General features: G+C 44.3%; 7 protein-coding genes and 2 long non-coding RNA genes across 13 annotated transcripts; 5 read left to right on the top strand and 4 right to left on the bottom strand.

Moving 5' to 3' along the window:
* Window positions 1–2396: 2396 nt before the first annotated feature.
* On the top strand, window positions 2397–4021 carry LOC132457147 (uncharacterized). The gene is made up of 2 exons (XR_009525578.1): window positions 2397–3399; window positions 3515–4021. It is a non-coding gene; the product is annotated as an uncharacterized LOC132457147 (long non-coding RNA).
* A 2303-nt stretch (window positions 4022–6324) lies between these two features.
* Window positions 6325–18648, bottom strand: fam241a (family with sequence similarity 241 member A). The gene is made up of 2 exons (XM_060051189.1): window positions 18505–18648; window positions 6325–7086 (listed from the first exon to the last, which is right to left on the bottom strand). Exons 1-2 carry the CDS (start codon window positions 18646–18648, stop codon window positions 6763–6765), a joined length of 468 nt encoding a protein of 155 aa, XP_059907172.1. The 3' UTR covers window positions 6325–6762.
* On the top strand, window positions 15720–91497 carry LOC132457130 (uncharacterized). The gene is made up of 2 exons (XM_060051179.1): window positions 15720–15867; window positions 90168–91497. The coding sequence occupies exons 1-2, from the start codon at window positions 15782–15784 to the stop codon at window positions 90994–90996; spliced, it is 915 nt and encodes a 304-aa protein (XP_059907162.1). The 5' UTR covers window positions 15720–15781; the 3' UTR covers window positions 90997–91497.
* lrit3b (leucine-rich repeat, immunoglobulin-like and transmembrane domains 3b) lies at window positions 18706–25895 on the top strand. The gene is made up of 7 exons (XM_060051173.1): window positions 18706–18797; window positions 18949–19153; window positions 23187–23561; window positions 23748–23833; window positions 23918–24211; window positions 24291–24350; window positions 24824–25895. Exons 2-7 carry the CDS (start codon window positions 19050–19052, stop codon window positions 25057–25059), a joined length of 1155 nt encoding a protein of 384 aa, XP_059907156.1. The 5' UTR covers window positions 18706–18797; window positions 18949–19049; the 3' UTR covers window positions 25060–25895.
* enpep (glutamyl aminopeptidase) lies at window positions 26892–41903 on the top strand. Its single transcript, XM_060051778.1, has 21 exons — window positions 26892–27673; window positions 28693–29332; window positions 29604–29745; window positions 30263–30397; window positions 31661–31781; window positions 32356–32510; window positions 35354–35467; window positions 35648–35782; window positions 37782–37847; window positions 38074–38139; window positions 38276–38436; window positions 38783–38865; window positions 38984–39114; window positions 39387–39442; window positions 39533–39680; window positions 39797–39876; window positions 40169–40273; window positions 40395–40568; window positions 41117–41257; window positions 41551–41632; window positions 41707–41903. The coding sequence occupies exons 2-21, from the start codon at window positions 28698–28700 to the stop codon at window positions 41851–41853; spliced, it is 2877 nt and encodes a 958-aa protein (XP_059907761.1). The 5' UTR covers window positions 26892–27673; window positions 28693–28697; the 3' UTR covers window positions 41854–41903.
* On the bottom strand, window positions 41731–49915 carry rrh (retinal pigment epithelium-derived rhodopsin homolog). Of its 2 annotated transcripts, none has more exons than XM_060051781.1 (7): window positions 49592–49915; window positions 48832–49022; window positions 48545–48644; window positions 48289–48400; window positions 47973–48141; window positions 47372–47550; window positions 41731–42558 (listed from the first exon to the last, which is right to left on the bottom strand). In XM_060051781.1, exons 1-7 carry the CDS (start codon window positions 49701–49703, stop codon window positions 42453–42455), a joined length of 969 nt encoding a protein of 322 aa, XP_059907764.1. In that variant the 5' UTR covers window positions 49704–49915; the 3' UTR covers window positions 41731–42452. The 2 variants fall into 2 exon arrangements, with proteins under 2 accessions (XP_059907764.1, XP_059907762.1); XM_060051779.1 differs by having other exon boundaries at window positions 48289–48442; window positions 49592–49912.
* A 12806-nt stretch (window positions 91498–104303) lies between the features above and the next one.
* Window positions 104304–105475, bottom strand: LOC132457526 (cytochrome c oxidase subunit 8A, mitochondrial). The gene is made up of 2 exons (XM_060051782.1): window positions 105261–105475; window positions 104304–104619 (listed from the first exon to the last, which is right to left on the bottom strand). Exons 1-2 carry the CDS (start codon window positions 105375–105377, stop codon window positions 104524–104526), a joined length of 213 nt encoding a protein of 70 aa, XP_059907765.1. The 5' UTR covers window positions 105378–105475; the 3' UTR covers window positions 104304–104523.
* A 5649-nt stretch (window positions 105476–111124) lies between these two features.
* LOC132457527 (glucosamine-6-phosphate isomerase 2) lies at window positions 111125–116153 on the bottom strand. 4 transcript variants are annotated; one of them, XM_060051784.1, is made up of 7 exons: window positions 116070–116153; window positions 115809–116039; window positions 115324–115425; window positions 114942–115124; window positions 114138–114322; window positions 113483–113657; window positions 111125–111697 (listed from the first exon to the last, which is right to left on the bottom strand). In XM_060051784.1, exons 2-7 carry the CDS (start codon window positions 115930–115932, stop codon window positions 111633–111635), a joined length of 834 nt encoding a protein of 277 aa, XP_059907767.1. In that variant the 5' UTR covers window positions 115933–116039; window positions 116070–116153; the 3' UTR covers window positions 111125–111632. The 4 variants fall into 4 exon arrangements, with proteins under 4 accessions (XP_059907767.1, XP_059907766.1, XP_059907768.1 ...); XM_060051783.1 differs by having other exon boundaries at window positions 115809–116142; XM_060051785.1 differs by lacking the exon at window positions 115324–115425 and having other exon boundaries at window positions 115809–116142.
* LOC132457528 (uncharacterized) lies at window positions 112916–113180 on the top strand. The gene is made up of 2 exons (XR_009525698.1): window positions 112916–113039; window positions 113080–113180. It is a non-coding gene; the product is annotated as an uncharacterized LOC132457528 (long non-coding RNA).
* Window positions 116154–144179: the final 28026 nt, after the last annotated feature.

Below are 144179 nucleotides of genomic sequence, written 5' to 3' on the forward strand. Positions count from 1 at the left end.
CAGGCAAAAGTAACGTGGCAGGGATGGCATGCTTTAATGTTATAGACTCTATGGGCCCTATTTTAACGGTCTGAAACGCAAGTGGGAAGCGCAAAGCGCAAGTAGCTTTGTGGGCGGTTCTACGGCGCTATCGCTATTTTACAGGCGGATAAATGACAATTGCGTCGCGGCGCAAGTGTCAAAAGGGTTGGTCTGAAGCAGCCTAGTTACCCGTAGGTGTGGTTTGGGCGTAACGTCCAACAAACCAATGAGAGTGCCAGCTCCCATCCCCTTTAAGAGCCATGAGCGCATTTGAATCGGACGAGTTGATATTTTGACAGCGCGTCTGCAGTCTCTGATGAGACAGATGCACATGAATTTCAAACTGCAAATGGCTCAGTTTATTGCCAAATAATATGGCCTAATTCACACATGGAATAAGGGGTTTTCTTCCACAACTTCAGAAATACTGAGTCCTCAAATAAATTTCGGCAAAGAAAACGTATATGATATAACATATGATATGCGGTAACTGTAGTTCTATTTAATGATATACGCAATACATTATAAACATTGTTTCTTATCAGTATTGTATGCTATCCTAATATGCATGTGTCCCCGCGGTAATAGACATTGCCATTGATTGTATTATGCGTAACGTGTTTAGTTTGCGTGTGTTTAAATAGAGCACACACGCGCGCCCGCATTCATTCATTCTTTTTATTCTCACTCGCGGTAAAACAATGTTTTTCACGATCAAATACTCATCAATCCTAAAAGTTATGGGCATGTAGGCCTACACGATGTCTGTGTCAAAGAAAATATGTGTTTGCTGTACGGTGTTTGCAGATGCATTGATTTAAAAGTACAACTTATTACCCCTGTTCTTTCCCAAATAATAATTTACCAAGAATGTGCGGCTAGGTAGATGGGAGAAGCAAAGTGTATTCGCGAGGTGCACAAGCAATCCGTATGCATCGCATGCGCATGTATGCATGCGCCCTTAAAATAGCATCTGAACAACGCGCCACTGACTTTAAACCAGGTATTTCCTGGTCAGTAGCGCAATGGTATTCAGAAACGGCAAAATACCGTTTGCGCCAGAACACGCCTCCTCCTTCCGCCGAACCGCCCCTTGGGGCGCATGATCAATCCCTAATTTACCGGCGGGTGGCGGTGGTGGGAAAAGAACGCTCTTCGCCAGTTGTAAACTAGCACCGACACATGCGCCAGTGACTAAGTCACTTGCGCCGGATGCAAGATAGGGCCCTAAAACTCTTGTGGAAACTGTTACACCACTAAAGCCATCCACCTGTTGCCTTGATTCTTTACCTACCAACTGTGGTAGAAATTAGTGAGTATATTCTATAGTAAACCATGATTATTAATAGGCTTTATATTTTAAATAGTGGAAAGCACATGACGCCTGAGTCTGGGTTCAGAGCAGATGGTAGGTGCACAGGAATGTCCTGGGAACTGCGGGGTCAAGTCATGTTGACCTCCACCTTTCAGCCTTGGGTCATCTTGGCTAACAAGGTTAATCCCTGCGGACCTCAGACCGGGGCGCGGTTGATAACACGCTGAGACGAAGATTGACTAGGCGGAAACCCCATTGGGTAAAGGGAACCTCCATTGTAATAAAGAAATTCCTGTATGTGCATAAAGTAAGGCTGGGACCGAAGTTCAAGCAGTGACTCTGCAGACCCACTCAGGCTGTTGTCGTTGTTGCTTTTCTGCACGATAAAGTCTTTTGTCAATTCTTGCTCCGGACCCCTCGATTTCTTTTGCACTCTCTCTCTTAAATTAGTCTAAGTGTTTTAAATCTCGATTAATCTCCGATACAACCTCTTTAAGAATGTTTTTGACTGCCTAGCAATAGACATATTGCAGATAGTTAACAACTCTCTCCAGTCAGGCAACTTCCCAAAAGCCCTGAAAACTGCAGTTATTAAACTCCTTTTAAAAAAGCGGAGCCTAGATACCTCTATTATTAACAACTACAGACCAATATCAAATCTACCCTTCATAAGTAAAATCATTGAGAAAGTTGTCCTCCAGCAACTTAATCACTTCCTGGCATCAACTGGTTGTTATGACACCTTCCAATCAGGATTTCGACCCCTGCACAGCACTGAGACCGCCCTCATTAAAGTTGTAAACGACATCCGTCTTAACACAGACTCTGGCAAAACCTCAATACTAATGCTACTAGACCTCAGTGCTGCATTCGACACTGTAGACCATACAATACTTTTGGACAGGTTAGAAAACTGGGTGGGGCTTTCAGGCACAGTCTTAAATTGGTTCAGATCCTACCCTCAAAATAGGAACTACTTTGTTTCCATTGGCAACTTTGTATCAGAATCAACCAACGTGATATGCTGATGACACGCAAATCTATGTATCGCTATCACCAAATGACTATCGGCCCATAGATCTGCTGTGCCAGTGCATTGAGTAAGTGAAAGACTGGATGTGCCGAAATTTCCTTCAGCTAAATGAGGATAAAACAGGGATAAATGTATTTGGTGCTAAAACGGAATGGCTTAAAGTAACCCAACACCTTCACTCTCTGGCCCTGAAAACCTCAATCAAAGCCAGAAATCTAGGGGTTATCATGGATTCTGATTTACATTTCGAAAGTCACATCAAATCAGTTACAAAATCTGCATATTATCACCTTAAAAATGTAGCAAGACTTAGAGGGCTCATGTCCACCCAAGACTTACAAAAACTTGTACATGCCTTTATCACTAGTAAGCTTGATTACTGCAATGGTCTCCTTACAGGTCTCCCAAAACAAACTCTAAGGAAGCTTCAGCTTGTTCAGAATGCTGCTGCTAGAGTTTTAACAAAGACCAAAATATTCAAACATATTACACCAATTCTTAAATCGTTACATTGGCTTCCTGTAGGCCTGAGAATTGATTTTTAAATCATGTTGCTAACCTATAAATCCCTACATGGTTTAGGCCCAAAATATTTAACTGATATGCTTCCACTTCATAAGCCTTCTAGAACATTAAGATCTTCTGAGACCAATCTGTTAATTATCCCCAGAGTAAACACGAAACATGGGAAAGCAGGATTTAGTTACTATGCAACAAATAGCTGGAATAAACTCCCATAGGATTTAAGACTTGCCCCAACTCTGAGCACCTTTAAAACAAGATTGAAGACTTTTATGTTTGCTTTAGCTTTCTGCTAAATCTTTAATACTTTGCCTTTATTTTACTAAAATGCCTTTTTAACTTTCCCTTTATTTTCTATTTTTACCAGAAAGATACATGATCTGATACCAGAGAGAAAGGTTGTATAAGGGTTAGAGTCCTGAGTTTTGTATTTGTATAAGGGTTAGAGTCCTGAGTTTGTATTTGTATAAGGGTTAGAGTCCTGAGTTTGTATTTGTATAAGGGTTAAGTCCTGAGTTTTGTATTTGTATAAGGGTTAGAGTCCTGAGTTTGTATACACTGTGTTTAACTCTTTTGAGAAGAGGTGTATAAGGGTTAGAGTCCTGAGTTTGTATAAGGGTTAGAGTCCTGTGTTTGTGTGTGGGTGGAATTCTGAGACCGAGCTCCGTGGGAGACGTTTCCAAGTTCTGTCTGGGTTAGAGTCCTAGAATCTGGATTGGAGTTCCAGAGATAGGACCAAGTTCCTTTAGGTCGGGTTGGAGTCCCGACTTGGGTTCCAGAGAAACTGTTGATTTGATCTTAAATACATTGCATTTTAAATTTTACTTACTAAAAGGGCTTTTTAACTTTCAATTTAATTTTCTATTTTTACCAGAAAGATACATGATCTGATACCAGAGAGAAAGGATAAGGGTTACTAGAATCTGGGTTGGAGTCCCAGCGCGGATACCAGAGAGACTGTTGATCTGATCTTAAATACATTGCACTTTCTATTTTACTCATTTCTTTGCATATGTTTTCTTTTACTTATCTATTATTTTATTTTATTGTATGACAATGTTTATATGTGAAGCACTTTGAGTCTGCCTTGTGTATGAAAAGTGCTATATAAATAAAGTTGCCTTGCCTTGCCTATAAGGGTGAGATTAAAAATAACCTTGTGGATGTATTCAAATTTTAAATAAGAGGTTTTTTGACCGCAAGGTAAAAATAGAAACATGTCTAACACTAGTCACAAGCTTTATTTTAACCTATGACTTCTAACATATTCATGCCTTTGCTTCATCCTGCCTTAATAAATGTCACTCTCTTTATTTCTGGAACAGCATTCAATCCACCGCTTTTGGTTGTACAAAATGCACCTGCCTGTCTGATGACTAACACTATGAAATGTGACAATATAACCCCTACTTCACATACATTCAAAGAAATCCCAATCCTACATCTGTGTGTCTTTGGGAGATATAGCTCGGAAGATGGTCAGAGGTGCGTTATTGATGCAAGTGCAAGAAGCCGTCAGATGAATGAGTGTGTTGCTCAAAAAACAGTGTTTATTTTGTGATTGGCTGATGTCTGAGTATACTGGGCCAGCTGGTTGGATGATTGGTTAGTGTTTAGCTAGGCGTTTCCCACCAAAAATATTGCATTGAATGTGTGACTCACACAGCTGATGAAGATTTCCTTTAGGGCTTGTACATTAGAATGCATCATTGTGTCTGCAATACTCTGACATATTGGGAGATTTCAAGCAAGTTGTAGTACTATTGAATCCTAAATCAACGTTAATATACTGTAATATATAAAAAACACTTTGGCAGGTTGAAACACAACAATGTCTACCCATAATGACAAATAAACAAGATTATTTACTAAGTAATGGCCAGAGCAAACATTACTACCAATACAATAACTAACTGTGGAGTGTGTGCGTGAATGGCTGCTGGTTTTAGCAGCATCAGCTGGCCCGAGGCTGACTGATTGGACCCTGGGTGTAAGAATTGGATACTAACTATACTAACTGTTAATATACAAACAGAACACAGTTGTGGTTGACAGAAAACCTACCAGACCATATCAAAGTGCTCAAAGAGGACTGGGCAAATACCAGTGGGGTGAAAACAACAGTGGTACCGCAGTTTGAGAAAATTGTGTTTTAGTAAGTTACATTCAATGGGCATTGGAGTGTGGTTACCTGGGTTATGGCCTTTTAGTGTGACAGAGGTATCTGAGTGAAGTAGGGAACAGAATGTCAAAGGCTTCTGAGGTCTTTTTATACACTCAAAGATCTAATAACTTTGTCTTTTTAACAAAGAGGCATTGAGCAAAACGTAGAACACAGGTCTATTGTTGGATTGATTGGCTAGCTCCCGCCTACATCCAACAGGGTCCTACTCTAGTTCGTTCCTCAGGCAAAACTTAAGGACAATACGTCAACCCCCCTCACAAGATGCTGCCGTCCTTTTCCCCAAACTCGAAGCTGGAAAGAAATTTTGTGCACATTTTCCACCTGCACCGTGGCCGGGTCTTTCCCAAATTAAGTTGATCAATAAGATGATAAATTGATCATTCTCATCTGCATGCTAGAATGAAAGTTTGCCTTAATGATGAGATGGTAGAGCTTTATGTATTTGCACACATAGCACATTAGCAGGTAAATAAAGTGTAGTTAAAGCTGCACTGCTTAACTTTCCCTCTGCAACTATTTACTCCATGAATAATTGTATACAATACCCCCAAACCCTGAGTCAATCCATCAAGGGAATTGGTCGCTATAAACCGTTTAATATCAAATGTTTTTTTACACAGGCACGCACACAGTGAAAAATCTCAGACGGCAGTTGTCTGAAAAGGATTTAGCTACTACAACTGTAAGGTAAGGCAATATTATTTATAGAGAACCATTTAAAGACAAGGGCCATTCATAGAGTTTAATAAGAGACAAAACCACATGTGAAAAAAAGAAAAAATTAAAAGTATAAAATGGGTATAAATGAAGTGCACATATTTTGAATTAAAGCTGTAGTAAACAGAAATGTATTGAGCCCTGATTTTTTTTTTTAAGCGTTGAGGCAGACCTTAGTTTTTTGCAGCTCTGTGGTGCATTAAAAACGAAAAGCTGCTTCACCTTGCTTGGTTTACACCCTGGGAACACTGATCAGGCCCTGAGAGCTCTAGTGGGCTCATAAAACAAGAGCAACGAGTTAAGTGGTTATAAACTATTCAGTGAGAGTTCCCTGCATCATGGGGTTTAATGTCTGTTAGCGCCTTTGAGCGCCTTCTGTTAATAAAGCACAATTCAGAAGACTGGACGGTCAGATCATAATGAATATATATTGTACCTACCCTGTTACTGAAATGTAAAACACTGCTTTAGATTACAACCCCCCTACTGTTATTAAGCAAGGCAATGCAAAACATGACATTCGGCATGGAGTAAATTTGGTATTCCTCTTTATTTAACTCTTTTTTTTTCTTTACACAATTTACCCATGTGTCATTGATTGTTTTTTTATACTGTGCAAAGTCAAAGTCAAAGCCTAATAAGTACAATGTCTGAGATATATCATTTACAAGATTAGATATTGGACTTCCTGAACTCTTTGAACCTTGATTTAACTGATCCTTTAACATGCAATCAGGTAATGCAATGGCTTTTCCTTTTGTCACTCCGATGGCGCTACAGCACGCTTCGGCCCCTACTGGCCATGGCAGCACACTTCAATAGATATCCACAGATATAAAAGTGACAATGTTAAACAATCGCTGACAGGTGCTGACAAAAGCTAAATTCTGGAATTCTAGGTACTATTTTCCCACAATCCCAACCACTGTCTCTTAAAATGGTATCCAGCCTAAGAAGCAGTTATTTTCATTACTTTTGGATATAGATTATGATAATGCAGAGAGTTCCAACTAGTCCTAGTGCTTGGAGACCAAGGAACCACAGCAGCAGCCAGAAGAAGACGATCACTACCGGCTCCACAATCTTCTCACCAAAGTACATCTGGCTGAAGCCCATCCTACGAAGGCACTTGTTGAGCATACCAAACAAAGTCCCCATGCGTTCACAGTCGTCCTGCTGTGGCCTGGTGGTGGGGTCTTCCAGAAGGGTCCATGGGGCTGTTGAACTATAGGAAGATAGCTGCCTGGCCCTGGGTTGTGATGGGCTGCGTGGTCCAAGCCTGTCTGGAAGGTCCTGTAAAGGAAGTACGGTGTATTAATGTTGGTTCAACCACATTCATTCATTGTGCTTTGGAAGCACATCAAACAGCAGGATGAGGGCCAGCCCAAGCCTTTATGGAGCCCTGCCCCTATTGCCTCAATGCCGCCAATATTATTGACTATTGGCGTTGCTCGATCATTGGCAAACCTACTGTTAATCTCACCCAAATCACAATTTTTTAGTTGTATTGTTGTAGCTTAGATCACACCAATGTCAGCCTGAGTTGTTCTTACCCTTTATGTTTTTTGAACAGGTAGCAAAGAGCGGGCAAATTTGAATAGACACGTCACTCAAAGTGATACAGTACTATGTGGGATACTGAATGTGGTGTTCTGAAAGGTGACAAAATAAACCAGCAGACAATGCATGAACAAGTGAACTGCTCCCAGCTAATGTCGGACCGATCCGAGCGTCTCTTCCATTAAAATATTTATACTGAAAAACCAACTTGCTGTTGGTAATTTATGTCTGGTCCATTTGTACACTCAAAGATCTGAGAACTTTATCTTTTGTTATTTTTAAAAAAGAGGCATTGAGTTATGGCAAGATTTTCATACTAACTATACTAACTAAATGTTAATATACATACAGAACACAGGTGTGGTTGACAGAAAACTTACCAGACCATAACAAAGTGTTGAGGACCTGGCAAATACCAGTGGGGTGAAAACTGTACCAGCGTTTGAAAATTAACGTTGTTAACCTGGGTTATGGCCTTCTAGTGTGACAGAGGTATCTGGGTGAAGGTGGGAAATGAATGTCAAGGACTTTTGAGGTAGTTCATGGTACCCCGCCCACAGGCAGGTGTAGTTGTTTTATTGTGCTGCGTTATTCATTCTAATGATTGAATCAATTTAAATATATGCAGATGTGGTGGTCTGGAATAGAGGTCATGGGTTAATGTGGAACGTGATCATGCAGCCTCATTCACATGGTCAAATGTATATTGATGAGCATACAACATCCAGGAACCTCCAAGCACACATTTCTCAAGTGAATTAAGGGCTTTCTTAAAAGCATATACCTGAAAAATCTTTGAAATTCTGGGGAAATTAAACCTTTGTAGTCAAGAACACTAACGGAAGAAATATAAATATGAAAGAGTTAATTATGAAGGAAAAATGGTTAACGAAGAAGTTCCACTAATGCCATACTGTGTCTTGGCAGTCCGATTCTTGGAAACGAATGAGCCGGAATGTTGATTGCCTGATGAATTTCAGGTGCTGTTCAATGTTGTGTTTCTTAAATGAGTGGCAATTACAGAATGTCATGTTCAGCTTGTTGATAATGCTCTAATCAGGATTCGAACTCTCAACCTAAGGATCACCAGTACAAGGCATTATCCTGTTGAACCACTGACGTTCCTGAACTGCATGAAGCCTCATTCACATAGTGTCAATGTCGATTGATAAGCACACAATCAAGAAACCTCAGCAAGCACACATTTCAAGAGAATTAAGGGCTTTCTTAAAATAGTACAGATCTGAAATTTGCCCTGTTAATGGTATCCACCTAATGATAGCCGTATGGTAGTTATACAATAACAAAATGGTCACATAGGCAAAATTGACTGTGGACGTTTGGCTTTTCTATGAAATTGTGGGAAATGTAAAAAAATTTAGAGCAGAAGACCAGGGTTTTATAGATGCATCTGATTCTAGAGATTAATATTATGAAAGAATTTGAGTCCAGGTCAATCTGGTGATGAGAAATAAGCCTAATTCATGTTTTTTTACAATAGCGCCACCTTTAGGTGCAGTAACACAAATTTGAAAAAATTGAATATGTCAAGAGTTTTCGACTTACGGTATAGGCTGCAGTATGACTTTTACAGAATTAGAGGGGAAAAAAAACATTACAGAAACAATAGGGGACCGAGCAGCGAAGCTGGAAGCACTTTGCTCATGAAGGCAAATTAGACACCTACAAACATCTCACTGAAGAATATTTTAATCGCTTAAATCAAGTGAAAAGATTTTAACAGAGTTCAGAAGTCTATATGGAGTAAACATTGTAAACATGCACACATCAAAGTGATAGTGATAGCCAAAGTGATAGTTTGAATACATTTGAGAATGGCTTACTTTAAAGCGGATAAAGTTTGAAATGGTTATAATAAGTCAGTCATACTGTCAAGAGAGAGTGTGTGTGTGTGTGTGTGTGTGTGTGTGTGTGTGTGTATGTGTGTGTGTGTGTGCGTGTGTGTGTGATCACTTGTAGTAACCAGGAAAAGTGTTATTGACAGTATTCTTTCACATTTAGTTAATCAAGATAAGCTCACAAAATGATGAAGCTTGTATCGTCGGACTCCTTGGAGTTTGTGTGGATAGCATGGCGTGAAAAATATTAGCATTTAGCTTCTACCGTAAGAACATCGGATATATATCAAGCACCTAGCCTCTAGCCATATAAACGGGGGTCCCCACAAATAAACGCTGGATATATAAGAATCATATTTCCAATCGATTTATCATTTTAGCGCCAGTTAAACAAGACAAACTGTGAGCTTAGAATGGTGTTTCTAGGTTATAGATTGATATTATTAGGCTCAAAATGGTTAGCTCTTGTGATAGCCACCAACTGAAAATATACAAGCAAACTTTGCATTAGGCTGTTGCACTTTTTTCTTCTTTAAGGCTGAAATACTGCAACACTGCTGACATGACTGTTCAACAGGAAGCACTCATGCGCTAGTACCTCATTTGCAATTACTGTTGTTATCACCTGACGCGCTGTGTGCATCGGATCATATTGTATTCTCCCGTGCGATATCCGATCCAGAATACTGGGCCATTATCGGCCAGATACCGAGGCTGTGGATCGGAACGGGACAGGCCTAGTTATGGGAATATGACTTAATTGGTAGGTGTGTGTGTGTGTGTGTGTGTGTGTGGGGGGGGGGGGGGGGGGGGAGTAGCTGTGAGCTTTGAGGTATGGGTAGCTGAGGTGTGAGACCCCTGTCTAATAGGCTTGGACTTTTTCAGTGTGGGCTGCCTAAAAGATCTGAGTAACAACACACCTAGTTTGCCTAGGGACCCTTAGGTCAATATAAACTAACACCCACAACCCAGTGTGCCTACTGCCTGATAGCACCTCAGAATCACATGCAACATAACGTATGTAACGCAGTACCAACCCCCCTCTACATGTTCACCCATGTTCCACCACGAACCCCAAGCACCCTCTAGACCAGTGATTCTTAAACTAGGGGTCGCGACCCCAAATGGGGTCCCGAAAAACTTCTGTGGGGTCGCCAATTATTATGATCCAAATTATTATTATGCCAGGTGAAACAAAGGAAAATAATATTGGGGAAAAAAAATCTGCCTTTTTCTTATTTACACACAGTTAAGTCGAGAAGAGAGAAAATACGTTTTCGTCTTTCAACGAGATCTGGTTCAGCTACTCCGCTGATAGAAACAATGTAACTATCTGCTCCCTCCATTATTTTAAGTATAAGTATAAGTAAAAATACATAGGTAGCCTACTAGCCAAAATGGAGAGGTGGTTGCTTAAAAAAATCTAACAAAAGCTCGGAAGTGCCAGCTACCAGTGCGTCTACTCCTCCGCGATCCTCAGATGGGACAAGTCTACAGGCCGGTGAGAATAAAAAGGAACAAACGAGGCGTCGGCATTATCAGAAAGAATTTCTGAAATATGGATTCACTTGCCAAGTAAAAGGTAACCTCGATGTGAAAATCCCACAATGTGGGATTTGCGGCGATGTTCTGGCGAATGAGAGCTTACAACCTGTCAAAATGAAACGACATCTCGAAACCCGCCATCCCGAGGACACTACGCTATTAAAATTGTGAATTTCATCAAATCTCGCCCACTCAATACTAGACTTCACCCTTCTCTGTCAGGAAATGGGGTCTACACACAAATCCCTTCTTTTCCATTCTGAAGTTAGGTGGCTTTCACGGGGCAAGGTTCTTACACGCCTGTTTGAGTTGCGAAGCGACACCTTCCTCAGACGCAAACTCCGCTTTTGCGCACCATCTCACTGACTCGGGATGGATAGCCCGTCTTGCTTATTTGTCATGCATATTCAACAAATTAAATATGCTCAACCTGTCACTACAAGGCCTTAACACTAACATCCTGACCCTCTCGGACAAAGTGAATGCTTTCACAAAAAAGCTGCAGCGTTGGGCAGTCCGTGCGGAGAGTGGGGATTTTGAGATGTTTTCGGAGCTGCATGACTTTTCGGAGGAGGAAGACGTGAATGTCAATTCATTGAAGGCCTCCATCAACGTTCATCTCCAAAGCCTCCTCGAAAATGAGCTCGAAGATGTGCTGCTTGAGCTATCCAGTAACCGAACCATACAGACATCGTTTGCCTCAAAATCACTGGATGAATTCTGGCTGTCTGTTGCGTATGAAGGTATTATTGTAGCAAAAGTCTTTAGCACCTGTAACTGCAGAATTTGAATGCGTACACTAAAGTCACAGTAAATTTGAAGTCGTATATATTTATTTTGCATGTGTACTCTAAAGTCACAAATGTGTAACATTTGTCGTCGTAAAAAAAATATAAATATTTTTTATACCATTGTAAACACAAAATAGGGTCTACGAGTACGCTAATCTGTGTTACAGGTGCAGAAATCCTTTTGCTACAATTATTGCAGCGCAGTTGGTGCAAAACACATTTGCACACCCGTGTTTCATAATCTGAGAACATGCCCAAAAGGTGTGCATTCGTAAACCCAAATTTGAACAAATGCATCAGAAGTTGCACATCTGTGAACGCTATGTTAATTCAGCATTTTAATGAGCGAGCACAAAACCATTTTACAACTGCTCGAATCTGCTCCTGCAAGTCTCAGCTGTGGGGTTTTTGCAGGTTGTTTTGCAACACCCCTAGGTGGTAAATGTGTAGCAAAAGTATTCGTATCCGTAGATGACAGAGCGTCCGTGAGCGGGACAAAATAGTCCCGCCCATAATTTCCTAATCCAATGAAAATCGCCGGCAGGGATGCATTTCTCAAATTACAGTGACGGCTGGTGGTGATTTTGGGTGGGTGGGCTAAAGAATGCATTACATTTATCAATACTTCACAGGGCTCCAGACGCCATGAGGTCACCTTTATATCTCTGTTCATAACTTTCATATAATGTGTATGATTTTTAAACAAGATTAAGGTGTAGAGAAAGGCATTTCTTTATTTGAAGCACAATTATAAATAAAAAGAAAAATAAGGTGTTTAAAGTGCTTCACTGAGCTGAAATTGAACATTTCGAACTAAACCATTAAGCAAAATAAAACTTTTTTTGTGCTTAAAGTATTACACAATTAAAATGTTGACTGGTCTCCCTTTGCGCAAAATGCGGCTGTAGACGATCACACACTCTTTGGTAGAGACGTCTGTGTCGCCGTCAATCATGAAGGACATGTAGGCCTATGTGGCGTTTCCGACGTCCGCAGCTGTCTTTTGCTTTAAAGGTCCCATGACATGCTATTTTATGTATTCTTTAATATAGGTATTAGTGGGCAACTAACACAGTATTCAAAGACGTTCCCTAAATTCAGCCGTGGTGCAGAGTTACAGCCACTCCGAGCCAGTCGCACATTGAGCTTCCCCCAAATGCGCTGTTTCGGTGGGCGTGTCAAGGAGGAGGGTGGGGGTGTGGCCCTGAGCAGCTTGCAGCCACCATGCGCTCTGTTTACAGTGGATGCATCGCAATGGCGAGCCGCACACAGCCTTTAGCCGTGTTCTGTAAATATTCTAGAACACACGGGAGTCCTGGAGCTCTATATCTAAATATTATCATATAGCCTACACAGATATCTATATCATATAATATATATTATCACGGCCAAAAGCTGTGTGAGCCGATATTATGAATCTCAAACGACCGCGTTGGGTTCTCCGACGTTCCTGGTTCTTCAACGTCCACATCAATGTGAATACACACACTGTAACGCAAGTGTTTCTTGTCGGTTCTTTGACGTGTCTTGTATTTCCACAACGAGACTGTCGTGGGGGTTATCTGAGCCATGGTTGAGAAGGAATTGGGGGAAAGGAACTTTGATTTGACTCGCTGAAGTACATGAACTGCGACATGCCGCCGGTTGCCGCGAGGCACCATCGCCCGGCAGCGGGCAGCCGGCAGCAGGCAGCGCGCAGTTCAGTCGACTTCAGGTTGATGTGAAAGTGGAAGAACCAGAGACGTCGCAGAACCCGACAAAGTCGTTTGTGATTCATAATATCGTCTGGAGGCGCACACAATATGTTATATGATATAGATATCTATGTATATGATATTATTTAGATATAGAGCTCCAGGACTGTAACGCAAGTGACTTGAGACACGAGACTCGTATTGGGGGTTATCTCAGCCAAGGTTGAGAATGAATTGGGGGGGAAGGAACTTTGGCTTTGACTCCCTCAAGAACATGAACCACGACATGGAGGAGAAAGGGATTGTTGGCGGCGAATGTCTCCCGCTTGAGCCCTGCTGAGGGACCACCGCCGGAGGCGGAGGTGCATAAGCGCTGCCCGGCAAAGATCCCTTTCTCCTCCTTGTCGTGGTTCATGTTCTTGAGGGAGTCAAAGCCAAAGTTCCTTCCCCCCAATTCATTCTCAACCTTGGCTGAGATAACCCCCAATACGAGTCTCGTGTCTCGAGTCACTTGCGTTACAGTCCTGGAGCTCTATATCTAAATAATATCATATAATACATAGATATCTATATCATATAACATATTGTGTGCGCCTCCAGACGATATTATGAATCACAAACGACTTTGTCGGGTTCTGCGACGTCTCTGGTTCTTCCACTTTCACATCAACCTGAAGTCGACTGAACCGCGCGCTGCCTGCGGCCGGCTGCCCGCTGCCGGGCGATGGTGCCTCGTGGCAACCGGCGGCATGTCGCAGTTCATGTACTTCAGCGAGTCAAACCAAAGTTCCTTTCCCCCCAATTCCTTCTCAACCATGGCTTAGATAACCCCCACGACAGTCTCGTTGTGGAAATACAAGACACGTCAAAGAACCGACAAGAAACACTTGCGTTACAGTGTGTGTATTCACACACACACACACACGTGGCGCTCGCACGGTCGAGTCTCATTGGCGGGCCAACGTCTCTGGGCGGGCCAGGCAGAGTAAGGGGAGGAGCTGAGATTCCTCATGACGTCATGAGCACAGATTTCCAAATCAGCGCGCTTGAGCCTCCGTTTTTTCAAAGGCGAGCAGAACAGCTAGTGCTCGTTTTACACCAAACGCAAGTTTTAGCAACTGGGGGACCATAGGCAGGCTAGGGGAACTCATATTTATGTTAGAAAACCTCATAAATTGAGATTTTCATGTCATGGGACCTTTAAGGTGTCGCCCATTAGGCCTACTGCAATGAATTGTGCACATGCCATCTCATTGCTCTAGGCCTACGTCGGGTTGATGTTTAATCCATTTCTCTTCATGAGAATAATTTCGGATTTAAATTGAGAATGGCAACTCCTCTTTGCCAATGTTGTATGCAACATTAAATTAGATAATTTCCGATTCCTTAGAGAACCTTATTGTTACTGCCTGTCGCTGAAATGCAGTTTGGAGAGGGGCCACTATCTCTACACACTTGTCACGTCATGTTGGGTTATTTAGACAGCTTTTTTAATGTTTCGATACGAAACGTAGTTGACCCGCTTACAAATGCACTATTACCGGCCATATTCTGACCGCACTCCTGACAGTAAATCTGTACATCGTTTGGTTGATGTGTCCCCAATCTTTTCGCTTCCAATTTTTCCTCCAAAGACATTAAAGAAAGTAAATAATCCACTTCATTCATTTTCATGCTAACGCCCGCCATACTGCACTTGCGCTACTGTGCTGTGATTAGTCGAAGGACACTGTACTGTAGCTAGTAGCTACTGTGTAAGGTCAGCCTTTGGGCTAAACTAATTTAGCCCAAATGGGAAGCATATGAAGGGGGCGTGTCAGGGCACCTGTCAATCAAACGTCAATGGAAGCTTACGCTACTGCGCTTGGGCTGAATGCATTTAGCCCATTCACAGGAAAAAAACGAAGATATATATATCCTGGGTTTTTCTGTCACTTTTTGGTGCTGTTGCTCCTTTAGGTTCTACCAAAATTTAAAACAATATGTTCTAAGTTTTTAATAATATTTTTTTTATTTTCACTGTAAGAGGGCTTAGCCCTGTTAGCCCATTTATACCAGCCGTCCCTGACTGGGACCCATCGCGTGCCAGCCATGGAGCTATAAAGATCGCAGCATTCTTAGCGCGGGTACGTTTCTTTCTGGAGAAGTGAAGAGGGCGTCCTACTGAACGGAGGTGGGTATCCTACATTATGTAAAATGAAATGACTTAGTTCAAGGGAATTCTCCCCAAAGTATTGCATTAACATTTCTGAATTTATGTTATGGCGAGTTTGGCGACCATTAAAATACATTCAAGGACATTTGCGGCATGTTAATGAAATACTTTGGGGGGAATTCACTTGAACTAAGTCATTTCATTTAACATAATGTAGGATACCCATCTCCATTCAGTAGGACGCCCTCTTCACTTCTCCAGAAAGAAACGTATCCCGTGCTGAGTATGCTGCGATCTTTATAGCTCCATGGCTGGCACGGGGTGGGTCCCAGTGTAATTTGAGAAATGCATCCCTGCCGGCGATTTTCATTGGATTAGGAAATTATGGGCGGGACTATTTTGTCCCGCTCACGGACGCTCTGTCATCTACGGATACGAATACTTTTGCTACACATTTACCACCTAGGGGTGTTGCAAAACAACCTGCAAAAAACCCCACAGCTGAGACTTGCAGGAGCAGATTCGAGCAGTTGTAAAATGGTTTTGTGCTCGCTCATTAAAATGCTGAATTAACATAGCGTTCACAGATGTGCAACTTCTGATGCATTTGTTCAAATTTGGGTTTACGAATGCACACCTTTTGGGCATGTTCTCAGATTATGAAACACGGGTGTGCGAATGTGTTTTGCACCAACTGCGCTGCAATAATTGTAGCAAAAGGATTTCTGCACCTGTAACACAGATTAGCGTACTCGTAGACCCTATTTTGTGTTTACAATGGTATAAAAAATATTTATATTTTTTTTACGACTACAAATGTACTGTTACACATTTGTGACTTTAGAGTACACATGCAAAATAAATATATACGACTTCAAATTTACTGTGACTTTAGTGTACGCATTCAAATTCTGCAGTTACAGGTGCTAAAGACTTTTGCTACAATAATACCTTCATAGTTGCGCAGGAATACCCCAGATTGTCCAAGGCTGCCATGGACATTCTAACTCCTTTCGGGTCGACCTATTTGTGCGAGAAGACATTTTCGTCCCTCGCATATATAAAAAATAAATACAGATGTCAGCTCAGCACCGTGGAGGAAAATCTCCGTGTCGCTGTATGCAGCATTCCTCCTAGAATTAACTTGCTATGTTCACGGAAGCAGGCCCACCCTTCCCATTTAAATTGTTAAAGATAGTAAACCAGAAAAGCGAAAAAAAAAATACCGTCATTGTTATCGCCATAAATATAATTCATGTAACGTGTAAGCCTAATGGGGTGTGTGTGTGTGTGTGTGTGTGTGTGTGTGTGTGTGTGTGTGTGTGTGTGTGTGTGTGTGTGTGTGTGTGTGTGTGCCACGCACATAGCGATCTGTGGGGTCGCCAGACAAAAAGTTTAAGAACCACTGCTCTAGACCCCTACGAGGGCGGAGAGCAGCCCTCCCAGACTCCCCGGCTACAGAAGGATCAGCAAACCGCCGGTCTGTGGCGAGGGGCGCAGCAAGGGGCTGAGCGACCAAGGAGTGGTCGGGACCTGTCTGCCCTCAGCGAGGAGGAGATGGGCCCGACGCAACTGCTTCAGCAGAAGACAGACACCGCTGACGCACAACAGTGAAAAAGTTCTAGGTTGTGTTGCTGGAGTTTAATTGTGTTTGGTGTTAATGTTTGGGCGCTCAGAAGGAGGAGGCGGGCCTTTGGTAGGTGAGATACAGGGAGGGTAAAGAGAGAGAGCGAGAGAGGGTTGACAAGTGAATGGAGGAGTACATGTTTGGCGTGGTAACAGCCTACGTTAAGCAATCAATAAAAGTATGTGTAAAGTAAAGCAGGGCTGCTATAGATTACCTGGTGCCGCAAATACAGAGGCTCAGACCGCCTCTTTATGAGGCTCAGACCTCCTCTTTAATGAGGCTCAGACCTCTTTAATGAGGCTCAAACCACCTCTTTAATGAGGCTCAGACCTCTTTAATGAGCCTCAGACCGCCTCTTTAATGAGGTTTCAGACCGCCTCATTAATGAGGCTCAGACCGCCTCTTTAATGAGGCTCAGACCGCCTCTTTAATGAGGCTCAGACTCCCTCTTTAATGAGGCTCAGACCGCTTCTTTATTGAGGCTCAGACCGCCTCTTTAATGAGGCTCAGACTGCCTCTTTAATGAGGCTCATACCACCAAACTAAGTCACCAATGACCTCCTCGTTTGCTGGTTTATCGTGCGGACAAAGATTCAACTTAGATTTGAATCTGGGTTTGAACTGGGACGTTGCCATTAAAATAAAATTTATGTCTGTGATTTTCATGTTTTTGCAGAATGTGAAGACTATACCATCCACAGCATTATAATATATGAAGCCTGACCCTCACCCTCATCAAATAAACCGCTGCTCAGACGGAGCTTCATCGGCATCCAAACACACCGTTATACTGTGGGGTATACTATGCTAAGTGTCCGAAATGCTCAGCAGGATGCGTATTCAACTGAGCTCCATGCATCCTAAAAACTGGTGAGGACTGGGAGGGGTTATTCACCTGAAGGGTGGGGTTATGCTAATGAGAGGGGTCTGAACACAGGTTCAGGCATAAGGAGGCATTGGAGTTGGCAATGGGATAAAAGTGAATTAAAGTACTTGAAGAAATCAAAGCTGGGCTTCAATGGTGCATGAAAATAACATATTATCTTACATTTTTTTCTTTACAATAATTGAGGAATGTGCATCACCTTGGTCGCCAGTAGTTGGCAGTAATACACAGTCAGAAGTATTTATTATTGTTATAAATATGTGTATATATATATGAACGTACATAATAAACACTTTGTAAACGTCCGTGAGATTGCTTTACATCCTAGTCCACACACACACACACACACACACACACACACACACACACACACACACACACACACACACACACACACACACACACACACACACACACACACACACACACACACATCCGAGGAGCGCCGTCATGCTTTCCAACTGTACCACAACTTGATTGTATCTTAACGGGACCTTGTTAACCCGAAGGGATGCGATGCAACACACTGTCAGTTATTTACAGAAGTAGAATTATGATAACTTCTGCTCCTCAGATCACTAGATGTTTTTTTACCTGGTAGTGCTGCTGTGGGTCTCTTCTATACGGATCGTGGAACCTGCTGTCACTCATATATCCTTCAAACTCGTGGCGATTGACATGATGGTCATTTACAGGCGGTAGTGCGGTGGACATGATTGATTGACACTCTGTCAGCATAACACGATATCAAAACAAGCGATCGACTTCTTCCGCATCACGTGGGGTATGACGCGGGAGGAGCCATCATCACCATCATGGTGGGAGTGACGTCACTAGAACCTGGTGTAGTCACTCATTCTATGGATACCTCCATGAAAGATTAATGTGTACAAGAAACATATCTCTGGAATAGCATATTTCAATGATGTGTATTTAACATTTGTTAGTCTCTTATGTTGTCTGACGTTCTGTACTCTCCCACTAAGACTCAGGATTAATGTATTTTTTGTACCCTGCTTAATCCCTGCTAATCTTTAGTTTTACTAGGTGCTGTCGAGGAGATCCCAGAGGGACCAGACCCGGACCGGGAGTATAAAGCCATGAAGAGCTTTGGTTGGGTCGGAACTCCGTGCTGAAGGATGTATCTGCTGTTCTTGGTTCTCCAGAGTGTTCTCCTGACGGTTGGTTCTTGTCCCTCCCAGTGCTCCTGCTCTGACGGAGTGAAAGGCAAGCTGGAGCTCAGGTTGGGTAAGGCTTGTGTCGATATTTGTTTTAGTTTTGCATTCAACATTGTTGTTATTGGAATAATTCTGCTGCAATATTTAATACACGTTAAGGCGATAGTTTTTTTATAGTTTAATACGTTTATAGTTGACATATTATGACAACAACACTTCCTCAATCCCAAATATTTGGGATGTTGTTTTGGGTTCTGGTGCTCCGAAATGCATACAACCTCTGAAACATGCACTATTACTGCACTGCCTTGGGGCAGAGGGACTGAGAGTGTTTGGAACCTTTGCTGAATCCACCCTATAGAAGGGTGCTGCTGAACACCTTGAGGAACATTTTGCAGCCCCTCAGAGCTCTCTCCTACGTTGCGTTAAGTTCTGGTGCCGACACCAACGAGCCGGTGAGTCTGTCTCCCAATACGTGGCTGACCTGCGAGGCTTGGCTAGCCTATGCAGGTTTAATGCAAAACGAAATGATACGGGATCAACTCATTTTACACACAAACTGTGAGAAAATTAGGGGCAATTTGTTACTAGAAAATGATGACTTGACACTAGCTCAGGCTATTAAGATAGCTCTACAGGTAGAGGCGGCATTGGAATGCGCGGCAAGCCTGTCTTCAGCCCAAAATGACACTCCAGCTGATTCCACCCAACCAGAAACATGCCCTGTCAGTTCTGTTAGCTTCCCGGACAGTGTCCAAGTAGCCTCACAGCCCCGAGATCGCTCACAGCAGCGATGTGGAAACTGTGGCTCATCCACGCACAATTCTAGAGCACAAGTCTGCCCAGCACGTGGGAAAACCTGCTCCAATTGCGGGAAGCTAAACCATTTTAAAATGGTTTAATTTAGTTTCATTTAAAACCTGTTCTCTAACAGTTGACGATGTCACTCTACCCCTACTCCTTGACACGAGTGCCACTGTGTCATTGCTGAACCTATTGACATGGAAATGCTTCACCTCGCATAAACCACTGGGACCACCTTCCACAACATTACATGGCTACGGAAATGCCGATATTGACATTGTAGGCACTCAAGCTGTCCGTGCGCTACGGTGAAAGGGCTCTGCCAGCCTTCACATTTCATGTGTCACGCCATGGGGCCAATCTACTTGGTCTCGACCTCTTTCACAACCTAGGATTTACACTGCTGGACACCACAGGCTCAGAGATCCACACCGTCGCCATTCTGTGGCAGCAACAGTGGCCTGCATTGTTTGACGGGCTGGCTTTTGGGTTAAATTCAGCCCCAAGTTGCTTTAAAAAAAATCATGGCCTCCATCCTGGCTGGGATCCCTGGCGTGGCCTTGACGACATCGTTGTCCATGGAATCAATGCCGCTACCCATGATGAGCACCACCTTATGCTGAACACTGACAAATGTGTCTTTGTGGCCTCTGTGATTAACTACGTGGGGTTCTGCCTCTCAGCAGGGGGTATAAGCCCACTTCAGTCGAACATGGAGGCCATCCAATGCGTACCTTTGCCAACGTCATCAGTGCAAGTTGCCTCCTTCCTGGGCATGACTGCGTATTTTCTCAGTTTCTTATCTCAGTACTCCGACACAACTGCTCCACTGCGCAAACTACTGAAAACCGATGAGCCCTGGATCTGGACTCCAGCATGCTCTGAGGCAGTCCTTCGCCTGAAGATGCAGTTCACGTCACCACAAATCCTGGAACACTACGACCCGGCCAGCCCCACACTTGTGAAGTGCGACGCCTCTTCCATAGCAATAGGCGCCGTGATGTCTCAACTTCAGAGTGACGTAAGTATGTGGTTATTTGCTTTTGCTTCCCATGCACTCAGCCCTACGGAACAACGGTATTCTGTGGGAGAGCGGGAGGCACTGGCTTGTCTCTGGGCATTTGAACGCTGGCACATGTACCTGTATGGATGTGAATTCATATTAAGGACTGATCACCAAGCCCTCACCACCCTCTTGGCCACGTCAGGCACCGGCCAAAAACCACTCAGATTGCACTGCTGGGCCGACCGCCTACAGCAGTAAAATTTTCGTCTTCAGTTCACACCAGGAAGGGTCAACGTATTGGCCGACCTGCTATCTCGCTCCATTAGCGCACCCACAGCAGAGTCTACAGCGTGCATGACGAGGCAGAGCATAACATTATACAGCTTCTCCATACGCCACTGCAGGAAACTGTGTCACTGAGTGAGCTGCAGGACGCCTCAGTCCCTGCTCTTTCCCTAGTGGCCTCGTACATCCGGAACGGCTGGCCTAACAACGTGCCGGACAATCTTTTGGCCTACTTCAGGGTCCGCGAACAACTTGCATGCTGGAATGACTCCTGTGTTGCGAGAGGGCTCTGCACTGTGGTCCCTAGTGTCCTTCGGGCGCATGTCCTTGCTATGGCGCATGAGGGCCACTTGGGCACAGTCAGGCTCAAACAACGATGCCTACTTTCCCAGCGGCAAGACCAGGGCCCCAGCCCCGCCCCCACCCATGCAGCCCCTGGACTGGCCGTCCCCCCTCAGTCCTGGGAGCAGCTTCAACTCGACATCTTTGGTGAGCTGAAGGGAGTGCCGCACCACAAGAGACTTCTTGTGGTGACCTATGACCTCCACTCCAAGTGGCCAGAGGTGGCAGCAGCCGGCACAGTAACGGCTGGGGTAGTGATTAACGTCTTCGACTCCCTGTTCGCTCGCTGGGGTCTGCCTAAGAAAATCACCACTGACAACGGGCCCCAAATGGGGTCTCAAGAACTTTGTTCCTACCTGAAAGAGAAAGAAATTCACAATATTCGCATAGCTTTCTATAACCCATCAGCCAACGGGGGGGTTGAACGGCTAAATCAGTCACTAAAGAATGGAATTAGGGCTCACCTGGCTCAAGGGTGCAACACCAGTCTATTCCAGACACTACTGCACTTCCGTGCTACCCCCCACGCGACCACTGGGGTATCTCCGGCCTCTCTCATGCTGGGGCGGGAGCTGGAGTTGCCGCTGGACAGGCTTCACCCTGGTCTGCTCCACACTCCAGTGCACCCGGCCCAAGCAAGGGTCAATATACATCAGGGCCAGATGAAGAACCGGTTTGACCGAAGGCGGCGAGCCAGACCACCAGCCATTGCCGCTCAAGAATGGGTCAGAATTCGACGACCCCATCGCAACAACAAGCTGGTGTCAATTTGGTCGGAACTAATGCAAGTCAGACAGCAGCTTGGCCCTGCCACGTTCAGGCTCGTAGATGGTACCCGCTGGCATGGCAGCCGCCTGCGCAAGGTTTTAGCTCCTCCTGCACCTGGCCTGAGCACAGCTCCTGCTACAGCTTCTTCAGCCCGGCAGTCAGACCTTTCTGCGGCCTGGGATTCACTGCAAAGTGATGCGCCATTGCCTCCTGCCCAGCAAGGGGCCCCGGAGCCCAACCCTGAGACCAGTGCCCCACCTGAGCCCCGCCCGGTCCGTGCACAGAACCGGCCTGGGTGTCTGCAGGACTTTGAGACTGAGTATCACACCTGAATTCTTGTGAAGGGGGGGGGGGAATGTTATGTTTGACATTGCTGCAACAATGCATGTTATGTTACGCATGTTTACGACATACCATGTTCTAATTGGTTTTGCACTCTTATAGTAGGGAAGCTCCAACTAGAGCTCTGTGACATCACATCTTTTTTCATACATAACAGGCAGCAGCTAATTTGCATTAAAGCTACAGACATCAGAAACAGCGCATTCTGAAGGGACTGAAACAGAGGGGAGTAGCGGTACGCAAGATTTTATTTTTTCTATTTCCAGCAAACAGCTTCAAAAACTGGAACTCATATGCTATGTTTACTTGTTGGGAAAACACCATAATTTGTCTCCTTTAATTGTCATGAAGCCCATCCATGCACGTTGCTGCACAAGCTGAATTGTTTTCAGAAATTGTTCTCCTTCCTGATTTCAAAATTACTGTTATAATAATATAATAATTAAAACAACTGAAAAGTATAGTTACGGTATAGTCACTAATACAACCTGATCATAAATGTCGAATGCATGTTATGTCTATGGAACCTTCTATTTATTCCAATCTGCTAGATGGGTCCAGTGCCGGGGCCCTGGGCTGCGGTACATCCCCGCCAACGCCCCCGCGGACACGGTCCGGCTGCGTCTGGAGAACACCCTGGTCTCCAGAGTGCCCCGCGCAGCCTTCTACAACCTCTCGCAGCTGCGCTTCCTGTGGCTGACCTATAACTGCATCACGTCCGTCCACCCAAGCAGCTTCCTTAATCTGAGGTCCCTCCATGAGCTGCGCCTGGATGGGAACCTGCTTTCGGCCTTCCCTTGGGAGGGCCTGAGGGACGCGCCCCTCCTTCGCACCCTGGGCCTTCACAACAACCGTCTGTCCAGCCTGCCTGCCCAGGCCGCGCTGTTCCTGCCCAACGTCACCTACCTGGACCTCTCCAGCAACAGGTCTGTAGGCAACAAGAACATATTCATCAAGGTATGACTGTGGGCTTATAGGACAAATCGAACTATCATTAGAGAGGCAAAATCATAGGCAATGTACTTCAGATTTGTTATATTATCAGGTTCTAACGTGGATAATCTCTGCTCCTCTTTCCTCCTAATGTTTTTCCTATTTTTCTTTATTTTTAGATTAACTATGTTGCCCGCTGAGCTGCTTAACCTGTGGTTCCCACGAACGGGTCGAGAGGGTGGGCTTGTGAAAATAAAGATTTTAGGTACGATTTTTGTTTTTAAATATCCATAGTGTTAACATACCACGATAATTTAGGTTGCTAACCTTACATTTTCCTTCTCCCCAGGTCTCCATGACAACCCTTGGTTGTGTAACTGTGAGATTTCCATGGTCAGGTCCTTATCCATGTCTCGGGGAAGCCTTGTGGTTCTGATTGACCAGATGTTGACTTGCAGCAAGTCTATTGACGGGCCCACTGTGGAGGTACCAGGAAAGGAGACATCCCACTGTATACGGCTCTCAGTCAAGCCAGCAGCAACAACAGTCATTTCCTCTCTAGGCAGTAATGTAATCCTTCGCTGTGATGCAACTGGCTTCCCGACACCAACTCTGACGTGGATCAAAACATCAACCTACTCTGGTAAGAAATCAATATCATCTATGCAGAGATAAAGTAACAAGTCAACCAACAAAGCATGTGACTCATGTGTTTACTGCAGGATGCTGTCCACCAGACACCCCTGAAAATATTGAACCATTACCAAAGAATCTAAAGAGTTGTAAGTATGTTATAATTTTGAAGGTGTGTGTGTGGCGGTTGATTATATATGAGCAGGTCAGTCAATTATTTGACTTGTTTTTCCAAGCCTGTAGGCTTCTTGCTCTAGGATGCCTACAGGTAGCCGCACCTTTCATATTTTCTCAATGTATCTTGTAGTACATTTAACTAACCAGAAAGTTAACAGGCCAGGTGAGTTGGGAGATTTATATTCAGAATAATAAACATTTCACTCAGGTGACAAAGTTGACTGGACTTTTATGGTGAGACTGTTCTAAGGGACTTCCAATTGAGCGTAGAAGTGCAATTAAAAGTTGAAGACCACTCCTGCACAGAGCCGCTTGCATCGCAGCCTGTTTGTTGTCAGTTACATTTAGGTCCTCTTCTTTTTTGTGTTTTTTGTTGCTTTTGTTTCGCTGCGTTCCAAGAGGTTCCCGTCAAGATATCCCAATGTTGACCTGAACGTTTTCACAGTTCTGCAGGTGTCGCCTGGAGTGGGATTACGTTGGTCCGTCATTAGCCTGAGCGGGCTGTCACTCAGGGATGCTGGAGAATACCGCTGTCAAGCACGCAACACGGCGGGAATAGCTGAAGCAAACATCAAGCTTAAGGTGGTCGGGGTGATAGGAGGCGCACATCCTACTACAAATAAGTTGGTTCAAGCTCAGCTGAAAACATCTTTTAAATTGTATCGTCCAGATACAATTTAACTTTAAAGAAATGTCATAAGCACACTTCATTACCAAGGACAGCCCCGTCACAAACAAACGCAAACACAATCAACTAATATTTAAATAGGTTTAATCAGCTCTTGGTGATTCAGCCAGTTAGCGTATGGCTTGACTGCATACAAATTACGTTAAATATAATTTAGTGTCAGTCCTGAATACACAATAAAATGGAAATATTGCCTTACAATGCTGAAAATGCTGAAAAAAATAATAATCTGTGATGTTTGTGCTACCACACATCAAGACCTTTGTCACATCTCCTTCCCTTCCTAAATCAAACATCAATAAATTTATAATGAACTCATTCATTCATTCAAATGTAAATGAATAACCACATACTTACTTATTATTAAAACATGAAATACATACTTTAATAAATACTTGATGCAATGTGGAAGACCCTATAAAGCATCTCAATGACTTATCAGAGACAGGGCACTAGCCTGGGAATCTGAAGCTTATGTGTTTGTCCCCCCTCAGAGGGTCTGTCCCCCTCCCCTCAGAGGGTCTGTCCCCCTCCCCTCAGAGGGTCTGTCCCCCTCAGAGGGTCTGTCCCCCCTCAGAAGGTCTGTCCCCCTCAGAGGGTCTGTTCCCCTCCCCTCAGAGGGTCTGTCCCCCTCAGAGGGTCCGTCCCCCCTCAGAGGGTCTGTTCCCCTCCCCTCAGAGGGTCTGTCCCCCTCCCCTCAGAGGGTCTGTCCCCCTCCCCTCAGAGGGTCTGTCCCCCTCAGAGGGTCTGTCCCCCCTCAGAGGGTCTGTCCCCCTCAGAGGGTCTGTTCCCCTCCCCTCAGAGGGTCTGTCCCCCTCAGAGGGTCCGTCCCCCCTCAGAGGGTCTGTCCCCCTCAGAGGGTCTGTCCCCCTCAGAGGGTCCGTCCCCCCTCAGAGGGTCTGTCCCCCTCCCCTCAGAGGGTCTGTCCCCCTCAGAGGGTCCGTCCCCCCTCAGAGGGTCTGTCCCCCTCAGAGGCTCTGTCCCCCTCAGAGGGTCCGTCCCCCCTCAGAGGGTCTGTCCCCCTCAGAGGCTCCGTCCCCCTCAGAGGGTCCGTCCCCCCTCAGAGGGTCTGTCCCCCTCAGAGGGTCTGTCCCCCTCCCCTCAGAGGGTCTGTCCCCCTCAGAGGGTCCGTCCCCCCTCAGAGGGTCTGTCCCCCTCAGAGGGTCCGTCCCCCCTCAGAGGGTCTGTCCCCCTCCCCTCAGAGGGTCTGTCCCCCTCAGAGGGTCCGTCCCCCCTCAGAGGGTCTGTTCCCCTTAACCTCGTAGGGGGGTCTATTCTTTTTTTATGTATTACATATTATATATATTTTCTGTAAAAGCAGGTCCAACAACTTCACTCAAAGCGTTTGTTGATAAGAAAGACATAACTGCCGTCCGTCTGATAGATTTGGTAAGAGTTGAATGTGTGGTTGTACCGCTGAATTTGGGGCCGGTTGTATCAGGGGACGGCGTTTCTACCAAATCTAAAACCTAAGCTGTTAAGACATGGTCGGGCCTGAAATCATTCATGGTCTTTGCTCTTTCCACCTTTTTGGTTGGTTATTACAGACATTACACATTTCAATCAGTAAATATAACTCACTGAAGCTTCTATAACAAGGTGGCCTCACTGCTGGACAACAGGAACAAAAGCAAAGATAGGATACGACAAAGCAAATTAACAAGAGGAAGAAGTCTTTTTGATGTTTTTGTAATATACAATTAGGATGTGAAAATACTTTTGATAATCTAAAGCCAATTTTAACAGAATACCCTCCCTTGGCATTTGCTGTCCCAAACTTGCCTTATGCCTTGCAGTTTGATGCGAATTACAATTTGGGTGGTTCCAAAAACTGTAATCCGGGTGTCCGTGGCCTACTGGTTAAGGAGTTGGACCGGTAAACGGTTGGGTGGACGGTTTGAATCCCTACTGCTGCACAAAAAATGTGGATGGAGGGAGTAGTTGTGCAGCACTCGGGTGGGCCCACTGCTCCGGGTGGGCCCACTGCTCCGGGTGGGCCTGTGTGACCCAGCTCCCAGATTGGTCAAAAGCAGAGAAAGAATCGCCCCCAAGAAGGGACAATAATGGTTAACTTAACTGAAATACAAAAAATTGAAACTGAAATAATACTGCTGAGAACAATGTAAGATGATAAGGCTTGTTTCTTGTTTCTAACTGGGAAAAGCTCTAGATCAGAGCTGGAGTTCACACAGAGTCTCACAAGCCCAAAAGAGGAGATTTGTCAGCAGTTGTTGCTTGCTCAATAGTATGGCAGTTTGGCTCTGCTCTTCTGATAATTTATGGTTCGACATAACAATTGGTTTAGTGCAAGAAAACATATTATAGGCCATGAGAAACACTGCCAAACCTGTGCTTGGTGTGTGAAACTATAATCACTCCAGACTGCAGCTGTGTTGACTCATATTTCAAGTGATGGGCCAAGGGACCTTGTTTGGATGGACTTCCTGTATGTGGAGCCTGATTCTAAGAACCTTAGCAATGTACTTCTCGTGCAAATCATCACGAAGAGAAAGAGAAAACTTCTGACCTCTGGACAGCAGCTGGCGGTTCTCCAGTTGATCTCATTCTTGAGCTACATCTATCACTCTTTCCGTTTGGTTGGGATTCGTGAGTAGGAAACATTCCTTATTTTCTTGTCGTCTGCAATTGAAACGAGCTCCAAGAAAGCACACCTAAAAGAGAAAGGCCTGACTTGTTACTGATTGAAGTCCTGGGTTATTTTGTTTTTGGTATTTATTCTTCATTTTGTATGAGTGGTTGATTTAAATTATGTTAAGTGAGGAACTTACTTATTTACTTACTCACTTGCTCACTCATTTCATTCAAATAAATGTCAACCTCAGAATTTATTGATCAGCAAGTATTTTCTCTTTTGTTGAATATTTGATGTGCTTTTCTGCATTCAACCCTTGATACATTTGAGGAAAAATGGATTATAGATTGTAGTGCATAGAAGTTTATGCTCTTTGAAAACAGGATATCTACATTTTAAGCCTTTTTTTTTTTGTAGTTTTCATCAAGTCGCCTCCCATGCAGACATTGTTAAGTTCCTTCTTTGTTTATAAAGGAATTTGGTGGGAGGGCCACATATCTATAATTTATCATTTACTCTTGATTACTTATTAAATGTATCTTTATGAATAGCCCTGTTATAGAGCTATATTCTTTTTATGTGTCCCACTTCATAAGTTACCAATTTTTGCACTGTTCTTGACACAACAATTATTAAATGAGCTGGAATCTTTTATGTTCAGATGAAGTTTCTAGGTGACCTTATCTCTTTAAAAATCAAGGCCGACAATAAAGATAAAACAGGGCAATAGCCCAAAACAGCCTTGTGCAGTTGGCATATTTGATCTTTTGTGTCCCTGAGTGTGTGTGTGTGTGTGTGTGTGTGTGTGTGTGTGTGTGTGAGTGAGATAGAGAGAGATGCATATTGCATGTTAATTGTTTTGTTTTAAGTGTGTGTGTGTGTGTGTGTGTGTGTGTGTGTGTGGGTGGGTGTGTGTGTGTGTGTGTGTGTGTGTGTGTGTGTCTTAGAGGGGCTGTACTACATGAGATATCATTGAACTTTGCACACCTGTTAAAAGAACTTTAAGTCCCTCTATTCTACATTTTCAACCCAGACTGAATGATGGAGCGCATGGACCAGGATGAGCCGGTCAAGCCCCACTGTATTCGTGGTAAGCATGTAGCCTTCATCTGCCTAGCTGTCGTGGCTTCTGCCGTGGCTGTGGGTCTCGGTGTGGGTCTCAGCCGCCCCCCGTGCTCTGTAGTCGACCCCAGCGCAGAGCCTCCAGAGCCCACCGCCGGGCCTGTACCGCCACCCGTCCAAAGGGGACCATGCACGCCCTCGAATGACTCCACCGGGGGCTGGGGGGATTTCCGTCTCCCTGATTACGTGAAGCCTGTGCATTACGACCTCCATCTGCTGCCCGACCTGATCACGGACGTCTACCAGGGGAGCGTGGCAATCCATCTGGAGGTGAGCCGGCCCACCCGCCACCTGTGGCTCCACATCCGGGAGACATTTGTCACAGCAGTCCCAAGGCTGCAGCTGGTGACCCAGGGAGGTCAGAAGGAAGTGGGGGTGAAGGCGTGCTTTGAATACAAGCCCCAGGAGTATGTGGTGGTGGAGGCCACAGAGGAGCTGCCCGCCACTGGTCCAGGGGAGATGTACATCCTTAGCCTGGACTTTCGTGGATGGCTCAATGGGTCGGTGGTTGGGTTCTACAGGGTCATCTATACAGAAGATGGGATTGTCAAGTAAGTTCATTGATATACATTTGACAACTCAGCACAATAGGCTAAAACTAAGTCATCAAAGTAGTATCAGATATGCTACAAAAATATATAAATATGGTTATCTTACATACCTGGTAATGAAGCAGGTACACCACACGCGGTGAACTGAAATCAATTCTACTAAAGTGCTAATCATATGTTGAGTGTGAATCGTGTGACTATCCAGAATGGCATGATCCCTATTTTATTGCCTTACCAGTAAGACCTTTTTATTTTTTATTTTGTGTATTAGAAAGATTGCAGCGACCGATCACGAGCCTACGGATGCCCGCAAGTCGTTCCCTTGCTTCGATGAACCCAACAAAAAGTCGACATATCAAATCTCCATCACACACGACCATACTTATAAAGCTCTCTCCAACATGCCACAAAAGGTACAACTGTGAGGTTAAACCTTTAATAAGAGATCCTTTATCCTCAAATTCTGCTATTTACTCACCCTGACCAGTATGTTTCAGTGACCGTTGTGTGCTTTATAGGCCAGGATGTTTGATTTCTTGATACCAACATTTTATATATTTCTTGTTTCTGTTTCATTTAACAGCCTATAGTCCTAGACGGCCAACATACCGGGTAATGCAGGAGAAGACAATCTACTCCTGCATTACACGGTTGTTTAGAGAAAAAAACTGCATGTTTCAACAAAAAAACTTCTATCTGGTACCTAATAACCTCAATAGAGGTATGGTTGTGTAGCATTAAAAGACGGAATAGGTTATTCTGTCTTTTAATGCTACACAGATATCAGTCAATCTGCTGCTCATTTTACATAGAAGGAAGACTCACAAACACCCAGTTTTACCATTTGTGGAAAAATGTCTGGTTTGCCTCTTTTTATTAAGCTCATTGGATTATGAAATTGCCAGTTACCCTTTGTCCTTGATATTACAGGGGACGAGAGAAGCACTGCCCAACAACAAAATGAAAACCACATTTGAGAAGTCGGTACCAATGAGCACTTATCTAGTTTGTTTTGCTGTGCACCAATTTCACCATGTGGAGAGAATTTCTGCAAAAGGCGTTCCAGTGAGTTTGTCTTTGTTTTTTCATACACCCTGCAATGCTAAATGTGAAACAGATCAGAAATGTTTCAGAGAACAGATAATAAAAGGTTTACACCATGTAGGGTGAGAAAATGCTTTTGAGCTTCTACAGCCAACTCTAACAGAAGCTCCCCCCAATGCATGTCGATGTTAACTGAGAAGGGCTGGTAGGGTTCTGTACCAAGGCATCTGTGGAGCAGTTGTAACTGAGGCCATGTTACAATGGCTGATTTGATGATTTCACCAAGAGGAAGCATGTGTTTGGTTATAAGGAGAGCTCCAAGCACAGAACCTTGGAGCATGCCTTGTTTGACTGGGGCAGGGAGGACAGTAACCTGTTTGGGGAAACCTGGCTGAAGCCAGGAGAGAGCGTTACCCGTGGTCTCTATGAGGGGTGGTCGAGGGGGTAGGAGACCCATCTAGTGATGTTGGCTGGGTCCAGGGCCCAGGACAAAAAACCGAATTGAGGCAGTTGAGCAATAACTAAAGTCTGAGGGGGGAGGGGGCACCTGGTTCTGAAAGGTCTGTAGGAACCTGGCGCAAACCTCAGAGCACGTTAAGGGGAGGCATTACGGGTCTGGAGGAGACCTGAGGGAGGCATTAAGGGCTGGGGTAGACCTGAGGGAGGCCTTAAGGGCTGGAGGAGACATGAGGGAGGCCTTAAGGGTCTGGAGGAGACATGAGGGAGGCCTTAAGGGCTGGAGGAGACCTGAGGGAGGCCTTAAGGGCTGGGGGAGACCTGAGGGAGGCCTTAAGGGCTGGAGGAGACCTGAGAGAGGCCTTAAGGGCTGGAGGAGACATGAGGGAGGCCTTAAGGGGCCTGAGGAGACTTGAGGGTGGCCTTAAGGGCTGGAGGAGACATGAGGGAGGCCCTAAGGGCTGGGGGAGACCTGAGGGAGGCCTTAAGGGCTGGAGGAGAGCTGAGGGAGGCCTTAAGGGGCCTGAGGAGACCTGAGGGAGGCCTTAAGGGCTGGAGGAGACCTGAGGGAGGCCTTAAGGGCTGGAGGAGAGCTGAGGGAGGCCTTAAGGTAGTAACCGGATCATGTCCCCATGGCTGATGGTCTGGGAGTCTGTCATACTCCTGGAGGTGATGATGCCATGTTTATTTTGAAATTAGTTTAGTCCTTTTGTAATTAGTGACAATAATCGCACAAGGCCAATGCACATGCGGAGATACGCAGTAACACACACACACTCACACATACGCATTCACACATTTCTGTCCTGTTTAATTTTTTGTTCACAGCTAAGGATTTATGCCCAGCCGAGCCAGATCAGAACAGCAGATTACGCAGCCAACACCACCAAAATAATCTTCGACTATTTTGAGGAATATTTCAACATGACGTACTCCATAGGAAAACTAGGTAATTTAAAACAATTGTATTACCATACCAGCTATTGGCATAAGTATGCACTCCTCCCTCATGTGTAGATTATGTTTTTTTATTAATAATTAAATTATAAATGTGAAAATAATATATTGAATAAAAAATGAGTACAATTAATGGATGCCATATTAAAAAACAATGAATGCATTTCATTGTATGCATTGTATTCCTTGTGTAACTTTAGACCACAACACAAATAGATCCTAATGGTTAAAAAATATAGCAAGCTACCCTCTATTGGTTTGGCAACTATAGACAGAACACTAAATACTACGTTTAGATATTTGTAGTTGGACAATTCCAATTCATGCCAACCAATAGCGTTGGGTTAATAGTTCCTATTATGAGGGAATCAATCATAATACATTATTAATACCAGACAGAAAATCCTAGAAAACCTACGTAGCCTACTCATGATGATAATCTCAGGACCGTCACTGCTCAATGTTTGTCATGATCGTAGTTAAAGCCATTAACACCTCACCTTAACACCTGATAGAAATCCCTAATCACTCCCTTCTTTCATCTACACTTTGTTATCATTATTCAGATAAGATCGCCATCCCTGACTTTGGGACGGGTGCCATGGAAAACTGGGGCTTGATCACTTACCGAGAGAACAACCTGCTGTACGACGAGGAGGAGTCTTCCTCCTACAACAAGCAGAGGGTGGCGAGCGTCATCGCCCACGAGCTGGTCCATCAGGTGACATAATGTCAAGGAGAAGAGGAGTAGAGTTTGCCCATCAGTGTCCAATGCTTTAGCATTGGACACTGACGGGCAACCTCTAGGGGAATTATTATATAAAATAATAAGGGTAATGAGGAGGCTGTGTGTTCGGTGGTTGTAAGATGACGTTTGAGATGCGATGGTTTCATGGATTCATTTCTAAGAACATCCCCACATACCACCACTTACCACCTTTGCTCTGTTCACTGTCACTGTTTTTTACAGTTTTGCTTGAAGTATTCTGCCTCTGTCTGCACTTCATTTCCAAATAGATCCCGCTTGGAGCCACGATCAAAGTGTATTTTAACCATTAATAATTTTAGCATTTACAGTATATATCTTGCCCTCTGTTTAGCTTGTAATCGTGGATGTCTACAAAACAGGCTGATATTGAAAAAAAAATACTACAGGAAGGAAAAAACTTAACAAATAAATAATAAATATAACCGCAAGCTGTGATTAACAGGGTCCGAGCAAAATTAAAAGTGAAGAACAAACTAATGGAAGAACATATAATTGTCATATTTAAGGAAAGACGTTCGACTTATAAACCTGAACTGAAGCCTCATTCACATGGTCACAATGTCTATTGATAAGCACACAACATCCAGAAAACTCAAAGCACACATTTCTCAAGTGAATTAAGGGCTTTCTTCAAAGCATATGAAAAATCTTTGAAATTCTGGGGAAATAAACATTTGTAGTCAAGAACACTAACAGAAGAAATATAAATATGACAGAGTTAATTATGAAGGAAAAATAGTTAATGAAGAAGCTCCCCTTAACGCCATACTGTGTCTTGGCAGTCCGACTCTTGGAAACGAATGAGCCGGAATGTTGATTGCCTGATGAATTTCAGGTGCTGTTCAATGTTGTGTTTCTTAAATGAGTGGCAATGACAGAATGTCATGTTCAGCTTGTTCATAATGCTCTAATCAGGCTTCAAACTCTCAACCTATGGATCACCAGTACAAGGCATTATCCCGTTGAGCCACTGACATTCCTGAACTGCATCAAGCCTCATTCAAAACGTGAAAATGTCGATTGATAAGCACACAACATAAAGACAACTCCAAGCAAATATTTCACACGAGAATTAAGGGCTTTCTTAAAAGAGTGCAGATCTGAAAATGTGCACTGTTAAAGGTATCCACCTAAAAATAGCCGAATAGTAGTCATACAATAACAAAATGGTCATATAGAGAAAATGGGTTGAGACTGTGGACGTTTGGCCTTTCTATGAAATTGTAGGAAATGTAAAAATGTTTAGAGCAGAAGACCAGGGTTTTATAGATGCATCTGATTCTAGAGATTTATATTCTGAAAGAATTTTGAGTCCAGGTCAATCTGGTTAGGAGAAATAAGCCTAATTCATGATCTTTACAATAGCGCCGCCTTTGGGTGTAGTACCACAAATTTGGGTTTATAGGTAGTGGGGGTTATTGGTAACCATACCTGAAGATTTCAAGAGTTTTCGACTTACGGTATAGGCTAAAGTATTATTAGATATTATTAGTTATTATTATTAATAATAATAATAATGTAATTCCTCTGCCTACCACTAAATAGTGCCGTTTGAGAACCACTGTTCGAGGGGAAAGGGCCATAACCACTAGGGGAAAGGGCCAAAACCTCTAGGGGAAAGGGCCATAACAAGCACCAATGTTTAACCAGAGACTGGATTAACGCTGACCTTTAAGTTGGGTAGTTGTCCCTAACAACCTCCTGCTACTGGTTTAGGAGGCCTTGAGTTGTGTTGGGCCTCGTAAACCTGAGAAATTAAATAATACCTTATGTGTCGTGGAATTGTTAGCAGTCTTTATTGATACAATTAATTAAGATATCTGCACTCACTAATTTAGATTAGATCAAAGAACTTGATTTTAATTACATTGAGCGGGAACAGCAAACATTGATAGCAACTTCTTTGGTTCCATTTTTTATCAAATCAATAAGGAAATAAATCTGCACATGACACACAAGGTAAACGTTGTTATGACTTCGGAAAAAGAGCTCAAGGCTGATACTGTAGAGCAGGGGTGTCAAACGTATGGCCCGCGGCCGGATCAGGCCCGCGAACGGGTTTAATCCGGCCCGCGAGATGATTTTGTGAAGTACAGTATTGTAAAAAAAAAAATAAAATAAAATAAATAAAAATCCTTCCTAGCATTACATGGTTTGCATTGACTGGCACTGATTAATTTGTTGTACATTGAACTACTGGACAATTGTGTGTAACTGGAAGTCGCTTTGGAATGTAACGTAAAATGATCTGCTATTTTTCAATGAAAGAAACTGCTGTTCTTAATGTGTCCACTAGAAGTCGCAATAGCAATTATGATAAGCAAGCAAACTTTATACCGGGGCTGAGCAGGGAGCAAGTATAAACAGGTAGTGCAGCTAGCCCGGAGCTACCTTGTCGTTCTGCCTTATACTTCCAACATTATGCGCTTTGGCACTCTCATTGCCCCAAAATGTCTCTGTCAAAAAGACGAAAAGTGGACACAGAGTGCAGAGTTTTCCAAGAAAAATGGTCATCGTCCTTTTTATTCACGGAAGTAAATGGGAAACCTGTGTTTGGTGTGCTCACAGCATGTTTAATTTTACATAATTATGCCATATTCTTACCGGTCCGGCCCACTTGGGAATAGATTATCCTCCATGTGGCCCCTGAGCTAAAATGAGTTTGACACCCCTGCTGTAGAGGGTACTGTAAAGATTGGTTTCTATGATAGTAAACATTGCAACCTACATATCTTTCTTACTATCTATCTACATCTATATCTGTCTGTCTGTCATGCTTTATGTGGGTTCCATAGTGGTTTGGAAACATCGTGACCATGGATTGGTGGGATGACCTGTGGCTGAACGAGGGCTTTGCTAGTTTCTTTGAGTACATCGGCGTAGAGAAGGCTGAACCTACCTGGGGAATGGTGAGCTTTCCTGCCCTGGTTATTGTTGCATTATTATGTAAACTCATCTGCTCAGGTCATTGGAAACATAATATCCTGAGAATATGGTGTGATGTGTATGATTTGATGTATTAATATGTATTACACATGAAAGATATACAGTTTTTCAACACCATTAAATGTTGTTTACATTTCCAACAGCGCGATATCATGCTCATTAGCGACGTGCTGCCGGTCATGGTAGACGACGCCCTATTGTCCTCTCACCCGATCATTGTCGACGTATCCACACCTGCAGAGATCACCTCCGTGTTCGATGGCATATCATACAGCAAGGTGAAACATGAATGCCCTTAATCTCATTGGATGTGAACTAATTTCAATTACACATTTAGTGTAATTCAAACTGCAATTTAGGAGAATTATTTTCTAATTGAAATGTTCATGTGGATTTTCTGGTCTTATAAGTTTGTGTCATAAATTTTGAATGTCTTCATTTAATATCTGATACTTTAATTAGGCTGACCAAACGTCCTCTTTTCCCCGGACATGTCCACTTTTTACGTCCCGTCCGGGGCGTCCGTTTTTTTTTTATTAATTGATGATAATGTCCGGTTTTCGGACATTATCTCGTCGCATATTTGTTTTTGCCTCGTCGCATATTTGTGTTTCTGGGTCTTTCACATAACCTACTAGTTATTACCATTGAATATGTCTATTGTTATTACGGCCTTCCAAGTTCTGGAAATGGTATCTCCCTTACGTTCCACCTTCTTGCGCGAGCTGACTGTAGAGAGAGTCTGTCATTGGGCGACCGATCTCAGGGTTGCCAGAGCCACGATAATTATCCTCCAAATACAACCATTTTGAGCCTTTGGTACGTTACTTTGCCATTTCCAATCTGGCAACATTGAGCACCTTGCCGCTTCCACTCTGTTTACAACAGCACATTACGTCTGCAGCCATGCCTAAACGTAAATGTAAAAATACCCATGTTTTCGCCTCGGCCGTGATGTTTCGGCCGAGGCGCCCCAATGGTTTAATCGCAGTGGCAGGGAGTCCAGCCAGGAGCGATTTGCAGTAGTCGAGGCGGGTGATGACCAGTTATTGGACTTGAAGCTGAGCTGCTTCCCTTGTGAGGAAAGGCTGGATCCTGCGGATGTTGTTAAGCGCCAATCTGCAGGATCGGATGACGATGATGTTTGCGGTGCAGCATAACTGATTGTCCAGTACCACACCAAGGTTTCTGGCAGTTGGAGAAGGAGATACAGTGATGTTCTCAACAGTAACCATTAAGTCCATGTGTGGGCAATCTTTCCCTGGCATTAGGAGGAGCTCAATCTTGTTGAGGTTAGGCCTCAGGTGATGGGCAGTTGTCCAAGTGCTGACGTCTGCCAGACCTTCAGATATGAGTGTTGGTATATGGGCTTTGTCTGATGAGGGGAAAGAGAGAAATAGCTGGGTGGCGTCAGCATAGCAGTGATAGGAAAAGCCGTGTAATGTAATCACAGAGCCCAAGGATCTGGTATAGAGGGAGAACAGAAGGGGCCCCAGTACCGAGCCTTGAGGGACACCAGTTTCAAGGAGCCATTCCATGTTACCTGATAAGGAGGATCTCGTGGTTCACCGTGTCAAATGCTGCGGACAGGTCGAGGAGAATGAGAACCGATGAGAGGGACGAGGCCCTGGCAGCATGGAGGGGCTCAGTCACCGCAAGGAGAGCCGTCTCAGTGGAGGGTGCCTTCTTGAAGCCTGACTGGTGAGGGTCAAGCAGGTTGTTAGATGAGTGATAGGAGGACAGTTGGTTAGCGATGGCACGTTCCAGTGTTTTAGAGAGGAATGAAAGAAGAGATACCGGTCTGTAGTTCTGGAAGTCGGTGGTATCAAGGGTCGGTTTTTTGAGGAGAGGCTTTATTCTGGCTGTCTTGAAAGACGCTGGAAAAATGCATGAAGTGAGGGAGGAGTTAAAAAGTGCGGTGAGAAATGGCAGAATGTCACTTGAGAAAGCCTGGAGGAGAGAGGAAGGGATAGTGTCAAGGGAGCAGGTGGTGGCATGGTTAGATGTTATTATTCTGTTGACCTCGTCGGAGGTGAGAGTCTGCTACTCGTAAAAAGAAAGCACCTCAATGATTTTGAAACATTTAAAACTGGTGGCGATGGAATATCAACTATAAATTAAAATGTAATGGGGCCAGATGTTGTGAAGACCACAGTGATATTGAGGGTTGTTCTTGATGTTAGGGGGCTTCTGTTCAGAGGATGTGATGTTGAGTTGTTCTTGGTGTCAGGGGGCTTCTGTTCTGAGGATGTGATGTTGAGTTGTTCTTGGTTGCAGGGGGCGTCTATCCTGCGGATGCTGGAGGACTGGATGGGAAAAGACAACTTCAGAGATGGCTGTCGGGTACGTGAAATACATACACTTGATATTTAGCTGTCGGAAGTGCCCCCAAATCGAATTGAAGTTGTTTAGTATATTAGCTATTCTATAACAATATTTAAATTACCATAACTCTCAAATATTTTCAACTTATTCCAATACTAGTTGCTATTTTCTTTTGCTGTGTTCTTCTCTCACATAAAAATTAGTTATTGCGTTAGTTGTGTTCATTTTATTTTTCTCCCAATAGAAATACTTGAAGGATAACCAGTTTAAGAATGCCAAGACTGAGGACTTCTGGGCATCGCTTGCTAGTGTATGGTTGTATTTGGTCATCTTTTAGATTACACGTTAGCGTGATTCATTATAATATACCGGGAGAAGATATCGCCGGACTGGGCCACTGTTTTAGAGAACATATTCAAACTGGTATTGGTTGGATCCTCCCACAGGTGAATGGGCTGCCCGTTGCAGAGGTGATGGACACATGGACCAAGCAGATGGGCTATCCCGTTTTAGACCTTTTCATTTCAGGCCACGTCGCCACTTTGACTCAGAAGCGCTTTCTCCTGGATCCCAAAGCCGACCCGAGCCAGCCTCCATCACCTCTTGGGTCTGATATACTGAACGGATTCAGAAACCTCTTCCTTCTGAACTCCATAATTGTTACGGATGTTTCCATTCAAACCGTTGTAACGCTAGCTTTATCTTATTTATAAAGACAAAAAAGACTGCTCTAATTGTTTCCTTAACAGAGACTTTCTAACCCTAACTTATTAAAGTTAGTTATTTGAAAGTTAATCAACTCATCCGGCTATGAAAATCTATCTAAAATGTCTGTAGTACCGGCTGCGGCCAGAAAATATTTTCCAGAAAACATCTGACAGACAAAACATTAATGTGTTGATCCATGATCTGCAGTTGACAAGTATATCTTGTGTTTTTTGTTTGCATTGCAGCTACAAGTGGACATTTCCAGTTAAAGCAAAGGTTTTGAGTAGTGATGTCAACATAACTTCGATGTTCAACAAAACTAGCTCAAGTACTATTGCCTTTTGAATTAGAGAAAATGGTGGAAATTATTGTAGATCATTTAAATATAAAGCAATTGATGTGGTTGGTTTGACCTGCAGTCTGAAATGATGATTCTGATGTTTCAGGTCTTGTTATTAGCAACTCTTCGTCAGGGGAACTTATTAAAGTGAACAACAATTACGTTGGATTCTACAGAGTCAACCATGACAAAGACATGTGGATGGAAATAAGTCTACAATTTCAAACCAACCACTTGGTAATCCATCCTAAATCTGCATATTCACTTCTAGTGAATCATAAGTGCACAACAGCATAATTGAATAGGGGACAACAATTTACGGCTGGAAAGATTTAGATGTTGTGTATGGTTGTGTGGAATGCAACTGGTTGTGGGAAAGGTTACTTGCAATTTATGACAGATAATGGATGCCCACATGTCCTAAAAGCTGATTTTAGGATTCAATGCTACTTTAATTCGCCTGACCGTGAATTGAGAAACAAAAACCTTTTATCATCTTGCTTCAACAGTTGTTTGATGCAGCGGATCGTACCGGTTATGTTGATGATGTTTTTGCACTGGCCAGGTAGATAATACATTGATTCTAAACGTATCATATTGAGCATGTTCCTCCCGCTGTATGTTGTGCCCTTACTTTTCCTTCTCTCTTTATCAGGGCTGGCCTTGTAGATTATGGAACTGCTTTTAATTTGACCAAGTACTTGGTCAGTGAGGAGGACTATATAGTGTGGGATCGCCTGGCATCCTCCATCGCCTACGTCCGGGACATGTTGTCAGACACAACACTGTACCCTACATTTCAGGTGAAGCCACCTGCTTTTTACCCCCCCTAGTTGTCAAACCATTATTCCACTTATAACATTTACATTTGATCCTTTTTCTATTTTACGTATGTAACCTATTAACTTTTATGATTCAGAAATTATTTCGCGACCTTGTTTTTCCAATATCAACCCAACTTGGTTGGAAAGATGATGGAACACAGACACAGACAGAAAGGTAGGGCCTGAAAGAAAAATAACTGTTGTTAAATCAAGTCTGTTATACTACCCATTGCTTTCTTCAGTTCTGATTTGGTTTTCTCATTATTTTTAACTAAATTAGCAAATATATTACAATGAACCTAGTTGATTCATTTGTTTGCTTATTTAATGCATTCACTTAAATTATTATTATTTTTAATCTAAACTATACACTTGATTTGTTGACAAGTAAATCATGCATTTGTAGATTTAAATTCACTGCTATTTATTACATTTATACTGTAATTCATTCGGGCAAATTCTCTCAGGTTACTGCGAGAGACCGTTTTGGGCATTGCTTGCCAGATGGAGGATCCTATTGCAACAGCTCAGGCATCAGAGTTCTTTGATCAGTGGATTGTTGGTAACATCAGGTATCTGCCCACAATACAGTTGTTGTGTCTTATCAGGGTCATGCCACCACACATTCACTTAAAAGACATCACTGATTAATGTGTGCTCCAAATAGACTAATCCCATGTTCTCCCTCTTTAGTCGTGTATCGGTGAACCTGAGGCTGCTTGTCTACCGCTATGGGATGAGGAACTCTGGCACGGAGGACAAATGGAACGTTATGTTCCAGAAATACAAAGATTCTACATTGGCCCAAGAGAAGGACAAGCTGTTGTATGGGCTGGCATCTGTGAAGGATGTGAATCTTCTCTACAAGTAATTTAAAGCCTCCCCCTCTTATGTGCACAAATATTAATTGTGCATTGTTATTATTATTATTATTATTATTATGTATTTATTAACTTATTTTACTTTACTAAAGAACAGACAATGACACAGCTCAAGTATAAAAGATGGACACTCGTATGTGGATATTTAGTGATAGAACATGAAGAATCCAACCTGATGAAGCAGTGAAACAACCAAATAGACTAGACAATTGACGAATCTCCTGAAAAAAAAAAGACTAATGTGTACATTCAAGGCAAACGACATGCACACATGTACACACACACCAAACCACCATGTTCACGTACTATTACCAGAACCCTCAGGCTCTTTCCACACAATACGGGTGAATAAATTGGAGCAATTTTTTGGGTCATTAAAGGATTACTTTGGTATCAACATTAAATAGATGAATGTGTTTCACTGAAGGATAAAGAATAAAGAATCTACAGAATTAAAATATAAATAAATTAACACACATTATCTCTCTATCTGTATATATTTCTTGGAAACACTTTGTGTGTTATGTCTCCCAGGCTGCTAGAGGCCACTAAGGATGAGAGTGTGATGAGGAGCCAGGATCTGTTCACTGTGGTGCGGTATGTGTCCTTGAATCCACTGGGCAGCAGCATGGCCTGGGACTGGGCCACCCTCAACTGGGACTACCTAGTGAACAGGTCAGTGCAATCCAAGTGCCAAAGTGGAACGGAGAAGCAGGGATTTTCACTCAAATTTGTCAAATTGACTGTACCAGCAATACTATATAATAATAATTATGATTATAACAATAACAACAGTAGTAATACGTTTCAATAAAAAATTTAATCATCTAAACTAATTTCTGCGCAACAACAATTTAGTAACATTATTGTATTAGACAAGCTATTTTTCGGTTGGGGGATGGATGTACATTTGCATGTACAAAATGCATGTACATTTTTATATAATCAAATCTGTACATTATCAACAGATACACCATTAACGACAGAAACCTGGGCCGCCTGTTGAGCCGAATCACGACTACTTACAACACAGAAGTTCAGCTCTGGAAGGTGAGAACATACACTTCGAAACTTGACACCAGTATGGGAAGGAAATACTTAATACAGCCATATTTGTATTTTAGATGGAGCACTTTTTCAAACTCAGACCCAATGCTGGTGCTGGGGAAATGCCCAGAAAGCAAGCCCTGGAGACGGTCAGGAACAACATCGAGTGGATCAGGACAAACAAGGAAGCCATTCGCTTATGGTTGGAAACCAATGTTGCATAAGATTTCTGTTGGCCACGTACATTATCTCAATACACAACCATTCAATTCCAGTGTATGTGTCTCATTTCAAACATTCCCATTACACAACTTTATATATGTTGGTTGTGGCTGTCGTAGCTGATATCAAATTTAAGTCACTAAAAGGACTTAAATCTGGGGCTCTGTTAGCAATACGTTGTTCTTTATACTTTTCATATTTATAATCAATTTATGCAAATCTGTATGTTTCAACCCTTAAGTGATCAATTGATTTATAAAGTCGTTTTTAAATAACATTCCGTAAACCACCATTGTTTACGTATACCATCTTTATAATGTTTTCCTGTATGCATACTACAAAACTATATTCTGATGGGAATTGCCATTAACAGTCAGTCCATTTTTAATTTAATGTTTTATACAATACAAAATAATTTCAGAACAAACAAAAGATTGAATTCTCTCAGATAAATAAACTGCCATCATTACGTTTTTCGTATTCATGGCATATTTTTTCTAATCAGCAGAGTATGTGTATGATTAAAGAATGTTCAAAACATCAAAGGATATCCAACAGACGATACTAAGACACCCAACTAAGCGATGTCGTTTTACATCAACTATTGGGTCAATGGTATTTGTGAGGCGGTCATTGGAACTTCGATGTTGATGGTCATTCGCTGCCTGGTTTGACATCGAAGCATTCCTATGATTGCTCTTCTGAACCTAAAGGAAGAGTCCAAGAGTACATTAGCGCACAACTGAATCATGTACACACTACGGTTAGTCCCTTTAGTCTAGCTAAAGATTAGGCCAGACCAAAGACCAGGAACAGTCAAGTTTGAGGAAAGACCAAATGGGCGTCTGAGTCTCACTTCAAATCTCCAAAAAAGATCCATTGTCAAATCCACCTTTGCAGGTAGTTTGCGCTACTTGAATCTCCTGCTGAAGCGTTGTCTTGTACTAAGCTTATATGTCAGTCGGCAAACTCTACATAGCAAAGAGATGAGGAGGAGGGTGTTGGAAAAAACAGGTGGGCTATTAAATCTAGATTAAAAAGTTGTATAATCGAGATATTACTCTTGTGTACACAGGGGTATAGAGTCTCGACTGGAGCCCTACAAACCAAGCACAGATTAACATTGTGGTCAGAAACAGGGTTAGTTCAGGACTTTGGCTTTGTGATCCCGGGGATTGATAAGAGCAGTGGCACAACTTGGTTGTAGATTGGTTCGGTGATCCCCACGTACCCGTTAGCATTGTGGTAGAAAATAACCGAGTTCTATCACTTCAACTAAACTAAGAGAGCTTGAGGAATCGAGGGGTCCGGAGCAAGAATGACAGAAGACTTTATTGCTACCCGCGAACAGGCGACAACAAAGCAGAGTGGCTTGCAAAACACACTGACAGATGTTTCTCGTGGTTTGCAAAACACACTGCAGAATGATTCTCGTCCTGCTCCTTAGATACCCAATCATAGGCGTCGATTACGGGGGGGACGGGGGGGACATGTCCCCCCCATTATTTGAAATACGAATTTTGTCCCCACCACTTTTAAAAATGTGCAAACCAATTGCGACTGAAAAAATCCCCACATACTCAACCGAAATCGTCGAGTCTAAAATCATGCAATAGGCGCGCTCGAAGACATCATTTATTAGATAGACCTACCTAATAAACCGTTGGAACACACAAGACCGGAACCCATAGCAACGCCGGTAAACAAACCCCGACTCCCGAGAAGCCCAATCCCTATGAACTCCCGGCGATACGACCATCCGGAGGCGCACAGAGCTTTTGGCGGTGATATTATATATACAATTATATTATATTATATACTATTATATATAGAGCTCCGAGAGTCGCAAACGGCAACAATCACTTTCTCCTCCATGCTGCAGTTCACCCCGGACTGCACTGCACTGAGTTTGACGGTTGAACGCTGATTGGCTGTTACGTTACACATGTCACTCAGTGGCCACGCTGTTGAACGCTGATTGGCTGTCATCACGCGAAATTCGTGTCGAAATTCGCTCGAGTTGAAATATTTCAACTCGAGCGAATTTGTCGCGCCACAAATCCTCGTGAACGCGCTCGCCTGTGCACGGCGAAAGTGTGGTGCGACAAATCAAAACAAATCAAAAAAATTTGCCCGTCTATACGTTCGTATGGGATCTTGTTGCCTCGTCGCGTTTGGTGTGAACACACTAGAGAAGTTTCAAGATAGACAGCCAAAATTGACATTTTTATTCAGAAAATAGCCGGTCCTTTTGCTTCCTGTAAAAGGCATGTTTGTGACACGATATGGATACATCATCTAGCCTGCATGTGGAGGGCCACATAAGGTAAGAAATTGGTTTACCTAAACGTTGCTGCTGGTTCTGTTTGCTCCTGATGACCTGGCCAAAGGTTATCCACGGTCCTAAGCGATTGTGATCTGATTCTGGTTGGTGCTCCAGCTAGTATGCATTGTATAGATTGCAGCTAGTAGCAGCTACACACGGTGCGATTGCTATGCCAATGTGGTTATAGTTGTTTTGTCTGATTGAGATATGTGACGACTTGGAGCCTGGTAGGCCTATCCGGACATAAATATGTTCTCGCATAACCTGTGTGATGATCCTAAACTGTAAGGGATTTTATTTGCGGGCAATTTGCTTATGTTGTTGCAACGAGTGAAGTCTACATTGGTCCTTCGCAAGTGTTTACTGGTGGTCAGGATTTGGCAGATGCAATTCTCCTCCGGGCGCTTTCTTTTTTCTTATTATTTTTTTTAATGCAGCATCACATATGCTACCAGCAGCCCTTGCTCGTCTTCAAAAGGCTGATGCTCAGTACCTCGTTTCATTTCGTACCCCCTTTACAGTCTGGCATTGTTTGTCTGGTAAACTTTTTTGATGTCAAGATAAGTGTTAAATTGCCAACACTGTTCTTTGTCCTGTGTGTATTAGTATTACTTATCCCGAGCCAATACCCTGGTGTTTCCAACGCCGTTTTGCAAAACAAGCCAAAACACAAACTGTGTATTCTTATTGTTCGAATAGGATTTTCAACACCTGACTATACACTGAGCATATTGTAATGCAGCGTTGAATGGATGAATAGCTTACATAAGGGTACCCAGCACTTTTCAAACCACACTCAAGCTTATGGTTATTGTCCCCACCACTTCTAAAAACAAACTGACGCCCTTGTACCCAATATTGTTTTCACTTTTTGCAAGTCATCCTCCAAGACTTCCATAACATGTCAGACCATACAGATAATGTTGATTTACATAACATGTTTTTCCAGGTCACGATTTACCTTTGAACTTTATTGATGGTGTACGTGTGTGTGTGTCAGCATATTTTTTAAAGTTTGACGTCCGTGCATCCTGATCCTTGGACCCTGCATGTGGCAGCGCACAAGATAGGAACAGAGTGAACCTGCTCCCTGGCGCCGTGTCAAACCTAACTTATAGGGGAGAGGTGTTCAGCTACTTTCCACCATTAATGTATCTATATGATATATAGGCCTAATAATAATCATAGCTTGCCATAAAATGTAGGGTTAATTTCTTCCATAGCATTAGCAGGCTGACGTCAATTCCATGTTGTCAACTTAATCTGCCTTCCAGATAACGCAAACAAGAGGTGGAACAAAGAGGAAGAGATGGCCCCCCAGTGGGCTGCATCCTCAGCGAGAGCCCCCAGCCTGGTGGTGTGCCATGGCATGGCCACCGGTGGGCCTGTGCTGCAGGGAGGGTTAGACAACCAATGTTGTTTGGGAGGCTCTACATCCCTGGTGAAGAAACTCTTGCTGGAGCTTGTACCACTCAAGAGAAACATTTCAATGCCATGGGCTTAATCCCGGGTACGTGCGCATGCTCACGCGCACTTAATCATGTGCACATGTTTAGACTAAATTCACCATCAAGGTATAAAAAAGTATGCAGCTTACACATGTGGCGGGAGCTTATGTCTAAGATGAAAGGATATTGCCTTTCTACGCCCATACCCTGAATACTTCCACCCAGGGAAATAGTCAACCTTTCACAATACACACACCAACCCAATGATGGTTTAGTTTCGTTCAATAAAGAAAGTAGGGTTAGGGCTGGTACGTTCAATTTGTACTAGGAAGTCAGATTTCCGACTTGTAAAGTCAGAAGGACCTTAAAACTGAGACCACAGGATCCAAGATGGCTGCTCGGCGTATCAACAGTAGTGAAAGCTATAGTAATAAACTTTTAATTAGAATGTATGTCTTATTTGTGCCTCATTAAATCCTAAAAACTGTGCTATCAAACTTCTTTCTATGCTAGAGAAGAGGTAAATGGAGGAGCAGAACATCAGAGTGCTAGTGGTAACGGTGCATGGCAGGAGGTTTTTAAACAACCTAAGGCTGAAGACATATTTGGAACTCAAATACTGACAGAGCCAGACTGATATTCCGACTAATTTAAAGATCTGGAAAATTTGGATGGTCTCACAAGGCCATAACCTTAGACAGCAGAGTAAGGCCAAAACCTTTCAATACATTTTACTATCATATTTTCCCATCTCAATGAGACAAATATATTAAACAAAAGCCTGAGCTGTAAATATATGTAAATCATTGAAGATTTTACAACCAATTGATGGGTTGATTCAAAATATTGATATATGATCAACCCATATATATATATATATATATATATATATATATATATATATATATATAAATATATATATATATATATATATATATATATATATATAATGTGGTCGATAGTGTTTATATATGGTCGATAGGGTTTACATGTGGTCGATAGGGTTTACATGTGGTCCATAGTGTTTAAATGTGGTCCATAGTGTTTAAATGTGGGCGATAGTGTTTAAATGTGGGCGTTAGGGTTTACATGTGGTCCATAGTGTTTAAATATGGTCGATAGTGTTTAAATGTGGTCGATAGTGTTTACATGTGGTCGATATTGTTTAAATGTGATCGATAGTGTTTAAATATGGTCGATAGTGTTTAAATGTTCTTTTCCCTCACTCTCCACCTCATCCCTAACTCTCCACCTCAAGCTGGTGTGTAGTGAGCGTTCTGGCACCGATTGGCTGCCGTGCATCACCCAAGTGGGTGCTACATATTGGTGGTGGTTAGTGAGGTCCCCCCTTCACTTTAGGCGTCTTTGAGTGTTATTAATTATTATTATTCTTCATGTTTAACCTCTGTTTTCCTTTTATTCCTAGTCTGTTTTACATAGTTTTGAATGATGACTATATGCTCTGTAAGGTGACCTTGGGTGTCTTGAAAGGCGCCTCTAAATTAAATGTATTATTATTATTATTATTATTATATATATATATATATATATATATACATAAGAAACAATATATATATAGGCAAATTTAGGTTCATGGATTGATTCAGCAACTGTTCACACAGCCAGACAACAGTACAACTGTAAACAACAAGCAATACTTTCTTTGTTAAAGTCCCTACACACACACACACACACACACACACATACATAGCAATCACATGTGCATTAAGAAAGAGAGAAACTCACTTTTTGTTGGCAACAACGTAAATACAGGGATTGTAAAAGGTGGATGATTTTGCAAAGAGTGGAGCAATGATGGCCATTGCGGCAGGAATGTTCTTAGGGTCTGAAAATGATGCCCACAGACAGACTATGGAGTATGGAGACCAAGCCACCAGGAACATGACAATCATCACTACTGACATCTGGGGGGCAGAAAAAAATGTAGAGCATCATTAAAACATTTGAAGAAAAAATAGATAATTCCAGCAAGCAAACCAATTGACCCTTCCTGTTAACCTCATATACTACAATCAATAATGAAATATGAATATGTTTCATCTGAAGGTGGACATCGGTACACTCAATAATCTTGATTGAAAGAATTTGTTATTTAAGCTAGCGCTTAAATTGTTCCTGTGAAAGATGGGCAACCCTTGCCTTGAACAAATGACCTCTGACTTGAGCTATTAGAGACACATATCAGTCCAAATGTACCTACAGTGGGCTTTAAATACCACATTGGCCACATTCAACTATCATGAAATGCTACTAATTCAAGTAATGGGGATATCCGTATATAACACCTCATCTATTTGGATATAGGTTCAGCTAGAGGTTTCTTCACCCTAGTAACATCCATCTGGTCCGACCAGTCCATGTTTAGGTTCTCCAGACAGTTGCTTGCTTTGAACCTCTTCATAGTGATGGACACATTGTAGTAGCAGTATAACATGACACCCAGGGGTACCACAAAGTTAACAGCTATCACTGCCATTGTGTAAGAAACAAAAGAGCTGCGAAAGAGAGGAAAATAAAGATAATGCACATTTTAATATATTTTTCTGAACCTATATATGATTGATACAAAAATTATTAAATATATAGAACAGGGCCACACAGAATTGTCTATATTAACAGCTATATAGGACTAGGGAACTTACGCATCGTTCTGCCTCCAGTTGATGGTGCAAGTGGCTCCGGTGGGGTCAGGGGCATAGCCCGACCAGCCAACGATGGGCATGGACGACCAGAACACAGCATTGAGCCAGGCTGCTAGAATCAACAGTGTGTATGAACGAACAGTCATTTTCTGGCCTTTGCGGGGGAAAAGAAACAAATATAGGGGTTTGGTTTCATTGATTGACAGCACTATCACATGGAGAGGGTGGATACAGAATGATTGTGTGGATGTGCTACCTATGTCTGGTCTACATATGCTGAGATATCGGTCAATGGCGACCACAGTCAGCAGGCCGATACTGGCCATGCCAAAGAAGATGTTGAGTGCTGCATAGATCTGAAATGATGAATAACACAGGGTGAAGTTATCGAAACACACTGAACTTGGAGAGTGCAAGTACTTTTTGTCACTAGACAATTCAGAAATGACATGGTCTGCTTTCAACTCAATGATTCTTAACAAAAGTAGGTGATGTGGTATTATTTCAATGAATAAAGGAAATTATAAATATAAATCAACCAACTTGACATCCAGTGTATCCAAATTTCCAGCTGCCATGGAGATCGGAGGCAGCAGATAACGGATAACCGATGGCAGCCACACCGATGTCAGTAAATGCCAGGTTTATGATGATGGCATTGGTGGCTGTACGGAGCTCCTTACATTTCACAAACATTAGCAGCACCACAATGTTGCTGGCCAAACTGACAATGCCTGATGGCGACAAAGTACACACATTATAGGTTCTCTTTCTAACAATCATTTCTATATTGTCTAGCTGACCAGCTGTTCCGTGATACCTTGGCCTGGCAAAGTCGTTACATAAGGCTAAAAGAGGCTTTCTAAGCACTCAGGCTTTCTTAGCTGGACTTGGAATAGCCTTTTGAAAGAATATACAACAATAAACTGCCAGATTCAAAATCTGGTTTCCTTGACAATAACAAGACCTCGTAACTTGAATGATAAATGACTAGAATTGAACGAATTACATGTCTACTATACATTTTCAACAGTATTCAGTGTTCAATACCCAGTTCTTAGCTCTCCATAATGTGTGCATTGTTGATTTCAGTAATTAAGCGCTCTATATTTGTGGTGCTGTAGGCAATCCCAAAACCAAATAGAGATTGCTTATTGTGATTAGGAAGTTGGGATACTATTGTCGTCACCTGCAGGAAAATATTATCAATGAATTCAAATAAAAATGTTAAGATTGCTTACCATTACATTTATTTATATTATGCCACTTAGACTAATAAAAAAAATACATATAATAAACTTACCTGCAGTGATGAGGTAGCTGGCCACAATATTATGCTCCAGCTGTGTGAAAGCACTCTTCCCCCCATAAGGTACGACTTCATCTGAAGCGTTAACCAAAGAATCTTGTCCCATTTTAATGAACTACAAAGTGAATCGCTTTTGTCGATTAAATAAAATAACAATGTTCCCAGTAATACTATACTCAGTCGAATTCACGTAGCTAGGTGTGAGTTTCAAGAATAATAATACCAAAAATAATACAAACAAAAACAATTCTGCCACTTCACCCTAAAACCTGTTGCAGAATTCCAGGGACTTGGTAGAGGAGCTTGGGAGGGGGTTTTAAATGAGGGATTAGAACCTTCACCCTTATTACCAATTCTTAGCAGCCTGTTTGTTTCTAGCCGTAGAGGATTACATCTCACGTGGGATTATGTAGTTGCCAACATGAGTCTTGGTTTCACAAAAATGCTAAGTAGTGGCCTGCATTGCCTTCTAATAAAAACAAGTTTTTCTTTGATTAATTCATTAGCTAACTCATTAATAAATCCGCCATATTTGTATTTTTGTGTGCTTGTTTTTAACCTGGCGTTTATGTTCTCTTCTTCAAGCTCCATCGTGTTCCAAGTTTCTAGAGAGGTGATGGGACAACAATAAATAGATTTTCAACTTGATGTAAATCTATTGCAGCCTGTTTTGCTTTGACCCCTCACAGCCATGACCGTATTATGGACGGGATCACAGGGAACTTGAGACCATGCTGCAATCAGACATCTTGCGTTTCCCCAAGTTTTATTTATGCTTAAAATAGTTTCCACTTTCCACCTGGACAGAATAAAGGAGGTTGTATATCATCAGCATAACATTCATAACCACCGCATTCCCACGTTGACTCGGACACATCCACCCCTTGCAGCCATGTGCAACTTAATTAGGCCTACTCCAAAATCACTGAAACACATGCACAAACTAGTTATAGCTTATAATGCCAATAAGTATATACGTTGGAAAATGAAATGAGTTAAGGCCTTCTTTACATTACCGTTTGTACGTTATTGGGATGTTGTGAACTTACGGTAGGCTAATAAGAGTCTATTGCCCTCACACACAGGCCTCTAGTGGCCTCAGCCGTTTTGTAAGTGAGCTGAATTATTTTCACATATTTTCTGCAGTACAGAAGTCATTGAAATCAATCTTAATCCCTTTTCACCACGTTATCTGTATACAGCATCAACTGTTAGGAAGAAGTGATCATTCTCTTGAATTTAAAACAGCACTTTTCGTGCCTCAAACACTAAGATTATTCATTCTAAGTGTTTCAATGAATATGAATTCATTCACTGAATGTAAAAAATTACATGACATTATATTAATTATTAAATAATATAGTGTAGTATAGTTATTCCAAAAACAGACTTATAGTTGGAGGAATGGTATCGTGGCACCAATCATGCAGACGTCCGGGGTTCGATTCCCACAATTTAATTCACGTCATAGTTAGGCGATGCTCTATTATTGCAGTTAGGCCTACAACGATCAGTGCGAGTCGTATTTAAGATTATTAGCAATAAACTCAAACTTCTCACATACTCAGAGTGTTTTCTTGGATTATCCATCACATGTAGTTTTGTGTCGAGGCAACAGGAAAACTCGAAGCTATGTCGATGTATCTGAAAATGTCAACACTTTAAAGATGAACTGAACTGAAATAATTAACATCGATAACGTGTTAGATATGACCATTATAAAAAAAAGACACTAAATTATTTATTTTTTAAATAAATATATAGCTTTTTTTTAGCAACAAAAGAAAATGTGTCTTTTAGTATTAGAGCGCCGATGACGTCACTGGCATGGTAGGACTAGGTCGTTGCTGCAGACACGCAAATGTCTTCTACACTCCACCGTGGAAAATAGTGATTTTAATATGGCTGGTAACGCGTTTGAGCCTGTGAGGTACATGCCTGTAATGCCCGACTACCACCCGGTGGAGAGGCATCAATTTCAGATTCCAGCTCTCGATGTGACTGGTGAGCGTGTGGGTGCTGCCGGAGCATGGACACTGCCATTGAATCGGTCTGCTGCCGAGAGGTCCCGGTCAACCTTGACCATCTTATGGTGGGATTAGGTTGCATAACCATTCATAGGGCATTTCGGATGATGTGTGGCGAGAGAGAGGTTTTGGAAGTGGCCGTGCTCTCTCTAAGGGTCGTCCGAGCGGAGACACTGGGGCGCCCCTTAAATAGCAACCAAGTAGCCTAAGTAACAAGGCGAAAACGATCTTTCCCCCTCCGTTTTCCTTTAATGCGTTTCAGGAATATCTCCGTATAGACGGACTCATTGGGGAAACGCAATGAGCTGTACAAACGCTGTAGTACCTACATATTCAAGGCGCTGGTTCTCCACAAAAAAAAGTGGAGCGCATCAAGCCTGCGCGCATCCAGCCTGCGGGGTGTATAAAAACATTCAAGTTGAGGAGGAGAAAGTAGTTGTTTAACCTTTTAGATTGAGTTGAAATACTTTTTAATGTAGAGTTAGTAATTAAATTGACCAAGGGGCTGTATTCAAAGCTACAAAAATAATAAAAAAAAAAACCTGTAACTTTCAACACAACTCTAACGTTGCTTCAGGCGTCCACACGAATCCTAACGCAAAACCGCATAGGTCTGGTTTTATTTGAAACCACCCTCGGACCATGGACCTATTAAAGACGGGACCTGAAAGACATGTTAGATGCACTTTGGGAGATACACCCGCGGATGAGCATAGATGAGAGGCGGATTCACGAGTGTCACGTTTATTTTAGGTGGATGTTGGAGGATTACTTTCTGGTGGATGTTGATGGATATTGCACAGATGGATATTGCACAGATAGGCCTACATCTTAAACTACTTATTCAAGTTTAACTCCCTCTGCATGCATCTGTGAGTAGAATTTGATATTTTGTGTCCCTGAGTGTGTGTGTGTGTGTGTGTGTGTGTGTGTGTGTGTGTGTGTGTGTGTGTGTGTGTGTGTGTGTGTGTGTCTTTGAGGGGCTGTACTACATGAGATATCAATGAACTTTGCACACCAGGACAAAAAACCGAATTGAGGCAGTTGAGCAATAACTAAAGTCTGAGGGGGGAGGGGGCACCTGGTTCTGAAAGGTCTGTAGGAACCTGGAGCAAACCTCAGAGCACGTTAAGGGGAGGCATTACGGGTCTGGAGGAGACCTGAGGGAGGCATTAAGGGCTGGGGTAGACCTGAGGGAGGCCTTAAGGGCTGGAGGAGACATGAGGGAGGCCTTAAGGTGCTGGAGGAGACATGAGGGAGGCCTTAAGGGCTGGAGGAGACCTGAGGGAGGCCTTAAGGGCTAGGGGAGACCTGAGGGAGGCCTTAAGGGCTGGAGGAGACCTGAGGGAGGCCTTAAGGGCTGGAGGAGAGCTGAGGGAGGCCTTAAGGGGCCTGAGGAGACCTGAGGGAGGCCTTAAGGGCTGGAGGAGAGCTGAGGGAGGCCTTAAGGTAGGAACCGGATCATGTCCCCATGGCTGATGGTCTGGGAGTCTGTCATACTCCTGGAGGTGATGATGCCATGTTTATTTTGAAATTAGTTTAGTCCTTTTGTAATTAGTGACAATAATCGCACAAGGCCAATGCACATGCGGGGATACGCAGTAACACACACACGCACACACACATACGCATTCACACATTTCTGTCCTGTTTAATTTTTTGTTCACAGCTAAGGATTTATGCCCAGCCGAGCCAGATCAGAACAACAGATTACGCAGCCAACACCACCAAAATAATCTTTGACTATTTTGAGGAATATTTCAACATGACGTACTACATAGGAAAACTAGGTAATTTAAAACAATTGTATTACCATACCAGCTATTGGCATAAGTATGCACTCCTCCCTCATGTGTAGATTATGTTTTTTTATTAATAATTAAATTATAAATGTGAAAATAATACATTGAATAAAGAATGAGTACAATTAATGGATGCCATATTAAAAAACAATTAATGCATTTCATTGTATGCATTGTATTCCTTGTCTAACATTAGACCATAACACAAATAGATCCTAATGGTTAAAAAATATAGCAAGCTACCCTCTATTGGTTTGGCAATTATAGACAGAACACTAAATACTATGTTTAGATATTTGTAGTTGGACAATTCCAATTCATGCCAACCAATAGCGTTGGGTTAATAGTTCCTATTATGAGGGAATCAATCATAATACATTATTAATACCAGACAGAAAATCCTAGAAAACCTACGTAGCCTACTCATGATGATAATCTCAGGACCGTCACTGCTCAATGTTTGTCATGATCGTAGTTAAAGCCATTAACACCTCACCTTAACACCTGATAGAAATCCCTAATCACTCCCTTCTTTCATCTACACTTTGTTATCATTATTCAGATAAGATCGCCATCCCTGACTTTGGGACGGGTGCCATGGAAAACTGGGGCTTGATCACTTACCGAGAGAACAACCTGCTGTACGACGAGGAGGAGTCTTCCTCCTACAACATGTCAAGGAGAAGAGGAGTAGAGTTTGCCCGTCAGTTTACAATGCTTTAGCATTGGACACTGACGGGCAACCTCTAGGGGAATTATTATATAAAATAATAAGGGTAATGAGGAGGCTGTGTTCGGTGGTTGTAAGATGACGTTTGAGATGCAATGGTTTCATGGATTCATTTCTAAGAACATCCCCACACACCACCTTTGCTCTGTTCACTGTCACTGTTTTTTACAGTTTTGCCTATAATATTCTGCCTCTGTCTGCACTTCATTTCCAAATAGATCCCGCTTGGAGCCACGATCAAAGTGTATTTTAACCATTAATAATTTTAGCACTTACAGTATATATCTTGCCGTCTGTTTAGCTTGTAATCGTGGATGTCTACAAAACAGGCTGATATTACAGGAAGGGAAAAACTTAACAAATAAAAGAAATAAAATGAACCGAATGATAAATGAACCGAATGAACCGGTTCGGTTCGCAAAGGTGCGGTAGGGAGGGGGCGGTATAGCCCAGCTCAGTTCCGAGGTCGCGTTTCCACCGCCGACAGTACCGTTTAAGGTAGGTCGGATGTCGATCACTGCGGCAGCTACGTAAACATCGTAAACAACGTCTTCCTCCCCAAGAATGCAGACGAACGTCTCCACCTCCTTGTTCACCCAAGCAAGCGTTTTACTTGTAAAGAATGTTAATTGTAAAGAATAATACCTCGAGGCTACTCTTTGTTTGTTTTTATCCCCACGTCGCCCGGAAGTGATGAATCTGTCGACCAATCAACGGAGGCGGTGTGTAGCTAGAATTTCCCGGGACCCTTTCAGGCGTCTCGTCTCGTTTTCAGTACCCCAACGGAGGAGTACTGAAAACGAGGCCAAAACGGGTACAGCTAAGTCCGGGTCACGCCAACTTTTGGCGGTTGAAACGCAACCCGTACCGCACCTTTGCAAACCGATCCGTTCCACACCCTGTAACGGAGATTAACCGAGATTTAAAACACTTAGACTAATTTAAGAGAGAGAGTGCAAAAGAAATCGAGGGGTCCGGAGCAAGAATTGACAAAAGACTTTATCGTGCAGAAAAACAACAACGACAACAGCCTGAGTAGGTTTGCAAAGTCACTGGCCCCACATTGGGCTGCAGCCTCACTTATACACGTATAGGAATTTCTTTGTTTACAATGGAGTCACGACGGGGTTTCCGCCCGTCAATCTTCGTCACAGCATGTTATCAACTGCCCCGGTCTGAGGTCCGCAGGGATTAGCCTTGTTAGTCAAAATGACCCAAAGCTGAAAGGTGGAGGTCAACATGACTTGACCCCGCAGTTCCCAGGACATTTCTGCGTGCCTACCATCTGGTGTGAACCCAGACTCAGGCGTCATGTGCTTTCCACTATTTAAAATATTAAGCCTATTAATAATCATGGTTTACTATAGAATATACTCACTAATTTCTACCACACATTCCCCCTTTGTGACTACTAAGGTCACAACAAAAACATAACAGTCGTTTGGGTCATATTTTGCACTACATTTGATCATCGTTAAAAACCTTTAAACATGTTCAGGAGTCTCAACCTGATTTAAGGCAAAAAAGATCTATCAAATGTTCAACATGTCTAACTAGAATTCACACATAACACAGTATTTTCAGCATGCATTGAAAATTTGCATTTCAGAATATATGACATAAAAATATGAAACTCAAAAAATGACATTTCAAAAAATAAGTAAATAATAGAAATTAGAAACTAAAATTGTTAACAAGCTTGCATGGATTTGGATAGCTCTGATTTATCATCATGTACTGGTATACTATATAACGTGGGGGGTTAGGGCACCGCAGTTGCTCCTGTTCGCAGCCACCATGCCCTGGAACCCATTAGTCCAATGTCCATCTGTTCACACTGTCTGAAATGGTAGTGGTGCCCATGAAGAGGTCACCAGTTAAGAAAATAGGACCTCCTTCTAATGTCTGATTCTCACATTCCGGTCTCCTTTCTAGTGTCACTCCAATCTATCTCTCCATAGAGCATCCTCTCCCACTCCCCCGACTCCTCTATGCCAGTCACCATGAGGGCCATCTCTTTAGAAAGCCTGGATGCTATTACGGATCTGACTATGGGAATGCAGCAGCAGAAGATCAGACCCATCACTGTTAGTACTATTAGGAGCACTACACCTATTTTAGCGAACATCATTCCCCACATGCCAAACCTTGTTTCAAGCCATCCAAACATTCCCTGATCATGGCCTGCGTTTTCCTTTAACTCTTTTCTTAAACGTTTTAAATTGTTCATTGCAAGTGTAAATGATCCATCTGGGGCAGTATTATTTGGAATGAAGGTACAACACATTTCACCAATAAGATCACAAACTCCCCCCCTTTCTGCTAAAAGCCAATCTAAAGCCTGTCTGTTCTGCCAAGCCACAGCGCTTGTGGCTGTCAGCTGTTCGCCCAATGCAGATAATGCATCATCTGTGTAGTTAATGAACCTCTGTTGGTTGTAAAAGATATAATTGATCCATTCCGCATTTTTAGCAATTCCGATTGCTGGCAGTAGTGCCTCAAATCCCGCTGCTACTTCACTTCGTGCCTTAAATTTATCGGGTATTCCCCTGGGTTGTCCTATTTTATCAATTTGTATGTTCTCGTCTGCCTCGTATGCTCTCTTCCGCCTATTTAGGTTATCTCTTTCTAAGTTATCGACTACATCTTGTATTGATGGTAGTATTGCAATTTCCGTAACCACTTGGACTTTCGCACATCGTCCTCTCCACATTTTAGCAAGTATGGGACGAAGAATGTTATTACCGCAAAGCCAAAACTGATCTGCCCCCACTCTGTCCTGGCTCACGAATGCTCCATCACTCCACAGTATTGACATGTAATTCTCTCTAGACTTCTGCTGAGAGTCTGGTAAAAGCTGAACATTTTTAATCGCAGGTGGCTGATATAACATTAGTTTCCCGTCTATATCGAATAGCGTGACATTCCAAATTATGTTACATTGTTCTTCTGGTATACTACCTACGTCGCTGGCATTTTCGTTTCCTTCGTCGTTTTGAAAGCATTCTAATCCTTCTTCAATTTGAAAATTGGTTTGTGTTGGTCGTGTTACTTCGCCTATTTCTTGTGATAGAGTTATATCAAATTCTCGGCATCTTTTCATGATTACATTCCATGGCATTCCGTCATATTTATCTTCAAAATATTTGTTATGTTGACTCGATCCTAACAGCAGAAAACATTTCATTGAACATATAACATACTTTTTCTGATATGGAATACCTTCTGTTCGTGTTCTATTTAAATTGACCTCTATATCATACTCCTGCTGTGTCCGTTCTTCTAAGCAAAATTCAAACGCTGTAGAGCGACGACCAATGCTTAACAGTTGTTCGTTCTACAAGAGTCTCTTCAAGAGACATGGATGTTGATGTAAAGATCCTTGTCGCCATAGTTTATTTTTGATCACACAAGGATCTTCTGCTTCTAATGTAAAATTAAACGCTCTGTCTGACACTGCGTTAAAAAATATAAATTCTCTCACGTTCAATTGATAATTTCCGTTGTAGTCCCATGTTCTTCCTGACGTTACTTTTAGACACCATTTCATTGAATCAAATTGGATATGTAATTTACACCGATCTTTCCTATGTGCATGTTCATAATTCTGGCGGAGGGTTAATGCACATAGGTGTTCGTCATCCGACATAACAGTATAGACAAAGTCATTGATTTGGTCTTGCGGTGGTATCTGAGCATACAAGACTATTTTCCCTTTGTTGTCAACCAGTCCTGAATGATTTTGGGCCGGATTATCCTGTGTTCCTCTCGGGCTTTCTTCAGTAGGCCTACCACCCCCTAATTCCTGGCCCTTCCAGGTTTGTGTTGCCCCCGTGGTTTCATCCTTCCTCGGGGTCTGTGCTTGTGCCAGCGGAATCTGGCACAACCCGTAAAGGATCAGAAACAGGCTCCCCGTTTTCAGCATCACCATGCTGCTGTATCTCTTGGCTCGACTGGATCTGGTCCTGGGGCAGCTGGTCAGCCCCACGTGTGTCTGCGTCTGGCTCCTCCTCACGGTCCTCACGTGCAGTGGTTGAGATGATACCACGTGGCACTTCCTTCCACTTGGATGGCTGTTGGTGTTGCGTTGGTGACTTTGTATGGTCCTTCTCTCCTGGGTTTGTTTGTTCCACTTTCTCCTGAAGACTCTGAGATACACGTGGTCACCTGGCTCCACCCCCCTTGGTGGCTCCTTCTCCAACTCTGGAACTCTGTCTTTCTCCTGTTAAAAATAAGCCTGTGTATGCCAGTTAGTTGTCCCATATAGCGTCTTAATTCAGTTTCCAATTGTTCCAATGGAGGTCCTTTGTGAGGCCCTCGAATGACAGGAGAAAGGCATGGGTCGACCCGTAAGCATTTCATGCGGGGTTAGATGCGTCGTTCTGTTAGTTTTCATGCGATAACTCATTAGTGTCAGTCGTAGTGCATTAGTCCTTTAAGTTAGTACTCTAATTTAATTTTGTTAATCTTTGTTTTAAGCGTCCGATTCCTCTCTCCACCATACCTTGTGGTTTGAGGAATGTAGACACAGCCTAATCTTTGTTTGACATGCAGATGTTAAATCACTTGTTTGAGTGTTTTCTGAATAAACGCTGCCCTATTGCCTGAGCTAATTTGTGACGGAATTCCAAACCTTGGCATGACTTCTCTAGTCAGAACCTTAATTACCGTAACCGCACTTTGGTCTTCTGATGAGACTGCTTCTACCCATCTGTTGAACACTGTTTTTTCAAATATTTCACACTTATTTAGCTGGATGTTAATCATTGTTTGCAAGTATGGTGAAGAAAAACCTTGTTTTCAATTTTTTTCTAATTCTCCTCAATACCTCCCCCCTTGCGCAATGGTCAAAGCCATGCGCAGTAAATGATAAGCAAATCTAATAACGACGTTGGTGCAACCAACGTCGAAACGTGTAACCTTAAGCATCAGCAAACTGAAACCAATCTTTTGGGAAGGGAAATCGAAACCTGTGTGTTCAAATCCAAAGCCCAATATGGGTGGGTTTACCATCAGCCGCCTGAAACCACGCTGTTCCAAAGTCATGCACTAAACCGAAAAAACGTACATGCATTAGTGGCCTTCTATACCACAAAGGAAAAATAAAATAAAATAAAAACGCGACATGCCCCGTTCCAAGACCACTTCTGCTGCCATAGCTGACACATCTGACTCCTGTTCCCCCTCCACCTTTCATCAGCCGGCTTTTCCTATGATGGTTGCAGTCCGTCACTCCATGATCAAGTGAGCCAGTGCTCACAGTGACTCTGCCAAGTAATCGTGACTGTGCCTGACTTAGGTTGTCCCGGGCTTCAAGGTGGGATCTTACCCGTCGTTGGCTAACCAGCCTTCCATACTGGCTTATTGCAGGATGCCGTACCTGGGATACGATCAATCCCCACCTATATGGTGGTATAGATCGCAAAGTGGAGGGATGGAGACAGAGTCATCAGCCGCATCTGCCTTATGCAACCATATGTGTGCGTAATGAATACAAATCAGGGCGACTATAAAACAAAAGATAATTTATCAGAGTTAAAATTATTAAAGTGTTGCAGCAGTATTAGTGGCATTTGAAGGTAAACCCACTACTTCCGAATCCAATTTGACAACATAGCACGTATGACTCCTTCCCAGCAGATGTGGCGTCAACCCACCTACTGTCCTTTACTAGGGAGATGTGAAAGAAAACAAAAATCACAATATTAAAACTTGCATTTTTTAATATTGGGCGACTCACTTTTGTCTTCACAATTCTCTTCATAATCCCACTTGATTGCCCTACACTATCTATTTAAATTGGACGACCTAATTAAACCTTTTATTCTACCTATTGCTTGCATTTAATGTTTTCCATATTTTGATTCACTACTATACCAAACCCAAACCCTCTATGTTGATCTTAACTAGTTTATTTCAACACTGAATTGATACACTGTTTCTATTTACTAATTAACCATATTGTTTTATCTGAAGTGTGCTTGTGTATCCCCTTGTGTACTCCATCACTCGGAGTAGGAGAGGATTCTCCCCTACCTTGGCAGCCCTGACACACACACGAGAACAGACTCACATACGCATCCTTTCTTATTTTATTTTACTTATTTAGTTTGAATGACATGTCATTGTGGATAACCTAAATTAGAAATTTGGATAACGTTTTATCATACTTATTCGGTCTAATTTTTAAGTATTGCCGATTGTTTTTTCTAAATTATAAGATCACTTTTAATAAATTGTCTATTACTTATCATAATCTCGAGGGAAATATTTTATTTGTGTTGTTATCTTGGCACCTAGACCTCGTCAGGTCCAAGCACCAAAATAACATCCACCTATCCACACAGAGTCCATGGGTTGGGTCTGCTCCTCTTTTGATGAGTCACTTTACCCTGGCGCCATTGAACCCATTGACTCCTGTGGAGTGTGGTGTGCAGACTATTTTTTAACACTAATTGCTCATGTTTTGGAGTCTAAATAATTATTCCTAAATCCTGTAATCACCATTTAACTTGCTCAGGGACACATCAACACTCAGCTAGGAGAGATGGGGATCGAACCAGCAACCCTTCGGTTACTAGACAACTGCTCTACCTCCTGAGCTAAACGACCCCAGCCACCTCTCCGCTGATTTATTACCTCCGGGTCGGTCCGCATCCGCCCTTTTTGCTTTCTATACATTCCTCTCCCTTCTCCAAACACCTTCTCTCTCTGATCCAACCCGTTGTCTCACCAGTGCTCTGTGTACCAAGATGTAATGATATATACCACATGATATTCCGACGCGATGGAGAGTCTCCAAGAGCCACAGAATCACCAATCCCAGCGGCGGTTCTAGGTTTTTTCTAAAACAGTGGACATGGGTTACATACAGGAACCAATTACAGAGTACATCCAAACGCATAAATCATGTATTAGGCACAATGCAAATTCAATCTCTTTCTCTCTGTTGTCTCTCTGTCCAGCCCCCACCTGCGGGTTTTTTCATTACTTACGTTCCTTCTCTCTAACTTTCTTTACCTCTCTTTATCTACTTCCTTTGCTTTCACAAATCTCCATAACCATTTTCACTTTCAGTAATCCTTTCCTTTCCTTTCTGGTTTATTCGTTTTTTGGACACTCTCCAAAACTAGATTTATTAATCTTAAAAAGGCCATCGAAAGATATGAATCTCCCCAAAGAAAATTCAAACCGGAAAGCCTTCTCCAATCTCATCGTCACTTCTCGTTGCCAATCTACACACTCTTCCTCTTCTCTGTCTCACTCTTCACAAATCACTTCATCTGTCCCCTCTAACTCAACTCAATGCTAACTCTTACTCACTCACTCACTCACTCACTCACTCACTCACTCACTCACTCACTCACTCACTCACTCACTCACTCACTCACTCACTCACTCACATATACAACTTAAAATAGGAATTCACAGATTCTCATCCTTGGAGCTGTCATAGGCATTAACTGCGTGTGTTCCGAGAATCCTAAAGTTTTGGTGAATTTACCTGCCAGGGTGAGGTGAGAGGCATAATTTGGACCTACGCAAGTGTAAGTGGCTCCAGTGTGGGCCATCATTGGCGTGCCTCTATAATTTATCAGAACCTGCAGTACTGGTTCCTCATCAGCTTGTTTTGTGATTGCTACAAGCTGACCCTCCCCCTGTGAATTCTCTGGGCACCCCTAGTATCCCTGACCTAAAAAGGGACCTGCCTGGTAGCTACCTCCTTGTTCCTGTCTTCCCTGATAGCTGTTACCCTGCCCTTGCTGTGGTGGATAGGGGTTAGCCAAACAATTCCTCCTAATATGTCCTTCCATGTTGCACCCATAACATATTAAAGGACCTCTGCGTTGTCCTTGGGATCCTTGTTGTTGATTGTTTCTAAACTGTCCTTGGTGTCCTTGTTGTAAATTGTTTATATACTGACCTTTGGGCCCCTTATTCTGATTCTGCCTATTCCCATTTGTTGGGTTCCCAGTATTATGTAGGTGTATCTGAATGGTGTATATGAATGGTGGAGTGGGTGACCATTGGCTCTGAAGCTGTTGTACTGGGGGGGGGAATGCCTGTTGAGGAGGTTGGGTTTGTGGTGCGCCCTGCTGGACGGCTTGCAATATTGTATCAACAGACTCTGAAACAACAGCCTGCTTTTTCTTCTCCTTTTCTCTTTTTGTGAGTTCTTCCAACTGAAGCTGAGATAGCTTCCTCTGCACCTCTTTGCTTTGTTCCTGTATTTTGTGTTTATTTTGCCGATATTTCTCCACTGCATGAACCACATGATCGCAGAAGTCTCTATGAGTTTTATTTGTAACCAGTCCAACCACATCCTCTAGCTTAACTTTGATTGGGCTAGGTAGAATCTCTATCACAGAGTTTCTGAACATGACCGAAAACACAGGATGGATCTCAGGATCCTCATTCGTCTCCAAGCGCCATCTGTCCACTTGGGCCTGGAGGTAGGATGCAGGATTCTCTGTGTCATTGATGGGGAGGCCTCTCATGTTTTTATGATCGATATGGGTAGGGAACTCCGTTCTTAGTGCGTTCCACATCGCCACTCTGTAGTAATCAAGTGTAGTCCCATCATGCATTCCGTCCATTATGTCCAACCCTCCATTCCTCAGTACAGACTCCATTTTAGATAACCCCAATACTCTTGCCAACAGAGCTTTCAGGTCCCCCACTGCCATTAGCTTTCCCACTGTGAGTTCCTCAAATGTTCGAATCCATTTAGACGCCCCATTGTGAATGTTAGGGAGTTTAGAAATAACTCCCTCCAAGTCCTGTGAACCCCACGGTTGATAGTGGACATGTTGTCCTTTGACTAGAATAGGATAATTACCTGGGAGGGTGTCGGGTGCCTTTCTTCCCCTTCGTGCTCTCCTTAGTTTCCCCCGTGACTGGAGTACTAGGGGGCTTTGTATTGATATACTGCAGCCAGACTCCTCTGTGCCTGGGTCCCCACTGACCCTCCCTTGTGTGTTACATTTATTATCTCCTTCATCTAGTGTGACTTCCCCTTTAAATTCCACGTTGTCTGTTATCAGTGGATGCATGTTAGTTGGTTTGTACGGCGGTGGCTCAAGCTTCAGAGGCAAAGGTTGAGCCTCTTCTTCCTTTGTGATTATTTTTCTGGCCACTCGTTGTATTGCGCGCCACCTCTCTCCCTCCATTTCAAACAAAGCTAGCACTAACCTTTCCCTGTCTCTCATCTCTAAGGCCTTTTTTCCACTTCTGTTAGGTTTGTAGTTCCTTATTACTACCTCCATGTCCCTACACATTATTGGATCAAAAGTCCCTCCCATGGGCCATTTCGTGTTTGTTTTAGCTGTTCCTTTCTCCCATTTCTCAGAGATCCTTGTTATCTCATCTCTGAGCAATGGATTATTTTTGCTCAAAATCTCTACCGCTGTTGGTGCCATTTTAAATTATTACTATTAATTATTATTAATTTATTTGAGTTTATCCTACTAGTTAGTTTAAATACTTTATTATCTCTAAGCTACAAACGTGAACTCCTCCCAAGCGCTCGTCTCCCTCCTGAAGATTGGAATGTGGCCCCAACACTGGCCTGCAGGCTCCTGCTCGTCCCCTGTGTGTTTGCTCGTGCACGTGCAGTTAGTCAGCGCGGTGATGTCAAAGAGGATTTACACATTTATTCAGTACTTCAACAAATTAACTATTCTCTATCCGTCTAATTTATTTATGATTATCAACTACTTCAAACAAATTAACTATTCTCTGTCCGCCTAATTTATTTATGACAGAATCAACAACAAAAAATAAACCGGGTCGTAAAAACCTCAGAGGACTTAATCCTAACACGACTTAAATACAGACAATAAGCCGGTTCATACAATTTCTTTATCTTATATTAAAAAATGTCCGAATTGTTTGTAATTAATTACAAAATAAAAAGTTGACCGAGTGTATAAACTGGCCTTTTGGTTAACACATGACCAGTCGGATGAATTATGAATCAACCAGAATTTCAAACAAGAACCTATCGCCACACAGCACCAAGATCAGAGTTACAGACTGGCCCTTTCTTTAGATCCAACACTGCAGCGTGATTGGAAGATTAGCGGGTCAAACTCATTCAAACGGAACGTCAAGCGACAAGCCCATTCTTTTAAAATAATGGCTGAATACATAACCATTCGAACAGATCAAGAACAAACAAGAAACTTCTCAAAACACCAAGATCAGGATTAGCTAATCACCTGAAGCGGTATCCCAACCAAGAGACTTATCTATTCAAAAAGTGCGAGAAGCCTGTTTCCTCAAAATAGCAAGATCGGAATCAGAAATTCACCATCATTGGTGCAGGATCTGCAGGTCAACTGCACCAAGATGAGCATTTAAAATTCACTAGTCAGCATCCCAAGAAAGCTCCTCAAATAAAAACGACTGAATTCATTCCCAACTGACAACTCAACTCCAAATAGGATACTGTCAGAAAAAATCCTACAGGTCTGTTTCTTTCGACCTGCGGGCCTGCTGGCCCTGTCCTTGTTAGAACTTTCCACTAATTCGTTCCTCCACAAGACAGTCACAGGACTTACAGTAAGCCTATTTAACCAAAACACCAAAACACCAAATAACAACAACTCGTTTACTCGTTTCAAAATAGGGAACCACAATGCGTCTTGGTCATTTAGAACCACAGCGCCTAGGGCATATGTGCGCGCGCACGTCAATCTCTTCCGGAGCTCCCGTCTCTCTCACTCGCTCGTTTATCTATAATTTTAGTTCGTTTGATCAAAGAGACACTTTACCTGCTGCTCGGCGTTCAGACGGGGCAAGAACAGATCAAACGACTCTATCCTATATATGGCAAGACAACTTACCCTTGAGCTCTGGTCGTATGATCCGTTCGCATCCCGTCCTCTGGCCCGGCAGCTGACGAGTCCCTATTTCCTCCTGGTCGTGACGCCAATATAACGGAGATTAACCGAGATTTAAAACACTTAGACTAATTTAAGAGAGAGAGTGCAAAAGAAATCGAGGGGTCCGGAGCAAGAATTGACAACAAAACAACAACGACAACAGCCTGAGTAGGTTTGCAAAGTCACTGGCCCCACATTGGGCTGCAGCCTCACTTATACACGTATAGGAATTTCTCTGTTTACAATGGAGTCACAACGGGGTTTCCGCCCGTCAATCTTCGTCACAGCATGTTATCAACTGCCCCGGTCTGAGGTCCGCAGGGATTAGCCTTGTTAGTCAAAATGACCCAAAGCTGAAAGGTGGAGGTCTACATGACTTGACCCCGCAGTTCCCAGGACATTTCTGCGTGCCTACCATCTGGTATGAACCCAGACTCAGGCGTCATGTGCTTTCCACTATTTAAAATATTAAGCCTATTAATAATCATGGTTTACTATAGAATATACTCACTAATTTCTACCACACCTGCAGTGGAAACGTGGCATTATAGACGTTACAGTGTTCAGTTCAGTGGTTCAGTTCCTTTATTTTCGGGGTGTCAAACTAATTTTTAGCACGGCCACATGAGCACTATGTTTTTCCTCAGAGGGCCGCCATGCCTCGTCTCGTCTACATGCGTGACCATAAACTATCTGGTTTCTGGCCATATCAATCACAGTCCCAATACGTCTGTGTTCTAACTTCCTCACCACTTCATCTCGTCTTCCTTTCCTGTCGCTTTGTTAAAAAGTTATAGTCAGAGCCGGACAGTAACGGAGTACATTTACTTGAGTACAGTACTTAAGTAAAATTTTGAGGGATCTGGGGTCTCATTTATAACCGTTGCGTACGCACAAAACGGGGCTGAAATTGGCGTACGTGACTTTCCACGCCAAGGTTGTGATCTATAAAAACCAACATGAGGGGAGAATGTGCGCAGCCCTAAGCAAACTCTGACCCATGCGTACGCATGGTTTGGAGGAAAAGGAGAATTGGCGACACAGATGGTGTGGTGGTGAACTGAAGTCAGACAGAAGAATTGTAGAGTGAGAAGAACGATTATGTTTTATCATCGCCCTTCATAAATTAAATTTCAACCCGTATCATGCGTTAAATCGATGTAATCAGAATAATTTAAGTCAACTGCATTATTTCCAACATGGTCTCACAGGAATCCGTGAAATGACTACGGTCGGACGCTTAACTCGAAATCCGTGGCCACATCACGGAAACACGCCGATATCCGTGTGTGAGCCACGGAATAACAGTGTCATTTACTTGCATTGGAGCAAATTCCGTGGCCACATCACGGACAATTGAAGTGATTCCGTCAGACCACCACGGATTTTGAATTAAGCCCCCGCTGTGGTCAAATGTGGCACACACACACACAGATTGAAACGGGAGCACACACACAGATTGAAACGGGAATCTGTGTGTGTGCCACGGAATATCATTGTCTATATATACCTGTGTTCACTTCCGAAAGGCTGGCTGGGGCTCACTGAAGTGTGAGGTTTTTGCTTCTTATAGTCCTTTCCCCTTTTCCTTGTAGCCACATAGCCAGCAGTGAGGCCATTCAACTGCTTTGCTATTTTCGAATAGCCTTGTACAAAGCGCCTGTAGTACCCCGCAAAGCCTAAGAAGCACTTTAGCTCTTTACGATTGGTGGTCTTTTAAGGCCGATATCTTCTCAGGGTCAGTGTGGACGCCACGAGCATCTACAATGTGGCCCAGATATTTCACGGAAGACTGAAAGAAGTGACATTTGTCTGGGGACAACTTCAGCCCGTAGTCCTTGAGTCTGTTCAGCACCTTCATCAACCTGTTTTCGTGCTCCTCCAAGGTGTCTGAGAAGACAATCAGATCGTCTAGGAAGACCAAGACTTCGTTCAGGTGCAGATCTCCCACACATCTCTCCATTAACCGCTGGAATGTGGAGGGTGCATTGGTAACGCCCTGTGGCATGCGGTTAAATTCCCAAAAACCCAGCGGGCATGTGAATGCGGTCTTGTGTTTGTCTTCTTCGGCAAGTTCAACTTGATAATAACCGGACTTGAGATCCATAACGGAAAACCATTTAGCTCCACTAAGGGCCGAGAAGGTTTCTTCGATATTGGGAAGAGTGTACGCGTCCTTGATAGTACGCATGTTCAGTTTCCGATAGTCCACACACTGGACTATCTGATCTTCCCGTTTTTCTTTTTCACCACTACTATAGGGGAAGCAAACGGGCTCTCTGATTCCCTTATGATCCCTGCCTCCAGTAGCTCTCGAAGATGCTGCTTAACAGCTTCTCTATCACATGGGTGAATCGGCCGGGGCCTCTCCTTAAAGGGGGTTTCATCCTGAAGTCTTATCCTGTGTTTGACTGCAGAGGTGCGACCATGGGTTAAGTCATCAACTGCGAATACCTCAGGTATGGTATTCAACTTGTCTTTGATGCGTTTCTTCCACTCTGCTGGAATGGGAGAATCTTCCAGGCTGCATGATACTTTGTCACTTGGGGGGGCTTCTGTATCCACTGTCTGGAGGCCACAGGATATAGGAGTGTCATGGGGTTTCACGGGCACCACACACTGAGCCATCATCATCTCTGCTATGACACGGTTTGGATGCAATGTGATGTCCTGTGAACTCATATTGCGAAGAAGTACAGGGACTTTGCTGAAGGACTGATAGGGAACGTCCAGTAGTGTTGGTACTAGGAAGATGCCACCTGGCAGAGGAGGGTTTGCAGGAGGCTCCATTGCATATGACGTGAGGGTTGGGGATGTCTTAATCTTTACACCTCCTAGTACACACACTCTTTGTCCAGCTGGAATGACGACTGGGTAACGTCCAAGCAGCTTCACTGGCCTTGCTTCCTCCTCTTCACTGTGAGTCTGAGCAATGTATTGGAATAGCATGAGACATTCGTCACTGAGTTCATGCCCCTGTAGGAATTTCAGCCCTTCTCGTTTAACTCCGTTCTGGTACAATCTGTCAAGTACATTGGTCCCAATCAGTAAGGGAATCTCACCGTTAAAGTCACAGTCCGGTACAATGAGAACCAGGGAGGAAATCTTCTCGTCTATGCCAGTAACACTCTTTGGGAGTGATATAAGGACTTGGGTGTAACCTATGTAAGGGACACGCTGGCCCCCAGCACCCAAAATCTCAAGCAGTGCGTTAATAGGTTCAACAGGGAAGGATGAGAGATGGTCTGAATAAAAGGTCTCTGAGACCGTAGTAACCTGCGACCCGGTGTCTAAAATACATTTACACTGGTAGGCTTCAACAAGGGCTGTCGTGCTGCAACGTGGCCCAACAAGACCATGGGGTGAGGGTCTATAGTCGAGGTGTGAGCCATTCTAGGCATATTGTTCGGCCCTCACTACATTTGCTTTCAGGTTGGTTGAAATGGAACTAGATAAAGGGGGTTGCACGGCTTCTGAACGTCCCGCAGCAGAAGCCCTTACCGGTTTAACGAGAACTCGGGCTGGCCCTGATGCTGCATCCTCCATTGGTCGCGTCTTTCCCTGAGCTCAAGGTTCTTCTGGTGTACAGCAGCAGGGTTTGGCTCGTTTAAACATAGGGCGGCAATGTGGCCATCTTCTCCACATTTAAAGGGACACTGTGTAAAAATCACTCCCATCTAGTGGTACAATTGTATATTGCATTCAAACTAATAGTGCTCGCTTGTCCAAAAACTACGGTGGGCAGTATGTGCCAAGAAGCTGTGACATGACACCTACTAGGCTACCTCATTGAGTCATTCGAGTGATGATGAGGTTCGTGGACAACTGGACAAATTAGATGGACAAATCAGATCAGGTTTATTGACCAAGCATTCTTACAGACAACGAACTTGACTCCAGCAGTTGTGGACTTTCCAACATGACAAATAACTATACAGATGATAAATAACAGTAGGTAATTTAATGTCAGATTACATAAAATGTCAGATAACATAAAAGTTGACATAGCCTTTGGTACCAACAATTTACATTGTGACTAACGGAATCAAATCAAAATCAAATCAAATTTATTGTCATTTTGTTGATTGAACAACAAAACGAGAAGGCGTTTCTCACGGATCAAGATCAACATACATTTCAAACAAACAAACAAACAAACGTCCCAATGATGAATAAATAAATAAATAATAAATAAAGTCCAGTGAGAAGATCTGGGACGCTGGTGCATTGAGCATCCTGACAGCTTGAGGTAGGAAGCTGTTCCGCAGCCTGGTGGTGGAGCATCTTAAGCTGCGATAGCGTTTCTTGGAGGGTAGGAGCTGAAAGAAGCTGTTCAGTTTGTTTACGTCCATCCCGTCTCTGCTGCTTCCTCCTCCGGGCAGTTGCGGGCACGGTGTCACAGTGTCCGTTAGTATCCTGTGTTTGCGTAGTATGTCCAGATGCCAGCGAATGCCAGTGATGTTACTCGCTCTCAATGTCCTAATGTTTAATATTGTTTCCCTGTCATAAACTACGTTCGTAGGACGTCTCACACTCAAACATTCAATCTCAATCTCACAGATCTCAAGAGGGGCCGCTGCGACTGTGCGCACCGCCAGTTAGTCGCCCTGGCAACGAGTTTACTTCCTCGTCTCCTATCCTGTTCCTAATTCCTCCTCTCGATCTTCTTTTCCTCCGTATTGTCTTCTTTATCAGAGTTGTTGGTATGAAATCCAGTTGTTCGGGTGATAAATCAACTGTCTCGCAAGCGAGTTGAAGCTCCAGAAGGTCCGCTCTAGCGTAAGTGCGTCTCGGTGGATTTGGATACGTGGTGACCACAGCAAAGAATAAACCTCCATAACTTTATGAAGAATGGCTTTTGAATTCCTCCAACGCATTTGACAGTATCCATGAAGCTTACCCGTCCTATGTAACCATATTGATATTAATATTAATTATTCTTCGCTCAGGAGGATAAGTCAGATTTTTGGCAGAGATAATTTTACACCAATGAGGACTTATTTATGAATGAATATGTTGATTTGAGGTAATAAATTGCTCAAAATATTACATAGTGTCCCTTTAAAACAGAACCAGGCTCGGGGCATGTTGGAAGTGTTCATGCCGATCCTGCGGTTTGTCAAATTTGAGACCATACAGTTTCCCCTAACAGGATTTTCATTGAGGTTCTCTACATGTGGTTCGTTGGGCTTCGATGCTGGCTTGTAGGAAGCAAGCTGTTTCTTTAGGTCAGCCACTTCCTGGGCGAGCTTCTGATTCTCAGTTAGGCTCTTTTTGGCTGCCTTCGGGTTTAAAACAGCTTCAGTTTCATCTGACTCCTCATCACGGTGGGACAGGCCATGTGAGACATAGCTTTGGCGCTTCCGAGGTGCTTCTTCATTCTGTTCAGTTTTGTCAACCGTCTGTCTTCCTGCTGTCTGAGGAGTAGCAAGAGCTCAGGGAAGGATGGGGGGTTAGTCTTCTTGTGCTCAAGCTGGAGCTCGATGAGCATTGTCTGATCCCAGCAACCCCTACAGAATGGTCTGATGAGTTGCTTGTTTGAACTTTCAATGGACAGTCCTCCCCCGGTAATAACTTTGTCAAGCATCAGGTGTAGGCGATTTAAATAGGCAGAGGATTTCTCCCCAGCGTTCTGATTTGCGCCCAGGAATGCTGCATACAGCTCTTCTCCATCTGCTACTACCCCAAAAGCTGCGTCAAGCTGGGTGAGGTACAGTGCAGGCGGGGAGTCGATGCCAAGGCTTTTGACTAGGTCACTAGCTGGGTTCAATAAGCTCTCTAAAATCTTTCTGACCTTCTGGGTATCTGGGCTGGAAGGGTCACTTAATAACAGTTCAACTTGAGTGTGCCACGTCTCATAATCAACTTCTCCATTGGGCTTTGGCGTTCTTCCCGAGAAGGTGCGGATTTTGCTGACATACGAGGACTGAGATTCCGTTTTTATTACATGCTCGACAATTACTCTCTGGACACTGGGGGGATTGATGAGGCTCTCATCAAGACCTGACGGCCTCTGAGGCGTCTCAGGCACATTGTTATTTGTGTCCTCATCACTTGCTGTATCACCACCCAACTGAAGGTTGGAAAGCTGAGTTTGGAGCATCTGGATCAGACGGGTCTTGCTTAGGCCTGCAACCGCCGCAGCAAACTTTAGTTTGCTGCATCTAGGTTACTTTGTTCCTCAGGTTTCGGAGCCATCTCTTCTTGTATGGCGGTGACGTGCCATGAAGCATTAGAATCATCAGGACTAAACGTTGTGCCTAAGAAGTCTGGATCCATACGAGCTACTGATCTTTCATCTCTGTACTGGACCAGAACCCTCCCATTAGGTTTACCTACTTCATCAGGGACTCTTATGCATTTCACAATGCCACCATGTACCTCAAAAATGTCAATAATATAATCATCTGAATACGTTTCGTCAATACCAGAGACAAAAAGGCAGCTCTGTCAATGCACATCATAGCGGTTACAATATTCCATTTTGACCTTAGGTTCTCTATCATGCAAAATATTGTAGGCGTGAATATATAAGAAAAAAATGAATTCCTCTGATCAGAGTATATAACCAGTCTCCTGGCTAGCTCGCCACTAATGTAACCAACTGTATTTTTAAAGGTAATATAACACAATGCAGTGGTGCATCAATTCCAGGTTATAAGGAGACTGGCTTGTATTCTTAATAGAACTCTGATAAAAGGAATAACACACAGACACAGTGAGGCACGTTTGGCCTTTTATCTAACAATCACTCAGAATCAATCAGATTATTCACACAATAATAATAACAACACTGAACCTAAAACACTGAACTCAAAACACTGAACCCAAAAGAGGTCCCCAAGAAAAATAACAAACTAAATAAAATGGGTACCCAGTAAGTCTTTGAGTGCACTCGATTCAATGAAAGGGGGGCGTTCTGTTCCTACCACTACCGCTACGGCCGAACGTTCTTGAGCAGGGGCCAGTCGGTGACAGGCTGTCACCTTGTTCAAAGTAACGTCAAATCTTCCTCCATATCTTCTATTTCTTCCGTGATAACCTTTTCTTCGTTTCTCTTCAAGTCTATATGTTCACTCTTCAAGTCTATGTTCGCTCTTCAAGTCAATGTTCGCTCTTCAAGTCTATGTTCGCTCTTCATACGCGTCAAGCAGAGAACCACTTTTCCCGCGCCCGCCGATTCTGTCGCACTGCGATGACGCTACTGCCTGTCGCATGTTTTGCCCTTTTAGGGAGCGTCAACAAAACACGGTCTCCAGTGAACCGTTTCAGTTAGCGGCCGTCAGGAATATATACTGGGAAATATATATACTATAGATATACACCATACACACTACATTATATATATTATTATAATATATACATTCATATATATTGACATATACATATATTAGCAGAGAGAGTGAAATAGCATGGGTTACACTTGCATTGGAGCAACTTCCGTGGACACAACAAGGACAATTTAAGTGTTTCAGTGAGACCACCCCGGGTTTTGAGTTTAGCCCCCGTGGTCGACTCGCTCGTTGACACGGGGATCCGTGTGTGAGCCACGGAACATCAGTGTCATTAACTTGCATTGGAGCGAATTTCGTGGTCACATCACGGAAATCGGCGTGTTTCCGTGATGTGTCCACGGATTTCGAGTTATTCGTCCGTAGTCATTTCACGGATTCCTGTGAGACCAGGTTGGTTATTTCTCAGTTATAGCTCCAGAAACATCCCCTTAGAACAGAAATAAATAAAAATCCCGTCACTCCATACTGTACACTGACGGCGCGACTGCATGGAATAAAGCATCTGTCAAACAATATTTTTATGTGACACTGTAAACACATAATCAAATGCCAATTAAATCCCAAGTGTGCAAAACCAAGCCACACTCCTCATCACAATCGTTGTCCATTACTCTTGATGCTTTTCATGACAAACTGATTACAAACTGATTATCCAAGGTATTCTCGTCAGTCTTATTACCTTAACCCTATAAATACAGAGGTGAGCGCCGTGGTAATGCTGCACCATATGGCACTTCTGGCGGACCATGCAAATGGCAGGATTCGGAGGGAGAGGGTCTTTAGGGACCATAACGATTTATTGGTAGGCTACATAAAAATATGTAACTTTATGTCAGACCACTTATTTTTTAATTCTGGGACTGTGCGCTCCGTGCTACTGACAGAATTCACTGCTGCAGCAACATGTTGCCACTCACTCTGCTTTTTGTTGTTGGCGATCCCAATCCCGTGACTGCCGAACAAAACTACTTTTCGGGCCTCCATCTCACCCACAAGTGTCTCCACTTCAACCTTCGTGAAATTTCGCTTTTTTACTTTTCTCAGTACTTCTGCCATTGTTTCCGACAAGACATAATACTTGCATCTGAGTCTGTTTTATATGCAGATCGCATTCATGAGGTCATTTGCATTGACCATTTATGGTTAAAAAGGGGTGTGTGCAGGGCGGAACGTGAAGCTGTTTCAGCTGCGCACACTTGTAGGCAGTCTGTGATTTATAAAGCAAAGATTGCGTACGGTGTGCGTACGCAGGGTTTTATAAATCTGAATATTTTTTGGCTTTTGGTACGTACACTTTTAGTAACGATCCCACGCAGTTTTATAAATGAGACCCCTGTACTTTACTCGAGTATCATTTTTGGGGAGTACTCATGACCTTACTCAGGTAAATTTGAGAGGCAAATATTGTACTCTTCTCTGTTACATTTCTATCCATAACCGTGAGTAACCGTTACTTCTTCAAAAAAAAAAAAAAAAAAAGGAGAAAATAAAAATCTCGGAAACCCTAAATTTGTTGTTTCCCTCTCAAACGTTATTGGATTGTGCAGGCGTCACTGATTAGGACAGCCTTCAGCCTATCAGCAATCATCTTCACTTTCCGCCAAAGTCAACTCCATGGTCAGATTTAGATGAGAGACGATTGTTGATTTGATTGATGAAAAAACTGAGAAACTCACACATACATACCATTGTTAGCTGAATTTTCTTTTCTGATACTATATTTAAGTAAGCTGAGCAATTGTTTTTATGTTCTTGAGTATACTGTTATACTGTATACTATTGTGCTATTGCCTTGTGGGCAAGTGAGAAATGTTAAATAAAGCAACATGGTAAAAATAAAAAAATGACTTGATTTTACTTTCAATTACTTTTACATTCTCCAAGTTATTAACATTTTTCATAACTCCATGTAGGACGTTTCTTTACATAAATGTAAGCACTGTGGCAGTAGTAATGCAATATTTAGAAAATGTACTCTTGTATTCTTGATACTCAAGTACTTCAGTACTTTTACTTAAGTAGACATCTGACTGCAGTACTTTTACTTGTACTTGATTAAAATTTAGCAAGGGGTATCTGTACTTTTACTCAAGGAAGCTGTGTACTCTGTCCGTCTCTGGTTATAGTTACGAGGCTCGATGAACCAGGATGGCTCGGCCTGCTTGCCCCGATACAGCCACCACCCACATCCAAACTTGTGCGGGTACAAGTGTCACGAGGAAATCCAGAGAACCATCAAGGAGATGCTACTCAATAGCCGTAAGGCAAAAAACAAAACCATGAAGGATTGTCAATGGAAGCATACATGTAGCAAAATTCAAATGGCAATGCAATTTGCAATTCAATAAGTCATTACATTATGCAATTGACAATTCATTATGCAATTTTATAATGTAATTTGTAAAAACGTTATTCAAAGTGTAATTGAATATGCAAAGTGACAACGAATCCTCAATTAAATTTGCAAAAGTTATAACAATAAAAATAGAATAACATTTTGTCAAATTCTTTGAGTTCCTTTATTCAAATTGAAAAGCTATAGCTGTTACAATAGTAATTGTGTTCACACGGACGGGTAGGAATGTGACACCGGAAGTAAGAGTGGAACGTGAGAGATGCACGTAGGTTGTACCAGTGAGTTAATAAAGAGTTGCCCTGTTGGGCTGTTATAAAGTAATTATGTAGTTCATTTAAGAGAAAATGAGCAGAATTAAACATGGTGGCAGCGGTCACGGACTTGACCAGTTAAAGTATCGTTTCGCGGGAAGAGCTACTGCAACGTTAGGAGAGTATTAATATAAGTCTAGCTAGGGATTAGCATTCTCATCCAACCGACATGGAAGGGCTAAAACCTCCCCAACAGCTATGCATGGACTCAGGGAATCTCGCAAAGTCATGGAAAACCTGGAGGGAAGAGTTTCTACTGTATTCCGACTTAACCGTGGACGACGACGAGAAGAAAACTGTCAAACTTTTCAGCTATCTCGTTGGTGAGAGCGGCAGAGAGCTGTTGGACACGCTCATGGGTGAGACAGCAAAGTCTGATTGGAAGATGAAGGACATAATTGATAAAATGGATCCTCACTGCAACCCTAGTGCTAACGAGACAGTGGAACGTTACCGTTTCTTCTCGAGAAACCAAGGTTCGAGTGAAGCAATAGACTGTTATGTCACGGACCTGAAAGTGTTATCAAAGACGTGTAACTTTGGGACTTTAAGAGACTCGCTCATTCGGATTGTGTGTGGAGGCAACAATGTCAGCATGAGGGAGCGGTTGCTCCGCGAGAAGACCCTGACGCTCGACACATGCATTCAGTTGTGCAGAGCCTCGGAGTTGTCGCGCGAGAACGTCAAAACCATCTCCGGACCTAAAGTGGAGGAGGTGCATGCAATACAGAGACCAGGGCACTACCAACAGCCAGCGGATAAAGTGGACTGCAAATTTTGTGGCAAATCACATGAGAGAAGCAAGCAGAAATGCCCAGCATACGGTAAGACGTGCAAAAAGTGTGGCAAAGAGAATCCTTTTGCAGCTAAATGTAAAGCCAGTCAGCAACCAAGAGAAAGGGAACAGAGAAAGAAACAAGTGCACCATGTAGCAGAACACGAGAGTGATGAGTTTGATGAAATCCTCTGTGTAACTGCAGAAGAGATTGAGACAGTGAGTTCAGTAGATTCTGATAAAAGACTCAACACACAGCTTTTTGCTGGAATGCTTTTGGGAAAACAGACTGTGAAATTTCAAATAGACTGTGGTGCTACTTGTAATATAATTCCAATTGATCTGCTTGATTCAAACACAAAGATCGAAGACACAAAGAGTGTGCTAGTGATGTACAACAAAAGCAAGCTTAAGCCACTGGGAAAATGCAAACTGAAGCTGAGAAATCCCAGAAACCAGAAGCTGTACCAGTTGGAGTTCCAAGTTGTGGATGAGGGAGATACAGTGCCATTGCTTGGCAAAAGGGCCAGTGAGGGCATGCAGCTGATTAAAGTGCACTATGAAAATATTATGGCAATTGACAGCATAGTTACAACAGTGCCAGAAATTAAGACTACAAGGGGCCAATGGACAATGGAGCAGATACAAGCAGAGTATGCTGACGTGTTCAAGGGTGATGGCTGCCTTGAAGGAAAATACAAGCTGGAGATTGACGACACAGTGAAACCTGTGCAGCTGCCAAAGAGGCGGGTGCCAGTAGCAATGATGAAACCACTGAAGGCTGAACTTCAAGACCTACAGCGCAGAGGAATCATCACACCTGTAGAATGCAACACAGACTGGATCAATGGAATGGTTGTTGTCCAAAAACAGAATGGGAAGCTACGGATATGCATTGATCCAAGACCCTTGAACAAGGCGCTGAAGCGTAGTCACTTCCCATTGCAGACAATTGAGGACATTCTCCCAGATCTGGCTAAAGCAAAAGTGTTTACAGTATGTGATGTGAAAAGTGGTTTCTGGCATGTAAAATTAAGTCAAGTTTTCTGACTACTTTTGCTACGCCATTTGGACGTTACCGATGGCTGAGGCTTCCAATGGGGGTCAGCCCCGCACCAGAGGTCTTTCAGCGTAAGCTCACACAGGCGCTGGAGGATCTGTCTGGTCTGTACATCATTGCTGATGATGTGCTGATCACGGGACAAGGTGAGACACAAGAAATGGCACAGCGAGACCACGATGAGAAACTGACTGTTTTTGAATAGATGCAGACAAAAGAACATTAAACTGAATGCAGACAAGTTCAAGCTGAAGGAAAAAGAGACTACGTACATAGGACATCTCCTGACAGCGGATGGTGTAAGGATACATCCAGAAAAAGTACGTGCCATTGAACAAATGCCAAAGCCAACAGATGTGAAATCAGTTCAGAGGGTATGGTGAACTACCTGGCTAAGTTCTGTCCTCATCTCTCTGACCACTGTCAGCCACTCAGGCACCTGACACACAAGGACGGTGAATGGGAGTGGACAGAACAGCATGACCAGGCGTTTCTCAAATTGAAAGAGACTATTTCAAACACACCGGTGCTGAAGTACTACAGCCCGGAGGAGGAATTGACTGTGCAGTGTGATGCCTCAGACACTGGTTTGGGCACAGCACTGGTCCAGAGGGGTAAGCCCGTAGCATTCGCAAGCAGAGCACTCACACAGACAGAGAAGGGCTATGCCCAAATTGAGAAGGAATTCTTAGCAATGATTTTCAGTTTGGAGAAATTCCATCAGTACACGTATGGACGCAAGGTAACTGTACAAAGTGACCACAAACCTTTAGAGAACATAGTGAGAAAGCCACTATTGAGTGCACCCAAAAGACTACAAAGAATGATGATGCGTATTCAAAAGTATGATGTTGATGTTGTTTACTTACCAGGAAAAGATATGGTGTTAGCAGACACCTTGAGCCGAGCTTACCTGCCTGAGTGTTCAGCCTTTGGCTCAGTGGAAGCTGAAATAGAGACTGTTAATATGTTGCAGCATGTACCCATCTCAGCGGACAGCCTCAGTTCAATCCGCTCTGCAACAACACAGGATTCTACACTGCAGAAACTCATTGAAACCATACAACAAAGATGGCCAAATGACAAGACAAAGACACCGAGCGAAATCAGACCATACTTTTCATTCCAGGATGAACTGAGTCACCAAGATGGAATAGTGTTTCAGGGTGAACGTGTTGTCATACCTGATGCGCTAAGGAGGGACATCACGCAACGTCTACACTCCTCTCATTTTGGGGTGGAAGGATGCCTACGAAGAGCCAGAGAGTGCGTATACTGGCCAGGCATTAATGACCAGATCAAGACCTATGTAGCCAAGTGTGACATTTGTAGGTCAGTGGACTATAAGCAACAAAGAGAAACACTGATCTCACATGAAATGCCTAACAGACCATGGGCTAAAGTAGGCACAGATTTGTTTTCTTTTGACAACATGGACAATCTCATCACTGTAGATTACTATTCAAATTTCTGGGAAATAGATTATCTCTCAGACACAAAATCTACAACTGTGATAAAGAAACTGAAAGCCCACTTTGCCAGACAAGGCATCCCTGATGTTGTCATCTCGGACAACGGACCACAATACTCATCGCAAAAATTCCACAGATTCAGCGAACGGTGGGAATTCCTGCATAAGACCTCGTCACCTGGGTACGCTCAGAGCAATGGCAAAGCAGAATCAGCCGTCAAAACAGCCAAGAGACTTTTGCACAAAGCGCAAATGGCTGGACAGGATCCCTACCTTGCTCTTTTGGATCACCGTAACACACCGTCACAAGGCCTGGACACCAGTCCAGCACAAAGACTTCTCAGTCGTCGCACCAGAACACTGCTGCCCACAAAAGCAAGCCTTCTGCAGCCAAAAGTCGAACAGGTGCAGCAAGGACTACGCAGTAACCAAGAACGCCAGTCTGCCTACTACAACAGATCTGCCAGAGATCTGGACACATTGAAACCAGGGGACTGTGTGCGAATACAGCCATTTGGGTCTCACACTCTCTGGAGATTAGGCAAAGTTCTCAGGGCTGTGGATGCGAGATCCTACGAAGTCCAGCTGCAGTCTGGTGGTGTTCTGCGGAGGAATCGCAAATTAAACAATAGCGTCCCCGTGATTGCAATCCACTTCGCCACGATCCGTGTGTTGCGATATTCAATTGGCATTTCAATCCGCAAAACGCTTTGCAAAAGATTTGGCAAAACGTTTTGCAAAACGTTTTCCAAAACGTAATCCAAAACGATTTCCCAAAAGTAAATATGCAAAGTGGCAAACGTATCAGCCAATCAGCGTATGGGCGGGAATTACGTCACTTCCTATTGCCTCCAAGGGTATCTCCACGGTCTCTGCGCCTCGTGCCCACTGCACCGTCAGTCAAAGGACGTGGGAAGGCGTGGCTGACGGATGGGGGAGTAGTCTTTGCAGAGGCATCCGTCAGCCAATCAAATCGCTTCGCCGGGTTCTTCCCGCCTCTTCCTGCTTGTTGCGATGCAAGATGACCCGCTTTCCCGTTTTCCAGTATCGTCAGAGCCCGAGTCGCGTCATAGTGCTTAAATTTGCATACGCGATCTGATTGGATGACGGATCCGTCGCTGCCGAAAAAGTAGAACATTTTTCAACTTTTTGACGGAGCCGAAGGCTCCAACGGAACGGACAGATCCACAATGCATTGCGCTTCCGTCCCCATTCAAAGTCAATGGGGATCAGTCAACGGACGGAGGTAGTGGGCACGAGGCGTGAACCACACTGGCATAAGCCGTCTATCCTATCTCCCAGAACACACCTGTAGGAGCCATTCTATTGAAAGAACTGCAGGCGTCGCACTTTCGTTTTTCTTTCTGTTCGATGACGCAATCACTGCGTGGCCCGTGCCTATATATAGTAATTAAACGCAGGTGCGGGGGACACAGGAGACGCCGACAGAAATCGTTTTCAACCGCTCGGTACCACGCCGCATCTATACACACAATATGAAAAGATAGGAACGTTTTCGAGGCAAATAAGCGACGCCGTTTTATTTTGAACCGAACGAATAGTGTAGGTGCATGCATCGTCTTTAAGTTGTTCATTTGTTACTTTGAATGGCACATGCCTGCAGCCACATACACACACGGCCATTCATTGACCCATTCCCGCACGCACGCACCCACCGCAACCAGCCGATCTCCAAGCAAACTGTACAGTAAGTGATGCCGCAGCGTGTGGAAGTCCGTCCCAAGGCGTCCGTAAGGCTTCAATAATTTGCATGCTTGAAAGCCGTGACATAAGTTGAAAACGTCTGAAGAGTTATTCTCTGGATGGATGTAATGAACATGATGTCGGACATTAATTAGTTGTGGAATTAATTGTATATTTAACCGGAATGGAGCATCGGAACAAAAACGCTGTGATTAAAGTCTTGTTTGACGTGAGGATTATTTGAACGGAAAAAGCCGTATAATGATCCAGTTGATGACACGAAGTGAATGACTTTAATCACCACCGTACGGAACGTTGAGGAGCCGCGCCCCGTTTAACGTGCTTTAACTCTGCAACTTATGTGCGCGTATAAATTTGCGTTGTTGAATTGTCGACAAACTGTCAATTGAAAATAAAGACGCCAGTAATGTGGTGGAATATGAGGAGCATGATGCAAATGTGGTGGGAGGCAATCGCCCTGTCGCAAAACCTAAAGATGGAAGCGAGTCAGAAGTTAAACCAAAGAGAGTGCCCAAGTTAACTGAAAAGGGACTCGCAGCTAAATTGGAGCAGTTAACTAAATCGAGAAGTGCTAAATTAAAGCAGCTGATCACAAGCAGAAATCAAATTGAATCACTTATGGTTGAATATGATAATCTGGAGGTTATTTCACAAATGCACATCAACACTGTGCTTATCGAGGATTTTAGTAAAATAAAATGCTCAATTTATGAACTGCTTCCAAAGGAGAGAAAGGAAGATGATCACACAAAATGGTGCTTACCAAATCTTGCCAGATTTAATGAATTCAAAAGTACAGTAAAAAAATGGAAGCAATATGCAGCAACACTTGCACAAGAGCATCAAGCCACAGAGGTTCCAGAAGAGCATACTTCTGGTGCCTCTCTCATAAGCAAGGTTCCTCAATGCAGCACAAGGAGCAGCCATAGATCTTCTACAGCTTCCTCTTCCAGGCGTAAAGCTGAAGCTGAAAGAGCAGCGCTCATGGCACAAGCTGAAGGTCTTAAAAAGAAACTTGCACTTGAAAGGGAAGAAGCTGAGCTCACTCAAAGGTGGGAACAAATAAGAGCTCAAAAGGAAATGCTAAGCATTGAAACCCAACTTGCTGCTGCAGATGCTAAAATCAAGGTTTATGATGAGCTGGATGGAAGGAGCAGTGTGCTTTCAAGGCAAAAGGAAACTGTTAAAAGACTTTACTTTACTTCAGCTCAGTACGATGAGCCAGGAGATGAACTTGCAGATGACAAGAACTACAGTCATGTTGCTGCACAGTTACCTGGACAGAGCTCATACGCTCCTAGAGGTGAAAAGCGGCATGTACAAGTTAAAGGTCCAACTTTCAAGACAGAATTATTGCAATTACCAGTAACCCACAGTGACAAACATGCCCATGACTAACACAGTGTAGACACCAACCTGATGAAAATAATGCAAAAGCAGAACGAAATAACGGAAATGCTGATTAAAGAACAAAGATTCAACTTTGCCCTCAAAGGAAATTCCTGTTTTTAAAGGCGACCCCATGCAATACTTGACTTTCATTCGCACCTTTGAACATTGCATTGAAGGAAAAACAAGTAATGTGCGGGACAGATTCTTCTTCCTAGATCAGTACACTGAAGGCCAGCCAAAATTACTTGTGAAAAGCTGTCTACATATGGAACCTGAAAAAGGGTACAACAAAGCAAAGCGATTGTTGCAAAAACACTTTGGGAACGACATCCTTATTGCTTCAGCCTATCAAGAGAAGGCATTGAATTGGCCAGTACTAAGTCCGAAGATCGAGCAGCACTGCAAGAGTACGCTTATTTTATGCGTAGTTGTGGTAATGCCATGATTGACATTGAAGCTCTTAATGACATGAACAATACATCTCACATGAGAACCTTTGTCTCAAAGCTTCCTTTCAAATTGAGAGAAAAATGGAGAGGTAAAGCTTATGAGTGTTATGAGCGAACCCAAGCAAGAGCCAAGTTCATGCAATTAGTCAGCATTGTTGAAAGACAGGCAAATATGGCATGCAACACATTATTTGGAAACATCCAAGATGTCACACCAAAGGACAACAGGAAAAAATTCCCCAGAGTAAAATCAGGCTCTGCATACAAGAGTAGCTTCACAACTGTGACAACAGAAGAACCGCTTCAAAATCCAACCCCTGTTATGACGGCACGACCCAGAATATGTTTGTTCTGCAAAAAGGACCACGCAACTGAAACTTGTAGAGAATTGAACGGCAAAAAGCGTGAAGAGAAAGTTGAATTCTTCAAAGTCAACGGAATCTGCTTCGGCTGCATGAACAAGGGTAATCTAAGTAAGGATTGCAGGAGGAGACTGAGTTGTAAGATCTGCTCATTAAAGCACCCCACCATGCTGCACATCGAAAGAAATAAACCAGAGGAAATCAAGAGGCAGAATGAAGACAGAGCGACAGCAGTAAACAACTCTCTGGTATCACTGGAGAAAACCGCTCATACTGGGGCCGGTGATAACCAAACATTAGCCAGTAAAGGTCAAACTGTCGAGCTGCAATAAAGCCATCCATACTTACGCCTTTTTAGACCCAGGCGGTACTGCCACTTTTTGCACAACTACTTTACAAAGACAACTGAATGCTAAAGGAAGGAAAACAAGAATTTTACTGAAAACTAGAGCTGTCAGTTAAACGCGTTATTAACGGCGTTAACGCAAACCAATTTTAACGGCGTTAAAAAAATTATCGCGCGATTAACGTAAATATTTTATTTGGCTCAAAACAAAGAAGCAGTAGCCTGACTGCTATGTTCAAATTACATTTGTTCAAAGCAGTCGTTTAATTGCACTATAGGCTCTTTTTTTGTATCGTCCTGTTTTGATCAGTATATGCCAATGTTGTTATCAATAAAAAATCATTTGCACAAGACAAGCCGATGCACTTCACCATGTTGATAAGAGAATTAAAATGAGAAGAATTATGGGACAAAAAAATCAAGGGATATTTAGCATAGAAAAATAATTTGCGATTAATCGCGATTAATCGTGAGTTAACTATGACATTAATGCGATTCCTCATCCTCATCGTCATCCGCTTATCCGGGGTCGGGTCGCGGGGGGAGCAGCTCAAGCAGGGGGCCCCAGACTTCCCTTTCCCGGGCCACATTGACCAGCTTTGACGGGGGGATCCCGAGGCGTTCCCAGGCCAGTGTTGAGATATAATCTCTCCACCTAGTCCTGGGTCTTCCCCGAGGTCTCCTCCCCACTGGACGTGCCTGAAACACCTCCCAAGGAAGGCGCCCAGTGGGCATCCTTACCAGATGCCCGAACCACCTCAGCTGACTCCTTTCTAAGTAAAGGAGCAGCGGCTCTAATCCGAGTTCCTCACGGATGGCTGAGCTTCTCACCCTATCCCTAAGGGAGACGCCAGCCACCCTTCTGAGAAAACTCATCTCGGCCGCTTGTACCCGCAATCTCGTCCTTTCGGTCATCACCCAGCCCTCATGACCATAGGTGAGGATAGGAACGAAGATCGACCGGTAGATCGAGAGCTTTGCCTTGCGGCTCAGCTCTCTTTTCGTTACAACGGTGCGGTAAAGCGAACGCAATACCGCCCCCGCTGCTCCGATTCTCCGGCCAATCTCACGCTCCATAGTACCCTCACTCGCGAACAAGACCCCGAGGTACTTGAACTCCTTCACTTGGGCTAAGGACTCATTTCCTACCCGGAGTAAGCAATCCACCGGTTTCCTGCTAAGAGTCATGGCCTCAGATTTAGCGGTGCTGATCCTCATCCCAGCCGATTCACACTCGGCCGCCAGCCGATCCAGTGAGTGCTGAAGGTCACAGGCCGATGATCCAATGAGGACCACATCATCTGCAAAAAGCAGTGACGAGATCCTCAGACCACCGAACTGCAACCCCTCCCCACCACGACTACGCCTCGATATCCTGTCCATGTATATCACAAACAGGATTGGTGACAAGGCGCAGCCCTGGCGGAGACCAGCCCCCACTGAGAACGAAACTGACTGGCTGCCGAGAACACGAACACAGCTCTCGCTTTGGGAGTACAAAGATTGGATGGCCCTGAGGATAGACCCCCTTACCCCATACTCCCGCAGCACCTCCCACAGTTTCTCCCGGGGGACCCGGTCATACGCCTTCTCCAGATCGACAAAACACATGTAGACCGGATGGGCATACTCCCAGGCCCCCTCCAGGATCCTTGCGAGAGTGAAGAGCTGGTCCGTAGTTCCACGTCCGGGGCGAAAACCGCATTGTTCCTCTTCAATCTGAGGTTCGACGATCGGCCAAACCCTCCTTTCCTGCACCTTGGAGTAGACTTTACCAGGGAGGCTGAGAAGTGTGATACCCCGGTAATTGGCACACACTCTCTGGTCCCCCTTTTTGAACAGGGGAACCACCACCCCGGTTTGCCACTCCTTTGGCACTGTACCCGACTCCCACGCGATGTTGAATAGGCGTGTCAACCATGACAGCCCCTCAACACCCAGAGCCTTTAGCATTTCTGGCTGGATCTCATCAATCCCTGGGGCTTTGCCACTGCGGAGATGTTTGACTACCTCAGTGACCTCCACCAGGGAAATTGACGACGAAACACCATCAACCTCGAGCTCTGCCTCCAACATAGAGGGCGTGTTATTCGGATTCAGGAGTTCCTCAAAGTGTTCCTTCCAACGTCCGACGACCTCCTCAGTTGAGGTCAACAGAGTCCCATCCTTACTGTACACAGCTTGGATGGTTCCCCGTTTCCCCCTCCTGAGGTGCCGGATAGTCTTCCAGAAACACTTTGGTGCCGACCGAAAGTCCTTCTCCATGGCCTCTCCGAACTTCTCCCACACCCGCTGCTTAGCCTCCGACACGGCAGCCGCTGCAGCCCTTCGAGCCTGTCGGTACCCTGCAACCGAGTCAGGAGTCCTCCAGGATATCATATCCCGGAAGGCCTCCTTCTTCAGTCGGACGGCTTCCCTGACCACCGGTGTCCACCACGGTGTCCGAGGGTTACCGCCCCTTGAGGAGCCTAAGACCCTGAGGCCACAGCTAGCCACCGCAGCTTCAGCAATGTAGGCTTTGAACACCGCCCACTCCGGCTCAATGCCCCCAACCTCCACAGGAATGCCCGAAAAGCTCCGCCGGAGGTGTGAGTTGAAGATACCTAGGACGGGGGCCTCCTCCAGACGTTCCCAGTTCACCCGCACTACTCGTTTGGGCTTACCAGGTCTATCCGGAAATTTCCCCCATTCCCTGATCCAACTCACAACCAGATGGTGGTCGGTTGACAGTTCCGCCCCTCTCTTTACCCGAGTGTCCAAAACATGCGGCCTCAGATCAGATGACACGATCACGAAATCGATCATCGATCTTCGGCCTAGGGTACTCTGGTACCAGGTACACTTATGAGCACCCTTATGTTCGAACATGGTGTTTGTTATGGATAATCCATGACTAGCACAGAAGTCCAATAACAAACGACCGCTCGGGTTTAGATCAGGGAGGCCGTTCCTCCCCACCACGCCTCTCCAGGTGTCTCCATCTTTGCCCACGTGGGCGTTGAAGTCTCCCAGCAGAACTACGGAGTCCCCTACTGGAGCCCCATACAGGACTCCATTCAGGGTCTCCAAGAAGGCCGAGTACTCTGAGCTGCTGTTTGGTGCATACGCACAAACAACAGTCAGAGTTTTCCCCCCTACAACCCTTAGGCGCAGGGAGGCGACCCTCTCGTCTACCGGGGTAAACTCCAACACCGCGGCGCTCAGCCGGGGATTTATGAGTATCCCCACACCCGCCCGGCGCCTCACGCCCTCGGCTACTCCGCAGAAGAATAGAGTCCAACCCTTATCCAGGAGTACGGTACCAGAGCTGAGACTGTGCGTGGAGGTAAGCCCCACCAGATCTAACTGATAGCGCTCCACCTCCCTCACAAGCTCCGGTTCCTTTCCCCACAGCGAGGTGACGTTCCACGTCCCCAGAGCCAGCTTCTGCCGCCCGGGTCTGGTCCGTCGAGACCCCTGACCTTCGCTGCCACCCATGTGGCTGCGCACCCGACCCCAACGGGTCTTCCCACAGGTGGTGGGCCCATGGGATGAAGAGAGGGGGGGTGCCACGTAGTTTGTTCGGGCTGTGCCCGACTGGGCTCCGTGGCAAACCCGGCCACCAGGCGCTCGCCATCGAGCCCTCCGTCTGGGCCTGGCTCCAGACGGGGGCCCCGGGCTTCCTCCGGGCCGGGTCACATCTCCTCTTTTTCCGTTATTCATTGGAGTTTTTTGAACCATTCTTAGTCTGGCCCCTCACCTGAGACCACTCTGCCATGAGAGACCCTACCAGGAGCACAAGGCTCCAGACAACACAGCTCTCAGGTTCACAGGGACACGCAAACCTCTCCACCACGATAAGGTGACGGTTCCAGGAGAGGATTAATGCGATTAATCACGATTAAATATTTGAATCGCTTGACAGCTCTACTGAAAACCCTTGGACACGAGAAGGTTGTGAATGTAGACAGAATCTCCGGTTTGGAAGTATCGAATCTTGAAGGAGATGATTTTATTGCGCTGCCAGCGGTCTACACCCAAGAGGAGATACCTGTTACAAAGGAGCAAATTCCCACATCGGAAGCCTTGAAGGAATGGGATTACCTAAAGGAGGTTGTATTGACCCATATTGATGCTGAAATCGGGCTTCTGATAGGAACTAACGCACCTAAGACCATGGAACCATGGAAGGTAATAAACAGCCAAGAAGGTGGTCCTTATGCTGTCAAGACCAGGCTAGGATGGGTGGTTAATTGACTTTTGAACGACTGCGGTGACGCTGAAGGTCAGCTTCGCCCGACTCTCAGTAATCGAATAGCAGTTGTAAACTTGGACGATCTTGTAAGGCAGAACTTCAATCACGACTTCCCTGAGAAGGTGTATGAGGAGAAGGCTGAAATGTCCATACAAGATAAACAATTCATGCGCATTATGTCTGCTTCCGCCAAAATGAAAGATGGACACTACCAGCTAAAGCTCCCGTTCAAAAAGGATGACATCTCCATGCCAAACAATCGAGCGGTAGTAGAGCAGCGAGCTCTAGGCCTTAAAAGGAAATTACGCAAAAACACCAGCGTTCACCAGGAGTACCGTGACTTCTTGGCAGATGTCATAAAAAAGGGACATGCTGAACTTGTGCCGCAAAACCAATTGACGCAAAAAAATGGCAAAGTATGGTATTTGCCCCATCACAGTGTATGGCACCCAAAGAAGCGCAAAATACGGGTCGTGTTTGATTGCGCCGCACACTTTAAGGGTACGTCTTTGAACAAAGAATTAATTCAAGGACCAAACCTCACGAATACCATACTGGGAGTCTTCATTCGCTTTCGTCAGGAACCAGTTGCGGTCATGGCAGACATTGAGGGAATGTACCATCAAGTCAAAGTACGTTCCGAAGACTCGAACTTCCTTCGGTTCTTGTGGTGGCCCAATGGCAACGTTGAGCAGAAATTGACAGAATACAGAATGACAGTTCATCTGTTTGGTGCAACGTCTTCGGCTAGTTGTGCCAGCTATGCCCTTGAAAGGACTGCGGAGGACAACTGCAAGCAGTACCCCAAGGAAGCTGTGGAAACAGTCCTGAACAATTTCTATGTGGATGACTGCTTGAAGTCAGTGCCAACGGAAGCTGAAGCTATAAAATTGAGTAAGGAGTTAACATCTCTCTGTGCACAAGGAGGCTTCAGGCTGACAAAGTGGATAAGTAATAGCAGATCAGTGTTGGCAGCCATACCCGGGAAATAACGGATCTTGATTTGGACAAAGAATGCTTACCTGTGGATAGAGCCCTTGGAGTTGAATGGAGCACAGAAGATGACTCTTTCAGGTTTCACGTAACCTTGAAACCCCAAACCTTCACTAGAAGAGCAATCCTTTCCATTGTAGCGTCTGTGTATGATCCCATAGGATTTCTTGCTCCATTCATCTTTACAGCAAAATACATTTTGCAAGAGCTATGTAAACTGAGCTGTGGGTGGGATGATGAAATTCCAAGTGCTTAATATCATTTAAAATGGCAGCAGTGGCTTGTTGGGCTGCGGCAAATGGAAAGCTACAAGGTCAACCGATGCATCAAACCAAAGAGATTTGGAGCAGTTGCATCTGCTCAGCTTCACAACTTCTGTGATGCAAGCGAAGTTGGGTATGGTGTCGTAACCTACTTGCGACTCACCAATACAGAAGATGCAGTCCACACAGCTTTCCTTTTTGGGAAAGCGAGGGTAGCCCCCTTGAAAAGGGTGACTATTCCTAGATTGGAATTGACTGCTGCAATGTTAGCAGTCAAGATTGACAAGATGCTAAAGACCGAACTGCAAACCCCACTTGCAAATTCAGTGTTCTGGACGGACAGCACTTCTGTCTTAAAGTACATCCGAAATGACACAAAGAGGTTCCAAACATTCGTTGCTAACCGTGCTGAAGTTATCAGAGAGTCGACCGACATTGATCAGTGGAGGCATATTGCCACCGAAAGATATCCAGCAGACCTTGCCTCCCGTGGTATGACAGCTGAGGCATTCCTGAAACCCAATGTCTGGATAAGCGGCCCTCGGTTCCTCCTTGGCACAGAGGAAAACTGGCCATACAGCCCGGTGGATCTTGGTATAATTTCTCATGATGACCCTGAATCAAGAAGGATAAAGCAATCACAGTCAATGTAATCCAAGCCTCAGAACCAAGTCCAACTAATCAACTCATACACTACTTTTCAACGTGGACCAAGCTCCAACGAGCGGTAGCTTGGTTCCTGCGCCTGAAAAACCTCCTGCAAAGTCTGAGAAACGGAAGAAAGAAAAGTACTGCCAGCATGCCAGAAGTCGGAAGTCAAATGAAAGCTTTCAAGGGCTCTATGGGGGCACCAAAGCTTACCTTGGGTGACCTACGGTCGGCAGATGACGCAATTGTGAAGTTTTGTCAAGTGCAGAGCAGTGTTGTTTTTGGCAGGCATTTTAGATTTAGTTTTAGTCTTAGTCTTTTTGACGAAATGCTTCTTAGTTTTAGTCCCATTTTAGTCATTTCTATCTTTGAAAGTTTTAGTCTGACGAAAACTCAAAAGGTTTTAGTCTAGTTTTAGTCCGACGAAAACTCGTCCACCAGCCTCTCTCTGTAGTGTATGAGTGTGTGTGTGCCGTGTGCGTGCAGGCGCAGCTGCGCACGAGCACACGAGCCAGTGTTGCGGGGGGGGGGGGGGGGGGGTGGAAGGGTCTCACGTGACGCGTTTTATCCAATCAGGTTGCTTGGATGCTCCCATTGAAACCCATTCTATTCTACGTGAACCACCTACATGTAAGCCGCTAGAAGCAGTTAAAATTGGAGCGGACTAGAGCGGACTGGAGCGGAGTCAAATCCCCGCTCCGGCCTTTGAATTTAAAACCGCTCTGCGCTCCAACCCGCTCCAACGTATTTCTTCCGCTCCGCTCCACCACCCGCTCCACGCTCCGCTCACATGCTCTCACTAACAATTTAGTCTCGTCTAGTTCTCGTCTGACGAAAATGTCTAAATTTTTCGTCACATTTTAGTCTTTATATGGCTTTGGTGACGTTCGTCTTAGTCTCGTTTTCGTCATGGAAAAAAGGGGTCTGACGACGTCATTTTCGTTTTCGTCTTGCCTGACGAAAACAACACTGGTGCAGAGCTTTCCGGATGAAATTGCGAGTTTGAAGAGTGAAACTAGGAACGTCAAAGGACAAAGCCCAATCTTTAAGCTTGATCCTAATCTGGATAATGGAATGCTGAGAGTCGGGGGAAGACTGAGTAAGATGGCCATGCCGGAAGAGACAAAGCACCCCGTCATCCTAGCAAAGAATCACCATGTGTCGAGGTTCATTCTTGAAAATATCCATAGACAAATAGGACATTGTGGAAGGAATTACATATCTGTTTTAAGGCAGAAATATTGGATCCCTTGTGCCAATGCATTGTCCAGAAAAATTATAAACGACTGTGTAAAATGTAGTCGTCTACAAGGTAACGTTGGCGAGCAGAAAATGGCGGATTTGCCTAGTGACAGGATCACTCCCGATCTGCCACCCTTCACTAATGTCGGAGTGGATTATTTCGGCCCCATCAAGGTCAAAAGAGGAAGGGGCACAATAAAAAGATATGGAGTCATTTTCACATGTTTAGCCAGTCGTGCGGTACACCTGGAGGTGGCGCATTCCCTTGACACAGATTCGTGCGTTAATGCCCTCCGACGATTCATTTGTAGGCGAGGACAAGTAAACGAATTAAGATCCGATAACGGGACCAACTTCATTGCTGCTGAGCGAGAGTTGAAGGAAGCACTTAAAGCATGGAATCAGGACAAGATCAGCAAGGCTTTGCAACAGAAAGGTGTGAAATGGACCTTTAATCCCCCTGCAGCTGCCCATCATGGAGGTGTGTGGGAGAGATTGATTCGGTCGCTGAAAAAGGTTTTGCTCTCCGTCATAAAACAGCAAATATTAGATGACGAAAGCCTCACCACTGTCATGTGTGAGGTTGAAGCTATCCTTAATAACCGTCCCCTGACCACTGTATCAGATGATCCAAACGACTTGGAACCGCTGACCCCAAACCACCTACTACTATCCAAAGTACAGCCCTTGCTTCCACCGGGAACCTTTAAGCAAGAGGACACGTACGTAAGAAGACGTTGGCGCCAAGTACAATACATATCAGACCTGTTCTGGTCCAGGTGGCTTAAAGAGTATCTACCGCTCCTGCAGGAACGCCAGAAATGGAGCAGAGTTAGGCGGAATTTCATGCAAGGAGACATTGTGCTAATAGCAGATGTAAACGCCCCTAGAGGGTCATGGGTTATTGCTAGAATCGTGAACATCAACCCTGACCAAAGAGGTGTCGTGAGGAGTGTAAAGCTTCAAACCGGGACCAACTTAATCGAAAGACCGGTCACCAAGATCGTGCTCCTGGTTCCGGCTACCGAATGAAGACGCACACTTACATACCCTCACATTTTGATTTGCCTTTGTTTTAGTTGGCTCCTTTTTTTTGTTTTTCGTATTGTTACTGCGCACCCCGCCCATAACAATAGGGGCCGGTGTTGTAGGAGCCATTCCATTGAAAGAACTGCAGGCGTCGCACTTTCGTTTTTCTTTCTGTTCGATGACGCAATCACTGCGTGTCCCGTGCCTATATATAGTAATTGAACGCAGGTGCGGGGGACACAGGAGACGCCGACAGAAATCGTTTTCAACCGCTCGGTACCACGCCGCATCTATACACACAATATGAAAAGATAGGAACGTTTTCGAGGCAAATAAGCGACGCCGTTTTATTTTGAACCGAACGAATAGTGTAGGTGCATGCATCGTCTTTAAGTTGTTCATTTGTTACTTTGAATGGCACACGCCTGCAGCCACATACACACACGGCCATTCATTGACCCATTCCTGCACGCACGCACCCACCGCAACCAGCCGATCTCCAAGCAAACTGTACAGTAAGTGATGCCGCAGCGCGTTGAAGTCCGTCCCAAGGCGTCCGTAAGGCTTCAATAATTTGCATGCTTGAAAGCCGTGACAACGCCCTCTATCAACTGCATCTGTGTCTTCAACACGATTGTTCTCCACATCATCGGCCAAACTTCGGAGCGTATCAATAATCTCCTCCATTGGTGAGTAGCTTTGTGGGCGGTTCTACGGCGCTATCGCTATTTTACAGGCGGATAAATGACACTTGCGTCGCGGCGCAAGTGTCAAAAGGGTTGGTCTGAAGCAGCCTAGTTTCCCGTAGGTGTGGTTTGGGCGTAACGTCCAACAAACCAATGAGAGTGCCAGCTCCCATCCCCTATAAGAGCCATGAGCGCATTTGAATCGGACAAGTTGATATTTTGACAGCGCGTCTGCAGTCTCCGATGAGACAAATGCACATGAATTTCAAACTGCAAATGGCTCAGTTTATTGCCAAATAATATGGCCTAATTCACACATGGAATAAGGGGTTTTCTTCCACAACTTCAGAAATACTGAGTCCTCAAATAAATTTCGGCAAAGAAAACGTATATGATATAACATATGATATGCGGTAACTGTGGTTCTATTTAATGATATACGCAATACATTATAAACATTGTTTCTTATCAGTATTGTATGCTATCCTAATATGCATGTGTCCCCGCGGTTATAGACATTGCCATTGATTGTATTATGCGTTACGTGTTTAGTTTGCGTGTGTTTAAACAGAGCACACACGCGCGCCCGCATTCATTCATTCTTTTTAACACTCACTCGCGGTAAAACAATGTTTTTCACGATCAAATACTCATCCATCCTAAAAGTTATGGGCATGTAGGCCTACACGATGTCTCTGTCAAGAAAATATGTGTTTGATGTACGGTGTTTGCAGATGCATTGATTTAAAAGTACAACTTATTACCGCTGCATCAGCTGTTCTTTCCCAAATAATTTACCAAGAATGTGCGGCTAGGTAGATGGGAGAAGCAAAGTGCATGCGCGAGGTGCACAAGCAATCCGTATGCATCGCATGCGCATGTATGCATGCGCCCTTAAAATAGCATCTGAACAACTCGCCACTAACTTTAAACCAGGTATTTCCTGGTCAGTAGCGCAATGGTATTCAGAAACGGCAAAATACCGTTTGCGCCAGAACACGCCTCCTCCTTCCGCCGAACCGCCCCTTGGGGCGCATGATCAATCCCTAATTTACCGGCGAGTGGCGGTGGTGGGAAAAGAACGCTCTGCGCCAGTTGTAAACTAGCAACGACACATGTGCCAGTGACTAAGTCACTTGCGCCGGATGCAAGATAGGGCCCTAAGTGTTTAATAGCTTTCCCATTCCTATTGCCTGGTTTCATTCTCAAACACAACAAAAAGCGGTTTCTGATTCGAGTATTTACATTTATGTATATGCCATTTAGCTAATAAAATAATGGGGCCAATTGCTATGTCAGTTAGCATTGCTGCGCTTTAAAACCGTACTCCGGCGGTTCTATTTCATGTAGGCTACGCCGTCTAGGCTTCGCCTTATGGGCTTGTCCTGTGCGTGCGCCTGCGCGCGCTGAAAATTCAAACTATGCACCTATCAGCGTGGGCACCGCCCACATTTCCCACGGTATCGTGTCTATATAACGCGGTGTATACCGTCGCTCATCCTCCCTTTTCTTTCAGCACTTGTGCTTATCAGCGAGAAATTGAGAACTACTATTAAGAAGATGAGAACTTCAACACGGATCTCCCAAGCCGGTGGCAGCGGCTCGGGCGAGGCCGCGGACAAACGGCCCTTTTCAGGGCCACCTGAGAGCGCTCCTGGAGCTAGGTCCTTTTCAGGACTCATATGCGCCTCCTGTCCCGCCTCCCTGGCACCGGGTGACGGGCACTTGGCGTGCTTTCGGTGCCTCGGTGCCTCGGCGCCGACCACGCCGCGGCTGCTATGGCGGCCCCCGTCTCCTGTGTCGCCTGCCGGGAGCTGCCTGAAGAGGGGATCCTCTCCAGGCATCTCTTCTTTTCCCCTGCGGTGGAACTGGCGGACGCCATCGACCTGACGTCGACGATGGCATCATCGACGCCTCCCTGGACGACGTCTTCGGCGACTCGGCGTCCGGTTTTTCCCGCTCTCCGGTTACAACCGCCACCGTCATACAACACGAGGGTCCGCGCCGGATGGGCGATCTCTTCCGGGAGATCATGGGTGAGGCGGCGGCCATCAAAGGGATTCCCATGCCGGCCCCGCCTCTCGCCCCCGTATCTGACGATATGCAGGGCGAGTGCTTTCGCACCCCATCTTTTTCCCGGCGGGTTACCCAGTGTCCCTTGTTCCCGCCTTTGCAGCACTTTTTTATTGCTGCAGATGAGGACCCTTCGACCCTGAAGGCTCCGGTAAGATCCTACACGGATTTCACCAACGTGGAGGGGTGGGCCGATACTCAGGCGAGGGGGATCCCTCGCCTGGAGCCTCCCCTGGCAGCGCTTCTCTGTCCGGGCGCCGGATGGCTCCCTAACGAAAAGCCGCTGCCCCCCGACCGCCTCCAGAAGCAGATTGTCGGCCTAACGGACAGGGTGTTCGTTTGTGCCTCTCAATCCGCGGCGGCGGTCAACAACATCGCCCTGCTCTCCTCTGCCATGGTCTCCTTGTCGGCTGACAGGGAGGCCTACGGCCCGGAGGAAGCCGCGAGATGGCTGGCGGTTTCCCTCTTTTCCAGCGCCATCCTCCAGCTATGCCAGCCGATAGCCGTTTCGGCCAGCCGGCATATGGCGTGGGCTACCATGATTCAAAGGGTCATTTGGCTCTCCCACACTGCGGTGCCGGAACGAGAGTGGGCCAGCCTCGTCCAGGGTCCCCTAGCGCCGGATGGCCTATTTGGTCCCAGGTTCTCCGAGGTGCTCGCACACCAGCAGTCAGTCCGTGAGAATCGTTCCCGGTTCGGGGCGATTCTCACGGGCTCCTCCCGCCAGCAGGCTGGGAGGAAGCGGGGTCTAGGCCGGTCCCAGCGTTCCAGGGGGCCGCCTCCGACTCCAGCCCCGGTGCAGCAGCAGCAGCAGCCGCAGCCGCCGCGCACGGGGAGAGCAGCAGCGCCACGAACCGGGAAGTTCCGGACGCTTGCTCCTACTTTTTCTTTCCCTATTAAAGAAAAAAGTAAAGACCGTTCGGCCGAACGGCAGTACATGGTACCTAAAGAGCGATATTCCTCAGGCCACCTGCGTCCTACGCTTGTGGTGCGCTCCTCCATGTTGCCTCTTTCCCCCTCTCAGCCCGGTGGCTGTAGGGTGGCGGTCGGACGGTGTGTTCACATGGCCTCTGGTTCACCTGCTTCTAAGAAGCGGCGTCCCTTGGAGCCTCGTGGACGGATCAGAGACTCGTTGCACGAGCCCGTGGATACGGCCGCTTGTACCGGTCTCCTGGTTCCCCACATTATAGGTGAGGATACGGGTCCGCGCGCTGTGGCTACAGCCTGCGGACAGCGCATGCGCACAGGTGCTGCGGCCGGACGGCTCGCTCCCTGTTCAGCGGGCACGAGCGTGACGTCTAGACAGCTCGTTGTTTTTACAGCGGCTAGTTCTGGTACGTCTCCTACGCTCGCTGAGCCTCCTCCCTTTCATGGGAAGCCCCCCTTGGTTCACACGCAGTGTGGAGGCGGTAGGGGCAGAGGAATACGGGTTATTCCTGGACGGTCTTCCTCAGCTGTCGGCTCGCCCTCTCTCCGACCGCTATGCATGTTGGCAAGAGCGGTGCATTCTGCCATCGTGGTTGGACACCACGTTGAGATGGGGCCATCCCATACAGTTCAAGTGTCGTCCCCCACCCTTTATGGGGTTGGTGGAGACCACGCTACGGGACCCGGCTGCGAGCACGGCTCTAGCAGCAGAGGTGGCACGTCTCTTGGTAAAGGGGGTCATCACTGTCGTTCCCCCCTACGAGTCTCAGCTAGGGTTTTATTCCTGCTACTTCCTGGTTTCCAAGAAGTCAGGGGAAAAGAGACCTATTCTGGATCTTCGCGTGTTCAACAGATTCGTTGCCACGAGGAAGTTCAGAATGCTCACTGTCGGAGCGTTGTTCCGGTGTGTGAGAGAGGGCGATTGGTTCACATCCCTGGATCTCAAGGATGCTTACTTCCACGTCCCTGTTCGGCAGGCGCACAGGAAGTTTCTCCGCTTTGCCTTTATGGGGATGGCGTACGAGTACCAGTGTCTGCCGTTCGGCTATTCCCTGGCTCCGCGCACCTTCTTGAAGTGTGTGGAGACGGCGTTGGAACCGCTCAGGCGTCAGGGAAAGAGGATTCTCTTCTACCTAGACGACCTGCTTATTCTGAGCAACTCAGAAGAGACCGCGAGAAGGGACACCATGTTGGTGATAAACCATCTCTCCTTCCTGGGTTTTGCCATCAACTGGGAGAAGAGCTCCCCGCTCCCCAGCCGGCAGACAGTCTACTTGGGGCTTTGCCTAGACTCAGCCACCATGACTGCGATACTTTCGCCTCCTCGGCGAGACGCCATCCTGTCGGCGCTCTCCCGTTTTCACGTTCGCAGAAACGTGACCGCACTGTCCACCATGCGCCTGTTAGGGCTGATGGCAGCTGCCCACCCCGTGGTCCCCCTGGGTCTGCTTTTTATGCGCAGACTCCAGCGGTTGTTTGCTCGCCAACGGTTGGACCCCAGGCGACACAAGCTCAGGGTGCTCCTCGTTCCTCGTTCGGTGTCGCCAGACCTGGAATATTGGAAAGGACCCTCCGCCCTTCTCTGGGGTATTCCCCTGGGCAGGGTGGCGTCCTACGTAGTGGTCTTCACGGACGCCTCGTTGACGGGTTGGGGAGGAACGTGCCTCTATCACTCGGTCGGAGACGAGTGGCGCACGCCCCCTACAGCACACATAAATGTGTTGGAGCTCGACGCTGTGAGGAAAGTGCTGTTGCATTTCTTTCACCTGGTGCGCGGCCGCCACGTTCTGATCAGGACAGACAGTGTGTCGGCGGCGGCGTACATCAACAGACAGGGGGGAGTCCGCTCCCCTGCTCTCCACCGAAAGGCGGTCGAGCTCTGGCTTTGGGCTCATCAGTATCTCCTCAGTCTGAGAGCCCTGCATATCGCGGGCGCCCAGAACTTTGGGGCGGACCTCATGTCTCGAGGCGGTCCCCGCCGAGACGAGTGGCGGTTACATCCCGACATTGTCAGACTGATCTGGCAGAGGTTCGGGACGGCGCAGGTGGACCTCTTCGCGTCCAGGGAGAACACGCACTGCAGGTGGTGGTTCTCCCTCAGCCCTCGGGATCTTCCCCCGTTGGGGGTAGATGCGTTGGCACACACACCTTCGCCGCGGGCTCTCTTGTATGCGTTTCCCCCGCTCCAGCTGATCCTTCCTCTTCTGGAACGGGTCAGACTGGAGAGACTGTCCCTGATATTAGTGGCCCCGGAGAACCGTTCAGCTCTGTGGTTTCCAGAGCTGGCCGTGCTCTCGCGGTCGGCGCCTTGGCCAGTACCGTTCAGGCCGGATGCGCTTTCACAGGCCCACGGGACGGTGCACCACCCGCCCGATGTCTCGGGACGGCTGTTAGTTTGGCTCCTGAGAGGTTGATCCTGCAGGGCAAAGGTTTGCCTGAGACGGTTATCAACACTATTCAGAGTGCTCGTGCGCCTTCTACTTCTTCCCTCTATGCGGCGAAGTGGTGCGCCTTCTCTAATTGGTGTGAGACGAACCACGCTGTCCCATCTCAATGCGAGGTGGGAAGCGTGCTTTCGTTTCTGCAAAACTTATTGGAAAAAGGTTTGGCCTTCCACTGGTCAAGAGATTCTTGCGTGGGGCTAGACGGGTTAGGCCTGTTTCACGCGTGCTTACACCAAGCTGGGATCTCCCCACCGTGTTGCGCGGATTGTCCAGGGATCCTTTCAAGCCTCTTTCTGTTGCTAAACGAGGACAGCTCCTTCGCGTTGCTCAGACCTAATCCTGCGTTCCTCCCGAAGAACATTAATAGTTCTTTTCGGTTGAGGGATATTGTGCTTAAGGCTTTTCACCCCCCGCCTCATTCTAGTGAGGCGGAGGCGGAGTTGCATCTCCTGTGCCCGGTTCGGGCGTTGGCTATGTACGTGAATCGCTCGGCCGCGTTCCGCTCCACACAACAGTTGTTTGTGTGTTATAGCGACGCTAGCAGGGGCCACGCTCTCTCTAAGCAGCGGTTTTCTCGCTGGGTATGTGAGGGTGTTTGTCTAGCCTACTCTCGGCAGGGCTTGGCGCCACCGTTGGGCGTTAAAGCTCACTCCACACGGAGCGTGGCCGCTTCAACGGCTCTACTCAAGGGCGTTTCGGTGGAAGACATCTGCGCGGCTGCGTCTTGGTCTTCCCCCGGCCCCTTTGTCCGTTTTTACATGTTAGACATGTCCAGGGGCTCACTCGGCAACTCTGTGCTGGAGTCCGGGACCCCTTTTACGGCTTAAGAATATAGACATGTTCTTTAAAGCGGCGTGGTTGGATTTCCTCTCGCCGGCTGGCGAGTTGGACTTGATTACCAGTCTTACTCTCCCACCTTTTTTCAAATGAAAAACAGGCTAGGGGGTTTTCTATTGGCTCGCCAATTGTCTGGTGGTTTTGTTTACCAGTGTGGCACTCCCGCCGTTTTCTTCAAATAAGAAACGACCGAGAGAGTCCCATTATTGGAGAGCCGGATTCCGTAGCTCCGCCCCCGGTGGTAGCGGACCTAATGGAAACCGTGTTGCTCTGGTTTTTCTTTTCCTTTTCATGGGTTCCATGGAGCACGGATTAGAGCCGGAGTCTTTACAGACTCACTTTTTTCTCCCTTGATCATTGCCTTGCTTGATCTAGGAGGAATTCGTTTTTTATTAAAGGCACCCAGTGCAACTTTCGAGGCTTAAAAATAAACATTCAATTTCTAGTCTTTTTTACACGTAGTAAGTTTCAATAACTCCATACCATTACATACCGACATTTAAGCAGCAAAGATGAGACGTCGTTGTGTGGTGAGAACTGATACAAAATCGATAACAACAACAATGCCGCCATTTTCTTTATTTTTTGTAACCTACAATAAATAAAGCAGGCTTCCAGTCAATGGAAAAATGGCTTCTCCCCACCGCCGATTGTTGTTGTTTACGATTTTCTATCAGTTCTCACCACACAACGACGTCTCATCTTTGCTCCTTGAATGTCGATATGTAATGGTATGGAGTTATTGAAACTTACTACGTGTAAAAAAGACTAGAAATTGAATGTTTATTTTTCATTGAATGTTTACATAAAGTTGCACTGGGTGCCTTTAAGCTGTTGTGTTTTACGCTTCCTTGGCTTTTTGAGTCTTAATGTGCTCTGGTGACTTAGGTCGTTTTGACTGGGGTCCAGCAGGAGTACATTGATCGTGCTCCGCTCGCAGCTTCACCTTAGCCCATAAGGCGAAGCCTAGACAGGGTAGCCTACATGAAATAGAACGATAGTTCTGTTATTATAACTCTAGTTCTATGATTGTAGGCGTAGCCGTCTAGTTTCCCACCTGCTGTACCCTCCAAATGCTGAAAGAAAAGCGTGGAGGATGAGCGACGGTATACACCGCGTTATATAGACACCATACCGTGGGAAATGTGGGCGGTGCCCACGCTGATAGGTGCATAGTTTGAATTTTCAGCGCACGCAATTGCGCGCACGGGACAAGGCCATAAGGCGAAGCCTAGACGGCTACGCCTACAATCATAGAACTAGAGTTATAATAACATAACTATCGTTTTGGAGTTTAACACGCAGCTGCGGACGAGGTTGAACGTGATTGCTGTGTAACGACTCGTACAGGATCAGCTGATTTCTAGCTGACTCGGTTAAACTGCTTGGAAACCGGAAGTACTGATTTCTCGTAACTTCTATATTGTAGCCTGTATTGTACTGAAGGCCTATCTGGTGTAATAAGTGTAAATGTATCATACCTATTAATAATAATTCATACAACTAATTCTGTGTGTGTGTGTCGGTTATGATGGAGCCTTGTTTCATCCTGGAAACTGGTTTAGTCTCCTCTAAAACCACGTCAGAGATTAGACTAACACGCACAAAATACGGTTTAACACGGTTTTAAACGCACAGTTTAAAACCGTGTTAAACTCCCAAAAGTGGCTAAGCTAGCGACAGAGCAATTGCCCTTATAAGGTTTATAATAAAATATTGCTTGACTAGAGGTGTAATGTAAGAAACCTTACAATACATGTTCAATACAACAAACAATACATGTTCAATACAACAAACAATACACGTTCAATACAAAAACAATACATGTTCAATACAAGACACATACGAACTAGTGTTGGCTCGTTCTTTCGCGAACCGGTTCGAATGACCGAGTCTTTAGGACGAACGAACTGAACTGGTTCGTCTCTCGTTCGTAGTTTCCGAACGAGTTTCCGGTAGCACTAACTCCACTGAGTCTGTCTGACTCAACTGAGAACCGTGCAATGGCATGCATTCCATGATGCGATTCTCCGTTACCGGAAACTAGGCTGAATCGCGAACGACTCCTCCACGTTCAGTCGAGTTTCCGGTGAATCGATTCACCGGAAACTCGACTGAACTGGGAGGAGTCATTCACGAATCGTATGTTCATTCAGCCTGGTTTCCGGTAGCGGTAAATCGCATAATTGAATGGACCCCATTGCACGGTTCTCAGCTGAGTCAGTCAGACTCAGTGGAGTTAGTGCTACCGGAAACTCGACTGAACGAACGAACGAACGATTCGCGAACGACTCCTCGTGGCGAACTGAATCACGCGAACTGGGTCACGGAAACGAATCATTGAATCCACCATTACGTGAACAAGGAAATTACGAGCAAGTGACGTAATTCCCGCCCAGACACTGATTGGCTGATACATTTGCCACTTTGTATATTGACTTTTTGGAAAACTTTTTGGATTACGTTTTGGAAAACGTTTTGCAAAACGTTTTGCCAAATCTTTTGCAAAGCGTTTTGCGGATTGAAATGCATTTGAATATCACAACACACGGAGCGTGGCGAAGTGGATTGCAATCACGGGGACGCTATAGCTTTTCAATTTGAATAAAGGAACTCAAGAATTTGACCAAATGTTATTCTATTTTTATTGTTATAACTTTTGCAAATTTAATTGAGGATTACATTGTCCCTTTGCATATTAAAATACACTTTGAATAACGTATTTACAAATTACATTATAAAATTGCATAATGAATTGTCAAAGACATTGCCATTTGAATTTTGCTACATATATGCTTCCATAATTGTCACATGCATTTTTTTCAATATCCAAAATAATAATTTTCTAGCATTTTAAAACCATATACAATAATATTTATTTACAATGCTTATTTTCAAACATTGACACGTAAACATAAATGTGTCCCTATCTTCCGCACAGCATCTGGCTATGACAACTCTCCTGCGGGGACTGGCGACAGCGACAGCATACCCTCTCGATGTCTGAATCCAACTCCCTGCAATTCCGTACACAACAAGTGACACACGCAAAATGTTCATGCTATCGTTATGTATTATGTTGGCCCACACACTTACACTGATCGTTCTGTTCAACAACCAAAGATAAAACAATTCTAATCCGGGATATAAAATCTCCCTGTCAACTATAATAAAGGATGGGTTTATGTTTGTTTGTTGTAATACACAATTTCAAAATATCTACTACGAAGCTGTAGGAGGAGCTGTGTAGAGAAATGTGCCAGCACAAACCGAGAAAACAGCGAAGAAATGGCCGATCCTGCATAGTGGGGGCCTCTACGAATAGTCAAATCTCCTAACCTTTATGCCTCCTTTCCATAACCTTTCTGGAAAACGTCATCGGGTCAAAAAGATGCTTCCTTTCGAACGTAGGAAAAGACAGCACTGTTTAAAATGATTTGACTCCACTCTTCATAATCGACGTCATTAAGTGACGGCGGGTATTGCTGACCTCTAGCGACTCCAGTGTGAAACTACAATTCTCCGAAGATAGACTAAAACAAAAGAAGCATCGAGGCTCCTTTCCTAAGCATTTTAAGAATTCGAACAACCTTTCCTCCAAGCACTTCCCGGTCATCTCCATGGGAAAGGATACTTCCCATGCAAAAAAGAGAATTCGTAGAGGCCCCGCCCCAGTGCCCTATGTGTCACTGTCCCATTTTAACTTTCGAAGCTCCGGACATCAGTCACGTGACCTTGACGTGAACTTTTGGTGCGTTCAAATCGCTGGAAATTATGGGGGAAACATTTTCGTTACGTCGGAAACTTCGCGTGAACGACACCTCATGACGCTGTTAAAGGCACCCAGTGCAACTTTCGAGGCTTAAAAATAAACATTCAATTTCTAGTCTTTTTTACACGTAGTAAGTTTCAATAACTCCATACCATTACATACCGACATTTAAAGGCACCCAGTGCAACTTTCGAGGCTTAAAAATAAACATTCAATTTCTAGTCTTTTTTACACGTAGTAAGTTTCAATAACTCCATACCATTACATACCGACATTTAAGCAGCAAAGATGAGACGTCGTTGTGTGGTGAGAACTGATACAAAATCGATAACAACAACAATGCCGCCATTTTCTATATTTTTTGTAACCTACAATAAATAAAGCAGGCTTCCAGTCAATGGAAAAATGGCTTCTCCCCACCGGCGATTGTTGTTGTTTACGATTTTCTATCAGTTCTCACCACACAACAACGTCTCATCTTTGCTCCTTGAATGTCGATATGTAATGGTATGGAGTTATTGAAACTTACTACGTGTAAAAAAGACTAGAAATTGAATGTTTATTTTTCATTGAATGTTTACATAAAGTTGCACTGGGTGCCTTTAAGCAGCAAAGATGAGACCTCGTTGTGTGGTGAGAACTGATACAAAATCGATAACAACAATGCCGCCATTTTCTTTATTTTTTGTAACCTACAATAAATAAAGCAGGCTTCCAGTCAATGGAAAAATGGCTTCTCCCCACCGGCGATTGTTGTTGTTTACGATTTTCTATCAGTTCTCACCACACAACAACGTCTCATCTTTGCTCCTTGAATGTCGATATGTAATGGTATGGAGTTATTGAAACTTACTACGTGTAAAAAAGACTAGAAATTGAATGTTTATTTTTCATTGAATGTTTACATAAAGTTGCACTGGGTGCCTTTAAGCAGCAAAGATGAGACGTCGTTGTGTGGTGAGAACTGATACAAAATCGATAACAACAATGCCGCCATTTTCTTTATTTTTTGTAACCTACAATAAATAAAGCAGGCTTCCAGTCAATGGAAAAATGGCTTCTCCCCACCGGCGATTGTTGTTGTTTACGATTTTCTATCAGTTCTCACCACACAACGACGTCTCATCTTTGCTCCTTGAATGTTGATATGTAATGGTATGGAGTTATTGAAACTTACGTGTAAAAAAAACTAGAAATTGAATGTTTATTTTTCATTGAATGTTTACATAAAGTTGCACTGGGTGCCTTTAAGATTTTACTTCCGTTCAGCAACTCGGGCCAAATTTTCTCTAATAGGTCCATCCATGCACAGAGTTGCCCAGGTTTTGACGTATGGTTTACTAGTGACGCGCATGAATATGAACGTTTTAGTCAATATAAAAGAATCTACCAGCATATCAAATACTTTGCTATTGAATGACGTTGTTACCGTCTGTTGGCATCGACTTCGCTCAGTTTTAAACGTTGTGTACTGGTAAACCAGCTCCAGATATGGGGAAGTGTTGCCTTCCATACAGTGGCAATATTGTAGGCCTATGTGCTTCTCATAAATTAAAGCAAAAGGATAGTAGGTGATAGGCAACAAGGAAATAAAGGCATGCAAACTTGAAACTGATCCTGCTAAGTTCTGTTTAGTTCTGACTGTTTTTTACGGGATAAAAAAATACCTGCTGTGAAGAACTTTAAGATTCCCACCCGGCTGTTTCCCAAGTGCACGTGAACGGTCGTTGTTGGGATCCGGAACACACGTAAGCGTGAGCGTCATCACTGGCGAGCCGTGTCTTTATTACCAGGAGAGTGCGCCTTTTGGAACAAGCTCCCACATACTGTGCGGACGCAGAATGCTTTGCTGAAGTGACACGAGCCTCGGCGCCTCGGTGTCAGACTTCCCATCCCTTGGAACTGGCACGCAGTCTGAGCACATAAGTTCTAGAAACTATAGAAAAGGTTAGCGGTTATGAGTATTGTATATATTGTGAACAGCAGCACCCAGTTACATAGGCTTGCTCCAGTCCTCATAGCATTTGTGCACCATCCCGACGCAAACCCCCTCCCCGCCCTCCATCACTGGTTTACAGCACCCTCCATTCCTCGGATGTACTTACTTTTTTCACCCCCGCCTGTTTGCATCCCTTCTGCTAATAAACGGGTGTCCGTTTAATTCAGAATATGTTTTTTTTACATTCTTGACCACCATTGATCTGGCTTGATAACGTCTTTCTGGCCCTCCTAAGTTTTCTTACCCACAATTCCACCATTTTTTTTTGCGCATTCCATTACCATATTATATAACACAGCCTGTCTTACTGGTTGGAAGACCACTCTCCACAGCAACAAATGCACCTTTCAGTGTCATTACAATTTGTGCAGTTATGTGTTATTCCTCTTGGTTTATGCCTCTGTCATGTAATTCTCCCAAGCAAATCAATCACTTCTCATTGCCGATGAGACAAAGTTGCATTGTGGTAAAATTGGGCCTTCAAAATCTTCACTTAAATAGTTGAAAAGCATATATAAAGGTTATTCAAGGTTATTCATTACCTCAATGTATAACCTTCCAGACGCAAGATGTTGATTTCAGTATTTAAATATGATTTATTAACATTGTTAGAATGCCCTTATAAGGGCACATGTCAAATAACAAGTCAACGGTATTCAAATGGAACATGAAGAATGTAACTGCCGTTGAGGTAGGAGTAGAGAGAAGGTTCAGACTGCGCCCTCTCACTCAGGTATCTGCTCATGGTCCCAGGAAACTCATTGAGGAGTTGTATGCACCAATCAAATGTCCTCATTCTTTCTTCTTGTATTCCTCCAAGTGGGCTAGAATCCATCCAGATGGTCCCAGGATGGCCAAGGAGAACATGCCCAGTCCGATGGCAGTTTCCTAAACAACAAATAGAAACAGCAATTAAAGTTATTAATTACAGCATGTAACGTATATTGCATAGTTTAACAAAAACATATTTCACAATAACATCCCTGACCTTCGAGATATTATATAGAAGATGATACATGATGTATACACGTGAAAGTACCGTAACCTATTGATACAAGAATCCTTTCGCACATGAAACATATATTGTAATATCTAATCATAACCTTACCCAATAAAAAAGCTATTAGGACCATTAACACATAAAATCATTTCATATACAATACCTTCTAGAATAAGTCAATCCTAATCATTAGTCAATCTGCAATTAATGTATCCATGCATGAATGTCATAACGTTTCAGTCGTTATATTGACCTAAATGGGAGGAAGTAGAGACACTGCGGTGGAATCCTAGTAGTTTACCTCACTTTAAATGGCGTAGAGCTGGCATACATGCTTTAAAAATATTACAGATTAGGTTTAAACGCACTGTAGATGAGGTTAAACATATTATAGATCAGGTTAAAACACAGGTCTATAAGTACGTCGCCCAGTAACTGGGCGACGTAACATTGGAAACGTGCAGCGAAAGACGCCACCTTGTGAGGAGCGTCCTAGTCGACCGAGCGTTTCGATATAAACTTGACTTACGGCGGTGCCGAGCTTCTCCTTAGCGGGCCGGGTGTAGAGGGAGGCCCGCTGGGTGATGATGCCGGTCCGCATTGCAGGGGCCACACGGGCCGCGGCAGCCTTAACGAGTCCAGACATGATTCGGTTCTGTTGTAGAGACGCTTTGTGCGGTATCGGACTCGACTAGAGGTCGTATCCTTCTGTTCCGTTTTCACAGCCAAACAACAAAAAAGAAAATAATCTAGCGCCTCCTAGTGCTAGGGAGTGAAATTGAAATGACAATAATCCCTGGACCTTTATATTCTGTTACTGTGCGTTCACACCAAAAGCTGTAAAGCGTTTTGAGCGATAAACGCCCATTAACTTTATATTAGACATGAGCGATAATGCGATAGGACCGATAAAACGCTTGAGCGATAGCTTTAAAGCTGTAAAGCTGTAAATGAGAGTTGAAAACAGCTAAACTCTATGCAAATTAGCTAGTAGCGTTTCGGCTGTAAATGACTGCCAGCCAATCAGAATGCAGATGTCTCTCGCCGGCGTGGGTCCCAGTAAACATACGCGAGAACTTTAGTTCCTAGTTCCTAGTACACACATTTGTTCCTTCATCATGGTGCGTGAGAGAATAATTGCGGCTCCTGCAGGGCATCGTATTTGTCCGCGATTGCATAACCAACGTGGTCTTATTATAGCCCGATCATAAACTAAAAAACACATAGAAAGAATAAAGCATCCAGCATATGATTTCAACAATCTATGAGGACATACGCAATCCGCATTATGCAACAGGGATGGTCGCACAGAGGAATGCTGATGGAAAGAGTGGGTGGAGATGTGCGCGCATTTCAGAAGCAGGGACACAAAAATCTATTTCTAATTTGTCAGTTTGCCGTGTGTTTGCCTGGCACAAATGCTCACGTTGAGCGGATCTTTTCCATAATAAACAGCACGCACACGCACACACACACACACACACACACACACACACACACACACACACACACACACACACACACACACACACACACACACACACACACACGATAGCGATCAACCAAGCTATAATCTAGCATATAAGCAATGGCTCCATTAATTAGTTATACAGTGTTTCATGTATTTATGCTTATTATTCTTTTTCTATTGACCAAACGTCTGACTATCTTGTGTTTTTGTGGCTCGTCATCAGCAGCAGCACTTGCCACAACTACGAGCGTGCAGGCAAAAAAAGCAGCTCCTTTAAATGGAAAAGAAAAATCGCTAGATTGATATGAGCTGTAAATATTTCGGACAGCGTTGCGTTTTGAGCTATTCTGCGATTTTGCATATTTTTCAGCTTTTGGTGTGAACATACAGTTACGGTTTCAGAAATTGCCCCAGCTATTAAATATATATACTAGTGCTGTCAAGCGATTAAAATATTTAATCACATTAAAAGGCACCCAGTGCAACTTTCGAGGCTTAAAAATAAACATTCAATTTCTAGTCTTTTTTACACGTAGTAAGTTTCAATAACTCCATACCATTACATACCGACATTTAAGCAGCAAAGATGAGACGTCGTTGTGTGGTGAGAACTGATACAAAATCGATAACAACAACAATGCCGCCATTTTCTTTATTTTTTGTAACCTACAATAAATAAAGCAGGCTTCCAGTCAATGGAAAAATGGCTTCTCCCCACCGGCGATTGTTGTTGTTTACGATTTCCTATCAGTTCTCACCACACAACGACGTCTCATCTTTGCTCCTTGAATGTCGATGTGTAATGGTATGGAGTTATTGAAACTTACTACGCGTAAAAAAGACTATAAATTGAATGTTTATTTTTCATTGAATGTTTACATAAAGTTGCACTGGGTGCCTTTAATGTCATAGTTAACTCGCGAATAATAATAATCGAAATTTTTGTGATCGTGCTGCTAGCCTTTTAGTGAGATCAGAGTGTTGAGAAAGACAACAATAAAATATATTTGGTAAGATGGATATAAGAAGAGAGACCCGCAGTGAATTCAACCCGGTCCACTTGACATCGGGTAGGTGCATGACAGTGGTAGTCCTGCCGTAAAACTTCAATAGCCCAGGCTTTTATTTTTTCAAATCTCTTGCTCAGCAAAGATGGGAAATACCACAACATTTATTATTTAAACCGTGCGTAGGCTTATACACATTACCAGGCTTTCGAATAACGCGCGCACACACACACACACACACACACACACACACACACACACACACACACACACACACACACACACACACACACACACACACACACACACACACACACACACACACACACAGTGGCGGAGTGGTAATCCGGGAGAATTCCCGGTGGGCCGTTAACGTTTCGGGGCTGTCAGGCTGAATACTGCGGGATAACAATATTGCGTTTATAAAAGTTCCTTCCAGCGCTCTCCGGCAGCCTAAGCGGTGCGCCCGCAACCTCTCACCCACTGAACACACGCAACACTCACAAACTGTCAACGTCGCAACCAAGTCGATTTTGTCTAGAGGGGAGTAACTGAGCGGCCTCTCCCGAAATGGTGCAGCCCAGGTGGGCCTTGGAGCTAATGACAACATTGAACTCTTGTGCAGGCTCGAACAGAGTGACACACAAACACACACACACTTTTAAGGAGTTTTTCACCCGCTCCGTATCCTTGCTTGTCCCAACAAGTTTGTGCAGCGTGCTTGTCGTTTTGTTACCCGTGTAGCCAGTGGTCGAGTGTAAAAAAAGCCAGGGGGGATGGTGGATTTTTACTTTTAGGAACAGATCATTTGTGCTGATGACAGGTGGGAGACCAACAACGGTGTGATATAATAATAATAATTATTATTATATTATCATATATTTTTGGAGATAAAATAAGAGCTATGACTACTGTCATGTCATCGCTCTTATTTTGCAGCTGATCGGACGCATCACACGATTCGGAGGCATGCATCACATTTAAGGATTTTAAAAACTGATACTCTTTTTTCTCAAAAATGCATTCGGCAGAGAAGGTATGGCGACACTTTAGTGCCATAATTCACTAATGTGATAAAAGATGCATTCGGGCGTATTATATTATTCCACACGCGTAGATATTAACTGCGAGCGCGCAAATGATCTCTGCGCACGCGCAAATTACCTCTGCACGCTCAAAACAGCCTCTCGCGCGCGCAAATGACCTCAGCGCGCGCAAAACAGCCTCTCGCGCGTAACAGCCTCTTGCGAAAGATGTTTTTACGCTCGCTAGAATTTAATTTTGGCACTATGGGGGAGGGAACCAAGGCAGGGCGGGCTTTCCTATGATTGGCCGTTTCTGAAGCGCGATATTTGATTGACAGCCCTCCTCAGCCTTCCTCTCATTCAATTCTGAATTGTACAGTAAATGGCTGAAACGATAGTTACGTATTGTAACTCTAGATTCTATGAGTATAGGCGCAGCCTTTTAAGGCTATCGCTATTGGGTTATCCCTAGGCGTGAGCCGTAGCACTGAAAAATGTGTAATCCCCGACCACCAACAGCGTGGGCCTCAATTACGTCCGCGTGCGGCGTGCCTCAACGACGTCCGCATTTCGCAGATATAGTCGGGCGCCGGCAGACGTTCTGCTCCCAATAAACAGCTTTTCTTCAGCTATTTAAAGGACAATGAGGCCGACACTTAAAAGGCTGCGCCTATACTCATAGAATCTGGAGTTACAATACGTAACGATCGTTTCAGCCATTTACTGTACAATTCAGAATTGAATGAGAGGAGGGCTGAGGAGGGCTGTCAATCAAATATCGCGCTTCAGAAACGGCCAATCATAGGAAAGCCCGCCCTGCCTTGGTTCCCTCCCCCATAGTGCCAAAATTAAATTCGAGCAAGCGTAAAAACATCTTGCGCGAGAGGCTGTTTTGCGCGCGCTGAGGTAATTTGCGCGCACGAGAGGCTGTTTTGCGCGCGCAGAGGTAATTTGCGCACGCGCAGAGATAATTTGCGCGCTCGCAGTTAATATCTACGCGCGGGGAATAATATAATACGCCCGAATGCATCTTTTATCACATTAGTGAATTATGGCACTAATGTGTCGCCATAAGAAGGGAAACTAGCTTTGCTCACAGGTTGTAATGAAAGGGAGAAAAGGGGAGAGAGCTATTTGCCTGTGGAAGCGATGTCTGAGATGCAGAGACAGCTTCATGCTACCAGTGTCTGTCTCGTACGGTGTGGAATGAGAGCTTGTGGCATATGGCGACACATTAGTGCCATAATTCACTAATGTGATAAAAGATGCATTCGGGCGTATTATATTATTCCCCACGCGTAGATATTAACTGCGAGCGCGAAAATGATCTCTGCGCACGCGCAAATTACCTCTGTGCGCGCAAAACAGCCTCTCGCGCGCGCAAATTACCTCAGTGTGCGCAAAACAGCCTCTCGCGCGTAACAGCCTCTCGCGAAAGATGTTTTTACGCTCGCTCGAATTTAATTTTGGCACTAAGGGGGAGGGAACCAAGGCAGGGCGGGCTTTCCTATGATTGGCTGTTTCTGAAGCGCGATATTTGATTGACAGCCCTCCTCAGCCCTCCTCTCATTCAATTCTGAATTGTACAGTAAATGGCTGAAACGATAGTTACGTATTGTAACTCCAGATTCTATGAGTATAGGCGCAGCCTTTTAAGTGTCGGCCTCATTGTCCTTTAAATAGCTGAAGAAAAGCTGTTTATTGGGAGCAGAACGTCTGCCGGCGCCCGACTATCTGCGAAATGCGGACGTCGTTGAGGCACGCCGCACGCGGACGTAATTGAGGCCCACGCTGTTGGTGGTCGGGGATTACACATTTTTCAGTGCTACGGCTCACGCCTAGGGATAACCCAATAGCGATAGCCTTAAAAGGCTGCGCCTATACTCATCGAATCTAGAGTTACAATACGTAACTATCGTTTCAGCCATTTACTGTACAATTCAGAATTGAATGAGAGGAAGGCTGAGGAGGGCTGTCAATCAAATGTCGCGCTTCAGAAACGGCCAATCATAGGAAAGCCCACCCTGCCTTGGATCCCTCCCCCATAGTGCCAAAATTAAATTCGAGCGAGCGTAAAAACATCTTTCGCTAGAGGCTGTTACGCGCGAGAGGCTGTTTTGCGCGCGCAGAGGTAATTTGTGCGCGCGCAGAGATCATTTGCGTGCTCGCAGTTAATATCTACGCGTGTGGAATAATATAATACACCCGAATGCATCTTTTATCACATTAGTGAATTATGGCACTAATGTGTCGCCATAGTGGCACTACGTACGCCTGCGTGCTTGCGCAATAGCATACTGCCCGAGAATGCAGTATCGCTGTCAAATCTGTCCCTGAGAAAAGTAACGTTGCGCTAGGGTTGCCGTGGTATGCGGTATTACCGGTGTTACCGGTGTTGAGGACACCGGCAACACAGTTTTTTAGTTTTTTTTTTACTCGGTATGAAAATGTCCACACCGCGGCAACCCTACGTTGCGCCGAATTGAAAAAGGAAACCGCTATAATGAAATAGCAGTAATATTTCCACATTAATTGATAAAATAACAGGGGATGGGAAGGGGGGATGGCTGTTTCAGAAGGGGGATGATTTTGATCATTTTAATTCCAAAGGGGGATGCCATCCCCCCTCATCTCCCCTCAACTCGAGTGCTGCGTGTAGCTAGATCCGGTATGTTGCTGTAGTTTTTCTAACGTGACTGTTGAATGTTGCTAGACAGCAGGTGACAAAAACTACAACGTCTGCCAAGCAAAAAAAATAACGCAGTTAAATTGGTTTGCGTTAACGTTGTTAATGACGCCTTAAACTGCCAGCACTAATATATACTTTTACACCATATTTAAAACAAGCCATTTTGAATTTTGCAACAAAATGATTAAAGGGATTTCTTAATAGCATTACGCAAAACCTGAATTTTTTATTTTTTAAGCCATTCGCACACATTCTGGTTCTGCTCAGATCCGAAAAAAAATTAATAAAAAAATTGATTCTATCCCATCAGTAACTTTGTTGAACAAGTATATCTGGTATTGCAATGTTTTTATGCAAAGAAAAAATAAACCTTTACTATGGAATATTCACCAGAGTGGTTTGATGAGAAATGCCTTTTCGACCTTGTAACTTTTGAAAAACACTTGACCGTAAGTACAATTAACAACTGTTGACTTGAATAAGAATAAGAAATACTAAAACGTACAAGTACAAACACATTTTTTTGTAACCGATTTTCATTTTATGTAAACATTAAAATGCTTTTCAGGCAAATTTGCCAAATACTAGCTTAAACCAAACAGTCATTATTGAAGGTAAAGGGGACAATCGTGGTTGCTTGAAGAATTTCTGGATATGGTTCTTCTTTCCTTTTCAACATTTTGGTTGGTATTTATTCATCACTTTCACTTCAAGACAAATCGTTCTTCATGGTAAGCACTGGGTCCACAAGTTTATTATGAACATGCATTAAACCTGGTAAGAATCAAGGAGAAAATGTAGAAGATGAATATAATAATATGAGGATCTTTAACAGAAACAGACACATAGGCCTACCAAAAGGGCCTGATACAACCTCAAACATCATGAATTAGTCGAAGTACAATTATGTTTCTCTAAATGAATTGCTCAAACATTTTAATTCATCATTATAAAAAGTTAAAACATCCATCCAAAGTTAGTCTGCTGGTCATGGCAGCATCTTGGGCAAATTAACGAGATGTTTCCTAGCCAACGCAAACCAATATTTAGAGTGCCCCGGAAGGATATTTTAAATTAAATTAAGTAATATTTAATCATTGTTGGTAAAAGCAAAATAAAATATTCTGTTGTGTCCCATTATTGGAATATAATGTTGTTTGGCCGTGGCAGCCTCATCACAAGCCCTGTCACACATGATGAATGTCCAATAACGAGACACCCTCTTGTTTTTTTCCTTAGATAATGCACTCCTATGGAACATTATTGACGAATCAAAATCAATTATTCACCAATGCTGCAGTATGAATTAAACTATTACAAATACCTTCAAAATTAAACTTGGTATATATATCCTGTACCAAGGTAAATAATCTGACCCAACAATAAATAAACCTATCCATTAGAAGAAGACCACTTCCCCATCAGGTCACCTTACTGAGGGTAATGTAATGAGGATAATATAATGAGGGTAACGTAATGTAGTGAGGGTATTGTTATGTAATGAGGGTGTGTTATGTAGTGAGGTTAATGTTACAAGTAATATAAAGCCTATTGGTAACTCTTTGTTGCATGGTCTGTGCATAACTGATGTAGATGCTGGTGTAGATATTGTGGTTTTTTTTTCAGGAAATGTTTAATCACTAGCAAAAGTTTGGTTAGCACCGTCAGCTGGGCACTGCTGATTTGTAATGGTGTGTCCCAGTTCGCCAAGTTCTTACTCGTTACATGTTAAATTCCTGCAGCTAAGCTTGGATACATACATTTACATTCCCAATAAAGGCTTTTGATAACATGCCTCTGAAGTTTGACTTTTTGCACCATTCCAATACTTACAGGGAACTAGTCATCATATCTTCCGCTCCATGATATACATGTTAATACTCAGTAGTACACATATATGGTTCTTTAATGTATTTGCATTGTACTAATATGCGTTCATTTTCAATGGGCATAAATGTGTCTGAAACAGGTGCACCCCAATTTTACATTATAGTCATTAGATGGCCTTTAGAAAAATGTTTTTTGGGGGGAAGTGGGGCAGTGTGCTATAGAGGTGTGCTGTGTGTGTCACTAATTCACGGATGGGATAAATGCAGAGACCAAATTCCTTGTATGTGTGAGCATACTTGGCAAAAAAGCTGATTGTAATTCTATAGGCCTTCACGGCCTAAGCTTTTGTCCGTAATGGCATTTTTGTTCCCCTTGCATTACTTTGACTTTAATACTTTAAGTAGTTTTGAAACCAGTACTTCTATACTTTTACTTAAGTAAAAAGCTTGAGTTGATACTTCAACTTCTACAGAAGTATTTTTAAATGCTAGTATCTATACTTCTACTTGAGTAATGAATGTGAATTCTTTTGACACCTCTGCTCTTTGTTCATTGTGTCGCGTTCTTCTTTTCCCTTGGACTTAGTAGCAGGCATTTCCCTACCATAAGGGTAGGGAAACACGATGGTAAAGCGAGCCGTAACTGAGCTGCGCCAAACCGCACCTTCACTACTCCACCAAGCCGCACCGAACCAAACATTGAAAACGAGGCATAATGTTTCAGTCTCACCTTTAAAGTACTTGACGGTTTTGACGCGCAGCTCCAGTGTGGCGTCCTCGTCGCAGACAAAGATGGTGCGTGGATGCTGCTGGAAGGCTGAGACCGTCCACATGTGGTTCACCCCGTCCTCGATGGCTTTGTATAGCGCAAAAGCTTTGTGAGCACCCGTGATTACAATCATCACCTGAGCACCAAGGAAGTACAAATGTGACATCTAAAGCACCACTTGGCATCTTAAAATTCATAGAATTCCTTAAAAACAACATTAGATATTTCTGGGATTTATAAAGTACCATCTTATGAAATTTCCTAGTCATAAAATCACATCGTACAACTGATATGTTCTCGAAATAAATACTGAGCTAGCCCGTACCTCCCAGTTTGTTCACAAGAATCGTACCATCTTCACTCCCAAACATCCCCCACCACCCAGCCAGCCCAGCTACGCTACTTCACATCACACAGTGGCACAGCCAGTAATAGAGTTGTTTTAATTCTGAAATTCTCCAACTAAGTGGGAGGGGCTCAATCTTATAAATTGCAACTTTAAATAATTACCAAATCCAAATATGGCACCCGAAGATTCAAGCTCCATGTTTGGATAGCATTTAGATTCAATTCAGTATTTGGGTAAATTTAGAAGGTGGAAGAATAAGAGATTCACCTCTCGGGAATCCATGACAGTCCCAACCCCGACAGTTAGTGCCATGGTGGGCACCTTGGAGAGATCATTCCCGAAGAAGCGAGCGTTGGCCACTATGGTGTCCTTGGCCAGGGTCTTCACTCTGGTCCTCGATACAAGGCTTGAACCCGGCTCATTGAAGGCTATGTGGCCGTCCGGGCCAATACCTGGACAAAATAACATACTCAAAAAAAATAAATAAAGGTATTCATAGAATACACAGAAAAAGGGAAATCAAATTCTTACCATAAAATAAACCTAAGGCCTCTATTAGCATAATAATACAGCTAAAAGGAGCATTAGCACATCTATTCATAGCAGACATTATTGCAAATCCAATAACTTCTAAAATAATGAAATGCTATATCCATGATTGCATGGATTGCCTACATAATACATGCATGAATGGTTAAAGATTTTGACAGACCAAGAAAACACAGTTCAACACAATATAGAGCGTGGTTAAATGAAACGACTGACAGCTGGTGGGTAGCACCGAATTAAACCAATCTCTGCCTAAACTGAACCATCTCTAACCAAATACCTTCACCTAACCATTCTCTTAACCAACACCAACACCCATCATCTCTAGCATAATAACTAAATTGAACAATCTCTAACTCTTTCACTTAACCTTCCTTCCCACCTCAAACTTTAACTTAACCATCTCTAACTCTCATACCTAAACGTCACCATTTTCTGACCATCTCTAACCTAATACTTTAATTTAACCATCTCTGCTGTGTACATGTAAACACTCACCAACAAATAAAGAGCACTACCAACCTCCTACAAATAAATCTATTCCTCCGGCGTCTGCAATGTCTTTCTCAAAGACAGCACATTCTGCTTCAAGGTCTTGTGCATTTCCATCCAAGATGTGAGCATTTGCCGGGTCAATGTCAACATGCTTGAAGAAGTTATTCCACATGTATGAGTGGTAGCTCTCAGGGTGGGCGCGGGGCAGGCCTACAGAGGGGTGCATGTTAACCATCTACACACTAGATGGCAGTACAAATGCATTTATTTTACTGCAGTTTGATTGAAACGTAACATAACGAACATCTGGACACAAGTTTCATTTAAATTAAATAGCGAATGTTGATGTGTAGGCAATGTTATATATTTATGTTACACATGGATGACACAGAAGAAGGCAATTACTCACCCACATATTCATCCATGTTGAAGGTTTTCACATATTTAAAAGAAAGATCCCCACTCTTGTGATATTCAATTAACTTTTTATAACAGGCATATGGAGTGCTTCCTAAAATAAAATGCCATAATTAAAAAAAAACACATGACATGATTGACACATTTATATTTGTTACATCAAATGATGTGTAGGCTCATAGATTATTGTCATGCTGGTCATTCAACGAATGCCTCCTTCCATTGCATTATTTCATGAAGAAAGATGGCATCATGCAATTCCGTTATATAATACCAACATAGTTTTATTTAATCTGTGTATAGAGAGAGTGAGAGAGCGAGACAGACAGACAGACAGACAGACAGACAGACAGACAGACAGACAGACAGACAGACAGACAGATAGATAAGATAGACAGTTAGACTGATAGACTGATAGACTGATAGACTGATAGAAAGATAGCATGCCAGCAGTGTTTGTGTGTCGGTGTCCCTCACCTGTGGGCAGGCCCAGGGTGAAGTACCTTTGGGCTGTGGGTCTGAACGTGATGATTCTGTTCCGGATGTACTTGGCGGCCCACTCACTGGCCAGGTCGTAGTCCTCCAGGATCACCAGCCTCATGGTGGTCAACAGCAGATTAGACCTCAGATTAATGACGGGTCACACCCCAAACAATGCGAAACTCTAGAGATTAAATTGACACGGCAGCAACGGACATAAAGTGATATCTCTGTATTATAAAGTTAATCAGAAGAAACCCCAGTATCTGTTAATGTGTCCCAGATCAACTAAGTCTGGCTCACGTGATCGCTTCACAATTCACGTGATAATAGAACGGTGTGGTCACGTGATTACAGAACGGTGTGGTCACGTGATTATAGAACGGTGTGGTCACGTGTATGGAAGAAATGGCGCGTTCACATTGCTGGACATTATGGGGAAAACATTTTGGCGACGTTGGAATGTGCGCGTGAACGACACCTCATGACGCTGTTATGATTCTGCTTCCGTTCAGCAACTCCGGCCAAATTTTGAGGTGCGTTCACTCTCCTGAGCCCTGTTTCAGGTAGCTGGTTTTGAGGCAACCCCGAGTTTGTTCGCTCTGAGTTAGTGGAAACTCTGGGTTTTCCGTTTCAGGTAGCAGGTTCAGCGCAACCGAGAGTTAGTTGCTGCGGCAACATACGCCGTGGGCTGCGATCCTCAGAAGGAATCTCCGTGAGGAACGATTATTAAGACCCCGGTTGGATATAATTTGTTTTCCTGATAATTTTCTTAGCGCTATCGTTTTTCAGCGCAATCTATCATTTATTTAGACCACCTTCTCAGCCCCCATGTTAACTCTCAAACGCACCGGGGGCATGCTTTAAGTTTAAGTTTTGTTTTTTTATCGCAATTAACGCATGTGCAGAATGATCCGCCCCGTGCATCCCACCCGCTCTGTACTACAGTCACTTCAACGTTGTGGCTTTCCCATGATCAGAGTAGCTGACTAACCACGGACCTATAACTGCTGCAAGTCAAGAAACTCATTTTAAGAATGCAAGGCAGAAAAGACCCTGGTACTGCTTTTAACCAGATGCTGTTCTTCTCTACATGCACATGCTCAGCATAATCGTCTGCATTGTTCACTGAAATAGAAACCTTTGAGTAAACTGTTCAACAAAATAACTTGTCCCACCACAGCCCGTGTTCTAATAAAGACAATCTACTTATTATGAGGATTCCTTTATTTCCTGAAAGCACCAAAAAAATTAAGTAATTTATATTGGGTATGTTTTTAGAGCAGGGAACAGTATCCCAGTTTGCACCTCACCCACCTTTAACTTATGTTCCAAAATTTGGATCTCCAAAGCATCCTTTGGCATCTTTTGAATTGTTACAATTGCATGGAAGTTGGTGAGGGCATCTGGTTCAAGTAGGGCGATGACGCCATCAGATGATCTGGCTCAATTATTACTTGAGCCAGAATATTGCCCCATCTAATTTGCAACGCGCTGGGTTGCGTGTACATATTTAATTATTTTGAATAACCAACCTCTTATAAAGGTACTTCTATCCTGGGGGGTGGGGGGATCAGAGGAGCTCCCCCCAGTGATGCCCTCATCCACAGGACGCATACTCTGTTGGCTGAGGGCCATCTCCTCAGTCCTCAGCCTCTGTGAGGGCTGCAGAGGTGGACCCCCTCCAGTCTGCCGGGCCTCTGCTTTTTTTCGATTTGCTAACATGGAGGAAAATGTTACCGTAATATTCAGTAAGCGCTATTTTGAAGATACACATATATATATACACACATACATACATACATACATACATACACATACATACATACATACATACATACATACATACATACATATATACATATATATAATGCATTTTGCCTAGGTGTAGCCTTCTGATATATCTAAGTCCTATTAAATATTTGCAGTGTTGGGGTGGCTGGGAAATGTACTACTTACATTTACTGCTTAAATATAGGCCCATCACATGTTGAATTTAGCTGTTAAATTAGGTAGAGCAGGCAAAACAGCACAATTGATTTGATTTCAATTAAACATTAGTTTACCCGTTTAAACTATATTTTTGTACTTCATCTTCATTTGCTGCCATGTCCTCGTGGGGCAACTCGGGGTTGGGTAAATTGACACACACACACACACACACACCCACACACACACACACACACACACACACACACACACACACACACACACACACACACACACACACAATTTACATATTGAATAAGTGGAAGATATTAAACTTTCCTCTTTTATTTTATTTTATTAATTTATTTTACCCACGCATTGACTTGTTCAGCTATTTACTGCCAAGCTCTCTCTCGCGCTCTCGCAGCCGCGGCGGAATTGCTTTTTTTTGTTAAAATGGGTAACTGTTCGGCATACGCGTTCATTAGAATTTCCAATTCCGTGGGGGAAAAGTAAGTGGATCTACGCTTTTGGTCCATGTTTGATCATGTTATCAGAGATCCATTGATGATGGCTCTTTATAGTCAACAGGCACGCCCTCAACCCAGAGTGAACATACTCAGAGTTGATTAACCCAACGCTGATCACCTGTTCTGAAACCGAAAACCCAGAGTTGCTTTTCAACCCTGAACTCTGAGTCAATCAACTCAGAGCGCAGGATTAAACTCAGAGTATGTTAAACCAGCTACCTGAAACAGGCCTCTGGTGATAACGAGACGGCTCGCCAGTGATGACGCTCACGCTTAAAAGGCCTGAAGGCCTAAATACACCGGCGCCGCAGCGCAGCGGCGCGCATTTTACGCGCGTCAAAAGCCGCCCCTAGCACCAACAGGAGGCGGCGCGACGGCCGCGCTGCAGTATAAAAGCAGGAAGTCACCTGTCAATCAACCGCAATAAAGAGACGAAACGCAATGAGTGAGTAGCCTATGGTAATCTAGTTTATTTATTTTCTATCTTTTTGGCTGAATAATTTGAAAAATTTATAATCTGTGCAGTGAAAGTATGTAAAGACTACCAACTTAGTTTGTAGGGCACTTTATCGTTTTATTTACGTCATTTCTTATTTATTTTATATTTTGCAATTATTCATCTACTGCATCAATAATCTCAATAAGTGCAGGACCTTCTATTAAGCCTTTTTAGTATATAGTGCAGTCACCTTTTAAGGCCAATTGTTAGTGTGTATTTATTGTATTGAGCTACTGGATGGCTTTATTGGTCCCCATTGGGACCCATGAAGTAGCTATCTATCTATCCATCTATATAGCCTTAACGTAGCCACACATTTACATGTATGCAGCCAGTAGTTATCCATTTTAATTGAACAGTTATTTGAAGTTATTGAAGTTATTTCACATTTTATTGAGTTTTTTATTTCAACAGAACAATTGTTGCCAGACAGAGGGTGGTTGCCCTTCTTCTGCTGCGCCGTAAGCGGGCAAGGAGAAGACGAAGGGTTTGGGTGCACCCCATCAATGAACGGAGACAAGAACAGGGGGTATACTACAATCTCGTCCAGGAGCTCCGTGCAGAGAGGCACCGCCAATATTTCAATTCGCCACTAGGAAGTGTGCAATGGCAGAACCGTATGGTGTAACCTATAGCCATGATGACCTATAATTTAGTTATATCACTCTCTGGTATACTCTTTTGCATATATATATAGATATATACGCATATATTTTATCCCTCTGGATAAATACAGTGATGTTATTGCTGATGTCTATTTTATTTGAGTGCTCGAGACACTTAATGTTATTTTTCCTTAAACCCAGAGAGACAGTTAATACATGACAAGGCATTTTTGAACTTTGACTGTGTTTCCATTTACTTAGCCTATCTATTTTATTGTATTGTGCATTTATTGTATTTCTATGTGAAGCACTTTGAGTCTGCTTCATGTATGTAAAGTGCTATGAAGTTGCCTTGCCTTAAATAAAAAAAAATATATTACAAGTAATCTGGTTTCTACCTACATGGTGTGATTATGTGTGACTTGATTTCGTCTATTTCCCATTATGGTTAATGGATTTGGGTACTTAGTCCACCATTGTTGATTTCTCACCTGAAGAGCCAATCTCCAGAGCTATGGCTCGCCAGGCAATGTCCTTTTTGGAGTTGTCTTTGTAATGACAGGAACTTTGGTCATACAATTAGACATATTTTTCCACCTCGACGACCAGTCTCTCATCGTCCATTCTCGTAATTGTTCCTCACAAACGAAAGAGGGCGACATCCAGTGGTGAGGGGTAGATATGGAGGTGCCTACGGGACCCGGGATGTACAAACCCGCTTTTACAAAGCGCTTTTTCAGGGGCGGCGACGCTAGGGAATAGAACATTGGCTCGAAGAATAGTTGGGCGGCGCGGCGCAGAACGCTGCCGCGCGGCTAGTCGGCGCCGGTGTGGGCTAGTACACCCGGAATAATGGGGGCAGACCTTTTTACGCGCAAGCTGCTGCTAAACCGCCTCAATTTCGACAGAGCAGGTCGAGCCGGGCAGGAAGTGAAAAGTAAAAGTGTGGTAGAAATTAATGAGTATATTCTATGGTAACCCATGATTATTATTATGCCTTATATATATTAATGGTAGAGGACACATGATACCTGCAGAGCCTGGATTCAGAACAGATGGTGGGACACATGAGCAGGTTGACCTTAGCCTTCAGCCCTATGATTATTTTGACTACAGAGTTAATGCATGCTGGCCTCAGACTGGTGTCCAAAATCACTTTTGTTGATAGTATTCTGAGACTGATGATTGATGAAGATTGACGTGGGCGGAAACCCCCATTGGACAAAGAAATTCTTGTATGTATGCGTGTATAAAGGAGAAGCTGGAACTGATGTTCGGGCAGTGACTCTATAGACCCACTCAGGCTGTTATCGTTGTTGTTTTTCTTCACGATAAAGTATTTTTTCAATTCTTGCTCCGGACCCCTCGATTTCTTTTACACTCTCTCTCTTAAATTAGTCTAAGTGTTTTAAATCTCGATTAATCTTCGACATAATTGGCGTCGCGACCAGGTGGAAATAGGGACTCGCCAGCTGCCGGGCCAGAGGACGGGATGCGAACGGATCATACGACCAGAGCTCAAGGGTAAGTTGTCTTGCCATATATAGGATAGAGTCGTTTGATCTGTTTTTGCCCCGTCTGAACGCCGAGCAGCAGGTAAAGTGTCTCTTCGATCAAACGAACCAAAATTATAGATAAATGAGCGAGTGAGAGATACGGGGGCTCCGGGAGAGATTGATGTGCGCGCGCACATGGGCCATACGCGCGTCTGTGGTTCTAAATGACCAAGACGCTTTGTGGCTCCCTATTTTGAAACGAGTAAACGAGTTGTTGTTATTTGGAGTTTTGAGGTTTTGGTCAAGTAGACCTATTATAAAGTCCTGTGGCTCTATTCTAGAGGATCGAATTAGTGGGAAAGTTCCAATAGGACAGTACAGGTCCGCAGGTCGATGTGTAAGTGCCTGTTGGATGTTTAAGAGTATCCCAAAGAGCCGGGTTGGAATTCATTGCCGACGATGAATTCATTTTTATTTTAGAGAGGTTTGCTTCGGATGTCGACTGGTGAATTTCTAGTTCCGATGTTGGCATTTTTTGAGAAAGCAGACTCTCGCGCTTTTGAATAGATAAGGTTCTTGATTGGAGTACCGTTTGAGTTGGTATTTTGAGGAGTCTCTTGTTTGTTCGTGATCTGGTCGAGTGTTTGTGTTCAGCCATTATTTTGAAGGAATAGGCTAGTTGTTTGAAGCATCGTTTGAATGAGTTTAATGCCCTAAACGTGATTCAATTGAGCTGCAGATATTGGATCTGGAGGTGGGGCCCATCTTTGATTCTGATCTTGGTGCTTTGTGGCAATGGTTCTTGTTTGAAATTCTGGTTGATTCATTATTCATCCGACTGTTCATGTGTTAACCAAAAGGCCAGTTTCTACACTCGGTCAACCTTTTATTTGTAATTAATTACAAACAATTCGGACATTTTTCAATATAAGATAAAGAAATTGTATGAACCGGCTTATTGTCTGTATTTAAGTCGTGTTAGGATTAAGTTACCTCGGAGGTTTTTACGACCCGGTTCATTTTTTTGTTGTTGATTCTGTCATAAATAAATTAGGCGGACAGAGAATAGTTAATTTGTTTAAAGTAGTTGATAATCATAAATAAATTAGACGGATAGAGAATAGTTAATTTGTTGAAGTACTGAATAAATGTGTAAATCTTCTTTGACTTAAATAGCATCGCGCTGACTCTAACTGCACGTGCACGAGCAAACACACAGGGGACGAGCAGGAGCCTGCAGGCCAGGGTTAAAGATAACAGTAAAGGGTGGGGGCCACATTCCAATCTTCGGGAGGGAGACGAGCGCTTGGGAAGAGTTCACATTTGTAGCTTAGAGATAGTAAAGTATAGAAAATAACTAGTAGAATAAACTCAAATAAATTTTATTAATAAATAGTGTACTTCAGAATAGATAAATAAAGTAATAATTAAAAATGGCACCAACGGCGGTAGAGATTTTGAGTAGAGACCGTCTATTGCTCAAAGATGAGATGAAAAAGATCTCTGAGAATTGGGAAGAAAGGACGGAAGCAGCAGGTACTATATGGCCCATGGGAGGGACTTTTGATCCAATAATGTATCGGGACATGGAGGTAGTGATAAGGAATTACATAGATAACAGAAGTGGAAAAACGGCCTCAGCAAAGAGGGACAGGGAAAAGTTAGTACTAGCTTTGTTCTTAGAGGAAGGAGAGAGATGGCGAACATTACACAGAGTGGCGGGAAATATAATTGCTAATAACAACAAGGCTCAACCATTGCCTCTGAAGGTTGAGCCACCGCTGCACAAACTAGTATCATTGTACCCATTGCTAAAAGACAACATAGAATCTAAAAGGGAAGAGTGTAGCAATGCTGACATTACTTCTAGTGAGAGTGAAAGCGGGAATGAAGAAGAGGAGAAGGATGACATTGACCATGTTGGCGAAGGGTCATCAGAACCATATGTCAAACACATTACAAAGAATGCTAAGAGGAAATTAAAGAAGCGGATCGAAAGACAGAGGGAGAGGTCTAGTGGGATACAAGGGGCAGAGGAGCCTGGCTGCAGTACATCAGTACTAAGCCCCACACCATTCGAGTTAGATAAGAAACAAAGGAGATCACAAAGGGAGAAAAAGGCACCCGACACTCTCCCAGGGAACTATCCTATTCTAGTCAAAGGACAACAGGTCCACTATCAACCGTGGGGTTCACAGGACTTGGAGGGAGTCATTTCTAGACTCCCTAACATAATTAATGGGGCGTCTAAATGGATTAGAACATTTGAGGAACTCACAGTGGGAAAGCCAATTGCAGTGGGTGACCTGAAAGCTCTGTTGGCAAGAGTATTGGGGTTATCCAAGATGGAGTTTGTACTGAGGAATGGAGGGTTGAATATACTGGATAGAAAGTATGATGAGACTACACTTGATCATTACAGAGGGGCGTTGTGGGCCACACTCAGGAGGGAGTTCCCGGTCCGCATGGATCCTAAAGACATGAGAGTTCTCCCCATTGGTGACACAGAGAACCCTGCATCCTACCTGCAGGCCCAAGTAGACAGATGGCGCATGGAGACGGATGAGGATCCTGAGATCCATCCGGTGTTCTCTGTCATGTTTAGAAACTCTGTGATAGAGACACTTCCCAGCCAAATCAAAGCCAAGCTAGAGGATGTGGTTGGACTGTCTACATCAGGATCTCATAGAAATTTTAATGACCATTTAGTTCATGCAGTGGATGAATATCGTCAGAATAAACAAAGAATACAGGAACAAAGCAAAGAGGTCCAGAGGAAGCTATATCAGCTTCAGCTGGAAGATCTCACAAGGAAGGAAAGAGATAAGAAGAGACAGGCAGGTGTTTTAGAACCAGCTGCTGTACTATCGCAAGCCGCCCAGCAGGGCGCACTTCAAAACCAATATCCACGATTGGCATTTTCTCTCCCAGTACAACAGCCTCAGAGCCAACTGTCACCTACTCTACCTGTTACACATGTACACATCCATAATTATGGGAACCCCACAAATAAAAATAGACAGAATCAGGGGCCCCAAGGACAGTTTAGAAACAATCAACAACAAGGATCCCAAGGACAACGCAGAGGTCCTTTAATATGTTATGGGTGCAACCAGGAAGGACATATGAAGAGAAATTGTTTGACTAACCCTCTTCCATCCCAGCAATGACAGGGTAATGGTTATCAGGGGAGGCAAGATCAAGGGAACTACAACCAGGGACAGCAGGGTCCCTTCATGGGTCAGGGATACTAGGGGTGCCCAGAGAATCCATAGGGGGAGGGTCAGCTTGTAGCAATCACAAAACAAGCTGATGAGGAACCAATACTGCAGGTTCTGATAAATTATAGAGGCACGCCAATGATGGCCCACACTGGAGCCACCTACACTTGCGTAGGTCCAAATTATGCCTCTCACCTCCCCATGGCAGGTAAATTCACCAAAACTTTAGGATTCTCGGAACACACGCAGTTAATACCTATGACAGCTCCAAGGATGACAATCGGTGAATTCTTATTTTAAGTTGTATATGTCAGCGAATGAGTGAGTGAGTGAGTGAGTGAGTGAGTGAGTGAGTGAGTGAGTGAGTGAGTGAGAAAGAGTTAGCATTGAGTTTAGTTAGAGGGGTCAGATGAAGTGATTTGTGAAGAGTGAGACAGAGAAGAGGAAGAGTGTGTGGATTGGCAACGAGAAGTGGCGATGAGATTGGAGAAGGCTTTCCGGTTAGAATTTTCTTTGGGGAGATTCATATCTTTCGATAGCCTTTTAAGATTAATAATCTAGTTTTGGAGTGTGTCCAAAAACGAATAAACCAGAAAGGAAAGGAAAGGATTACTGAAAGTGAAAATGGTTATGGAGATTTGTGAAAGCAAAGGTAAAGAGAGGTAAAGAGAGTTAGAGAGAAGGAACGTAAGTAAGGAAAAACCCGCAGGTGGGGGCTGGACAGAGAGACAACAGAGAGAAAGAGATTGAATTTGCATTGTGCCTAATAGATTATTTGTGCGTTTGGATGTACTCTGTAATTGGTTCCTGTATGTAACCCATGTCCACTGTTTTAGAAAAAACCTAGAACCACCGCTGGGATTGGTGATTCTGTGGTTCTTGAAGACTCTCCATCGCGTCGGAACATCATGTGGAATATATCATTACATCTTGGTACACAGAGCACTGGTGAGACAACGGGTTGGATCAGAGAGAGAAGGTGTTTGGAGAAGGGAGAGGAATGTATAGAAAGCAAAAAGGGCGGATGCGGACCGACCCGGAGGTAATAAATCAGCGGAGAGGTGGCTGGGGTCGTTTAGCTCAGGAGGTAGAGCAGTTGTCTAGTAACCAAAGGGTTGCTGGTTCGATCCCCATCTCTCCTAGCTGAGTGTTGATGTGTCCCTGAGCAAGTTACATGGTGATTACAGGATTTAGGAATAATTATTTAGACTCCAAAACATGAGCAATTAGCGTTAAAAATTGTCTGCACACCACACTCCACAGGAGTCAATGGGTTCAATGGCGCCAGGGTAAAGTGACTCATCAAAGGAGGAGCAGACCCAACCCATGGACTCTGCGTGGATAGGTGGATGTTATTTTGGTGCTTGGACCTGACGAGGTCTAGGTGCCAGGACAACAACACAAATAAAATATTTCCTTTAGAAATGATGTTAAAGGCATACTGTACGATTTCCAGTGATATGCACTTTTTAATATGTTGTTGAAATTGGTTTTTACATCCTGACAGCAATAAATAACTTTAAAAATAGCGGAAAAAAACACGAATTCTGTATCGGCTATAAACCTGTTAAAATGCTTACCAATCGGAGACATTGTACCCTAATCTAAAGAACCAATCACAAGCCTGCGCGTTCTCTCCCCTCTGTGTACGAGCCTGAGCCGGCCTGAGCGCGTTCACGGAGGGCAAAGAAAGCGTTGTTGTCATAGTAGTTCATGACAGTAGTTCTGTCTCCATCCCTCCACTTTGCGATCTATACCACCATATAGGTGGGGATTGATCGTATCCCAGGTACGGCATCCTGCAATAAGCCAGTATGGAAGGCTGGTTAGCCAACGACGGGTAAGATCCCACCTTGAAGCCCGGGACAACCTAAAACAGGTACTGTCACGATTACTTGGCAGAGTCACTGTGAGCATTGGCTCACTTGAACATGTAGTGACGAACTGCAAGGGAAAGCCGGCTGATGAAAGGTGGAGGGGGAACAGGAGTCAGATATGTCAGCTCTGGCAGCAGAGGTCGTCTTGAAACGGGGCATGTCGCGTTTTATTTCGTTTTATTTTACCTTTGTGGTATAGAAGGCCACTAACGCATGTACGTTTTTTCGGTTTAGTGCATGACTTTGGAACAGCGTGGTTTCAGGCGGCTGATGGTAAACCCACCCATATTGGGCTTTGGATTTGGACATACTGGTTTCGATTTCCCTTCCCTAAAGATTGGTTTCAGTTTGCTGATGCTTAAAGGCACCCAGTGCAACTTTATGTAAACATTCAATGAAAAATAAACATTCAATTTCTAGTCTTTTTTACACGTAGTAAGTTTCAATAACTCCATACCATTACATATCGACATTCAAGGAGCAAAGATGAGACGTCGTTGTGTGGTGAGAACTGATAGAAAATCGTAAACAACAACAATCGCCGGTGGGGAGAAGCCATTTTTCCATTGACTGGAAGCCTGCTTTATTTATTGTAGGTTACAAAAAATAAAGAAAATGGCGGCATTGTTGTTGTTATCGATTTTGTATCAGTTCTCACCACACAACGACGTCTCATCTTTGCTGCTTAAATGTCGGTATGTAATGGTATGGAGTTATTGAAACTTACTACGTGTAAAAAAGACTAGAAATTGAATGTTTATTTTTAAGCCTCGAAAGTTGCACTGGGTGCCTTTAAGGTTACACGTTTCGACGTTGGTTGCACCAACGACGTTCTTAGATTTGCTTATCATTTAATGCGCATGGTTTTGACCATTGCGCAAGGGGGGAGGTATTGAGGAGAATTAGGAATTTTTTTGAAAACAAGGTTTTTCTTCACCATACTTGCAAACAATGATTGACATCCAGCTAAATGAGTGTGAAATATTTGAAAAAACAGTGTTCAACAGATGGGTAGAAGCAGTCCCATCAGAAGACCAAAGTGCGGTTACGGTAATCAAGGTTCTGACTAGAGAAGTCATGCCAAGGTTTGGAATTCCGTCACAAATTAGCTCAGGCAATAGGGCAGCGTTTATTCAGAAAACACTCAAACAAGTGATTTAACATCTGCATGTCAAACAAAGATTAGGCTGTGTCTACATTCCTCAAACCACAAGGTATGGTGGAGAGAGGAATGGGACGCTTAAGACAAAGATTAACAAAATTAAGAGTACTAAATTAAAGGACTAATGCACTACGACTGACACTAATGAGTTATCGCATGAAAACGAACCGAACGACGCATCTAACCCCGCATGAAATGCTTACGGGCCGACTCATGCCTTCACCTGTCATTCGAGGGCCTCACAAAGGACCTCCATTGGAACAATTGGAATATGAATTAAGACGCTATATGGGACAACTAACTGGCATACACAGGCTTATTTTTCAACAAGAGAAAGACTGAGTTCCAGAGTTGGAGGAGGAGCCACCAAGGGGGGTGGAGCCGGGTGACCACGTGTATCTCAGAGTGTTCAGGAGAAAGTGGAACGAGGCCAGGAGAGAAGGACCATACAAAGTCACCAGCGCAACACCAACAGCCATCCAAGTGGAAGGAAGTGCCACGTGGTATCATCTCAACCACTGCACAAAAACCGCTCAACCTAAAGCCAGGGATGAGCGTGAGGAGGAGGAGCCAGGCGGCAGACACACCTGGGGCTGACCAGCTGCCCCAGGACCAGATCCAGTCGAGCCTAGAGATACAGCAACATGATGATGCTGAAAACGGGGAGCCTGTTCCTGATCCTTTACAGGTTGTGCCAGATTCCGCTGGCACAAGGTCAGACCCTGAGGAAGAATGAAACCATGGAGACAACTCAGACCTGGAAGAGCCAGGAATCAGGGGCTGGTACTGAAGGAAGCCTAAGAGAAACACAGGACAATCCGGCCCCAACTCACTCAGGAATAGTCAACAAGAAAGGGAAAATAGTCTTATATGCTCAGATACCACCGCAGAACCAAGTTAATGAATTTGTGTTTGCTGTTATGACGGATAACCAACCGTTATGTGCATTAACCTTCCGCCAGAATTATGAACATGCGCATAGGAAAAATCGGTGCAAAGTACATATCCAATTCAATCCAATGAAATGGTGTTTAACAGTAACGTCAGGAAAACATGGGGTTATAACAGAAAGTATAAATTAAATATGAGAGAATATATACTTCTTAAAGCTGTGGCATGGCTGAACAGACAGGCTTTAGATTGGCTTTTACCAGAAAAGGGGGGAGTTTGTGCTCTTATAGGTGAAATGTGTTGTACCTTCATTCCAAATAAAACTGCCCCAGATGGATCATTCACACTTGCGATGAACAACCTAGAGGAGTCGGGTGACTGGGAGAGGATGCTCTATGGGGAGATAGATTGGAGTGAAACTAGAGAGGAGACCGGAATGTGAGAATCGGACATCAGAAGGAGGTCCTATTTTCTTAACTGGTGACCTCGCCATGTGAACCACAACCATTGCAGACAGTGAAAACAAATGGACATTGGACTAATGGGTTCCAGGGCATGTGGCTGCGAACAGCAGCAACTACGATGCCCAAACCCCCCACGTTATATAGTATACCGGTACATGACGATAATCAGAGCTATTCAAATCTATGCAAGCTTGTTGACAATCTTAGTTTTTAATTTTTATTATGTTTCACATTTTTGAATGTATGTTATGTCAATTTTCAATGCATGCTGAATGATTATTGATTATTATGCTGTTCATGATTATTATGTAGGTATTCAAGATACACATTTGATATAGTTGCATGATGAATATAGAATATTGTGTTATTATGATTAGAAAGGTTTTATGATTGCATATGAAACAACTTGTAGGGATCAGAGCATGTGAGCGGAGCGGAGCGTGGAACGGGTGGTGGAGCGGAGCGGAAGAAATAGGTTGGAGCGGGTTGGAGCGCAGAGCGGTTTTAAATTCAAAGGCCGGAGCGGGGATTTCACTCCGCTCCAGTCCGCTCCGATTTTAACTGCTTCTAGCGGCTTACATGTAGGTGGTTCACGCAGAATAGAATGGGTTTCAATGGGAGCATCCAAGCAACCTGATTGGATAAAACGCGTCACGTGAGACCCTTCAACCCCCCCCCCGCAACACTGGCTCGTGTGCCCGCGAGAGTAGCAAGATGGAGTTTGGGAAGTACAAAAGTAAAAATTTTAGCGGAGCGTGGAGCGATTTCGCCGGAGCGGAAGGAAATTTAAGATGAGCGCGGAGTGGTTTTGAGCGGAGCGCCCTGGCACAACGTTGAGCGGCAGAGCGAATGAGCGGATATCCTCCTGAGCGGGGAGCGGGAATTGCGCGGCGCTCCGCTCCGCTCACATGCTCTGGTAGGGATTAGAGTGTTAATAATACACGGCATTTGGTAAATCTTTTTGGCCTAAAATCAGGTTGAAATCCCTGTCAAAGCTCTGAGGTTTTTACCGATGACCAGATGTGGTGTCAATTTGGCAAGGGCTTAGTAGCATATAGGCTTAGCAATAATTCAAGTAATTTGTTGGAACCTTATTGGCCCCAACAAGGGGAGATGTGTGGTAGAAATTAATGAGTATATTCTATGGTAATCCATGATTATTATTATGCCTTATATATATTAATGGTAGAGGACACATGATACCTGCAGAGCCTGGATTCAGAACAGATGGTGGGACACATGAGCAGGTTGACCTTAGCCTTCAGCCCTATGATTATTTTGACTACAGAGTTAATGCATGCTGGCCTCAGACTGGTGTCCAAAATCACTTTTGTTGATAGTATTCTGAGACTGATGATTGATGAAGATTGACGTGGGCGGAAACCCCCATTGGACAAAGAAATTATTGTATGTATGCGTGTATAAAGGAGAAGCTGGAACTGATGTTCGGGCAGTGACTCTATAGACCCACTCAGGCTGTTATCGTTGTTGTTTTTCTTCACGATAAAGTCTTTTTTCAATTCTTGCTCCGGACCCCTCGATTTCTTTTACACTCTCTCTCTTAAATTAGTGTTTTAAATCTCGATTAATCTTCGACAAAAGCCATGGAGCATCCGGTCAATTTTTTAAATAAAACACAATACTCAGCTCACATCAACATTATTACATCATGACCGGGTCAGCAGTCAATCAATCAAAGGGTCTCAGAGGGTTGGCAACATGGACGACGAGAGACTCATTGTCGAAGTTCAGCAACATGAAGTCATTTATGTACCAAATCTTCCTTTTTATAAGGAAAATGTCAGAAAGGACAAAGTGTGGCATTTAATTGCATTCGTTTTGGGAGTGGAAGGTGAGTACATTAGGTTTAGGATTATCGCGTGATCTCGTGATCTCGCGTGAATACGGCTGGCTCGCAAGGCAGCGCTACGCTGCCGTTACGTGCCCGGTAGGAATGGACGCAGGGCAGAGGACGCAGCCGTTCCGCGGCGCGTACGCATCCGGTGGAATCCCGGTGTTACGTGTGTTCCCGACAGCGACCGTTCATGTGCATTTGGGAAACAGCTGGTTAGGAATCTAAAAGTTCTTCACAGCAGGGGGTTTTTATCCGATAAAAAACAGTCAGAACTTAGTATCAGTTTCAAGTTTGCATGCCTTTGTTTCCTTGATGCCTATCACCTACTATCCTTTTGCTTTTAGTTATGAGTAGCATAACTTTTATTTATACATTATTGCCACTGTATGGAAGGCAACACTTCCCCTAATCTAGAGCTGGTTTACCAGTACACAACGGTTAAAACTGAGCAAAGTCATGCCAACAGACGTTACAACGTCAATCGATAGTAAAGTATCTGATATGATGGTTGATTTTATTGAGTAAAACGTTCATGTTCATGCGCGTCACTAGTAAATCATCACCAACTGGGTAGTCTCGCAAAGCCAGACCAAACTACAGCAAGTAGAATGGTCTGGAATAGTGTTGGCTCGTTCGTTCGCGAACCGGTTCGAATGAACAAGTCTTTAGAACGAACAAACCGAACCGGTTCTTCTGTCTCGTTCGTTCGGTCGTCTCGTTCACCATTCGATTCACCGGAAACTCGACTGAACGAACGAACACGTTTCTGGTAGCACTAACTCCACTGAGTCTGACTGACTCAGCTGAGAACCGTGCAATGGCGTGCATTCCATGATGCGATTCACCGTTACCGGAAACTAGGCTGAATCGCGAATGACTCCTCCACGTTCAGTCGAGTTTCCGGTGAATCGATTCACCGGAAACTCGACTGAACTGGGAGGAGTCGTTCACGAATCGTATGTTCGTCGTATGTTCGTATGTATGTTCGTTCAGCCTGGTTTCCGGTAGCGGTGAATCGCATCATGGAATGGACCCCATTCCACGGTTCTCAGCTGAGTCAGTCAGACTCAGTGGAGTTAGTGCTAAACTCGACTGAACGAACGAACGAACGACTCCTCGTGGCGAACTGAATCACGCGAACTGGGTCACGGAAGCGAATCATTAAATCCACCCACGCTACCTCGAGCCGTCTCTCCGTGGGGAAACTGGGCGGTCCTGTATTTATTTCTTTAAACCAATCACAATCGTCTAGGGCGGGGCTAGGCCCGGGAAGCAGCAGCGGTCTCCATTCAAAATAGTTCCGGGGGGAAATGCCAGCAACCAGAAGGGGAGGAGTAGCGGTGAAATCCAATGACGCATATGATATACGTCACCACACCCGCACTTGGAACTCGGCACAGAGATGGCGATCTCTCTGCTCCACTTCACCACTTTTTTTCAAGGCGAGGATAAAAGCATAGAAAGAGGTGAAAACCACTATAAGTCGGGGCATGTGGAGAGTTTTAGTTATGTGCCATCTCTATGTGCCATCTCTGTGCCGAGTCCCAAGTGCGGGTGTGGTGACGTATAGCATATGCGTCGAGAGCAGCGAAGAGCTGTAGTTCACAAAGCAGCCTCACATATAACCTAAAATTATCAAACTTTTTCACGAAAATCTTTAGTTTTCTTTGCATGAAAAATTATCATTTAAATCCACAAACAACGTATGTGTAATCCAGGGCATATAAAGACTGGGACCAGAAAATAATTATTTTCTCTCCATTGACACCCATTCGTATTTTTCAATCTCATAGGTCCCATGAGCTCTACCGGAAGGGGCGTGACTTCGCCACTCTATAGACGCTGTCCACTTCCGTTCAGCCAGACTGCCAACTGGGCAACTCTATTGGTGCCTTCAAAACAGTCTGAGTTTCCGAGAATTTTGGAGGTTGGGACCTTAACGCCTCGTTTCCACATACGTATGTTTTTTTTTATCCGTGCTTCCGTAAATTTACGGAAGGGGTCACTAGTGTTTTACGTACGGACATGAATTTATTTATGCCAGCCAAAAAAGATGGGGGAACGTAGGATAATGGCCGTTTTTAGGAGACCGGTACTTTGGAACATGAGGATCGACATATACAGAGATAAAAAACAACAACCAACCAGGCTTGGACAGAGATCGGCGAGGAGTTTGGCCTGCCAGGTACTTACATGTTTTGTGAAAAACATAAAAACTTTCATACGGTATCTCCGTAAAACGACGGCGAAAGTAAAAATTTTTGAACGTATATTACGGACATTCCGGACAGAAATTTTAAGGAGGGGAGGAGTCTCGGAGGAAAAACAGACATTACGGAGAATCACATAGGAATAAATGGACTTTCGTTCGGAGACGGTTGGATCGCATACGATAATGTACGTATGTGGAAACGAGGCGTAAGATCGGAGGAAATCGCCTTGAACACTGTGTTGAGTCTGAGATTTCCCTCGGAACTACGTGCGGAAGTAGGGCAACCCGAGGCTCCGAGTTGATGTCACAACTGATAAACTAAAGTCAACTTGAAGCAAGCATTAAGAGGCGAACTTAACACCCATTCAAACATTCGCATTCCGATACATTATCAACTGATAAATTCTCCCTCATGTTCAACCATCGCAAGCAGTTTTAATAACTGATTTATCTGATTCAGCAAATAAGCGCAAAGAGGTCCCTGCGGGCTGTAGTATATAGTGCCGCACACTTATACTGTCATTATGATGTTAATAAGGTGTAGGCGGAGTGATACATTGTTGTGAGGGGTCTAGTTCCCGGTCTACTGGAGTGCATGTAATGTAGGCCACACGTGTGTGTAAGAAAGTGACGTTCTTGGAGTTAAAGACAAGCCTACGGATGTCCGTCATGTTTGTCGATTCACCCGGTCATGAAGAACTATAACATGGTGTCAGAAGTCGGTCCAGTTCGTCAGTTTGCCGAAGTAGAAAAACACCAGAGTTTTGCTTGCTAAAAGTTGTGCTAGCGGTAGCATCCCTCAAAGAATAGGAGACGCAGGGAGACCTGCAGCGACAGGAGACGGTACGATGAAGCAGTTCAAACTACCATCGTCACTAGTGATGACAGGCAACCTGGGAGAAAACTGGAGAAGATGGAAACAGCGCTTCCAAATCTACATGACGCGAGTGGTGCAGAGGGTAAGGACGAGAAGATCACAGTTGCCATCTTACTGCACGCACTAGGAGAGGAGGCTCTCGATGTGTATAATACACTCAGCCTTCCTGAAGAAAAGACTGAATAATGTCCTCGTGGCTTTTGAAGCCTATTGTCTGCCCAAGAAGAATACAGTGTTTGAAAGGCACCAGTTTCGCACCCTATGACAGTCTCTGGCTCCATTGATAAATATGTGACAGAGCTCAGACAAAAGAGTAAGGACTGTGAGTTTGGCGCCTCGGAAAATGAAATGATCAGAGACAAGATTGTGTTCAGTATGGATGACCTGCATCTTAAAGCTTAAAGAGAGACTTTTAAGAGAGCCAAACCTTACAGTCGAAAAGGCCATAGACAATTGCCGTGCTGCTGAGATCGCCAGAGCTCAGATACAAGCAATGAGCGCGGCCACTCAAGAGAGATCTGTACATGCAGTGCATAAGTAAAAAAAAAACAAGACAGTGAACCACGATATAAATGACCAAAGCAACCTATTCAACACACACAAAGCAGCGGGCATGTAAACTAGGGATGGGCATTCGATGAAGTTGTCTTAGTCGATCGTCGGGAGAATTAACGATCAATTAGTCGATTAATCGTTAATATATTACATTCAAATTGAGTTACGACCAAGTATAACAGCACCGGGACTTTTAACTATACTTGTATCACTCCGCTGTTTATGTTCTGCTAGCTAGTGTGTGTGTTGCTTTGCAACAGTTCAGTCCCAGTCGCGGATCCATTTATGTTGGCGGTGGCAAATAAATAAATAATTAAATAAACAAACAAATGTTAACTAATTAATGGTGCTTGTAGAACTGTTGTATAAAAACAATATCACACTTGAGGTTGTGCAGTTGTAGTGAATATCAGCACAGCTGTGATTATCTTCGGCACAATCACAGCCGTGCTGATACAACGCAGTCCCTCTCGTGTGATATTACTTAAGTATTTATATGCTATATTCAAAATGAAATGAAAATACAAAAGCAGAGTGTTTTCCTCATCGGGATCTTTATTATTAGATGAACACCTCAGTTAAACCAGATCCGTTCAATAGTTATGCGCTTCTCTGCTCTAAGCAACGGAGCATGCAGCTCGAAGCCGGTGCTCATGAACATAACTAAAAATAAACACAACCCTAGTTTCTCCCCAAAATAATAACAATAATAATATAAAAAAAACAATCATGTTATAACTTAACCAACCAGTCTACGGATTTTTGTTCAGAAAGATGAGCATGTTGACATGCTCTGGGGTCAGACGCGACCGCAGCCTGGTGACCGTCAGTCCAGCCGCCGAAAACACCCGCTCTGAGGGGACTGACGTTGCCGTGATGCTAACTTGGCAAGGCGGGGGAACAACTTTCCACAATCCAGGGGCTCAGAAAGTTCTTTATTTCTGCTTCGATGCTAACCTCGCCTTGAGTGGTAGGCCTATAGTGCTCTCCAAGAAGTCATGTTTTAAATCATAATGGTCCCACACCAGACTTCGCCGTGGCCTCGTCCGCTTCATGATTACATCGCCGTGTTCCAATATCCATACTATCCGTACTTACTAGCCTAGGTTTGAGTACGTAGGGCGTTCCGATTCAGATCGGGCGAAAATAGGTGTACTGAAAACGGTCAAATCGCGAAGTGTGTGGCGATGTTCACTTTTCGTACTCAACGGCAGCCATCTTAGCTACGTCGCGGAAGAGGGCGAAGCCAGGCTTCGCCGAAGTCGACGCATTTTCCACATAGCCTGCATTAATAGTAATTTTGTATTTTTTATAGCTTTTTATAGCTGCTAGGCGTAAAGAGTTCACCGTTCAAAGCGGGATGTTTATTGCGGGGGAGGAGCCGCAAGTTTAAATATTGTCCCCGTGTGGTAAAATGTTTAATTGCACACTGCATTAGTTTAATCGATGAAAATTTTACGTAATCAACGAAATTCTTAACGATCAATTAGTCGATCGTCGATTAATCATGTCCATCCCTGATGTAAACACATACAGAAAATGTGGAAAATCACACCAGCCCAAACAATGCCCAGCATATTGAGTTCCCTGCCATAAGTGTGGTAAACAGAACCACTATGCAAAGATGTGTGGGTCAGGTAAAGCACAGCATAGAAGGACAGTTCATGATACAAGTCCAGAAATTAACACTATGTTTATTGGAACAGTGAACATTGACCAGCTAGACTCCAGCCGTGACAAGTCCTGGTACTCTGAAATACGGGTTGACAACATGCCCATCAGGTTCAAATTGGATACAGGAGCATAGGCCAATGTCCTACCACTGAGGACGTTAAAGTCCATGAAAAGGAAGGCAAGACGTGAAAGGAGAGCACACCTGTGGCTTCAGCCTACAAAAACAGTGCTGGTGGCTTATGGAGGGATGAGGCTGAGGCCCTGAGGGGTTACTCACAATCACGTGCTCCACACCCAAAGCTCATTGAAGTCTGCCGTTTTACATATCAAGACACTCATCCACACCTATCCTAGGAGATGCTTGTGAAGGCTTGCACCTGATAAAAAGGCTGGACATCAACAAACTGGACATGAAACATCCAACTACAAAGGAAGAGCTGATAGCTCAACACCCAACAGTCTTTGAAGGTCTGGGGGAGTTTGCCGGAGAATATCACATCCAGAAGAATAGAATAGAGAATAGAAGATCTTTATTGTCATTGTAACAAGTACAACGAAATTAAGTGCAGTCCTTGTTCAGTGCAAAAACATCACATTGAGGTAGTACGTATAAATAAAAACTATAATCAACTAAGTACACAAAAAAACACATAAGACACACCCACACAAACATTCACATTTATAAATGTGCCTACACAAATGTGATACACAACACAACTATGCTCTGGTACAGGGACGTCACTAGGATTTAGAGGCTGGGGGGGCTTAGCCCCTAGCAGTGCCCGAAATGCATGCGAAAAAATGTCATCACATCTTTAAAGTGGTTCTTTAATTCATATTACAGTAGAGAGTACAGCAGAGCATCTATCATGGCCTGTTTTCTCTTACTCTGCCTGACGCCGACCCTTCAGAAAATGTAACGTTAAATGACCCCTCACCCCTAGCCCCTCCCGCCAGCGCTCTCGGAAACTATTTTTATCCAAAAGACAACTTCTAATTGTATTAGTATTTATTTCAACTCATACTCTGGCTTATTATGTTAAGTGTAGGCATGTTACGATTTCCTTGACAAAATTATTATTATTTTTCTTTATTTTTTTTTAAGAAAAGTAATTTTTTTTTGTAGGGGGGTTTTGTAGGGGGGTTCTTTTGAACATCTTGGGGGGGCTTAGCCCCCCCAAAATAGGCCTAACGACGTCCCTGCTCTGGTAGCAACATTTAGTGAGGTTTAGGGCTGGCCCGAATACCATTTTTCAGGCTTCGAATACTCGTTCCAGAAAAACACATCATCAAAAACAACATTAATAATCCCTATATACTCCCTGGAACCGATTTTGACAGTACCTCATATTTTGTTGAAGATTTAATAGCTTTTGAACGTTAATTAGTAGGCCCAAGTAAGTTGGAGTTCCTTAGTTTTTCCCCGTTGAAGCGAACAGCTGTTGTTCCGTTCCAAATCAGCTGTCCACTGCCATCTCAGCCGTTAGGGGAGCTTTTAAATTCATCCTGGAACGTGCATCTTTTCAGGGAATTTGTACAATAAATCCATAACAAATACCGAATATTGATTGTCTTATGTGTCCATATTATATCCATTATATTGACCGGGTATTCCCAAGACGCTCACGCTCTGCAGCAAGCCAGTCACAGTTGATTGGCGCAGCGCTGTACAGCGAACGTAAACAAACAACTAAGCTAAGGTTAGCATTTCGCTAAGCATTACTTTTCCTCCCAAGATCCCGCTAATGTTGTGTTGTAAAGTAAAGGGAAACATATCTATTCTTCCTCCACCTCTCTCGCTTCTCTGCTTGGTGTCGCTTATAGTTTGCCTCCCTCGCTCTGGTAACGTCAGGCACGTGAAAAAAATAAAACGAAGCTCCGAATACTGATTTATGCTTCGAATACTAATTTTCCGAACGAGTATTCAAATAATTCGGGCCAGCCCTAGTGAGGTTATGGCTGTTGGATAAAAACTGTTTTGTAGTCTGTTTGTTCTTGTTTTCATGGACCTGTATCTCCTGCCCGATGGCAGTAGTTCAAACAGTTTGTGACCGGGGTGTGATGAGTCCTCCAGGACGGATATGGCCTTTTTAAGGCAGCGGGAGCTGTGCAGTTCGTCCAGAGAGGGGAGAGGGCAGCCGGTGATTTTCTGCGCTGTCTTTATGACCCCCTGGAGCCTTTTCCTCTGTGCCAGAGTGCAGCTTGAGAACCAGACACACAGACAGTAGGTCAATATGCTCTCTATTGAGCAGCGGTAGAAGGACACCAGCAGTTTCTGGGGGATGTTGCTCCTCCTGAGAACTCTCAGGAAGTATAGTCTCTGCTGGGCCTTCTTCACTAGCCCAGTGGTGTTGACGCCCCAGGTCAGGTCCTCCATGATGTTCACTCCCAAGAAGCGGAAGTCAGAGACCCTCTCCACACAGACCCCGCCTATCATCAGCGGCTGGATGACCGTCAACGAGCTCCTTGGTCTTTGTTGTATTGAGGAGCAAGTTGTTAGCACTGTACCACCCCACCAAACGCTCCACCTCGTCTCTGTAGGCGGTCTCATCCCCCTTTGAGATGAGCCCCACTACTGTGGTGTCATCTGCGAATTTGACGAAGGTGTTGCTGTGGTGGGCAGGGATGCCCCTCTTGAGACTGGAGCGTTCTGCGCTGTACAGAGCCCCGTCACCTGATCTGAAGGCGGTGTTCCTCTCCTTTAGCAGCTGCTGGACCTCCCTAGTCATCCAGGGCTTCTGGTTGGGATAGACACAAATGCGTTTGTCCACTGTGACAATGTCTATGCAGTTCTTAATATAACATAATACATTGTCTGTAAACACCTCCAGGTCTGGATCTTCTAATATCTCCCAGCAGGTCCTGTCAAAGCAGTCCTGCAACTGCTGAGAGGCTCCATCGGGCCATGTTTTAACAGTCCTTTTAGTAGTCAAAGCAGTTTTCCTGAGGGGGGTGTATGCAGGAACAGAAAGCAGTGACAGGTGGTCGGACTGAGCTAGGTGTGGTAGTGGCCTGACCCTGTAGCCACCTTTGATGTTTGAGTAGACCTTGTCCAATGTGTTAGCTCCTCTGGTCGCACACTTAACGTGCTGGTGGAATTTTGGGAGCACTGCTTTTAGGTCAGCGCGATTGAAGTCCCCTGCAATGATAAACACTGCATCAGGATACTTGCTCTGCTGACTGCTAATGCTGCTATGTAAAAGTCAGAGGGCTATGTTAGCGTTAGCATCCGGTGGGATGTAAACAGCAGTGATCAAGACGACAGTAAACTCTCTAGGGAGATAAATGGGCCGAAATGTGATCGTCACATACTCTACGTCTGGGGAGCAGTGACGGCCTATAGCCACTGTGTGAGTGCACCAGATGTTGTTGACATAAACACACTCCCCCTCCTCTGCTTTTACCGGAGTTACTTGTCCTGTCCTGGTGTTGTGCTGTGTAGCCTGCTAGCTGTATAGCTGAGTCCGCGATAAGTGAGTGAAGCCAAGTTTCTGTGATCAACAGGATGCAACTGTCCTTGATGGTGGTGTTGGTTGCAACCTGTAGCCTCATTTCGTCCATTTTGTTAGCGAGGGATCTGGCGTTGGTAAGGAAGATGTTGGGAAGCGGTGGTTTGTGGGGTTGCCTCCGTAGCCTTGCTAGCGCGCCGGCCCTGCAGCCCCGCTTCTGTTTCCTCTCCCTGCGTCTTCTTCGCCTTCCCACTGGGATGGTAATCCATGAATAGCCGGGGCACCTCGCGATGTCCGGAGGAATGTTGTGTGAGTGGAGAAAGTCAGATGAGACACTCTGCTCGCAGCAAACTCCAAGCTTCAGGAGATCCTGCCGGCTGTAGTTGTTTTCCGCACAGAATGTAGACCGGATACAAAACAGCATTTACACACACATGCATAAAAAGTACCGACAGGGAAAGCACTGAGCCGCTGCAACTACGTGCGCCGCCATTTGCATTTGCATCCACACAGACCCCAAGGCTATGCCAGTCCTACCCGGCTGCATAGATATTCAAGAGTCATCGCTGCTGTGCACATTTAACACACCTTGGGGGGGATACAGGTTCAAACGTTTTCCGTTTAGCAACAAGTCAGCCAGCAAAGTTTTTCAACAGCACAACTGTGAAGCATTCGGTGACATACAAGGAGTACACATCATAGCTGACGATGTGATCATCGCTGCAGCTACAGAAAAAAACCATGATGAGATTATACAGAAAGTGATGACCAGAGCAAAAGAAGCAAATGTGAAATTCAACAAAGAGAAAGTGCAGTACAAGGTGAGCAGCGTCAACTACGTGGGCCACATCGTCACTTCAGAGGGTGTGAAAGCAGTAGGGGCAAAACTTAAAGACATAGCTGAGATGCCTCTGCCCACTGACAAAGCGGGACTACAGCAGATGTTAGGCATGACAAAATACCTGGCGCAGTACATCCTAGGCGAGGCCACCATATCAGTGCCACTGATACAGCTGCTCAGGAAGGACAATATGTGGCAGTGGCAACACGAACATGACGAAGCAGTCAAAAAACTGAAAGATGCTCTCACAAATGCTCTTGTGCTCGGATTCTTCGACCCACAGAAACAGCTCGTCATACAGGCTGACGCGTTTAAGGGCGGCCTAGGAGCATGCTTCTTACAAGATTACCTCCCAAAAGCGTACGCGTCAAGGGCACTGACAGACACAGAAAAGAACTATGCACAAATTGAGAAGGAGCTTTTAGCCATAGTTTTCTCTGTCAAGAAGTTCGACCAGTATGTATATGGGGTGTGGGTTAATGTTCAGTCAGACCACAAACCATAGGAAAACATCCTGAGAAAGCAACTTGGAACAGCTCCTTCTAGGCTGCAGAGGATGCTGCTTCAGCTACAGCGATATGACTTAAATGTCACCTACATACCAGGTAAAGAGCTACTGAACACACTCTCAAGAGCTGTACTACACGAGCGACACATGGCTGCAGATGATGTCACAGATGAGAGAGTTGTCTATGCTTTGGAACCAACAGACGCCTTGAGTACAGAGGCTATAGAGCAGCTCAAGAGTGAAACGAAGAATGACAAGACACAGCAGCTATTGTATGACACACAGACTTGATTGGTCCCGACACAGAAAACAAGTAGACTCTAGACTGATACAATATTGGCCAATCAGACACACAGTGGCTGTCAGAGAGGGAGTAATGTTTGCAGCAGATAGGATAATCCTACCAACAACCATGAGATCGGAGATGCTGCAGAGGCTGCATGTAGCTCGTCATCAAGGGATACAGTGGACTAAAGCACTGGCCAGGAAACACTGGTACTAGTCGGGTATGACGAGAGACATAGAACAGATGGTCGGGATGTGTGGAGCATGCAAGCAGTTCCAGCCCAGGAACCAGAAGGAGCCACTGATCTCACACAACATCCCTGAGCTTCCTTGGCTTAAAGTGGGAGTCGGCATCTTTGAAATAAAAGGTCAATCATTTCTGCTGATAGTGGACTACCTCTCAAAATACTCAGAGGTACGGAACATTAAAGACAAAACAACACAAACTGTCATCAACAAGATGAAATCGATCTTCTCACGAATCGGAATACCAAAAGAGATTGTGTGTGACCATGTTCCATTTGCAAGTCAGGAAATGACAAGCTCTGCAGACTCATGGGGCATTTTACTCATTCATTCCAGTCTGGGTTATGCACAATCAAACGGACAAGCAGAACGAACAGTGAAGATGGTGAAACACGTGCTGAAGAAAGCACAACAAACAAACACCGACCCCCATCTCGCACTTCTCCCCCTGAGGAACACACCTGTGACAGGCATGGAGTACTCCCCAGCACAGATTCTCATGGGCCGAGTCCTTAGAAGCACTCTACCGACCTCCAGCATTATTCTTCAGCCTGCCGTACCTAAAGATGTACACTCAACTCTCCAAAATCTGCAAACAAGGCAGCAGCAGTACTACAACAGAGGAGCAAAGCGGCTTCCAGAGCTGCACCCTGGGAGTACTGTTCACATGGAGACACCGCAAGGTTGGCGTCTAGCTGTGTTCTCCCTGCAGAGAGGGACGAGCCATGGTCCTTTGACATAGTGACATCTTCTGGTCAGCACTACAGACGCAACAGGCGCCACCTGATGAGAACAACACACAGCACCCAGATGAACTCAGAAACAGACTCCTTAACCTTTGTGGAAAACGTCATCAGGTTAAGGAGTGATGAAAAGGTGCTTCCTTTCGAACATAGGAAAAGACAGCACTGTTTAAAAAAAAATTCCATGCGTTCTTGTCGTATTGATTTCAATCAGGTTATCGCCAACAGTGAGAATCACTTAGGTCGGACTTGGCCAACGGGAATATTTTAGGCCACTTGAATTTCAATTCACATGTGGAAAAAAAGAGGCTAAACTTATGTTGATGTTGAAATTAACTGCCCCCAGTACTCTTCTTATATGTGAAGTTGGCATTTTCTTTTCTTATGGTGTATTTTATGTGCTTACTAACCAGCGATAAATGAATTCATTTATATTCAAATAATTATGTTTCTGGAATTGTTTTTTATTATTATCAACTTTATGTTCTTCTCTTCTATTCTTCTGCTTTACCGCATCTCTCATGCGTCTTCGCGTAGAGTCGGTAAACTTCGTCGGTGGCATGTCGTTTTAAATATTGCCGCCGTAAAGGATAATGGGATACCACTATCTCCTTTCCTTTCGCAAGGTTGCTCAGGAGTAATGTAAAGGACCCAATTTCTAAATTTGTTCTAAAGAATACACAGCACTATTGAGCTATAATTATTGTTTTATTTTTTTGTGAATTTATATTGACTCATATTCTGCCTTGTTGGACTTTTATTTTGATAGAAAGTGCCGTATAGAGTGGCGAAGTCACTCAGTTCTGTTCTTTTCAGAAGTCACGCCCCTTCCGGTAGAGCCCATGTGACCTATGAGATCGAAAAATATTACACATTACAATATTACCCGGATAACACATGCTGTTTGTGGATATAAATGAAAATCTTTCATGTCAAGAGTTTGACCGTTTAATGTGCTATTGTTCAGTTAAAGGCTGTAGAGAAAACACAATGACAAAGACTCGTATGTGACGTCACGCTCCCTGCAACTGGCGTGGACAAGACCGACAATCTCCGGCATAACTGAAACTCTCCACATGCCCCAACTTATAATGGTTTTCACCTCTTTCGATGCTTTTAGCTTTTAGTTGACGTCACAACAATGGCTGCCCATTTCTATTTCACACCTGTACCGTGCTCAAGTACGATTGTCCCCCCCCCCCCTCCCGCTGTGCGCTGGCCTGTGCTCACACTAGGCAATCTCAACTCGGCCTGAGTACGGTTGCCTCCTGTACATACGTCATCACGTCGTAATGCGTTGTGGCATCCCGCCCCTGAAACCTCGGCCCGGACGGGTCCGAGGGACCGTGGAGGACGGGGTATACCGTCAGCCGGCGAACAGTACGTGGGGTAGTAGCTGGTCCCAGTTCTTCCCGTCTGCTTGCATGGCCTTGCATCGCCACCCACCAGCCGGCGACAGGGAGCACCTGGACCTTCCCCACAATCAGCGGGATGGGGGACACCTGGCGGCTGGGAGGAGGAAGGCCTGGAACCAGCATAAAAGAGGCTACGGAGGGACAAGGCAGGAGTACGCAACGAATGCGAGACCTAGAGGCTCACGGAGACCCTAGTGCGCCATTATACTGAGAGAAACTCCTGAATAAACGCCGAAGTCGGCTTAACCCATTGCTGCCTCGTGTTTAATCCTTGAACCTCGGCTCATTCACCAAGCCGGTTACCACATATGGTGGAGTATGCAGGCAAACTGAGCGAACCCACTACCCAGCACGCCGTCCGCGCCGCACCGACCGCCGCCCCGACCAGCCGCCTCACCAAGCTGGGACCCGAAGACGATGTGGAGGCATACCTCGAGGTCTTCGAGCGGACCGCCCAGAGGGAAGGCTGGCCGGAGGAGCAGTGGGCGCACATTGTGGCGCCGTTTCTCACCGGACCCGCCCAGCAGGCGAGCCAGGACCTGCCGGCGGACGTCGCCCGCCAGTACCCGGCCCTCAAACAGGCAATATTGGCCTATTATGGGCACAACCTCGCGGCGCGCGCGCAACGCGTCCAGGATTGGCGGTTCGACGTGCGGGGAGCCGTGCCCACGCAAATCGCCCAACACAGCCGGCTGGTGAAGCGGTGGCTGGCGTCGGGAGAGGGACCCAGCCCAATCGACCCGGTGATTATCGATAACACCCTGCGGCGGCTCCCACCGGACGCCCGACGCGTGCTGGCCCACCATCATCCCGACACCGTGGACGACCTGGTCCGGCAGCTGGAGAACTGGCAGGTGGCCCAGCTCCTGAGAGCCAGACCCGCCCCCACCCCGCGAGGCATCGGCCCATCGGCATAACTGAAACTCTCCACATGCCCCAACTTATAATGGTTTTCACCTCTTTTTTTTTTCACCTCTTTTTTTTCACGGTACAGGTGTGAATTTCTATTTCACACCTGTACCTATGGAGGTGGC

This window comes from Gadus macrocephalus, chromosome 5, assembly GCF_031168955.1.
Source record: "Gadus macrocephalus chromosome 5, ASM3116895v1".
NCBI lineage: Eukaryota > Metazoa > Chordata > Actinopteri > Gadiformes > Gadidae > Gadus > Gadus macrocephalus.

Bases quoted from the DNA above. Each gene is read 5' to 3' on its own strand.
- LOC132457526 (XM_060051782.1), bottom strand. From the start codon at position 105,377: ATGTCTGGACTCGTTAAGGCTGCCGCGGCCCGTGTGGCCCCTGCAATG. The intron at 104,620-105,260 runs GTAAGTCAAGTT...TTTGTTGTTTAG, and splicing joins AGGAGAAGCTCGGCACCGCC to GAAACTGCCATCGGACTGGG.
- rrh (XM_060051779.1), bottom strand. From the start codon at position 49,703: ATGGGACAAGATTCTTTGGTTAACGCTTCAGATGAAGTCGTACCTTAT. The intron at 49,023-49,591 runs GTAAGTTTATTA...TGTCGCCATCAG, and splicing joins CAGCTACCTCATCACTGCAG to GCATTGTCAGTTTGGCCAGC. The intron at 48,645-48,831 runs GTTGGTTGATTT...TCATCATTTCAG, and splicing joins TTGGATACACTGGATGTCAA to ATCTATGCAGCACTCAACAT.
- LOC132457527 (XM_060051784.1), bottom strand. From the start codon at position 115,932: ATGAGGCTGGTGATCCTGGAGGACTACGACCTGGCCAGTGAGTGGGCC. The intron at 115,125-115,323 runs GTGAGTAATTGC...ACCCCTCTGTAG, and splicing joins CAACATGGATGAATATGTGG to GCCTGCCCCGCGCCCACCCT. The intron at 114,323-114,941 runs GTTGGTAGTGCT...TATTTTGTCCAG, and splicing joins AATAGATTTATTTGTAGGAG to GTATTGGCCCGGACGGCCAC.
- fam241a (XM_060051189.1), bottom strand. From the start codon at position 18,648: ATGCTGACAGAGTGTCAATCAATCATGTCCACCGCACTACCGCCTGTA. The intron at 7,087-18,504 runs GTAAAAAAACAT...CTTCCTTTACAG, and splicing joins ACCCACAGCAGCACTACCAG to GACCTTCCAGACAGGCTTGG.
- lrit3b (XM_060051173.1), top strand. From the start codon at position 19,050: ATGTATCTGCTGTTCTTGGTTCTCCAGAGTGTTCTCCTGACGGTTGGT. The intron at 19,154-23,186 runs GTTGGGTAAGGC...CCAATCTGCTAG, and splicing joins AAAGGCAAGCTGGAGCTCAG to ATGGGTCCAGTGCCGGGGCC. The intron at 24,212-24,290 runs GTAAGAAATCAA...TGTTTACTGCAG, and splicing joins CAAAACATCAACCTACTCTG to GATGCTGTCCACCAGACACC.
- enpep (XM_060051778.1), top strand. From the start codon at position 28,698: ATGATGGAGCGCATGGACCAGGATGAGCCGGTCAAGCCCCACTGTATT. The intron at 37,848-38,073 runs GTACGTGAAATA...TTCTCCCAATAG, and splicing joins ACTTCAGAGATGGCTGTCGG to AAATACTTGAAGGATAACCA. The intron at 41,258-41,550 runs GTCAGTGCAATC...CATTATCAACAG, and splicing joins TGGGACTACCTAGTGAACAG to ATACACCATTAACGACAGAA.
- LOC132457130 (XM_060051179.1), top strand. From the start codon at position 15,782: ATGGGCGGGACTATTTTGTCCCGCTCACGGACGCTCTGTCATCTACGG. The intron at 15,868-90,167 runs GTTGCAAAACAA...CACAATAAAAAG, and splicing joins CACATTTACCACCTAGGGGT to ATATGGAGTCATTTTCACAT.